We start from the raw sequence: 144,179 nt of genomic DNA on the forward strand, positions 1-144,179 counted from the left end.
GCATGCTTTTTACCTATAGAACAAAGATGTAGTTATTTTACTTAAACAAAAACTCACGTTATTTCCCAAGTTGCCTGTTATTATGTCAATAAGGGGTTTTAGAAGTGTTTCTTATGAAACGAGAAATGGTGCATCAGCTTTTATGAGGAGAAATGGTGCAGGCAGCTTTTGTGGGGAGGGAGGGTGCATTATTATAAACGTAGGGAGCATGTGCTTAAGATGTTTCTCAGTGGGAAGGGAGATTACCATGGCAACCAATCAGGAGGTGCCATTGATAGCTCAGCCCTCCATCATGTTCAGCATGAGAGCTGCCTGCCCGCATGGGTAATTGGAGCAGTATGGGCTGGAGGTGTCTGCAGGGATGGATCCTCTCTGTTTTCGCTCCTATGGATACGGTTTCCCAGGAAATACGGCAAGGCGAGCATGCTCTCCAAATGTCTTCATTACAGTTTACTGAGAACCGAGTCCTCCCCGGGACCCCCAATCCTCATTCGTGATCATTTTTAAAGCAGCAGCGCGTTCTACAAATCAGAACTGTGTGTTTTCTGAAATAAATTGCACGGGAAGATATGCAACCACTTTAGAGATTGGTATGTGTAACCTGCAGGTCACCGGTTCAAAACTCGAGACGGAGGACTCACCCTTTCATAATTCAAAGTTGATGAAAGGAGTAGCACTAATTTAGGATATTAAAACACACTAGCTGCGCAGAGGGTATGGTACGCCGATCATTCGCTGGGGCGTTTGTAGTGTGCGGCAGTTTCTGAAATCCACCAGTTTTCCGCCGGCAGAATAACGGCGATTTAAAGATAGCAGTCCAGCAGTTTTACACCGGATTTCGGCCGCAAATAATCTGGCGGAAAATCCGCCAGTCTCCATGGTGACCAGCAGATTTTCCACCAGCTTTCCGCCGGCGGAAGCCAGGTGTAATGCCGCTGGAGTTCTATCTTTAAATAGCCTTCCTTCCGCCAGCGGAAAGCCGGTGGATTTTAGCCTCTGCCACATTGTAAATGAGCACCTTTGTGTCACTGCCTCGCTCGTTGTGTGCGTGAGACTTGTCAGGTGTGAGCTCTCTGTTCTTCTTGCTGTCAGTGTAACCTGGTACACTCTCACTCTTTATATGAAGCATGATTGTCTCTTTTTTACTGTGCCAATCCGGTCTAGTAATAGGATTCCCTCTCTTTCCTTATATTCCTGGGTTATTGTGTTTTTGCGGGTTCTGTTCTCCCTGTTTCTCTGTGTCTGCCTCTCCAGTTCACTCTCTTTGTCAATCTCTCTCTCTCTCTCTACCCAAGTGCGTGCCTCTCTTTTCCCATCTACTGCTCCCTCTTCTTGTGTGTTTGAGAGTATATTTCTATCTCTCCCTTTGTGTGTGGGCCCCCTCTCTCTCTTCTGCTAGCACACCCTCTGTGGAGCTCATTTTCTAAACACAAACGGATCCTGTGCGGGCTATTTTCTGTGCAGTGCAAATGAGAAGTGCAAAGAGACAGCGGAAGCCTCTGAACACCTCGCCTTTGCACTTCACAGTGCAAACAGTGTAAACACTGCCTGCCATGTATATTCACAATCAGTTCCTGTAGAATCTGCCTGCTTTTGGCTGTTGCAGGAATCAGGCGTGTTGCATAGGAAATCATTGGTGTTACACCAGCATGAAAATCTCATGCTGGCGTAAACCCTGCAGATGGTAGTGGAGTGCTTCACTAGTCTATTAGGGCCACTCACTGAGGGTTTTGTGGTTCTGTGCAGAAAAAAGGGGAAACCCAGTATGAGGTGGGGGTTCGATGCTCCATGCACATCTGCTAAACAATCACTCCTGAAGGCTCTAAAGGGAAGAGATTATTCGGACGAGAGCCCACTATCGTTCCGTGTTGGAAAAAAGGAAACTGGAGATTGAAGTGGAAGCGTGGAAGGGCTTCTTAGGACTAACGACTCAAAAGCCTTTTGGAAATTTGTGAAGGTGGGTCCGGAGCCTAATTTACCTGAAAGCCAAAGGGGCACTCATGTGGCAGCGGAAGCCTGGGTGGCACATTTTGCCTCACTCTTTGGAGGAGATGGACCCCCTGAAGTGGTGAGGAATAAGTGCACTTGCTTGCATTTCAACCTAGAGGAGGTCTCCTTGGCCATTAAAGCTTAAGCTCGAAATCAGGCCCCTGACCCGGATGCCATTCCCTCTGACCTGTATTTGTACCTGATTGACCTATGGGCGCCTTTGTTGACCCTGGTGTTTAATACCTGCCTAGCCTCTGGTAATTTCCCACCCTCATGGAAAAATGCAGTTATTTTTCCGATATTTAAAAAGGGAGACCCCATGTGTCCAATGTCCTACTGCCCCATCTCCCTTTTGGAAACCTCCTTTAAAATATTTGGTAGGGTTCTGCTGGGGTATTTGGAGGCCGGGCTCCTGGAGGGGGACGTTCTTTTGGACATCCAGTTTGCCTTCAATTTGGAACAGAGCATCAATTTGTACCTATTAATTGCCAATTCTGTGTTTTGCAGGGGAAGGTGGTTCATCTTGTTTTTATGGACCTTAGCAGAGCCTTTGATGAAGTGGTCAGAGGTAGGTTGTGGGCCGTGCAGTGATGTGTGGGATGCCCACAGAAAGTGTTGGTCGTGTTGCAAGAAATCCATAGGGATAACAGGGTTTACGTCCGTATCGGACCCGGGGGGCAGTGTACCTGCTGTTTTGAAGTTGGGCTCGGGGAACAGCAGGGCTGTGTTCTGGCCCCTATATTGTTTACTCTCTACATGAACAGGCTCTTTAAAACCCTTGTGAATACTGGTGCAGATTACCCACATCTGGGTCGGAGTCCCTTTCTGGTTCTGGCCTACACTGATGACACAGTGCTAATAGCCAGAACACCAAGGGTCTTCTGATAGATGCCTATGCGGTGTTCATGGATAATTTGGGGTTAAAAATCAATACCTCTGATGAGGCCACTAGGGACGCGCTCATGGTAGCAGCCTGAGCATATTGTTCTCTCTGCCCAGGACCCATAAGCGGCTTGAACCCCTGCTTTTTGCCCCCCCCACATGAAACTCAAAGGGTGTTAAGGGGCAATAGTGAGGCACACCGAGGTGAAACAGCAGAGCAAAATGCCCCCGGAATCGTGGCAAATGCACCAGCAGATTGGGGTGTAAGTGGATTCTGGATTCCCACCACAAGTATTCAGTAAGGCTGTCTGTGGTGGCCGCCTCCCCCACGAGAGAGACCGGAATTAGTGGGGCCAGAGGAGGATCTCAGTGGAGCTTGCCGGGTAGGAGAGTGAGTGCCACATCCCCCCCAATCCTTGTGGGTGAGTGGCCCCGTCTGTGCGGCGGGCCGCTGCCTCCTCAGCCCCCTGGTCAGGCGCTTGGACGTGGTGGCAGTCCACTGGGCAGGGGAGAGGTGTTTTGCAGCGGATGCTGTGGCAAGAATGCCACGAGGCCCCAGATGTGAAGTAGTGGGATTCACACGAGTGGACAGGGAGCCCCCCACCCCATGAGCGTTGATAAACGCGGGCCCGAAGGAGAAGGGCGGGCCCGCAACGAGAAGGGAAAGGACACAGCAAGTAAATCGCCTGATTGATATATTGTTAGAGAGCTGACTCGAGAGGTGCTCTTAATGGACAAGCGATAAAAGAGAATATGCCCCAGCCCGTGCAAATTTGACAATGGCGATGTACGAAGATAAACATATTTACATAGATGAAGCTTACGAAACAAAAGTGGTGCTATGGATGCAGTATATAGATGATATACTGATCATTTGGAAAGGGGAGGAAGGAACACTAGAGGATTTCAGACAGAGAGCAAACCAGAACACAATGGGGATAGAGTTTACAGGAAATACAAGTAAAAAGGAGATTGATTTCTTGGATTTAAAGATCTATGTAGAAGACAATCGTCTCAAAACTAAAACCTTTAGGAAAATCACTGAGGCAAACTCTATGTTATTCTCTACAAGTTGTCATTCCAACTCTGTGATCAAGAATATACCTAAGGGTGAATTCATAAGGGCTCGCAGTAATTGCTCCGAACAGAGAAGCTTTGAAGATGAGTGTAAACTATTGACAGAAAGATTTAAAACAAGAGGATATGGAAACAAAACAATAACACAAGCAAGGGAGAAAGCATCAAAAATGAATAGGGCAAGCACCCTTATGACAACAAAACCCATCACATTGGAAAGAAAAGAAATCAGTTTTATCACCAGCTACTGCGCCAACAATAAAGTTCTAAGGAAGATATTGAGGAACAATTGGCACTTATTACAACTGGACGAAAATGTGAAGAAACATATTGGAGACACGCCAACATTAATCTACAGACGAGCCAAAACCATTAAAAACATTCCGAGCCCTTCTCTCCTTCCGGAAGAGAAAAAAGAAACTCCTACAACATGGCTTCCACCACCACCAACTGGATTTCGGAAATGTGGCACATGTTCTATGTGCAAACATGCATCAAACAACACAGTGATCTTCAAAGATAAATATGGCACAACCCAGAGGATTGTTGATCACATTAACTGCAAGACCAAGTTTGTAGTATATGCAATAATTTGCCACTGTGAAAACATCTATATAGGTAGTACCATAAGGGAACTTAGGATAAGAATAAGGGAACACCTCTCAAACATTGGAAGCCAAGACATCAATTTACCTTTAGCCCAACATTGGCAGAGAAATCATCAACAAATAGACAAGAAATACTTAAAATTCAGTGGCCTGAAAAAAGTGACTGTGGGACCCAGAGGAGGAGACCACGAAATGAAACTAAGGCAAGAAGAAGCAAAATTAATTTGTAAATTCTGCGCCGTGGAAAGGGGCCTGAACTCAGATCATGAGATGGCATCATTTCTTTAATACTTAATGAAAGTACATTTTACTGATAATAACATGCAGCAATATGCTATTAATTACATTTGCACCAATAACATGCTGTAATAAGCTATTACTAATATTTAGACTAACAACATGTAAAAATATGCTATTATTATTATTATTTTTACTTGCACTAATAACATGCAGCAACCTGCTAATATTTACAATTGTATTTTTGTTGGTGGCAAATCGAATACAAAAGTCTGACGTATTATTTATATTGTGTTTATCACAACACCACGAACACTTCTATTTCCAGGGTTCAACTTCTACTTTATATTGACATTCAAGTAACATTAGTATTGAACTTTGGGAAAGCAATGAAATTCCCATACTGAAAACCCTTTGTTTGCCCAAGTCATGGCCGCGATAGTAAAAAGAAAAGAGGGACTAAGAGAGACGTTTCAACATTCACGATCAATTAAACCATAAGTTCTTTAATTTAACCCTTATTCCGAGAATTACTTCATTTACCAGTAATTCATTAATAAAAACATGTCCCTTATAAGTTACTCAGTTTTATTTAAAATAGTCACCTAACACGATCACCAAAGAGAAAAAAGAAGTAGGACTACTAAGATAGCCGACCGAGCACTTAATATTAACAGCAAGATGGCGAAAAGCGTAGTAGGACTTTTTGGTACGGACGACGCTGTTACTAGGTAAGCGTGCCAGAGGGCTCCCGAGGGGGATCTATCAGCATGTGTTGATACACGTGGGTACTCGTGCAGATACGAGACCCTAAGGAATAATGGGCCATGATTAACTGATTAACTTATGAACGAGTGTTAAAACAGTATAAATGAATGTATTTTTGATACGGGACCGCGGCCGGCAAAAACAAAAACTAGGTTTAGCACTTAGTTTGTTTTCATAAAAATTGGTATTTTCACCCGTATGATAGGGATATAAGTCACCTCTTAACGTGCAGAACAAAGGAATGGTCGCACGAACTGTCAAAATAAAATCATTTAATGTTATGCAAGGTTACTAAAGAACCACATGATGTTTCTTTATTTTCAGGGATTTAACCCATGACCTAATTGCAAATGGGGCAGAAGCCCGTGAAGTGTTTTTGAAAAATTTTAAATACTGTGAATACAGAACCAACAACTTTAGGTAAGGAGATAAATGAAAACATTATCCTATTTGTCAGCCCATCAAGGAATACTTGCACATTTACACTATGGAGAGAAAAATATGTATTGCAATCACTAACCATGTGATTTTGTTTTTCTTTTCTTTTCCTTTTGTTTATTTCTGCAATTTCGTTCTATTTATTCAATGTTTTCTTTTTCCAATCATCCCCAAAAACTCCTACCCTATTCCCCTCTGTCAAAATGGCCATCTTTATACTTGGTTCTTTTTTGAATGATTGTGTACTTTTCAATGTAATTCGCACATACCCATTGTGGTTTTTTTAGGTTTTGTTCTAAATGATGTACATGATTAGCCCTGATTTGAGAAAGACGCTGGAATCGTCGAAACATGTCTAATCACATAGGGCACCCAAGGAATACCGAATTCTTGTCCAATTAAAAATCAAATACTTACAAATCACGAGGGAAAAGGGTCATTTGTCTTTTTTTCTCTAAAAAAACAAGGGCGCATGACAATATATTAAGTAACCAAAGTTTTTGTTCAAAGCATTACATCCAAGCTTGTTTGCCTAAGTGGGGTTGCCCTGTCACCAAAGTAAGGCTGCAGTGGAAACAGGGCATCCCTGCAAATATTCAAAGTGCGCTGAATTGCACAGATGACCACCATAGAGACATGACAGATTGTTGTTTTAGGAAAGGGCGGGATAGGAGGAAACCAACAGCCACAGTCCACGGTGTGACCCGGACCACAATGATATCCTGAGGAGTGACCCAGAGGGGACAACGGCATGGGGGTTCCCCCCACAGTGAGCATTGGGGAGAATCGGGGAGGAGGGGTCTCCTAACCTCCGGTGGTCATGGTAGACCCTTGCATACAGGGCAAGGGGGGTGTGGGACCCCAGTCTTGGGGCATGTGCCCACCTCCCTGGTGCAGGCTGGGACCATCAGCTGTTGATATAGGTAGTCTCAGTGAGGATTCCTTGCTGCGCTCTGGGCCCCAGGCTCAGTGTGTAGGTGCAGCAGATAAACAGTGACTGGCAAACCAGATTCCGGGGTGAGTTCGAAACATTAAACTGAAGGTTGGCACGAGGTCCTGCAATCGAGGAGGAGAGGGACACAGGACCACTATGCTGACAAGGGATAGGCCCCAAAGCCAGGATGGGATTCTAAATAAGAGGGCTGAGTCTGCGATCATACGAAACAATACCCCGAGGTCTGCCCATCGAAATCCATTCCCTCTTCCTGAGCTGGCATGTAAGAGTGGAGACTGGAGAAGGGGGTCTCCCAGCTGCATAGGCCCTTAGTGGTGTGGGCCTCCAAACCTGGGGCGTGTGCCTGCCATGGGGGTCACGGAAGGGAAACAACGTCCCAGATTGAGCAGGTGGCTTTGAAGATCAGGATACATAAGAGGCGACAGCAGTCATCCGGAGGGGTGAACGGGAGGAGAGAGGGTCACGCACTGTGAAAGGGGCTGCAGTGTATGGCCCATAGCTGAAGCTTGCTACATACAAAAATACCCCGAACTGTTCCGGGCTGGAAACTTTGGGGCAGCGCGAAATGGCTTCTACATTGGAGGAATCAGCAGCAACCAAGAATGACGTGGTGTTCCTGATTGGGGAAATAGGGAATATGAGGGCAGGCATTGGAAGCAGGGTTGATAAGATTACTCAGAGGATAGATAAGATGGAGGAGTGGTTGGAAGAAGTTGAACACAACCAAACATCCATGGATACCCTCAAACACAAATAGACCTGCGGATGGAACGCTGCGAGGAGGAATTTCAAATGAAAATGGACGATTTGGAAAACCAAGAATGGCAGAACAATCTTAGGCTCTTTGGCATCCCGGATAAAGAGGGGGAGTCTGAGCACGATTTGAAACATACACTTCATGAGGTCAGGAAACTGGTGTTCGGAGATGACACAATTGATGATGCTAAGATCGAGAGGAAACACCGGATGAGCGGTGCTGCTGGGGGTCCCAGATCGGTCCTGGCCCGGTTCAATAAATATGCGGACAAAATGAAAATTCTAGAGAAAGCAAAACAGAGGGGCCTAATCGACTTCGGCACATCCAGAATAACAATATTTCAAGATCTATCCTCATTGAAACTCGCAAGGAGAAGGATGCATGTGCCCTTGACAAAATGGCTTCAGGAGAAGGGTGTGCGATATAGATGGGGGTTCCCGTTCTCCCTCACCTTTGAACTGGATGGACACAAACATAGGGTGAGGACAGGAGATGACATTCTCAGAGACATGAGGGAGTTTATGGGTGGATCAGAGGAAAAGAAGAACCAGGGCGAAAGATTGGCCGAAGATAGACAGTGGCGCATCAAAGGGCAGAGAAGGAGACGCATTCCAGGATCTAGGAATTACAGAAAGTTGAAAGCGTCCCCAGTGGTGAACACTTCAAGCACACCTGGAACACTGAAATGTGATTAACTTTGAAGGAGGTGGTCTTAAATGGGTTCTGGGTGGTGGGGGAGACAGGGTGGTACCCTGGTGGGCTGGAGTTTCTATGACTGGTTAAAGTGGACTTGTGGGGCCCACAGGGGGCACAAGCAGATTTTGAAGAAATGGTTCATATTGATGTGGTGGGGGTAGTAGCTCAATGGTTATGAAGGTGAGTTAGTGCCGGACCAGGAGGGAGCCGGTCCCTGCTAGTGGTCGATCTAAGTCCGGTGATGATAACCAGGAGGTTTCTGGTGCCTTTGAAGGGGGGGATGCGGGAGGTGGGGAATGGGTTAGGAAAAGGGTTTTCTCGAAGTTGAGCTCAATTGTTTACTGATCGGGGGAGTTCTGGATTTGGCCGTCTGGAGAGGGATGTAGAGGTGTGGACGGTGGGATGATACTATGGCAGTAAATTTAGGAACTCAGGGGGCTGGTCATACCTAATGTGGGAACGTTGAATGTCAAGGGTTTGAACTCACCCACGAAAAGGTTATTAGTGGCTAGGGAATTTCAAAGAGCGGGCCTTGATGGGCTGTTTCTGCAGGAGACAAAATATGCCTGGGGGGGCACGTAGGGTCCCGGGCGGTGGATTGGGACAGGTATACTGAGGCTCCGGGCCCTTGAGAAAAGTGGGGGTTGGAATCCTCATTGGGAAGGGGCTTAAAATGAAAGTGACCAAGGTTGGGAGGATGAAGAGGGCAGGTCTCTCTTAATTGTTGGTACCGTACAGAAAGTGTGTTTTATTCTCGCTACTCTTTACTGCCCGAACCAGGGTCAGGTGCGGTTCCTGTTGAAAATTCTCCTGAAGTTGATGTTGGAGGCTTGCGGCCATATAATATTGGGTGGAGACTTTAACATGTGGGTGGATGTTAAACCACTGGGACACAGGATCCACCCGGCAGGGGGTGCAGGGTGATCTAGGAAATGATGGAGGTCTTTAATCTCCAGGATGAATGGCGGCATCGTCACCCAAACGAAAAGGGGTATACCTTCTACTAGGCCCCACACAGTACCTTCACTAGGATAGATTATGTGTATATTTCAAGGGTGCTGTGGGAGGAGACGCTGGATGTGGAGATCTCCCAGATTGCATGGTCGGACCACGACATGGCAACGGTGGAGCTGAACAGGCTTGGCCTGGCAAAAAAGGGGTATAAGTGGAGATGCAATGAGTCACTGTGGAAGGACCCGGTGCTCCGTGTGGAACTGGCCACTGAAATTGGGGAATATTTTAAAATAAACAACATGGGAGAGGTCTCCAGGTCGACGGTGTGGGAGGCTGGGAAGGTGACATGGAGGTGGATACTGATTAGGGAAGGGGCGAGGAAAAAAGGGAGCAGGGGTTGATTGAAAATAGGAGGGATGAGATCATTCATCTTGATATGAGGGCGAGGGATGCTACTGAAGAAAGGGAAAACAGAGTGTTGGACGCGAGGAGGAAAAGGGAAGAGCTTATGCTCCTTGTCGAAGGTCAGACAGTCAGGAAATTACAATTCCTGAAACAGAGGTTCTACGAAAAGGGAGATAAGGCGGATGCTTTATTGGCTGCCAGATTGAGGGCGCAGCGGTCTGAGAGAAGGGTGGTAGTCTTGGAAGGCGTTGGGGGGCACAGGACCTGAGGACGGAAGGGATTCACAAAGCATTTGCTGTGTTTTATGAAAACGTATACAGATTGGAGGCCATTCCGGGACAAGGAGACATTAAGACCTATTTGTCCGGGACACAGATGCCGAAGCTTTCCCGGGAGGAGGCAGAGGCAATGGAAGCCCCAATTACGGCAAATGAAATTAAGAGGACAGTGATGCGACTACTGATGGGTAAGGCCCCGGGAAGATGGGTTCTCAGCAGATTTTTATAAGTCATTTATCTCCCCCCTCCTTCCCTACATGGTGGAGCTTTTTAACGATATTCTGGCGACAGAGTTCTTCTCCCGCCGATTAATAACTGTGATCCATGAGGAGGACCCCAGAAACTGTGATTCATACCACCCCATCTCTCTCCTGAACATTGATGCTAAGATTAACACAAGGGTACTGGCTGCAAGATTGGAAGCATATATGCCGCACCTTATACACTCTGATCAGGTGGGATTTATAATGGACTGACAGGGGGCGCACACGATGAGGAAAACTTTACACCTGATTCATGAGATGCAGGCGATGGGGGGACCCCACCCTTCTCTCGGTGGACACCGAGAATGCGTTTGATAGGGTATAGTGGGGCTTTCGCAAAGAGGTTCTGGGAAAGGTGGGCTTGGGTGCCAGGTTTAGAAGGGGAGTAATGGAGGAGTACACGTCCCCAATGGCATTCATGGTGGTTAATGGTGGGTACTCCCACTGGTTTGCCCTATGTAGAGGCACGAGAACGGGCTGTCCACTCTCTCCAATATTATTTGCACTTTGCCTTGAGCCTCTAGCTCAAAGAATCAGAGGGAATCCCATAGTTGAGAGGCTTGCGGTGGGTGTATTGGATTATAAAGTGACCTTATATGCGGACGATATGCTCTTGCATATAAGGAACCCCCCCCAACCTCGATACCAGGGATAATCCATCTGATTGAACAATTCGGAGAACTATCTGGCTTCAAGATTAATAGGGCCAAGTCAGTCCTATTTCCTTTGCAGGGGGACGGGGTAAAAGACAGGGGTATATTCGCCCCAGTGGGATTAATGGTAAAATGGGACACATTGAGGCACCTGGGGATTAAATTTACGAGGGAGGTGGGAGCTTTATTCAAAGCTAATTTCCCTTACCTCATTTCGGGATTTTGAGCTGACCTTGAAAAACTGACCATATCATGGCTTGCCCGCCTCAAAGCCCTGAAGATGGTTTGCCTACTGATGTCCTTATACGCATTTCAGATGCTTCCAATCCGGGTCCCTGTGTCCTTTTTCCAGGGGGAGATGCTTAAGTTTCTGTGGCAAGGGAAGAAGGGAAGAATTGGGTATGAGGTCCTCACCTTGCCCAAGGAAAGGGGGTGGGACTCCTGAATTTAAAGCTGTATTATAAAGCGGCACAGCTAACGGTCCTCATACCCCACCTAACGATGCAGAAGGAATTTCAGTGGGTCGAGTTGGACTATCGTATTTTAGCTCCTGCCACAGTGGCAGAGTGGCTATGGGACCCAAGAGGTAGACTCCCACGTAGAATCAGGGATTATCCGATATTGGGAACCATTTGGGAAATTTAGCAGGAGAAGGCGGATATGCAGAGATTGATGACATGGCCATCTCCCCTTAGCCATATTTGGGCACCCGGTGTCTGGGATGCGATCCCAAACCCTGAGAGATTCCAAGCATGGTTCGAAGCGGGCCTTGAGAGGGTGGGCCAGCTTTGTAAAACGGGCTCCTTCATAACAATTACGGACCTGGAAAAGGAATTGGGTATAGGTGCTCTCTCGGTTTTCTCCTTTCTTCCGTTAAAGGGAGTGCTCACGAGTGAAAAATGGAAAGAAGTAATACAGAGAGACCTCACTCCCTTTGAGAGTCTCTTAGATAAAAGAAGTGGAACAAAAGGCCTGATCTCTGCTATGTAAAGTGCACTGCTGACTGCAGGGAAGGGGTGTTAGGCGGAAACCTGTGCAGTTCCCTCTGGGACCACTGCAAAAGATTTAGGACTACAGGCATTGGCGGTGAACCTACTTGGTAGCAGTCTGCACCACACAGATTCACGTGGTAGCTGTGGCTGAGCAGTCAGACTTCTCTCAAGAAAAGTTGAGCAGTATGTGGAGTATACAAAATAGGGCAATTCTTCACAGCAAGATAAGCAAACACGCAACGAGGCTTAGTGTAAAGATATTAAGGTATTTATTTATAACAAAACGTCTATGAAAAACACTAAGGCAAATCACGGCAAACAAATCAAACACAATTACTCTACGAAGTAGACGATCAATCCCCCTAGCAATATCGACAACTCTAGGTTCTACCGGTACCACTTATTTTCAGACAGAGGTGTATACCTCAACCCAGATGACACTCGAATATTAGTTAGGACGGGAGAGAAAAAGATAGGCAGGTTATGAAATCAACACAGTTCGATCCTAGCGGAAAACAATGCAAGGCAGGAAGGCAAGAATCACAATAGATCGTAAAGTTCAGAGGCCAGGCCTACTCGGAGAGAGGCAAGGCGCGATGTCCCAAAAAGTCTCTAGTGGAGATGCATTCAAGTCTGTATCGCAAATTGTTATCGGTAGGTTGAACCAGTTCAGAACAAAGAATGAGAAAAGCTTGGAGGCGACCCACCGGAACGGAGAGGATTAAGACACCTCACTCGAACCGATCGAAAGGGAAGCCAGGCGGACACGGTACCTTGTTGTGGAGGGCAGCTCCAGCGGGGGCAGTTGTTCCTGGTGGTGGATGCACGTCGGGTCTTTGCCAAGAGTAGAGATGATCTCGTCGTCGAAGAAAATGAAGTCCGGTGCACCACCAGGGAAGAGACCAGCCGCGGAGTGCTCCGTCACAAGGCACCACCTTTTGGTCGCGGTTCAGTGGTAGTGGCTATCCGGTTGCCGAGGTGCTCTGCATGGGCAATTCGACCACTGCGTCCTGAGGCGAATAAAAAGCAAAGGGGACTGGTTGTTCCCACCAGTCAGGGGAAGAGACTCTCCGGCAGGGAGATCTCCTCTGTCGTCGGGAAGTGGTGAGTCGGTTCCGCAGGGCTCCACCGGAGGTGTCGTCGTGCAGGTCGGCTCAGCGTTACCCTCGTCGGATTCTTAGGTCCGTGGTGACTTCTGAAGATCCAGTCCCAAAAGCCCTGCTTTTATGCAGAAAACCCCCATTCATTCAGCCTAGCTGTCAATCAACACATGCTAAGTGGTGAGCGGGAAGGCTCACCACCTGGGCCAATCACTCCAGAGTGTGACCGGAGTTGGCAAGGCAACTCGGTCCAGGGTGCCTAATCCCCCTCCCACACCCCTGTGGTAACCCAGACAGAATGACACCACTTTGGAGGGTCTCTGTACAGAGCCAGCCAAAAGTGGAACAAAGGGCTCGACCTTTGGTTTAGGACAGACGCCATTTTACAAACCGAGTTCTGGCAGAAAATACCACCCGATAAACCTATTTAAGATAAGTAGATCGGTGGTACGTTAGAGATTAATGAGAAAAAGTATCAATCCCCAAAAATGGGACGAATCCTATAGGGTTATGTTCGGGGACGAACATAACAAGTAGTTTCCACTGCCACCAGCCAAAACTCAACGAGGGGGGACGGGACAGTGCCCCCTCGAGTAACAGATCCAGGAGTAATCGAATTACCCCTACTAGTACGTCCACAATAAGATGGTTTGTACTAGTTCTGTTAGTAAATTTAGGTCTAGTAAAGCCAATGGTGACTTTACATGCCCGGGGAGACAGTAGTCAGTCCCCGGGTATGGAGTCTATGGTGGGGGATCCGCTAGGACGCCCCCGTGTTACGGCACGTAGGGTGCGGTGTACCACACATAGAAATACATATGAGACCCTATGGAGTAAAAGACCCCATAGCCCATCGAACACATTGACATTTCAAAGGAATTACACACATACATGTCCAAGAGTGGGAGAAAAGAGTCTCACTCTTGGCAGGATGGAAAAAAACAAAATCCAGAAATCCAGCAAAGCTGCTGGGGGATTCACTAGGTTAGGAAATTCAGCCTAAACAGAGAATTCTCCCTAACAAGGGGTCCACAGAGAAGCTGAGACAGAGATGGGAAAGAGATATGGAGAGAGTAATAGACCCGGGGCTATGGGGGAGACTGTGTGAAGGGTCCCCGAGGACCTGATCTCTATTCAGTACAAAGTACACACCATAAAGCTTCTCCATAGATGGCAATATGACCCGGTCCGGCTCTCGAAGATGGTTCAGTCAGTGAGCCCCATGTGTTGGCAATTGTGTGGGGAAAGGGCCGACTACTAGCATATGTGGTGTGGATGCCCGCATATAGAGGTGTTCTGGGACAAAGTGCTGGGGTGGGTTAAAACTGTATCTAAACACCGTTCCTGATATTATTTGGAATGGAAGAAGTGAAGGGGGAGCTGAGGAGGTTGACCAGTGTGCCAGCGCCCCTGCTGCTCGCAGCACGGGCCTGCCTAGTTATGAAATTGAAAGGTGTTACGACTCCTGGCAAGAAAGAATGGATCAATATTGCTATGAATATATGCGTAATAGAAAAAATAACTGCAGCGCTCTGCAGCACTTCATGGAAAGACAGTGCCTCATGAGAGGACATGGGGTGAATGTATGGAAAGATACCTGAAGTGCTAGGGAATAAGAGGTGGTATTTAATAAGAGGTTATGGAATGGTGATATTGAATGGCTCATATAGAAAGTGATGAATTCCACCCCCTGAAGGGATTACTTCAACCAGATGAGATCCCTAGAGCGAGAACGCCTCCCAAGAGGCGGCCAAAGATATTATTCATAAGCAAGTGGTAAGATTCTCTACCAGGTCACAACTGATAGTTTACAGGTTGGTTAATCTTATGTTGCACAAGACAAAGTTTAAGGGAGGGAGGAGGGTGGTAACGAGGGATGGGTGAAAAGTATTAAGACATCAAAGGAGTGATTTTTGGGGTAGTGGATGAAAAGGGAGTTGATTATTACTGTCTCAAGGGATTTTCCTGTTTTTGATGTACACATTTAAAAAGAAAATCAATACCTCCAAGTCCGCGCTAATGGGGTGTGTAGGGAAAAAGAGGTCTGCAAAGATGCGCCCCATGATGTGCAATGGGAATCCATTCCTAGAGTGAAGGAATGTGATTATCTGGGCGTCAGTGCCCACGTAAACAAACAATCCTTGTATATGACCCAGCATTTGGGTGGTATTTCCCGCTTCTTGTCACGCTTCCAAGGCCAACCTTTGGACTTGGTATTAAAGGTTTATGCGACCCAGACTAAGGCAGACACTTTGTATGGAGCACCACTATGGGGATACACGAACGCAGTGGAGTTTCAGGTGAAGGAAAACCCGTTTTTTGACAGCTATTGGGACTCCTGTGCTTCTCCCCCTGTGTCTCAGTCCATAGGGAACTGGGGATGGAGTTTTGGGAAGACCAATGAGCCCTAGCCCCAAGTACTTATTGGCTCCGTCTGTGGGCAAACCAGTGAGCTATATTGTGCCATTTTGTTATTAGGAGCCTTATGGGGAAGAACAAGTGGTGCAAAATCCCTTGGCTAGCCCTTGTTACAGAGTCTCTGTCTAACAGTAACATCCCTACCCTCCCCCGATCGACAAACTGCTGTCCAACAGTCAGGTGAAAGATTTTAAGCAGCTTTTGTATCGGACGATGAAGGAAAAAAGGGAGAGCACAGAATTTGTACCTAACTCAGATAGAAATCATGCAGTGATAAGCAGGATGAACGAGATTCAGCCTTACCTTCTTATGAATATGAAAAAGCGAGAAAGGTAGTGGATTACGAGGGCTAGGTTTGACTGCTTGCAACTAAGAGGAAACATTGCAAAGATGTCTGGCCTTCCCAATAACTCCAGCTGCCCGGCAAGTGAGGCAGCAATTGAAGACCTGAAGCACTTTGTGCTGTTTTGTCTGGCATATAAGGAAGTGAGAAGGTCCACAATCTTGCCGATTGTTAAGCATTTTGACATTCGCCTATACAGGCCGGCTCTACTCTTACTTCTGACTGCCGACACAGCACTAATAGCTTGGGCCCTCCTGTGCTATCTGAAAAGGGCATGCAACTGAGAAAGGGCTTTTTAGGCAAACATTGAAGTTTTAACCATGTTATGGTAAATCTTTTTATTTCTGTGCTGTACTGATTTTATTGTGAATACTGGGCATTCTCAAGATAGATTTTTAAATATGTGTTGTAATTTCTAAAACGAATATTTATTTTAATTGTATATGCTTGTGAGTTTAATGGATCTAGCTATGCGAATAAACTTATTTGATTGATTGAATAAAATCAAAATGTTTTTGAAGGCGGGTGGTAAACTCCTGTTGCGCCCCCCGCTGTCCGCATTCAAAAACAATGGAAATCCCCTGGAGCGTGAATGGAGATGTTAAGACAGGCGTAACAACATTATGTCCGTCTGTAGCACCACCAAATACTCTCCGGGGGACTCCAAAATGGGTCCCTTTGTGTGTCTCAAACATTTCCTTGGTGCTCACAGAAGAAAAATATTGTTTTTAATCTGAGTGTTGCTGAGCCCAGAAAGACGAACAAAATGATTTCTATTCACAACAAAATTGAGCTATTAAAAAAAAGGACATTTAATTGTGCTAACTTTGTTATATGGCTCTTTAAAATGTTTTCACAAACCATCAATCTTTTAACAAATATGAAGAGATTGTAGGCTCAATTTTAGCACAAATAGTTCATCAATTTATTATATTTTCTGATAAAACAGACCATTTGGTCATATTTACACAACTCATTACACATAAAAAAACACAAATAAAAGAGACTTGTGTTGTGTTCACAAAATACTTGGAAATCAACAGTAGTGGTGTTAGTAACACAATGGGTGACTTCAAAATAGCCTGATCTTGTTTTGCTAAAAAACGTCCCCACTATCTTTGTGTCGACGTGCACAATACGTTTCCAGCCTTAGTATTTTTTGATCCCACACCGACTTCTCCTTATTTTTTGTATTGGTTAGTCGTGTATGTAAGGCTTTCTTCAGGACACAATATTCACAAGTACAGGATGTTACACAATCAAATGTGCAATGTCTCGAAATATCGAAAAAACACTGAACAACATACATTACTTCAAAGAAATCTAAAATAGCAAAAAAGAGCCAAATTATTATTTTTGTACATGCATACATGGCAGAGAACCTATGTTTTACCTCTCTATCTCTTTTGGTGGGTGTGATTACATCAGGGGCACACAAAAAGAGCCATGTATTAACATTAGCTGCTTGGCGCCACACAATCTCATTATTTAGCTTGTCGTATCACAAAAAACTAATTTCATTTCTTCGAGCTCATATTACTAAGTGTATCATTTATTAAATATAAGGGAGAGCGAAAAACATACCTATTTTTACTCGCTTGTTTGTAACTTCAAACACGACTTTACTGGGCTATTCACACAGCTGTTTTTCAAACGTTTGACTAAAGACAAAAAAAAAGGGAAAAACCCGGGGCGGTCTTACTGCAACACGTAATGATCTTTACAACAAATAAGTATGAGATACCAGAAGGACAAGTTCCAATTTAAGCAAAACATACCAGCACTGCTTCAAAATGCCGGTCTTTGCGTAGTCACAGCCATAGTAACTCATACGGACAATTGTGTCAGTTGCCACTTCAAAACACGGCTTCCAAAATGCAGTCAAAACTTTTGTCCTTTGAAAATAGAACCAGAATGAAACTGTGATTTACCAAAGGAAAAGCTCAGAGAAATCTGAGCCCATACATATTTATACACAGACTATCAGGTAACTACACATCATATTGGGTCATCTAGCACTACAGTGAAAAATACGAGTGATCGCACATACCAGTAGTGTTTCAAAATGCCGGGCTCTGCGTTGCCGCAGTCTCGTTTCTCCCACACAAATACAGGATGCAGATATTTGTTGCCGCCCGACCCTAATGTTCAGAGAAATGGAGAAAAACGTGCGCGGACCCCATTACTCATCGGTATCTAATCTGACCTCAGATCTTAACTATCTGCTTTTATGTGATAGCGAGTTACGTTATGAATGCAAGTTGTATCTCGTTTCACTTCCACATCATTTTCCTTACGCCTCAATGGTTTCCACCGGCATCAGAAAAAAGCGTATTGTTACACTTTGTCGTCATTACGTGTTATTTGGCGAGTCACGTGACAATAATGGAACTGGAGGCTGAAACAGTCTGCTTTCATTTCGGACATGTTTGAAAGGGGCAATATAGACCAGGTTATGCTATAATATAATAAGTGGCAGATTTATTTTGCCAAGAACGTACACAGCTGTATTTCCTCACTATAATTATTACAACAAACGATGGTTACAACAAACAATGGCCCTATTTTTTAAGCATATCACTATGTGTCCACCCACACATTATGTGTGTTATTTTTGCAGAAAGAGACCCCATTCAATATATAAATTTAGACCGTGTTTGACCAAGTCCAAATTATATATCCATTTCTGTTCCAAGTTACGCAGTTTCATGTCATGATCCCCCCCACGTGGTGATAGTCCATTTTTTGCAATACACACCAAAAGATGTCATTGTGTGTGTGTTTCATTTTTTTATAATGTTCTACCAATGGCTTATCCACCGTGTTGTTTTTAATGCAACCCCGGTGTTCTCCAATTCTTGTACGCACCGGACGTTTTGTTTTACCGATGTATATGAGTCCGCATGGGCATGTAATACAATATATAACCCATTTGGTGGCACAATTACTAAAGGAATCTAGTTTCCAACTTATGCTTTTCAAATCGATGGTTTTGATGTTCTTTGTGAATTGGCACATATTACACTTCCCACACTTAAAATGTCCTATTACCGGAGGTAATTGCCACAGTGTAGATTGTGCATTTGGGCTAGATTTGGACACTGGGTAGGTGTGGACCAGTTTATCTCTGATGTTGGTGAGCCGTTTGAATGCAAAACAAGGAGGAGGAATACTAAAATCCTCTGTGTTGATCATTTTCCAATTAGCTAGAATGGTTTTCCTTAGATCGTTGCTAATCGGTGTAAAAGAGGACACACAGGTGATTTTGTCAAGAGTAGTCGTAGTTTGTTTTGATAGACAATCTGACCTTGATATATTCGCAGCCTTTTTATAGGCCCTTCTAATGATGTGAGAAGGGTATCCTCTCTCTTTTAGGTTCTTTTTCAAAACCTGACTATGGTTTATGAAATCAACCTTATCAGAGCAATTCCGCCTGATACGGAGGAACTGGCCAAACGGTAATTTTTCCCTTAGTGATTCTGGATGGTAACTGTTAAATTCTAGTAGGGTGTTCTTTTGAGTAGGTTTCTTATACAAACTCGGTCCCACCTTATTATCAGCCATTCGCCGAATGGACAGATCTAGAAAAGGAATTTCGTCTTCATTTGAATCACATGTGAATTGTATAGATGCTTCTCTTGTGTTCAACAATATGGTGAACACCGCCAGTTCATCCTTAGTGCCTCGCCAAATCATAAAAATGTCGTCTATGTAATGATGCCAAGCCTTTATTTTCTCATAATATGGATTCTCCGTCACATAAATGTGTGTGATTTCAAAATTGTTCATGTACAAATTGGCCAAGTCAGGGGCGAAAGTCGCCCCCATACTTGTGCCGTGCAGTTGTTGCTAGAAAACTCCCTTACATATGAAAAAATTCCTAGTCAGTGCAAGATGAATGCACTCAGCAAGGAAAGCTGACGGAGGACATTTGTCGTCACGTGTTTCCAACAAGTTATTCATCACCTCTACGCATTTAATCTGGGGTATGTTGGTATATAGGGACGTCACATCTAGTGTGACCAATAAATCTTGTGTTTCCATTTTTAACTCATCTCGAATTTTTACAATCATCGTGGAGTCCTGAACAAATGATTTCATTTTGTTCACAAAAGGCCTGAGGAAAACGTCAGCATAGACCGACAAGGGTTCTAATAATGAACCAATAGCCGAGACTATTGGGCGACCAGGAGGAGAAATTAAACTTTTATGGACTTTGGGTAGGCAGTAGAATGCTGGAATAACTGATTGTTTGTTAATGAGGAACATCTTTTCGTCATCATTGATCCACCCTTGTAGTTGGGCATGTGTCATCAGGCTTATTATTTCCTCCAGAATCACAGGAGTTGGGTCACATGGTATCTTTTTATAAAGTGATGTATCACCGAGTTGTTTTTCCACTTCTGAATTATATAGGTTACTGTCCCACAGGACAATACCCCCCCCCCTTTGTCGGCAGGTTTTATGACAAATACAGGGTTATTTTCAAGACTTTTGAGAGCAGTCCGTCTGGTTTTGATAAATTGTCTTTATACCGATTCTTTTGTTCACAAAGGAGTTTTGTTTCTCGGAGAATTTTATTTTCGATGCAGATGTAAGAATATGTGTGCTCAAGTTGAAGATGGGATTTACCAAGTTGGAGGCGGCACCCACTGTCGGGTTCGCATTGGATGGTGGTTCCATGGTCTGTTTCTTCCACGGTTCCCCCGTTGTTGAAAAATTGGTTCTGTGGACCCCTATGTGGTGTGGGTGCCCCACTTGTATTTTGGCCACTCTGAGTCGAATCAGAGTCACTGCTGTTGGACGAATTGGAAAAAGTAACTAACTTTTTATTACGTTGGAATCTATTTTGGCCTTTTCGATTGTTTTGACTATTATTGTATTGTTGAAAAAATCCCGAGACCAAATACGGATATGTGATTTCTTCTCTATAGTTTGCGATGTCTTTCTTTAGTTTAGTTTCCACACTTTTTTGTCCAACGTTAGAGTTTTAAATTTTGCCATTTCGTCATTAATTTTTTCCAAACTAGATTTGATATCAGGAATGACTGATTCTTCTTTTTATTTCGCTTCAAGGGAATCTAGTTCTTCTTTCTGTTTCTTCCCTTCTTCTTCTGCTGTCTCGATTATTAGGATCACCCAATCGCGGGAACATTTATTTCCAACACCACTAAATCCTTTAATGAATTTCGGATTCTCTAGAAACACTCTATGTATGTTTTTTACTTGAAGGCCTTCAGGGATCACTCCTGCTTTCAAGTATTCAATCATAAGTTGGCCATGCGATTGAGTTCGAATCAGTTTCTTAGTTTTTTGTGTCAACAAATCAATATCACTAGGGATCACAGGTTGTGGAGGAGTGGGGCCCGCGACTGGGGTCACCAAAATCGACGGCAGATCCAAACATTTTTTATGTATATCATCAGTAAACGATAATATGTGCACATTTTCCATAATAATTTAGGAGAGTGCTCAACCAACCAAAGGGTTGTCCAAAAAGATTTATACAAAAACACTGAGCACACTTTTACAGCATGAGTCCTCTTTTTTTAGGGGCTTGTTGGAAAAGGACTAAATACAGAGAAGAACAAGAGAGGTTACCAACAAACTACCTTTTCATCCTCACCGGAGGTTACACACCTGGGGCTCACACCAAAAACATGTATTCACAAACCATCAATCTTTTAACAAATATAAAGAGATGTGTTGTTGCAAAAGGAGAACTGTTTATTGAAGTGGAAACGTTTGCTCTTTCTGTCGTTTCCTTTCCGGCATTGCGAGCTGACAAGGGGCTCTTGCCGTGGATAGCTCGCTTCCTGGAGGAGGCGGAGCTTGCCCTAAGCACGTGACAAGCCACGTGAGCCATCTCACCACCAAAAAGCAGGCCCATTCACCCTCGCGGCGTTAAGCCCGACAGGAGTCAAGTCCATCGGCTGTTGTGCGGCTGTTGGGCGCACTGGGGTGCACCAGTAAGATTGGCTCCTGCCCAACGGATGGTTGTTCATGCACGGTTAACAGCAAAAACTGTGCACATTCTCGAAGGGCGGCGAAGTGCAGTCTCTGGCAGTTTGCAGCAGGAAGGCACGAAGGCAGGAAGGTAACATTGTGAATTATACTCACTGGTTTTTCCCTGCTTGTTTCTACTGGTACGGGAGTGTACTACAAGGGTTCACCGCACTACTGACTAAAAGACTTGTGTTACACGGTACTGGAAGTTGCCCTGAAATCCCAGCCAGTCCGCTCGGGTTCAACCGTTTATCTGCGGACAATGGTCGGCTCCCCGGCCCCCAAACTTCCTCCACTCAGGACAATGGGGGACCTCTACCCCGAAGTAGCCATTACAAGCACCACAGTTTCACACGAAAACATTTTGCAACTAAACACGGGAGAGGGGGAGTGGAAGGGATCGAGTGTAGGGGAAAGAGAAGTTGCTCACTCACATCTTCAACATCTCTTACAAACTCCACAAATTCTACAAACTCCGGGCCCACCAAAAGAAAATGGAACTTTTTCAACCCCAAATAGAGCGGTGGTCACGGAAGAAACGGGACTGAGTAAGGATCCATTGTTAGGTCCGTCCCCCAATGAAACTCTGCGGGAGGCCTCTCTCAAACTGACCCCCCCAAATTTCACCCCTCCTGCATTAAAGGACTTGGGTCCGGCCCCCGGTGATGCAATGGGTTCTCCAAGGTTAACACCCCCTCTAGACGCGAACCCCTTTGTCTTTGGTACTCTCAATGGGTCCAAGGGAGGTCAGCTCTATGCACAAGGACCGGACAAAGGTTGGAAACCCTTTGGGATCTCCCTGGCGAATACTGTAATCTGCCCGGACCTTTCTAGTGTGGACCAGCAAAACAAGGCGACTCCCCAAGGCCGCTTCCAGGACTACTCTACGTCACGGCTTAGTCACCATCAAACGGACATTTGGGGGTCATACACCACAGCCCCCGAGCGCAAGGGCGCACTTTTAAATAAAAGAGGGGGGCAATTTGCCACAGCAAATAAAATCGTATCTGGGGGTCCCCCTCAAAGATTCCACAAAGGAGTCTTTCCCCAGCAAGCTCCATTTCCGAGCAAACGGCAAAGAAGACAACCATCACCTACAGATGAGGACCTTCTGTCTGTCCTGGTATCTATCCAAGTAGATGACTCTTCTAAAAAGGACCCGCAAATCGACCCCGGAATGGTTACAGCTTTTTCCCTTGTAATGGCCCCCTTTATGAAACTCATAGAGACGCAAAATGATCAGCTTCGGGACCACTCGACAACAATTGCTATGCTGTACTCCAAAATGATCTTCATTGAAGGCTTTGTTACAGCAATCCAGTCGAAACTGGAAAAAAATGATGAACATACAACTGAAATCTTGAAAAGCATCATTGAGCCGATTATAAAGGAAAAAGAAACAAGGAGATCGGAAAGGCTAAGTCTTCTGCATGGGGGAGTGGGGGGCCACGTGATGGATCTTGATATCCCGGCCCAAACTACAAAACCTCAGGTGGTACCGTCCCCTAAGAGTTCTCCTGTAGATACCCCTCTATTAAAATTCATGGATGCCTCTACTAACACGGACAATACCGTGTGGCCGATTGTCCCCGCAACGAAGGAAAGTGGTCCTGCCCCTAAAGAAGGTCGTCCAGTGACCTCCACTGCAACAAACACCCTGCCGCAGGTGATAGTGGATCCACCCAAGGCTTCAGAATCAACTAATACTATTAAAGTGTTCGATCTTTTTAGGAGACCTAAAACAGGCCTTTCCCCTGCAGAGACAGGTCAACTCAAAGTAAACAAGAAAGGAGAAAGAAATCACGGGAAGACCCCTATGCTGCCGGAAAAACCTACAGGACAGGGGCCTTTGAATACAAGGAAACCTTCAGCGAGATCTAAAATCGTTAGTGGCCTAACTCTCCCCAGGAATCTGACCCTCCCCCCCAAAGCATTGATTCACGACAGACCATCAAAGAAAATCGGTGATTCCCCCGCCCTCCCACAAAATGTGAGCCCAGATGAGCTTTGTCGCCCGCTGGTCAGCGAGAGGGAGAACGAAAACATTGATATTTCCCTTATGGACTTATCTGTTTACTCGGACATGAACACCTCATGGGAGGAGAAGTTGGGAACAAATACATCCAACACAGAAAGTGGAACTGAGGATGACGACTCTGAAGTACAAAATAAAAGCAGAGGTGTTGAGTACAAAGGGGTGACGGAGGGTCTGTTGTTTAAAGATCGGGCGGAGCGACAATTAATCTTTAAAAAGCACTCATTACCAACGTTGTCGGTGCCGAAAGCGGACTTAGTCAAAAAGTTCAAGTGGGAATCTAGAGTGCACACTGGGAGAGAAGACAAGGCCTGCTCCTTGGAAAAAGGAAGTATGGCTCTGCAGACACTTAGCCCCCTGGACTTTGTAACATTGGAAGACAGGAGGAACTTCCTGGTCCGGAAACTTTCGGAAGTCAATAATCATAAAGGAGATCGTACGGATACGATAAAGGGGATTAGAAGAACAGTATCATGGGCGGAAAATATAGAGAACAAGCTAGTATCAGGACTCTCTAACCAGACTGTTCACAAAGGGTCTGAGATACACAACGCCCCAGCACACTACAGAGTGCTACTGGAAAGAACCCTGGGTTACGAAGACAATCTGATTATGAATCGGGCAAATGTTATGAGACTCCTGCATTCCCTGGACTACCCTGACCACCTAAAATCTAGGGACATAGACTGGATTGAATTTCACAACGAACAGCGTCATGATAGTGTGATTCTTCACACAGGTGATCGAAACATCAAAACCTCACTTTTGGAGCTGGGTCCTAAACTCAATCTATGTGGGTTCATGCTAAAGGAGTTGGAGGAGGGGACCAGTCTAGAACGTGTAAGTCCTAAAGACCCGAAACACACATTAAGCAACTCCTTAAATTCTTCCACCGAACTCAAAAAGGAACAGCAGGCGAAAATTGGTAAGAGCGATAGGGGCATACGAGAGGTGGACAACAGAAAAGACCATGTGCGCACTCAACCAGACAAAGCCTGATTGACCCTGGAGAACAGCTCAGAGGACTGGAGTTGGTTAGCAGGGGCCCTATCCGCCAAATCATAACGCCATCAGTGCCCCAGGAGCGCCCAACTCAATCCCGTGTCAAAAGGGCTAAAAATCATGAGTTGGAACACAAGGGGATACTCGCACCTCCTCGGAAATTCATTAGTACATTTGACAATTTACGATGTCTTTTGCCTGCAGGAAACCTGGCTGTGTGATCTTCCCCTCTTGGATAGGTTCGAGCTATTCCTAAATCCCGCAATAAAGGGCTTGAAAGGGAGACCGAGTGCAGGCCTCCTGGTAGGGGTAAAGCGCACCAGTGGCTTAAAAGTGCTTTCATCAGTAAACAGGAATCCTTGGATCCAACTCATGAGGATTTCATCTATGACAAAATCTTCACTACGAACCCAAGACTGGCAGCTCCTAATATGTAATGTATATTGGGGTCCAAAAGCACGAGAAGAAGAAAAATTTATGGAAGTCCTCATGAAAGCTATAGACGATGCTAGGACTGAGTGCCCGAAACTCGAAATCCTTCTATGTGGCGATTTCAATATGGAATGCTACGATAAGAATCAGAAGAAGATTGAGTTTGTGCCTTTGACCGCCTCTAAAAACATAATAAGAGGAATAAACATGGAGAAGGAACTCTCAGCTAGGAACATCCATATGGTCAATGGGAACCTGTCGGGCGACCAATCGGCCGCTCCAACCTGGAAACGGGCCAATCAAACGAGCACGCTGGATTACATTTTTGTATCAGAAACTCTCTTTGGAAATCTAACATCGTTGAAAGTGGTCCCCACGATCCAGAGTGACCACAACATTCTGGAACTTGTAATTGAGGCTTGGGACAAGTCCCTCCTTATACCAGCCAAACACTTACCAAATCAGCCCCTTGAGATAACTCCGGGGGGAAACAGACTACGTATGGGAAGAAAAGAGACGAGCCTGGTGTTGGATTCTTTAATTAAAGACAAAGGTTCGAAACTGATCGAATATGCTGAAGTACTGAAGATCTTTCGAACAAAGGCGGCTGCCAGGGGTAGTCACCAATGTACTCGGCACACTTATGATCACCAAGTAGTGACAAAAAAAAAGGCTGTAAGAAAAGCCAGGAGGCGATTTCTTAAAACCAGTGCACCAGTTGATTTATTCCTGTATAAAAAATCCAGAAACAACTATAGGAATTGGATCACGCAACATAAACATCAACTGGTGTAACAAGACAGTGAGACAATGCTAGAACTGTTGTCTACTAAAAACATCACTGGTATTTGGAAATTGATCAACGAAATAAATACCCCTCCGGACTCCAAGATGGTGAATCCCATAGCAGCAACAGTATGGGAAACCCACTTTCGTAATCTTTATTCCAAGGGGACAAAAAGTGGTCCCCAAATACCGTTATCAGCCGACGAATCCTGGGCCATTGAATTTGGAAAACAAGACATCCTAGACCTAATTAAAAAATCAAACTCCTCAAGAGCTGCAGGTCCGGACGGCCTTACTAATGAGATCCTTAAAAAGGACCCGGAAAAATGAGCCTCATTTATGCAGCTATTGTTCAACGATATAATGAGACTAAAAAAGTTACCCAAATCGTGGACGACGTCCATAATCGTGCCGATTTTCAAAAAGGGAGATAGGTCTGTGCCCACGAACTACAGACCAATTGCCCTCTTGGACGTCGTGGCAAAATTTTTGCAGCATTAATCCTGAAACATCTAAACGATTGGAGTTGGTCGACAAATCACTTGGACCCTTGGCAATCAGGTTTTCGTAAGGGCATAGGGACATCCCTAAATGTTCTTATCATAAATATATTAAAATGCCTGGTCAAGGAGAAAAGCTACAAAAACATCTAAATTGCGTCCATAGATTTGGAACAGGCGTTCGACTCCGTCGACCGTTGTATTCTATGGCAAAAATTGAGGAAATGGGGTTGTCCGAACAACCTAAGAGAACCCTTGGAAGCACTGCACACTGGGACAACCCTTAAAGTAAGGCTGGACAGACAGGGCAACCTTTCAAACAGTGTGGAGGCCACGAATGGGCTGAAACAGGGCTGTCGGTTGGCTCCAGCGGTATTTTGTCTCTTCATATCCGACATGCAGGAAGCCTTTGAAGCAGTGAGATGTTTCCCCCCTAAGATCGCGGGGACTCCTGTGGGAAGGTTGTTGTTTGCGGACGACCTCCTGCTATTAGACCAGACCGCGGTTGGATTACAGCGCCAACTAAAGGCACTTGAGTTGTATATACAAGGTAATGGCCTCCGAATAAATCCGAAGAAGTCACAGATCCTGAGGCTAGGTCCCATCATGGGCGTTAAAAACCTAAGGTGGTTCTTGTCGGGGGAAGTGGTACCAGTGGTCTCAACCATGGTATACCTTGGAGTAACTTTAAACAACAGTATCCAAGATGGTCCGGGTATCGAAAGACTTAGAAGTAAAGTCACGAACTTAGCTTCTCAAGCTCTGTTAATTAAACGACGATACTGCTCCTTCTCCCTTAGACCACTGATTGTCTTCTATAAACTGAAAGTCTCGCCCATTTTGACCTATGCGGCGGAGGCAAACTTTTTCCTCACTCCAGAGGTTTGGAGACTGTTGGAAGGCCTGTTTTGGAAAAGAGCATTGGGTCTACCGCCATCGATCCCAATTGAAAGTGTCCGTAAAGAACTGGGCTTATCTTCACTTTACGTATCCATGGCTTGGAAATCATTGACACTCCTTGGTAAATGTCTGCACCCACAGGAAAGAAGTGGTTTCTTGGCCATTAATGAAGCCATGACAAGAAAACTGATCCCGGCTCTAACCAAGTGGCAGTCAATCTGCACAGAAATTTTGAAACTTATAGCCCTGGAACCTAAAAACCTTGTGCTAAATCCGCACACGGTAAAGAGGAAACTCCTGGACTGGGATTGGACAGCCACCTTGGACAGACTTAGTGCCTTTTCATCAATAACCCGGGGCATGGACGAGCATTATCACAGAGGCACCGTGCACCCGTATCTCGATAAATTTCCCTCAAGCATGGAAAGGGACCGATTTTTAAAATTCCGATTAAATCTCCTCCACACTAGAGAAGTTCTAGGGAGAAGAAATAAAAAGGAGGTGCAACCTAGTTTGTTGTGTCGTTGCTGTGGGCTGGAGACTGAAACCTTACAGCACTTGGTGATGAACTGTGTTACCTTATCTAGGCCCAGAGAAAAATGGCTAGGGTCGCACTTCCAAAAACTAACTACTCTATCCTTGCAAGAGAGGTAGACAATCTTAAGAAGGGGAGGAAAAGTATCCAGGACCTTGGCACTGTTGAACTTTATGAGAGAAATTTTCACAAAACTGGATACTTAGCTACACTTTTTTATCTTTATTACTTTTCCTCCCTATATATAATTGATGTAATTTCACGTTTTTGTAAGAAAATCTTGGTTTCAGTATGCATTTAAAGTTTTCTTGGAAACTAATTGATGCATAAAAAAAAAAGAGATGGTAGGCTCAATTTTAGCACAAATAGTTCATCAATTTATTATATTTTCTGATAAAACAGACCATTTGGTCATATTTACAAAACGCATTATACATAAAAAAAACACAAATAAAAGAGACTTGTGTTGTGTTCACAAAATACTTGAAAATCAACAGTAGTGGTGTTAGTGACACAATGGGTGACTTCAAAATAGCCTGATCTAGTTTTGCTAAAAAACGTCCCCACTATCTTTGTGTCGACGTGCACAATACGTTTCCAGCCTTAGTATTTTTTGATCCCACACCGACTTCTCCTTATTTTTTGTATTGGTTAGTCGTATATGTAAGGCTTTCTTCAGGACACAATATTAAATATTAAATATATTCATATATTTGGTGTGAGCCCCAGGTGTGTAACCTCCGGTGAGGATATGAAAAGGTAGTTTGTTGGTAACCTCTCTTGTTCTTCTCTGTATTTAGTCCTTTTCCAACAAGCCCCTAAAAAAAGAGGACTCATGCTGTAAAAGCATGCTCAGTGTTTTTGTATAAATCTTTAAAATGTTTTGCAATGATCACTACTAGTGTAAAGAAATGGTCATAATAAGAATGCAACACTTGGGTTACTCAGCAAAGCACATGATTAAAACCTAGAAAAACAATATACGTTATTTTTTGTTAGACTATATAGAAATAACACTATGAGGGAAGGGGACATAAATAACAAATGAGAGTCCTGGCTGGTTTGCATGAAACCATAGAGTATTTTGGGAACATGAGAATGACAGCCAGCTCTTTATATTTGACAACCATGTCTATGATAAAAGAGCTGCATGTTTGAATCAGTAAGTACATACTGAACAATAGATTTGGTGTTCATGTTTTGTTTTACAACACACACCCTAACATTAAAGCATTTGTAACCTTGAACAATGTATACATTCATTCAGACAGCCTCTTGTGTTGTATGTGATGATTAACTCTCTGTGACACACTTCAAAGAAATCCAAACGATTTCCTCCGTCTTACCCTATAACGAATTTTGGAAGAGTTTGGCTTGAGAGGGGAGGCCGGGTATCAGTATGTGGATGTCTACACGTATGGGCTTTGTGCATGGATAGTTCCCAACACACAGACCTCTTTAAAGAATGATATATATAGGATGCTATGTGATTCCATATCTCATTTGCTGCCTAAACGATACTGTACAGCACAGAAAAGGTGAGAATAAGGGAGCAGAGGACATGCGAGCGAAGCAGGGAACATAGAAAGAGTCAGTAAATATCACGTGCCAAGTTGCGTGTGATTGGTTATTTATAATGCGCGTAAAACCCAGAGGTTTCTAAGCGCGGACCGAACCTGTGTTGCTCCACGTCGTCTTGCTTCCAAGACGAGCGCGTTGCCCCTGAGCTATTCTGCCGAAACTATATTGCACCTTTGCTGTCCTAGTACTGCTTCGAACCCCTGAGAAGGAGCAGCAGAGTGGGAGAGAAGGCATGAGCCAGCAGGAAAGAGAGAATATGAGAGGGGAAAGACGGTATAGGGAGTGAGAAAATTAAGTGCTCGTCCAAATCTAATACATTTACAAATGTGGTAGTTGCCTATCCTATCTTTCAACCCAATTAGCTGTGCTTCTCTCTCCCCCACTGCTCAATCCACTGACGTCTGCAGACAGCTCACCTTCTTTTTTACTGCCACTCAAACTATCTTCTCTGTCTTTATGTATATTTCTTGCGCTCTCTCTCTACTTTCTTTCTCTGCAACACATACATTTATGCAGTCTACACAGCAAGAATCGGGGAACGATAGGTCAGGGGCTACCGGAGAACTCACCGAATTTGACTAATAGCTAGTTGTTCTGGGAGGTATATGTGTTTTTCATTAAGTTAGGTCTCATTGCATAGGGAAACACAGGCCTGAGCTCCTTCATTTTATGGAAGGGAGAGTGTGACAAAATGACTAATGTTGTGCAGGAGGACATGGATGAGTAGTGACTAAAGTGATAATTCAGCCCCCACTACTAAAGCAATAGAACCCGAGGAGGGGGGCATTACCGATCGGATAATGCCCCCAGGGCGATAGTTACAAGCCTGAGCAAAGCGAGTAACCCAGTGCATGCAGTAACAGGCCAAAACTGAACACACCTCCTTCCACAAATATTGTGAAGATGTCAGAGATTATCATGTGAACAAGGTGGGAACTGTATTTATAGGAGTTGTGCTGGAGCCAAAACCTCACCCATAAACAGCTATTTGAACTGCAAAGGGGTAGGACGGGGGAAGAGGCTACCTCTCTGCCGTAAAGTGAGTTGACACTTATCAGGTGTTATTCCTCCTTAGAATAGCTAAAAGCGTTTATGCTGCACCAAATCACAACTGTAGTGCTTTTACAGCACCGACTCTTGTCTGGAAGTTAATGTCTTTTGCCTCTGCTGAGGGAAACTAGATGGCCTGCGTTGGAAAATGAATTGGGGAAGTTAGGAAGATGAGGAAAGAGGGTGCAAGTGCCACACACGTATGAAAGGGAGGATGCAGATGGGAGAGGTATGTTTAGTGATACCTTGGGTGAATGTAGGTCCAGTTAAAGTGGGCCATAACTCAGGGTCGCAAAAATGAGGGCACATTCTCACATGTTTGGAATCAAGTGGACTGCCTACCAGACAGGTTTTAAAGATCAATAGGTCATTCGCACTATTAGGGCATTAGAACAATCAGCATTTAGCTGGAATGGGCTCAAGACGCGTTTATGCTGCCTATTAAATGTGGTGGCTTTTGTCCCTAGATTGACTTTACTTTTTTAACCAAGGGTCTAACACCGGCAAAATAATATTGAATCTGCAAGGCCTATAGGCCAGGTGGGGCCCAGCCAAGAATAAACTGTGTGAAAGGTGAATGTAGGTGAAGAACAAAAAGGTGTGACTAACACATTCCAGCATTTGTTGAAATCCTGCCTCCCTTAAATGTGAGACGGTCTCTTGATAAGAATGCGCCTGAGTTCCTGCCCTGAGAGCTCAGCTCATTGAACTGCAACACACATAATTATCAGACCCAAATGACATGTTAAAAAGTCCCCCCCAATGTGTTCTGTAAGGTGACGATATTGCCAGTAAGAGCCCAGGTGCATGGCCTCAGGTGTTGCGATGCATTGTGATACATCTCATTAGTAGACGTATCTTTCTATGCATCAAAAACAGCACAGCCAAGGATGCAATCATCACTTCAGTGACAGCAGTGCAACATTGCAAGACAAGGGGCCTTGTATGATAGATGTTTCCCACATGTTTGGACTTACCAATGGCAATAATTTATGGTATGTTATGTAACTGGAATGTATAATGCACTTATATACCATCTGCATGGTTTATAGGCACTTTGCTGAAAGAGAGAGGATGGTTTGAGGTAGTGGAGGGGAGAGAAAATGCAAGATTTTATATATGTATATATATATATATATATATATATATATATATATATATATGTATATATATATAAACGAAGGGCTTTCATAATTATAATGACCACTAGGTAGGGTGCAAAGATCAGGTGGGCTCTTATACTAGATATGGACTTCTCAGCCAAGTAGCTAATTATGACCATTCAGATATCAGGCGGTTATCCAATAGCAGGTGGAACATCATATTGAGACGATCACAAGGGACCCCCAGCAGAACCTGGTGATGGGTGACTCTGGGTTGGTTTTATACTTCAAAAGGAGGTTAGGGAGTTGGTAGTAAAACCTGCAAGGTGTGGGAGAGAAGTCTGAAGTCTTGTGCAGACAACAGGATAATTTGGTCTACATAGGTGATGTCCAAGGATACTCCAGTGGTGTCGATTACATTGTAAGTAGAGTGTGTTTCTATTGTACAGCAGGTAGCCCTCAACCCTCAATCCGCACCTCTTTGGTCTTATGCTGTGTCCCAATCTTAATGAAATATTCTACATTAAGGCCCTTCCTGACATGACAAGCTGGCAGGAACCCTGGGTACTGGTTGGCTTTTGTATGTTTGGAAAACTATCACCAGTCTGAGCATTATAAAGTAGTGGGGTGCCCAGACTCCAGCACGATAGGGATGCGAAGATAGTGCTGGACACATTTCAATATACATGGGAGATCTGCATCTTGGCACATGTCACCCAAAGTAGCATGCACATGGAAGCTACATTGAGTTGTGTACACTGTTATGACCTTATTTATATATATTTTGATTCCATATACCCCTCCCACACTCACCCCATGCCACCTCAACACACACTCTTGCTAATTGCATACTATGTGCTGATTTTGCCAACTGCACTGTTGAGTTTGCAAAGGTCTTAGAATGGGATAGCTCAGGAACACAATGTGTGGCCTCTGAATACAAACAGGACTTCACGTGTCTGTTGTTTCTTGCTACGATTGTCTAAGACAGGGGGCCTCATTACGAGTATTGAGGAAGCCATGCCGCTTTTAGCAGCATGGCTACCCCCATGCCGGGTACCAAGTCCGGGTTCCAGAAATAGGGAATTACCGGGCCATTCCAACCTTGGAGGGCCCGGTAATTCCCTTTCCTGGAACTCGAACCAGGTACATCCCCATTCCCATTTGAGCCCCCATAGGGCTCAATGGGAATGGGGAGGATGTTAACAACGGGCCCGTTAATGACGGGCCCGTTGTTAGAATCCTGGTCTATTAGTGGGTCCCACTAAAGACGCCTGTTTTTACCAGACGTCTTTTGTGGGCCCTGCGAGCAGACCTCGTAATGAGGCGGTAAAGGGATAACTGGCCCGGCAGCCCTACTGGCGCCATTATCCCTCTACCACCTTCCTCGTAATGAGGCCCAGGGAGTTTTGAAACATTTGTTGGTTGAAATTTGGGGTAGAATTATTTGGAAAGTGGGGGCACATCTGGTCAGACATGATCAGACATTGCTGCCAGTGATGTACACTCAGTTGTACATTTTTAGTTTTGGCTTATAGATGTCAAAGCATGGCACTTAGTGGGGCAAAACAGGTTATGTTATGTAACTAGTATACATAGCCTGTAGGTGGTATTTGAAATACAGCAACCATGTTACAATGTGGACTTTCACATCCTAAAAAATGGGGGATTCTTTATCCTGAAACATCTAACATAAAATGCTAAGATATTTATGCGAACACAAAGTGTGTTTGCAGAATCCAGACACAAGCGTGCATGGAGGCACAGACACACACACACGCACACACACACTGTCTCTTGTGCTCAATAGTTAACACACAAGCACACAGAGACTGTCCCCAACACTGCACACGTACACTCACATCATCTGAGCATTGCATACACACCACACCAAGCACTGCATATATACTACCTACACCACTGCACATTCACACGCCATCCCTCGCACTATGCACACTGCGCATAGCACTGCACCTGTTGTCTCCAGCAATGCATAGATTTATAAATAGGGCTCCTGGCGAGGAAGATATTCTGCCCAGGAGGGCTACGTAGGGATAAAGATACAAATGAATAGGTCTAAGGGATGGGGCGGGGGGGGGGGATGAAATCACCTTTGCACTCTCCTATGAATCCTGAGTTCAAGGAACAAATCGATACAGAACAGCCAGTTTTTCGTGCCTTGTCTTGGAATCTTTATATTAGGTACAAAGGCATACATGAATTGGATTCTTTACCCAATTTTACTTACAAAAACCAAAAAACATACAGAGCGTAATAGTACAAGCAAATTCAGTATTGAGATCAAAAGCTAGTGCATCGAATAAAAGGATAGATCTCTTGTTGCCATTGTCTAGTGAACAGCATTCTGGTAAAAAGTGACCGAACATATTAAAAACAGTATACAAAACAAAACCAACAAAATTCTATTTCCAAAACAGTGATGTTGCACTGTGAGTTAACAAGGTGCATCTACACCGGGGTGTTTCTGCCGTCTTGGTGCGCTAGATGAGCCTCGTGTCTATCACGGCATTCATCAGGACGAGGTCTGTATGTTAGGGAATCATGGAGTGCTGTGAAACAGGGAGAGGAGAACTGTTTAGGAGAGGGCTAAAGTGAGAGTGATATAAAAGCCAACTCAATTGTATGGCTGTATCATGTATCAAATATCATGGAGGGAAAACAGCTTACCTGTGTGGAGGAAGTTCCACCAGGCACTTGGGTAGATGATCGTCTCAGGAAAAAATCCCGACAACGTTCCTAAAGTGAAATAGGATGTGACAAACTTAATAAAGTCTCCTCTGGGTCTAAAAATAGACAGTGAGCACCAACGGGAATGAATAAACATATATTGTGCTTTTAAAGATCGTGAAGAGCTTACCTCTCAATGGAGGCATGGAACTGCATTGGATGTGCAGAGTTCACAGTCCTACAAAAAGGACAATGTGTAAGTAATCTGATATAGTAACAAAGAAGCTCGTAAAGTCCGCGGGCGCGGCTATCACTGCATACCTTGTGGTTGCAGAAATCTGCGACGCGAGCGAGCCGTGTCTTGTGCAGGCAGGGTACTGCAGCGGTCTGCGAGGAGTGCTGAGTCACTCCGTGGCCGGAGAAGAATGAAAGCTATGCGTAGCTAGACGCCGTTGCTAAGAGATGTATCTTTAAGTATCGGCGGCCATATTGGAGTAGCACATTTCGCCATGTGTGCGATGCCGATGGTCTAAAGTTCGTAGAGTTTGCAAGGGTGTAAATAAGACCATTTCAAAGGATGTAGTGGATCTATGGATCAAGTAGATCTAATTTAGTAACATGCTGGTGAAGGTTGCCATGGTAACCAAACATGGACCCTCCACTCGTGTAGTCGTGTGTGTGTATACATGAACGTGTCTGAATGTGAATGAGTCCCTGCAGATGTTACTGGGATCAACATTGAAAACACAACAATAGAAAAAACAGACATAGGTTCCATAGCGGATTACACGCTTCTGGAGCCTCTAAACATCAGGAGGCTCACATTGAATTAGTTTGATTATAAAAATGAATATACATAAAGAATATCCACAATTTTCATGCCCAGATGAAAGCAACATGCATTTCAACGTTACATACTTAGTGCACTTAGTCTGTCATAATGAGGTGTTTAGAGATGGAGAGTTTCCGTATCTATCGCCTATCCCAATGTAATAACATAATAGCACCCTCGACCCAAAACATGGGTGACAGGGTAGCAAAAAACACATAGGTCTTATGTCACATAATGCATCAAATTAGCATACTCCCCCTACAGCATAGGAGGGTTCAGGTGAATGTAATCCTTTGAATGGCATGCACAGAAAGTGGTGCCTAGAATGTGAGTGAAGGGAAAAACATAGTTCATTGACTTAGCCTTTTTCCACAGGCACATTGTGCGATTATCAGTGTGGGGAGGCTTAAGGGAATGGATTACATGAATACCTTCGATTCCACGGAAATGTTGAGTCCAGTACGCACAGTGTCTAACTTGTGCACCCAGCGTTGTTCAAGTTGGGTCCGGATTCTATTTAGGTCACCTCCCCGGGGTCACTTTTTGTAAGATGAACCATCTGAGATCAGTGTCTTTATGATGTTCTTTCTTGAAGTGCTCCACCAGGGGCTTTTCAGCTACCATGTTTCTTATGCACGATCGATGTTCGTAAATGCGCATCTTGATAGGGTGAATCGTCTTACCTACATATATGAGTTCGCAAGGGCACTGTATTATGTAGATCACGCCCTTAGAGTTACAGTTTGTGTGTTCACTCATGGTCCATTTAATCTTCTTGTATTCAAAGGATTTCTTCTGCAGTGTGAGGGGGCATGCAACACAGTTGCCACATTTGAAATGTCCAAGAATGGGTGGCAGATCCCACAGTGTATTCTCTGTTCTCCTAGATGGTTCAATGTACGTATGGACCAAAGAGTCCCTTAAATTTTGATTTTTCTTGAAGGCAAAGCACGGTTTGTTGTTCAGAGTACCTGGTTGTTTTACTAAATGCCAGTTTTTCTTTGTGGTCTTCTGTATCAATAGGCTCAACGATCTGAATGTGGAAACACACACAAGCCGCCCTAGTTCCTTTTTGGGCTTTTTTTCGAGGCACATTTCCCTGGGAGTGTGTCTTGCTCTCTTTTTGGCTTATTTTATGGATTTGATGGGATAACCTCACTCGGTTAGCCGGGCTTGTAGATCTTCTGCGTGTTTTTTGTACCTTTCCATCTCTGTACAGTTCCTACGGATATGTAAGAACTGTCCATATGGCAAATTGTATTTTAATCCCGTGGGGTGGTAACTCTCAAAATGTTACGGTCAGTCAGTTTCCCAAATAATTCAATTTTTAATCTGTTTCCTGTCTTATATATATGAAGGTCCAGAAAATCAATTTGGTGAATTCAGCCACAGATGGAAAGCCTGTAGTTCAGGGGGGGAGCCATTCCAAATGATGATGACATCATCTATATTGCATTTCCAGAGGACAATGTTGACCTGGAAAAGGTTTTCTTCAGTGAACACATTCTTCTTCTCGTACTCCTATATATAGAGGTTAGCAATATCGGGGACGAAGGTTGCCCCCATGCTAACCCCCTTGGTGTGTTTGTATATTTGATCTTGGAATAGGAAGAAATTCTCTGACATTGCAAGTCTGGTGCATTCCAGGATGAACACTGTTGGAGTCGAGTTGGTATTGTCTCTGGTGTCCAGAATGTCACGGATCGCCTGTAACCCTTCCATTTGTGGAATGGACGTGTATAATGCTTCTACATCCATTGTAGCAAGGAGGCTGTTGTCAGTGAGATTAATGTCTTCTAATAAGTTTATGGTGTAGGCGGTATCCTTGAGGTATGAAGGCATCTTTGCAACAAAAGGTTTGAGGAAAAAGTCAGTGTAGAGGGATAAGGGTTCCAGTAGTGATTAGCATGCAGAGACTATTGGTCTTCCCGGTGGTTTTTCAACATTTTTTTGCACTTTAGGCAAGATGTAAAAAGCTGGGATCCGGGGATTGGCTTGATTCAGAAAGATTTTTTCATCGTCGCAGATCCACCCTTGGTCTGCGGCATGCTGGGTCAGGCCTTTGTGGGGTCGTAATTGAGTTGTCTGTATGCTGTTTCATCACTCAATAGGCACAGGCATTCAATGTTATAGTTATATAGAATCTTGCTACGATTGGGTGTAGGTTCATGGGTATGTAGTCTGTAAGGTTTTTTGTGATTTGTACCCCTAGATATCTGAATTGTTCCATTACAATATGGTAGGGGCAGTTTGTTGGTATTGTGGCACTTACTCCTCCTATGGGAAACAGTGTGGATGTGGACCAGTTGACGCATAATCCACTGAAGGCCCCGTATCTCTCTAGCATGTGCGTGACCCTGTGCCAGGAGTTAATCAGATCTGTTAAATAGATTATCAAATCGTCTGCATAGAGTGAGACTTTTTCCTCCCATGTGTCTGACCATCGGAACATTTCCTAGAGTGTGGTGTCTCTCAGGAGTATGCCAAGGGGTTCTATGGCGATTGTAAAGATCATGGCTGACGGGGGCAGCCCTGTCTCGTGCCCCTACCCAAGACAAAAGGGTCAGACTGCCAACCATTAACTTTGGTTCTGGCACTTGGGCAACTATAAAGGAGTTTCACCCAGCTTATAAAATACCGGCCAAAACTCATGCAGCACATTATTTCCCAGACGGCCTCCCAACGCACCTAGTCAAAGGCTTTTTCGAAGTCGATTGCGAGTAGTGCTAATGGACTCTGAAGACTGTCTGCCCTTTCCAAGGCTGAGTGTAGCCTAAAAAGATTCATGTGGGTTGTTCTCTGGGGCATGACACTGCATTAGTCTGGGTGGATCAATGATAAAATGACTTGCTGCAATCAGTCCGCTAGTACCTTAGCTAGTATTTTTGTTTCACTATTTATAAGTGAGATAGGTCTGTTTAAGCTACAGAGTTCAGGGGGTTTATCCGCCTTAGGTAGTACTATTATTGTGGCTTCCCTTAGGTCCGGGGATAGGGAGCCCTGGTCCTGTGCGTTCTGGTACATGCGTAATAGGTGTGGGGTGAGTTCACTCACTCCTGCTTTCTGCCATAACTCCACAGGGAAGCTGTTCGGGCCCGGAGACTTTCCGGATTGGAGTCCAGCCATGGCAGTCAACACCTCCTCCTCTGTAATTTCCTTCTCTAGTAGGTCCAGCTGCACCGTGCTAAGAGTGGGGAGGGTGATTTCTGCCATAATCGAGACATCTATTGGGGTGGTGGGTGTCTTATACAGGTCAGCATAGTAAGCGGCAAATCCCTCTGCTATGTCTCGGTCTGTCACTAGTGGGTTTGGATCTCCTGTACTTAGCCATCGGACTTGACTGTGTCCCTGCTCTCTGCGTTCTAACCACACCAACATCTTGCTGGCTTTAGCCCCTGTTTCATATACCCTAGCTCGCATCGCGCTGTGTGCTTGCCTCGCATTATCTAGGGCCACGTTCTGAAGGCGTTTCTGTGCCAGTAGTAGTGCCTGGTTTGTGCCATTCGTGTCTTGGGCTAGTGTAGGGGAGGAGTGGTCCAAAATACCCCCCTCGCCCACATCTCCACCCCAGATGAGGGCCATGGCTCATCGGGCGTCCCCTCCTTACCACCAGGGCCCAGGTGGTGGATGGCTCACCTGCTGAAGACATTGCCCGCATGTATTGAATTTAGCTAGGCCTCAGAAACCATTTTGTCCACTAAAGATGGTGTGAGCTCAGCGCACTGTAGCACGGCCCCCACCCTCGGAGGGTTCCAGTTATCCCTGTCGCCACAGCACCCTGGCAGATCCGCTGCGAGCCCGTTCCCACAAACAAGACGGACATGAGCTAGCATACTACATTAACATTGTAACATTTCACCTTCCGCAGTGTATCCTCGCTCCCAGCATGACCCGGCCAGCGGGCCTGGGCGATGAAGAGAACGGTAAAATGGTCATCAGATGGCAGACATATTTATGCCAAGACCACTTGCAAAGTATGCCTTTCTCCACAAAATCTCTTATATTACAAGAACCTGTAAAATGTATAAACATAGAAAGCATGCTTCCATGATATAAGCAACGGCGAGCCCACACCACTGCAGTTGGGTACTAATAATGAAGGAGCTTTCCAGGGATCTATTTGTTACGTGTATCACTGGGAAACTTACACTCCATGGTTTTGCGCTATAACTGAACTAATGCTGCTAGGGTACACGAGAAGACGAATGCAACCACATAGAGGGCTCATGTGAAAGATGCGCGAGAATGCACGTGTCATGTGTGTATGTCTAAGCCCCTTATGTGCCACCACCGTCACGTACAGTGGTGGGTCATTTTCTACGTACTCCACCAACCTTACTCTACTACCTCACTTACTGCAAATGTATATGCATATAACCAAATACTGTAGTTGTTAAAGCGTAGTGTACGAATAAGGTGCTCAGACTGGGTATAATCGAGACACATCCAGCAAAGTTGAAATGCATGTTTTAAAGTGATTTGAATAAGTATTATAGAGTGTTCAAATGTGTGTGATGTTTTTACCTAAAGTCGGCAACACACGAGGGAGATACCTCTGTGAATACGTGCAAGGCCATTCCCCCTCCCACCCTGCGAAGGCTGCCAAAACATGAGAGCAGAGGCCCGCGCCGCGCTGCTCCACCTCCCCCAACCAGACTGGAGCCGCTTCAAAGATTTGGAGCCCCCTCTGCAGCACCCAAGGCCGCGGCCCGCCACCTGCATTATTTACAGCACAGCAGTAAACCTCTGCCTGAACACACACTTCCAACGGCGCCCCCTCGTAAACCCCCTAACCCACCGGATCATCTTAAACTTATGGCCCTGTGCAATCAGGACACCCAACACTTTGACAACACACAGCGGCACAGCCATAACAACTTCTAACAAGAAAGAAAGGCCTGTACCACCCGTCCCAGGCCCTGAAGCTTAGCACCTCGACCTATGGCCCCGGTCAACAGGACACTGGTAACCATGTCCTGACGTATTACCTTCAGACCCCTCACAAGGTGCATTCCTCCTGTGTTGCATTAACCTGTAGAATAACCTATTGGAAGATTTACTAAAGAAGATAATATTGCAATGACTGAATGACTGCGGTGTGCATGGCCTAGGGGAAATAAGTCAGGAGAAGACATTCATCTCTGACACTGGCCGCGATGGCACAACAACACCGCCCGGATTAACTCAGCCAACCTACCAGGCCCAGCCCAACCCACGAGGCTGACCAGTGACATTCTCCAGCCAAGATCAACCGCATCGCAGCAGCACCTATAGTTAGTCATCGCCACCCAATCCCATCAAACTTGTGCCCCCTACAGTATGTAGGTTCTTATGACGTTTTTTGTAAATATATACGCCTGTCTTTGCTATTGTCAGACAGAGCGCTCTCGGAGTTTGCAGAGTTCTTTGCATGCCCTATTCTGATTGATAAACTCCCATTTAAGCTCACCCGCACTCTGTCTTGGCTTTATTCCCGATTTGGGAGAGTTCTTTATTGTCTCTCATTGCGGGGAGGATCGTGCTGGTGGGGACGCTTGCCTTCAGTGGTGACCCTGAAAGCGTGATTATTATTATTCTTTCCCGACCTAACATTACCGTCCCCTTTTGGCACGAGAATCTCCGGTCGAAAAGGGATACGCACGGTGAGCCGGCTCCGGGAGGCTGCCCGCCAACGGCGACCGGTACCCTAAGAAGTGCGCACTCAATAGAGAGAGGGTACGGGATCCCGATTGAAAAATCCCCTTTGAGTACCGCTCGCCGGAGCCGGGGCTGACTGTTGAGCTGACGGCAACACTGCCTGGACGGACCCAGTTTCGGAGACTATCGGTTCAAGACGGGCACGTGAGTATTGAGTGCGAGCGATTGTAAAGGGAGTGGGGAAAGAAGTGTAGGACAGGGAAGAAGGGGGGGTACGCAGATCTACTAAGGATCATTCTAACATTTCCTTGCTTTTTCTTTGCATATGGCCATTAGGATTAAGAGGTGAATAAGAGATAAAAGTGACGGGAACCTAGCTCCGAAAGGGGGTGGAAGGCGGCGCTGCATAGTGCTATCTTGACTAGTACTGGGAATATATGAAGAAGTGGAATATAAGATAAAAGTGTTCAGCAAAAGGGGGCACTGAGAATATATTAGTGACAGCTATTACTTCTTTCTTTTCTTTTCTTTAGGGTTAGGGGGAAAATAAAAAGTGAGATCAGCACAAACTTAGGGAGAAAGTAAGAGAGAAAGAGTCCTACTAGAAGAGGGAAGAGCAGACTAATATATATATATATGCGCATCCATATATCCAAGTAAGACGGACAGGGACAGCCGGCTAGGGAGGAAAGGGAGGGCAGCGTGAATTGTGAATAGAGTGTTACCAGGAGGTGTGTGCATCTTGTATGTGTCAGACGACGCACTGATGTTGGGAATGTGTAAAAAGGCTATAAATGTATAGTAGTTGAATGGTCATGGTAAGTGTGGCCGGATAAAGCTTTTGACGACAAAAAATGACAAGGTGAAGTGAGTGTGTACCTTTTTTGATTTCCGGGTTGATATTGTCAAAAGAAATGATGGTTTGCTCTTGTATGTGCCCCCCCCCTAAATAGAATAGAATAGAAACTGTGTACAGCCAGTTTTGTATTGTGCAGGCAGGGGGAAGAATACAAAGGAGTCCATTATTGAATGTGAAGTAGAAAACGAAAACTAATATTGGTAATACATCTACATTATAGTAGCGGACACACAGAGACACACGAGTACTAGGAGGACACAAAGATGGGGGCCGAGACACCCTTGACACATATTTGTAAGAACCTACCAGGGTACGCGGAGCGGATTAAGAAATATCACGACCAATGGATAACAGAGCTGAAGGGAGAGGGGTTACCCCAGATATGGCCCGAGGGAGGGTCCTTTGATAAAAGCATTCTGGATATGGTGGCCACATGCATTTGTTTGAAATATAAGGGGAAGCACTTAAATAATAGGAGGGAAATATTGGATCTCTGGAGGTTATTTGAAGAGGTACCACCACCTAGAGCGCCAGCAGTAAACCCTGACCTACCATCCACCACAGACAACCCACTGATGATACAGAAAGATGCTACAGAATTGTCAAAAGTAGAGCCACCAATAGAGGTAATAAGTTTGTACCCGATGTTGAATAAACCTGTGCCCGCAGAGGGGTACAGTGACCCCACTTATGTGCCTCCCCCGACAAATACTACACCCCACCGACCAACGGCACCCCCACCATATGAAAGCACAAGGGAGCGAGCCCAGACAAGTACACAAAGGGTGGACATAGAAAAGCTAACAGATGATTTACAATCAAGGCTCTCAATAGCGAAAGATGAGCTCTCAAGGATAAAAGACATATGTGAACAAACAGCACTTAATGCTGCAAGATCAGGGCGCACGTCTAGAGCGCCGAGCGAGAATAGAACACTTGAAGATGGGTGGAAAAAAGGTGAGATACTGTTCAGAATTGAGGAAGAACCAACACGAATAATTGAAGTAGGGGCACGAGAGGGAGGTATCGATAATGAAGAAAGGCCTATAGGGGACCGAGAGGAACTACTATGCGATATAAGGGACGATGTAGAAGAAAGCGACAGGTTGAGCATGGCGATGGGAGGGGGAAGTGAAGGGGTGGATGGTACATGCTCACTGAGAACACTGGATGATGAGTGGACGGGGCGGTTGAGGAACAGGGTGGGGAAAATGGCATCACTGGGAACATCAGCAGCCAAAACAGGTGCAGATGCAACGACAAAAGGAAGGCTACAGCTCCCATTGATACATCGGGGAGGAGGGAGGCCGAATTATATCCCATGGGCTCAAATGGATAAAGCCAATTTATTAAAGCTATTGCCCCCGTTATCGGGAGGGGCAAGTAAGTGGATATACGCCTTCGAGAAACACACTGCCGGGGTACCCCTAGCAATAGGAGATGTGAAGAGCTTGCTCGTATCAGCAGTGGGGGATCAGGCTGAGAGAGTATGGGTTAAGGCCGGTTTCCCGGGAGTAACATTAGACTGTGACCGCCATGACGGAGCCTCATTTAACACAGTGCGTGCCAGGGTGTGGGATGCCTTGCGGGAAACATTCCCAGATACGCCAGACTTACAGTCAGTAATGTAGTGTACAATGAATGACGGGGAGGAGGCTATGGATTACATTTTTCGGGTCCAAGAGATGTGGAGAGCAGAAACGGGCACGCCCTGGTATCAATCAACATCTTTATTTTACTTCATTATAAAAAGAGGGCTCCCAAAGGAAGTGCAAAAGGCGCTCGACAAGATAGCAGGTATTGAAGCAAAGGGATGGCCTGAGATTCAGAGCATAATAGTACACCATTGTAAGCGAATAAAAGAAAGGGAGAAGGAGGTGGCACAGAAAAGATTGGCAGACGAAGCGAAATTAGTACAGACAAAGTTGGTGAAGGTTGCAGCAGCAGTAGCCGCGCTCCCACACAGCCGGGAGGGAGATGATGAGGAGAAGGGGCTGATAGCAATACAAGGAAGGATGGCAACTAATTGGGCGGGAACAGGACAGCGGCACTGGAACGAGCAGGAGCAAGGTGGAGGTCCGCAGTGGCAAGAGTGGACCCCTCGAGGGGGACGAGGTGGGTACAGGGGCCGAAGAGGAGGTGGACCAGGGTACGGGGGAGTGGGAGGAAACGGATGGCAAGGTCCCAGAGGTGCACAAGGAAGTTGCTGGAGCTGCGGGAGATGGGGGCATTACTCTAGGGAGTGCAGAAGCAGACCCAACAACGGGTTCCAAGAGGTAGAACATTATGGCCACCCCCACCCGGGGAGCCCATATGGTCTTCCCATGGGACAACAGCAACCGATAACCCCAGGCCAAGGAAATAATGAGCAACAACAGAGACACCAGTATAGAACACAAGGCCACCTACAACACAATGACAATATGCAGTATACTCCAGGCAACCCTTTTGTGACAGCAGCAAACGGGGCGCCCGCGCCCGCACCTTATAGCGGCGTATCAGTGATTTCAGGGAGTGTCTTTAATGAAGGGGGGCGACGAGACACCCCGCATAGGACAGCCCACAGAGAACACTTGCGTGTCCAGTTCTATCTACCACCTACAATGCAGCAGAGGAACCATTGGTAGGGGCGCAGATAGGAGACAAGCAGTTCATATTCATGGTTGATTCGGGAGCGGAGAAATCATGCATTAGAGAGGGCCGGTTCCCATTATCTAACCGGAAGTTAGAGACGCAGGGGTTCTCTGGGGCTGTAATTGAAGTTCCTTAAACAGAAGCATTGGATTTAACAGTGGGGGGTAAGACTGTGAAGACACCTTTACTGTATTATGAACACTCGCCAATAAATTTATTAGGGAGGGATCTCCTGAGTAAACTCAATATGACCATATCCTTTACTGAGAGGGGTATAGTGTGGTCAACGCCCGGAATATGCCCATTGCGTGCAATGTTGTTAGTACAAGCTTACACAACCACACAAGAAGTACGGGGGTTGCCGGAAAACGAGGAAATGTTTATCGCAGGGCTAAAGACATTGGCCCTCATAATTCCAGAGTTGAGAAAAATGGACTGGAGGATCCCAGCAGAGTTCCTCTTCCGCCCCATAGGGTGCCCTGATACAGCCCCAGGGTCAGTGGTATCATTAGACCTGCACGCTGTACAGGTATCAGCGAAAAGGATTGTTGTGATTGGATTAGATACGGAAGGATGTGAGTGGCGTACAGTACTGTGCACGGATGCCAATATCGCCCTAAGAGACCTAACAGACGAGGATCTCTTTTCAGATACAGAGGGGGATGGTGAAATTGTAATGGAAATAGCAATGCCCTGTGACATCTTGATTCAAGCTAGGGAAGTCCCCGCTCAACTGATGGCAGTGGTGGGAGCACCGCCGTCATTTTTTGATGACGACATGAGGCTCGTACCAAATAATTTGTGGACAACAGGCCCCCATGATGTAGGGCTGTTGCACGGAGTACAGCCTGTGGTAATAAAACTAAAGCAAGGAGCGATTTTACCCCGAGTGAAACAGTATCCATTGTCCCGTGAAGCTGAAGAAGGGATAAAAGAGACAATAAATGCACTACTGCCACAAGGGATAATAGTGCCTTCAAACTCCCCATGTAACACATGTATTTATCCAATCAAAAAGGCAAAAGGAGGGTCCTGGAGGATGATACAGGATTTGCGCCCTCTAAATGATGTAATTAAGAAGGAGTTCCCTCTGGTCCCGAACCCTGCATCAATACTATGCAGCATCCCGAAAGTGGCATCACATTTCACAGTAGTAGACTTGAAAAACGCATTTTTCTCAATACCCCTGGCTGAAGAGAGCAGATACCTTACAGCATTTACACTGGGGGGTAAAAGATATGAACACTGCAGACTACCACAGGGATACTGTGAGAGCCCGAGCATATTCAACCGCATATTGCATGAAGACTTGGGAAACCTATCGGTTGAGAGTACGATTATTCAGTATGTAGACGATTTATTAGTGTGTGCACAAGATGAAGTAACATGTAGAAAGGATTCAACAACCCTCCTCACTCTACTAGCTGACAAGGGGTACAAGGTAGACAAGGAGAAGCTACAGTACTGCCTGACAGAGGTCTTATACTTGGGACAGCTGATATCAAAAGATGGAAAAAGAATAATTCCCGACAGGGTAGAAGCAATAAGATCAGTAGGAGAACCCACAACAGTGAAAGACATGCAGAAATTCTTGGGGATGTGCAACTATTGCCGAGCATGGATATTAGGCTATGCAGCATACACGAGGCCCCTCCTACAAGCACTCAAGGAGGCACAACAGGAGAACAAAAAAATAGAATGGTCAGAAGAAATGAGCACATCATTCCAATCATTAAAAGAGCTAATTTCAAGCGCTCCAGTGCTTGCAAACCCTGATTATGGACGCGATTTTTTCCTATTTTCACACTGCAAGGGAACACTCATGACAGCTGTACTGACACAAAAGACGTCCCTGGGACACAAGCCTTTGGCTTACTATAGTGGTACTTTAGATGCCGTGATGCAAGGCCATTTCGCGTGCGAGCAATCGCTCGCTGCAGCCGCGTTCATGATTGAAAAAAGCGCCACAATAGTAATGGGCTGCCCTGTGACGTTGTTTGTGGAACATTCATTATTTGCAATACTTGAGAGGTCAAAAAGCACACTGACAACACAGCGGGCAACAGCCTATGAGATCATATTGTCTAGCGCCAATATCCATGTGGTGAGATGCAAGACAGTAAACCCCGCAACATTCATTACTGAAGCATGCACACTAGAGGACATGCAGGAACACAATTGTGCTACTTACACAGGAGAGAGAGGGGAGGACACAGTGGTGTGTGAGAACGCTCTGAGCGAGGGGGAAGTGTACTTCGTGGATGGGTCTGCATCAATTGACGTGGACACAGGAGAAAAACATGTCGGTATGGCAGTAGTGAGGTTAGAGGACGGTGAGTATGAAACACTAGTACAATACCGCCTCCCATCACATTACTCCGCACAAGCAGCAGAACTGATTGCGCTCATTGAAGCACTACATGCTGCAAAAGGTTGCGCAGTGACAATATACACAGACTCAGCTTACATGACAACGACAGTACATGGAGGTCTAGCGAGATGGGGACGGAGGGGATTTCGACGGGCAGACGGAACACCAGTGCAACATGCAGAATTGTTGAAAGAGTTGATTGAGGCCCTACAAAACCCTACTGCAGTAGCAATAGTGAAGTGCCAAGCACATACATCGAACACGGACGTTGTGTCTTTGGGAAACGCGGCAGCGGACGCTGCCGCCAAGGAAGCTTCCTATTTTCAGAAATATGAAGCAGGTGAGTACCTGTTGCAGCAAAAGACAAACGACGAGCTCCCAGAAGGCTACAGCATGATGCCTATATCACAAATATTAGAATTACAGGAAGGAGCTAGTGCAGACAAAAAATTGATGTGGACAAAAAGAGGGTGCAGCAAGTCGGCAACAGACTTACTGTGGAGACAAAACAACTCCGGGAAAGTGGTAATGCCAATCAAGTTATTAGAAATTGCGTTTCAACAACTACACTTCCCTGCACATAATACTAAACAGCACATCGCAGCAGAAATACAGGAAGAATGGTTCGTGCCCTGTCTCCAGGAGCACGTATCTCGATTAGCAATGGAATGCACAACATGTCAGATCTACAATTCAGGAATGACATTACGCACACTCCGGGGAACAATTCCTAAACCCATTGGCCCATTCAGAGAACTGCATATTGATTACGCAGACATGGGGGAAAGGTGTAACGGCGCACGGTACATGATCGTGGTTGTGTGCCCATTCTCAAGGTGGGTGGAAGCTGGACCATGTGCACGACCTGATGCCAAAAGCGCTGCCAAGTTCCTAGTGAGGGAGGTGTTCCCGTGCTGGGGAATTTGTGACGTGATTCGCTCAGATAATGGCACTCATTTTGTAAATGAACTTTTCAAGGAAGTCACTACGTTATTGGGAATAAAACACAAGTTGTGTTCGATTTATCATCCTCGAAGTAATGGCGTAGTGGAAAAGATGAACGGACTGTTAAAAGGCAGGTTATCAAAACTATGCTTTGCACTTAAAAAGAATTGGATTTACTGTCTGCCCCTTGCGCTATTCGAGCTGAGAAATCAGCCGAGCAAAGACCACCATTTGTCCCCGCACGAGATCGTGACTGGGAGACGAATGTGCACAGCACACTCTCCACTGCGCGAACACTCAGATGCACACAGAAGCGCTGCGATATTGGGGGATGAATTTACAGACTATCTAAAGAAATTGACAAGGGCAGCACGCGCGATATCAAAGCAACTCTCTCCACCCTTCACTAGAGAGGAGGGAAACATAGCAGGGTCTGTTACAGAACCTGAACAACAGCTACAGCTGATGCCGGGTGACTCAATTTATGTCAGAAGTTTTGTGCGTCGATGGAATGCACCACGGTTCCATGGCCCTTACGAGGTAGTGTTTTGCACACCCACAGCAGTGAAAGTAAAGGGTTTGAGGTACTGGGTTCACTTGACAGATGTACGAAAAGCATATAATAGCGTGCAGGAGGAGGCAGATGAGGAGACACAGACAACAGCAAACGATGCAACTGAACAGAGTGTCTAAAAACGGACTTGTGTATGTGTGTTAGTGCTGGGCCTGAATGGGAAAATGACTGATGGGTATACTTGCATTGCCTTTTAGATGTTACTTAAAAAAAAATAATAAATAAACAAGTTTTTTTCCTTTTTCTTATCGTGAAGACTTATATCAAATAAATGAAGTGATCAAATTATGACATGTTTACACCCTTATCTGTGAATACCCTTTCCCCGCAACCCTACCCACTTCCATTCCCCGTCAATATATATAATGGCACTGATGGTGCCAACAAAATGTTTACATGCAAGCACTTAATGCACTTTTATATCTCAAACAGGAGCTACCATGGCATCTAACGGGCAGCCTGCAACGGATAGAATGAGTAGAATAAGAGAATTAGTACATGAGAGATGCAGATATTCGTATGAGTGTGGACTATCTGTGTGCATTACGTTGTTTTTTATACTAATGTTTGGCCTGGTTACATATTGGTTTGTAGCGTTCATCTCTATCGAGATGTACGAGGGGGGAGGGATTAACATTACTAGGATTAACAGCACTACTGGGACCAATACAACTGCAAGTGTCAATACTAGGGAAGGTGATTTTTTGGTATGGGACGGGACTAAACTTGTATGGGGCTATCATACCACACCATCCAATGCTGTCATCTTACAAAAGAAAGTGCCACAAGGTGGAATGCAAAACAACACAGTGCCTCCACCAGGGATACCTAATTACAATGCCCACAGTTTAAATGACCGAAACCCGTCTGCCATATCATGGTTGTATAACACCCCCACCAGCCAGCCTGCCCCCATACTAAAAAACAACCTGCAAGATAACGTCAGGGACGAACAGAAAAAGCTGCTAGAAACACACGAAATATTATATGATGCATGGGCCGAGGGGGGCGGGCATGAGAAAGGGGGGTCTATTTTATCTCTCGCCCAGGAAGTTGGGAAGTACATGAGGAATAAGAACAACAGACGGAAGAGGGAAGCAGGGAGAAGAAAGTATGATGAGTACTATGGGTTAGGTCTAGATAAGATGGAAGACCCACGACACCCCCACCAAACAAATAAATGGTATGCAGATATGAGTGCCACAGCTAAACAAACAACAAATGAGAGCTGTTATGTCTGCTCCCTCATCCCTCACGCTTCAGGTACACCCAAAGTATTGCTACCCAAAGAGTTGCCAATTATAGATGCCCAATGTCTCCTTCATCTCACGTTATGCAGGATTAAGAACACCTTCCAGGCACACGAAGTTACTTTTCGAATGCTGCAGAACGAGAAAACGTGCTATCCAAAGACGGTAGGGGTGGTATGTTTGAAAGAACCGTTTTTTGCAATACAAGGGACACTTTTTTCTGATAACAAATGGAAGGATGAAGAAGTAATGTGCAAAGCTGAAGCACTGAGAGGTGTGGCACCAGAGAAATTGCAGTGGATAGAAGAAACATGCACACCAGTATGGAAAGAACACATTTCAAAACTAACTTGGGTAACCGCCATTGAAAAACCTTTCAAACTACAGAACGAAATAGACTATGAACTATGCTTTAAAGGAGAGGGGAAGACCTCTATGGGAACAAACAAGAACTGTAACAAGACCCTCACCATCCCAGATCTGAGAAAAGGAACAGCGGCCCTCATGGACACGTACTGGGTATGCGGCAACCAGGCATACCTACACCTCCCCCCGTCATGGAGTGGCAGCTGCTCAATGGCCACTCTGCACTCAGCCCTAATGGTAATACCAGAAAGCCACATCGACGGGAGTAAAAAGGCACAGAAACAAATACAACAGAGTGCAGCCCAGCCGATTGCGGAGTCACAAATGTATGTCCTGTCTTCCGGAAGCAAGGGAGAGGTGCTGACCCGTAACAGAAGAGCATCAAACTACATATCAAAGGAATCATCAGAACTATTGGCTCAGATCCCAGATAAATATCGATTATTCAGCTCAGCAGAAACATTCTTTGCCTCACTCGTCTCAAGTATCCAAGCAAGAGCAAACGCAAAATGGCTCCAGATAACACGCTGGGAATTGATTCAGCTGGCGAACGACACTGAAGAAGGGTTCAACGGAATAAAAGTGGAACTAAGGGCTTTACGGCTGATGACCATGCAAAACAGGTATGTCCTGGACCTGTTGACGGCGATGGATGGAGGTGTTTGCCGAAAAATAGGAAGTGCCTGCTGCACTTTCGTACCTTCTGAAGACGCAGAAAATGGCTCCCTGTCCCATGTGATTGAAGCAGTCCACAAACTAGGAGAAAAAATGAAAATGGAAGGTGGAGCAGAAGACAGTACGTGGTTCGATAACATCTTCTCCTGGGTCCCCTCATGGCTTGGAACAACTGTGAAATTTTTGATGCCAGCTGTGGTGTTCCTCCTTTTAATTTTTTGCCTGTGCCAGGTGGGTCTTCGAGTTTGTGCTAACGCAGTACCAAATGGTGCAATGATGATGGTGACAATGGGCAACACCCGTGGGACAATACAAAACATGCAGGAAGTGCAGGTACAAACAGGAACAGATGACACACCAAGATATCAGCTAGTGCCTATCTATCATGACAAAGATATCATAGATAAAGCATGGCACACCACCATTAGAGAGCCCCGTGTACTAGAGTGGTACCAGGAGGTGTGGGTAGATTTGGCGGGAGATGGTGGATGTATATACCTGACTTGTACTCCGGATGAATATGCCAGAAGAGGGGAAAGCTTACGGGGGGTGTGCAGAGCATGGATGCCCATAAAAGGCACACCTGCATGGGACGAGGCAGTGATGGACGAAGCAGAATGTAGAAGGCTGGAGGACTTAAAGTATTCGTTACTTAAGTAACGAAAGGGGGGAAATGTAGGGGAGGAGTGGTCCAAAAGACCCCCCTCGCCCACATCTCCACCCCAGGTGAGGGCCATGGCTCATCGGGCGTCCCCTCCTTACCACCAGGGCCCAGGTGGTGGATGGCTCACCTGCTGAAGACATTGCCCGCATGTATTGAATTTAGCTACACCTCAGAAGCAATTTTGTCCACTAAAGATGGTGTGAGCTCAGCGCACTGTAGCACGGCCCCCACCCTCGGAGGGTTCCAGTTATCCCTGTCGCCGCAGCACCCTGGCAGATCCGCTGCGAGCCCGTTCCCACGAACAAGACGGACATGAGCTAGCATACTACATTAACATTGTAACATTTCACCTTCCGCAGTGTATCCTCGCTCCCAGCATGACCCGGCCAGCGGGCCTGGGCGATGAAGAGAACGGTAAAATGGTCATCAGATGGCAGACATATTTATGCCAAGACCACTTGCAAAGTATGCCTTTCTCCACAAAATCTCTTATATTACAAGAACCTGTAAAATGTATAAACATAGAAAGCATGCTTCCATGATATAAGCAACGGCGAGCCCACACCACTGCAGTTGGGTACTAATAATGAAGGAGCGTTCCAGGGATCTATTTGTTACGTGTATCACTGGGAAACTTACACTCCATGGTTATGCGCTATAACTGAACTAATGCTGCTAGGGTACACGAGAAGACGAATGCAACCACATAGAGGGCTCATGTGAAAGATGCGCGAGAATGCACGTGTCATGTGTGTATGTCTAAGCCCCTTATGTGCCACCACCGTCACGTACAGTGGTGGGTCATTTTCTACGCACTCCACCAACCTTACTCTACTACCTCACTTACTGCAAATGTATATGCATATAACCAAATACTGTAGTTGTTAAAGCGTAGTGTACGAATAAGGTGCTCAGACTGGGTATAATCGAGACACATCCAGCAAAGTTGAAATGCATGTTTTAAAGTGATTTGAATAAGTATTATAGAGTGTTCAAATGTGTGTGATGTTTTTACCTAAAGTCGGCAACACACGAGGGAGATACCTCTGTGAATACGTGCAAGGCCATTCCCCCTCCCACCCTGCGAAGGCTGCCAAAACATGAGAGCAGAGGCCCGCGCCGCGCTGCTCCACCTCCCCCAACCAGACTGGAGCCGCTTCAAAGATTTGGAGCCCCCTCTGCAGCACCCAAGGCCGCGGCCCGCCACCTGCATTATTTACAGCACAGTAGTAAACCTCTGCCTGAACACACACTTCCAACGGCGCCCCCTCGTAAACCCCCTAACCCACCGGATCATCTTAAACTTATGGCCCTGTGCAATCAGGACACCCAACACTTTGACAACACACAGCGGCACATCCATAACAACTTCTAACAAGAAAGAAAGGCCTGTACCGCCCGTCCCAGGCCCTGAAGCTTAGCACCTCGACCTATGGCCCCAGTCAACAGGACACTGGTAACCATGTCCTGACGTATTACCTTCAGACCCCTCACAAGGTGCATTCCTCCTGTGTTGCATTAACCTGTAGAATAACCTATTGGAAGATTTACTAAAGAAGATAATATTGCAATGACTGAATGACTGCGGTGTACATGTCCTAGGGCAAATAAGTCAGGAGAAGACATTCATCTCTGACACTGGCCGCGATGGCACAACAACACCGCCCGGATGAACTCAGCCAACCTACCAGGCCCAGCCCAACCCACGAGGCTGACCAGTGACGTTCTCCAGCCAAGACCAACCGCATCGCAGCAGCACCTATAGTTAGTCATCGCCACCCAATCCCATCGAACTTGTGCCCCCTACAGTATGTAGGTTCTTATGACGTTTTTTGTAAATATATACGCCTGTCTTTGGTATTGTCAGACAGAGCGCTCTCGGAGTTTGCAGAGTTCTTTGTATGCCCTATTCTGATTGATAAACTCCCATTTAAGCTCACCCGCACTCTGTCTTGGCTTTATTCCCGATTTGGGAGAGTTCTTTATTGTCTCTCATTGCGGGGAGGATCATGCTGGTGGGGACGCTTGCCTTCACTAGCTGTGTCTCTTCTGCGTGTTTTACCTGCTGTTCTGCATTGTGTATCTTGTGAAGGTGTTTCTTTTTGTGTGCAGTAGTCCAAGAGATGATGTCGCCTCTCAGCACTGCTTTATAAGCCTCCCATAGCACCCCGGGATCAGTTGCTGTCTCTGTATTTAGTTCGAAGTATGATTTGGTAATTTCTTGGATATTATCTTCTTGGTCTTGAAAACCCAAGTAGTAGTTATTCAGGTGCCACCTGGGTTGGAGAGTGGTTTGGTCAGGAGGTGTTGAGTTCTAGTACTAGGGGGGGAGTGATCAGAGATTCCTCTGGGGAGTAGATGTGCCTTGTGAGCCTTGTGTATGTCAGTTGACGGGAGAAAAACGTAATCTAGTCTAGAGAGTGAGGCATGTGCCCCAGAGTGGTAGGTGTATTCCCTACTGTTAGGGTGGAGATCTCTCCATGCATCCCGCATGCCCAGGGCATTTTGCAAATGTGGCGAGTGTGGTCTGTACGCTGGGGTTTCTGCTGCATAGATGTGAAAGGTCTAGTCCACCATCCATGACTTTGTTGAAGTCGGCACCCATGATCATGATATCAGACGTGTCTTCTGTGATCAAGAGGGAGATGTTGGTGAGTAGTGAGGTTAGTAGCGTAGGTGGCGCACAGACCTCTATCATTGCAATAGATTGTTCCCAGAGCATCCCTGTTATATATATATATTTACTGTCTGTGTCCTGGGTGACGGTATTCAAATGAAAGGGGAGCCTCTTATGTATTAGTATGATTACGCCACAGGAGCCCATGGTAAAGCCAGCATCTATCACAAGTCTATAGTTTGTGCGTTTGAATAGGGTGCAGTTTATGCCTGCCAGGTGTGTTTCGGACAGGAATACTATGTCTGGGATGTGTCTATTTAGGAATTGTACAACTAGTCATAGTTTGACCCCATTACCTAGGCCGTTGATGTTCCAAGTCATGAACCGGAGGGTCCTGTGAGTGCTGGGAGTGTTGCTACGTGTTGCCATGACCACTGGTGATAGGAGTAATGTGTGCTGTGGTATGTGGCAGGAGGAGCCTATCTGAGCTGTGCTTGTGTGTTGTTGTCATTTTATCTGACTTTGGTACGTGTTGTGCTTGATGGGTCCATTTCGTAACTGAACTAAACAAACCCCTAACTCCCCACCCATACTCCTCCCAACCGGAAGCATCAGTCGCCCGAACATTAGAATACTTGGTTGTCAACCGGACAACTTACATGCAGTGAACTATAACGTGAACAATCACCCCCTGGGGTAAACAGTTAGGGAGCGTTGCCTCTCTCCTGTGGAGAGGGGGGAGTGGAGCGAGAGGGAGGAGGTCACTCCCCCATTGCCGCATTGTGAAAATATGTAACGCCCTGAGTGGGACGTCGGACCGTTAGGTGGATCTTTAGGCTTCACAGGTTTTCTACTCACTGCTGTGCGTGGGGGTCCTGCAGGGGTCCGAGGTGGTGCTCATCCCCCGATGTCTTTCGGCAGGTCCCGTCATGGCACCTGTGGTGGTACTGGTCATTGGTAAGTGGGCACTCTGGGGTTTCTGCCCCTATTACTGCGAGGTATCGACCAGTCTCCATCTATGTGCTGCTCAGCCCAGCACCATGCCTCCTTGGGGTCATTGAAGTGGACTGTGGTTCCTTTGTGGTAGATTTTGAGCTGGGCGGGGAAGAGCAACCCGTATTTGGCATCCAGTGTGTGTAATTCCTTGTTGAGTTGGTCGAACGATTGCCTCGCTTTCAGTACTTCCCTCGTGTAGTCGGGAAAGAAGGCAATCCTGGAGCTTTTGAAGGTGATCGTGCCCTTGGCGCGTGCCCATTGCAGCAGCGCATCACGGTCTCTATAGTTTAAAAAAAATCACTATTGCGGTGCGCTGTGGGGCGCCAGGCACTGGTCTTCCCATTGGCATGTGATGTGCACTTTCAATGGAAAAAAACTTGGAAAAGGAATCTGGTTCAAACAGGTCTATGAGCCATTGTTCAAGAAAGAATTCCATGCTGGGACCCTCTGTTTTTTCGGGTATACCAAGTATTCGTACATTGTTGCGTCTAGATCACCCTTCTCCTTCCTCGATCCTGTCTTCGAGTTTTTTAAGCCTGGTTGAGACACCATTCAGTTGCTGTTGCATGTTGTGTAGCCCGTCCTCGGCATTGGAGATGCGTTGTTCTGCCTCTCCAGTGCACGCGATTAATTTCTGTAGGTCGTGTCTGAGGAGGGAGACGTCCATGCTTATCCCGTCCATCTTTTGCCCCATTGATGCATGGGAATCCGCTATGACAGCCATGACGTCTTTTAGCGATAGCGTGTGCTCTGGCTCTGTTTCCAGGGAGGGCAGGGTTTGGGGATCATGGGCTTGCGTTGGGGGCATTGTGTACTGGTCTATTCTGTTTTGTATGGATTGCTTCTTCGGTTTGTCTTTTCCCATGCTCGCTGCTGGATCTTTGCAAATGGACAGGCATAGTTCTTCTATATTGTTTTGTGTCCTTAGTGGCCGGGGAGCGGTGTGTTTTGTCCCAGTTCTCGTGGGGTTTGACGCTGTCTGCCTTGTAGCCTTTTAGCCTTTAAAACCATGGGAGGTGTTCCAGTTATGTTGTGCGGCGAGGCTCCGTTTTGTTGTGTATGCGGGAGTAGTCAGCTCAGTATTAGTCTGTGCGCCACTGATTTCAGGATTAATACTGCACAGTTGCTCCTGGTATATTGTGCTCTTGGTGACTATTGAGGCTATTGTGGTGCCTTGGCAGGTTTGGGCTGTGGTTAAGTATTTTGCGCTGTATATCGGGCCTTTTTCGGTGGCTAATGTGGTGCTAGTGAGCAGTATCCAATAGTTGGGCACGTGCAGCCACCCCCAGCTCTGTAGTCTATGTTGTTAATGTGTGTCCACAAGTCTAAGCTCGTTTGACAGGCTCTCCTGGATTGTCGTGTACACGTTTCCCTGGCTGACTTGAGGAGATTCTATGTCACTGGGGGTCAAAGGCACTGACACTGCAGTACCTTGCGGGCCCCCTGGCTTGTTGCCCAGGGTGATATTCGTGCCGCCGTTACCGGGCGGTTCTGTGGCCTTGATGCACCCCCAGGGTGGGTCGGCTTATGATCAGGGGTTCTCTGTAACCCGTGGTATGCAGGCTGGGGAATGTGGGAAGGCACTCACCGGTACGGCCGCCTGGGCTGCTGTGTATTGACCTCTCTGCTCCGCACTCTTACTAGGTGCTCGCCTTTGGGAGAGTCGTGGTTAGGTGGGGGCGAGGTGGAGCATCGCAGGACAGGATTCCGGTCCGCTCACCAGGCTTCCGTGGGCTATTCTGCAACCCTGCCCCAACTCTGCATGATTTCTGGGGGCGCTCCCTTCAGGCTGCGTTTGCCTAGCCCCTCAGGCAGGGGCTCCGCCGGGCTTGTATAAGGTGTGGCCCTGCTTCGCTGTTGTTGCTGTTGTCCTGCTGGGGCCTCGGTCGTGGGGGCTGGGGTCCACCCAACTGGCACTCAGGGCAGCGATCCCCCCCTCGCCCTGGGTGATGACAGGCCCTGTCAAGGTCCTCCCGCAGTGCGCCACCGGACTCCGCTCACAAAGTGTATACTGCTCCCAGTCAGGCAGGACTCGCGGCCATCTTGAGTGTGCGTATGTCAGTTTTCTCGCCGGCTTTCGCTCGATTCCAGCTCCTCTTTGCGGCTGCGATTCTCTCCACCTCACAGTGAGTTTGTTCCCCAGTATGTTTGTTTTTCGGCAGGAATGTTCAAAACCACCGCAGGATTAGGAAAACAGGCATTAAAATCAGGATATTAGATGCAGCCACTGGAGTAGAGGAATCTCACGTCGGTCTCATCGCGCTGTTAGCCACTGCTTCCCTCATTCTTGGTCCCACACCTAGAAATATATATCTGCTCATGCTCCCGTGTGTTTGTGCTCAGTGTTATCTGTGCCAACTGTTCCAACTGTGATTTTGCTCCTAGGTATCCAATCATAATACTGCCCTACTGTGATTTTTCTCCTAGGTATCTCATCCTAATACTGCCCTACTGTAATGTTGCTCCTAGGTATCTCATCATAATACTGCCCTACAGTGATTCTGCTCCCAGTTGTTCCTCTGCAATATTGTCCAGCTGTTATTTTGCTAAGATACCCCATTGTAATGTTGACCCACTGTGTGTTTGTTCCTATGTGCCCAACTTTCATGTTGCCTATGATGCTGGAAATGCATTGGAGGGACAGGGCCTCCATGTCCTTGTCCTGTAGTCCTTTTCCATGTGTGTTCTGTATTGCTTTCTGCCTAGGAGTCCATGTGGGACTCCTGGCAGTGCAGCTCTTCCTGTTTTTGGTTTGGTGTACAGACCCATGGGATACCCTTATGGCACCCGTGGGTGGGGGCACAACCCTGTGCCCCTAGTGTATGTTTTCGGGCACCTGTGGGTGGCCCGCAGAGCAGGGTATGGGCTGGTCGCAGCTCCATGCTGAATTGACAGGTGCTCAGTGTATCCTCCATTTTGGGATATCCAGGCCCTGCCATTGGAATCAGTTGATTCCTGATAGAAAACAAGATGGCCCCTGTGGCCTCTTGCTTTCTATTGCCTGTAACCTTGTTTTCCCAAAGTCCTGGGAAGCCCTGACTCTGTCCGTTCCCCCTGACTGGCTGTTGGGTGGAAGTTCCATATATGGTGTTGCTGTGAAGTCTAGTCCAGACTGGCTAGGGTCTTCCTAGTGACTGCATGTTGTGGGTACACCCTGTGGGTGGGACCTGGGTGAATGGAGTGTGTGACCAATATGCACTTCTTGTTGTGGTTGTCTGGTTTCTGGTATGAGAGACAAAGACTGAGACAGCCCTGCCCGAACCTGGCCTGAATGCAGTGTGTAGTGTTGAACAGCGGATACTTGTCCCAATCCACATTCCTTGTTGTGAGTGTCTGAGAGGGGGGAGGATGGCCTGAATGCACTGTGTGCCTGATTGGCTGACTGACTGCATGAATGCCCTTCTGTATGATTGGCTGCTGAGTGTGACCCAGCAGAGTGGATGAGAGACAGGATAGTATATCTGGGGACCTCTCACCACTGGAAATTGTTCAGAAGCTGTGTCTACACTTGAAGAGTAACTGGAACTGCTAATCTTCGACGCCCAGCTGGAAGAAGAAGACTTGATGTTGCATTTGCTTTGACCTGATCTGAAAGCTGCCGAATTCGTTGAAGACTGATCCGAGAGAGGACCTGGTAAGGCGCTCTCTTCCCGTGCTCTGCGGGACCATCGAGCACCGCTACCCTTCGCCGAAGCTCCCTGGAAGTCAGACCCTCGAAAGGCTGCTGACCCGAGACGGGACCGCTGAGGAGAACGAAGTGAAGCACCAGGACTTCGCCGCTGTCGAAGTCCACTGCCGTCGACCAGGGTTCGCAGGTTTGTGTAACCGCTGGAGGCCCGTCGAAGTTGTGTTGCCCCAGAAGAGGGGACTGCTTGCTAAGAACATTTGAATCGAAGGACTCCCTTGTCCGCACCGACGACCGCTTTATCCTGCCGGAGAGAGTCAAGGCCGCGGACGCGCTGAGGAGAATCCGCTGGTGGGTTTCCTACCACCTGAAGGCCACAAAGACTTTGACGACTCGACCCCCTTGCTGGGTCACAGTTCTTCTGAATCTCTTTGCGGTCCAGATCTATCAAACGCTGAGGTGCCCCGCAACCCTCATCCTCGCAGGACGTCGCCGATGAGCACTGCCTGGATCGACGCCGTGGTCTCGGCACCCTCGAACTTCTCATCAACGCCATCAATGCCAACTTCACTTTCTTCACCGCCTCTCGACGATCCGTGACTCCTGCTTGAAAGGGAGTCACTCAAGAAGGATCCGTCGATGCTTCTTCGAAGAACTCTACTCCACCCGGTACATTGGGGGGGTAAATACATTATAGGAGAGAACAAGACTATTGAGCAACATATGGACTGGGCTTGTGCTATATATCTTTATTTTACAGGTTGGCCAGGTGGGGGGATCACCACACAGGACTGTGCTTAACGGTAGAGGCCAGTATTCTGCCTCTTGTTTTAACCATCTTGCTTTCCCTCCTATCTCTATTGCTGGTTTCCTTGTTATTGATCTGTGTGACATTCTAACAGTATAGTTGATGCACTTTAATGAGATCTAATAATATTGGTGGTACCACTCTAGAATTGTATATATTTACCATTGTTGATTTCTGAGTACAAAGTGCGTTATTGTGACAGTGTACATACCTTTGAATATTAATTATATAAAGACTGTGTTTTCAGTAATACAGTGTGTGGACATTCCTTTGTGAGGCCTTGGGGACTACACTGTACTTAAGAACCAGCCTGCATCACCTCCCGAGAAGCTAGGCCTTGATTGCTTGTCCATTGCTACCCTATAGAGAATCCTGGCTGGGGTCCTCTGTGCCTCTCCTCTACCATATAGAGAGCAGAAGTACAGACACCCCCCCTCCAGTCTTTACGCTGGTGGCAGCAGTGGGATGCTTATGATTTTAAGAATCAGTGTATAAACGTGCCACTTACAAAATATCCGCACTTTATTAAATTAAGGTTTGGTTGTGTACAAAATAACTGCATTACAAACAATGGAGTCTATTGCAAATGGAAAATTGACTAGGATGAGCTTAGAGGCTCTCCAGAGTGCTGGTGAAGCCAGGGAGTTAGACTTTGTGGATAAGCCTAGGGCTGAGCTGATAGCTGCCCTGGTGGACTACCAGACTGATGGTGAAACTCTTGATGAGGGGGGAATGCAACCAATGAGGACTCTGCCCCTGGGGCATCTGCTGAATCTGTTTCTGGGAATGCCACCATTCCTGCTGCCTCTGTTCCGACCCCCAGCAATTCCATAGAACTTGAGTTATTAAGGATGAAATTGGCCTTTGAATACCGCAAGTTGGAGATAGAAGTTGAACTTTAGAAAGAGGAGCTGGCACAGCAAGTGGAACTGAAGAATCGGGATCTTTAACTCAAAGACAAGGACACTGAATGTCATAGAATCCAGCTAGAGAAAGCTAGAGTGGAGACTTCAGCTAAACCAGTTGAGAGTGGCAGGGCCCCAGCCACCAAGCTTATGAAAGTTTTCGTTGGTGCGTTTGTGAAGGGTTTTGATATCCTCCAATGGATTGAAGCATTTGAAATGGCTTGTGCAATTCATGATGTTGACAAAAGAGATTGGGCTAAGTGTTTGTTAAGCAGAGTGCTTTAGACTGGGTATGACTGCATTCTGAAGCTGAGTGTGGAAGACAGGGGTCAGTATGAGTGTATGAAATCTGCTTTGATTGCCATGTTTGGCAATACACCTACCCAATACCTTAAAAGGTTCAGGGAATTTAAGAAAATAGAGAATGTGTCTTGGGTTGACCCCATGAACATGATGGGGTGGATTGATGGTTACAAGGTGAAAACTTTTGTTGAATTGTCCCACCTGCTGTTTTTTGAGCATTTTTCTGAAGCCTGTTCACCAGAGCTGCGTCAGTATGTTGCTGACCAGAACATGTTGGATCCCTTTAAACTGGCTAGGTTGGCTGACAAGTGTGTCTCCCACCGGGTGCCCCCTAAGGACTCCAGTGGGAAGGACAAGGACAAAGAAAAGGGGACCTCTCAGAAAGCTGAGGAGGCCCAAAGGCAGTCACAGTCGGGTAAACCTAAACCCTCCTCTCCTAAGACCCAAATATCTAGTGGGGATAAGTCATCTGTGGGTGGGAATAAGAGTAGTGGTCCACCTGCTGCTAAGCAGGCTCCCAGTGGTTCCAGTACAGTATCCCGCACTCCTGGCACTTGTTCGGATTGTGGGGCTCTGGATCAAAAGAGGGGTGACTCCAAGTGTAAAGGTAAGGCACTTGGAATACAGGCTGCCAGCCTAACCTACCGTTACCCCATGTCTGAGGTGGAGGCCACTGTCCTCCCCTCCTCTACAGGGATCACATTTGGTGCTCCTGTAGAGATTTCCTTAGTGTCCCTTGGGGCCTGGGACCAGTACGCAGAAGTACTGGTGACTATCCCTCAGAAAACCAGTAGGTTTTTGAGAAGTGTCCTCCTGAACGGCCAGTCTTCTACTGGCTTGAGAGACACTGGGGCAAGCATGACAGTGGTGGACAGGACCCTGCTCAAGCCAGAGGACTATGTAGGTGCTCCTCTGAGAACCACCAGGTTAGCTGGTGCACCTCCCAAATTATCACCTGTAGCCTTAGTTACACTCGTAATTGGAGCCAAGACAGCAAAGCTTCCTGTCCTGGTTCAGGACAATGTCCCTGCTAACATTCTGTTAGGTAATGATCTAGTAGAGTTGGGGTTGATCTTGGATGGTCTTCCCATGAATGCTGCTGCAGTCACTAGGTCACAGGTGACACAGGGTCTGGCTGTGAGTCAGGTACCCTAGCCAAAGGCGCGGCCTAAGGCAAGACGAAGGAAGAACAAGAAGGGCACCTCTGTGCAGGGGACTCCTTCTCTTCCTGCTGTTCCTACAGCACCCATTGGGATCCATGCTCCGGACGGGCTGGGTCCAGTGGTAAACCCCGTCTCAGCTCCTGTGGGAGAAGAGCCAGAAGACTCTCCTGTGGGAGAGGTGCTCAACACGGAGGATCATCCCAATCTTCAATGCTTGTTAGCTGAAGGGGGACCCTCCCGGGCAGACTTCTGTAAGGGACAGAGAGAGTGCCAATCTCTCGAGGGTCTGAGGAAACAGGCCCTGTCCCAGGCACAAGGAGAAGTGCCTAGGACCTTCTGTATATATTGGGAGGGTGAGCTCCTTGTTAGTGAGCCCACTAAGCCTGAACCTGGTACCCTCAAGAGGTTGGTGGTACCCCAGGTTTACAGGCCCTTCCTACTGCAGTTGGCGCATGAGGTGCCCTTAGCTGGTCATCTTGGTACCAAGAAGACTAAGCAGAGGCTCTCGGCCTATTTCTACTGGCCTCGGATGGGAGTAGAAGTGGAGTCCCACTGCAGGACCTGCCCAACTTGTCAGTTGTCTGGCAAGACTGGAGGCAGTCTCATTGCCCCACTGCAGCCATTGCCAGTGGTTGGCACACCATTTGAGAGGGTGGGCATCGACATTGTTGGTCCCCTGGACCCTCCCACTTCAGGTGGACATCGGTTCATCCTTGTCTTGGTAGATCATGCCACCAGGTACCCTGAGGCTATACCCCTTTGGACTGTAACGGCGGCCAAGGTGGTTGCCAGGGCTCTCCTGGGCATTTTCACCCGTGTTGGATTCCCTAAGGAGGTTGTCTCGGACAGAGGATCCAACTTCATGTCTAGTTACATGAAGACCATGTGGAGAGAGTGCGGAGTAACCTACAAGTTCTCCACCTCTTACCATCCCCATACCAAGGGTCTGGTTGAGAGATTTAATAAAACTCTCAAGGGCATAATAGGTGCTTTGGAAGAGCCCCTAAGGAGTAAATGGGATCTCCTCCTGCCAATGCCGCTGTTTGCTTACAGAGAGGTACCTCAAGAGGGTGTTGGTTTCAGCCCCTTTGAGTTGCTATTTGGACATCCCGTGAGGGGGCCCCTCGCCTTGATCAGAGAAGGCTTTGAAGCCACCCCTCCAGGTCCCGCCAAGCAAGTGGAGGACTATGTGTTTGGCCTCAGACGGAGGATGACACAGATGATGGGTCAGGCAGCAGCTAATCTCAAGGCCAGCCAGGAATTGAACAAGTACTGGCATGACCTTAAAGCATCGCAAGTGGATTGGACTCCGGGACAGGAGGTCCTCGTGATGGAGCCCACCAAGCCTCGGGCGTTGGCAGATAAATGGACTGGACCCTTCAGGATAATCTCCAAGATGGGCAAGGTCAATTATCTGGTTGACATGGGAGCCTCTGGGGTAGCACCTCAGGTATTCCATGTTAACAGGCTCAAGCCTTTCCACCGGCGAGCAGAAGTCTCATGTCTCTTGCTAGCTTCAGAGCAAGAAGAGGATGGAAGTGAGCCCCTTCCTGATTTGCTGCATAGCAACCCTCAGGATGGCTCAGTGGAGGGAGTGCATCTCTCTCCAGATTTGACAACAGAGCAGCAGAGGGCCTGCAGGACTTTGCTCCAGCAGTATGCCTCTCTGTTTTCACTGACGCCAGGCCTTACACCGTGGTGTAAGCACGAGATTGATACTGGTGACAGTGTGCCTGTCAAAAGCAGGAGCTACCGTATGTCAGATACTGTTAAGAACCACATCCAGGCTGAGGTCGCCAAGATGTTGGATCTGGGTGTTATTGAACCCTCAACCAGTCCCTGGTCCAGTCCCGTGGTCCTTGTCCCCAAGGCAGGTTCCCAGGCAGGTACTAAGGATTGGAGGTTCTGTGTGGACTACAGAGGAGTCAATGCCGTCACCAAAACGGACGCGCCCCCATTGCCCAGGGCTGATGAGCTCGTGGACACCATAGGTGCTGCCAAATTTGTAAGCACCTTTGACCTTACCTCAGGCTATTGGCAAATAGCTCTGACGGACCATGCCAAGGAAAAGACAGCATTCTCAACGTCTGAGGGACTCTACCAGTTTAGGGTCATGCCTTTTGGGTTGAAGAATGCCCCTACCACCTTCCTGAAATTGGTCAACCATGCGCTCAGTGGGCTGGAAGCCTTTTGTGTGGCTTACTTAGATGACATTGCCGTCTACAGTTCCACCTGGGAAGAGCATTTGACACATCTGGATAAGGTGTTGCAGGCCTTGAAAAGGGCTAACCTCACTATCAAGGCCACCAAGTGCCAGATAGCTCAGGGGAAAGTCACATATCTTGGTCATGAGGTAGGAGGGGGTCAAAGCCAACCTCTCCCCAGTAAGGTACAGGATGTACAGGACTGGGAGACTCCCACTACTCAAACCCAGGTGAGAGCCTTTTTGGGCCTCACTGGGTATTATCGCAATTTCATGGCAGACTATGGAACCATAGCTGCACCCCTGAATGCTCTGACTTCACCCAAACAACCTAGGAAGGTTAATTGGACTGAAGACTGTCAGAGGGCCTTTGATGGCTTGAAAGAAAGTCTGTGTAGGGCACCTGTGTTGTGTGCCCCTGACTACTGCCGACCTTTTATCGTCCAGGCGGATGCCTACGACACTGGAATTGGAGCTGTCTTGTCCCAGTTAGATGACAAAGGGAGGGAACATCCTATCATCTTCATCAGTAGACAACTCAAGGGTATAGAACTTAGGTGGGCTACTGTTGAGAAGGAATGTTTCAGTATAGTTTGGAACCTTAAGCGTTTTAGGCCCTACCTTACGGGGTCTACCTTCAAGGTCCAAACAGATCATAAGCCCCTGAAGTGGCTTATGCAGATGAAGGGTAAAAACCCGAAACTGATCAGGTGGTCCATTACCCTGCAAGGGCTAGACTTCACCATAGAGCACAGACCAGGGAAGAGTCACGATAATGCAGATGGCCTTTTTCCAGAAGGTATGTTGACCGTCTGGATGAGGGTGTCTATCTCGTGGGAGATTAGGCACCCTAACCTCAGTCTGGGGGGGGGGTGACTGTGATGCTGGAAATGCATTGAAGGGACAGGGCCTCCCTATCCTTGTCCTGTAGTCCTTTTTCATTTGTGTTCTGTATTGTTTTCTGCCCAGGAGTCCATGTGGGACTCCTGGCAGTGCAGCTCTTCCTGTTTTTGGTTTGGTGTACAGACCCATGGGATACCCTTATGGCACCCATGTGTGGGGGCACAACCCTGTGGCCCTAGTGTATGTTTTTGGGCACCTGTGGGTGGCCCGCAGAGCAGGGTATGGGCTGGTGGCAGCTCCATGCTGAATTGACAGGTGCTCTGTGTATCCTACATTTTGGGATACCCAGGCCTTGACATTGGAATCAGTTGATTCCTGATAGGAAACAAGATGGCCCCTGTGGACTCTTGCTTTCTATTGACTGTTACCTTGTTTTCCAAAAGTCCTGGGAAGCCCTGACTCTGTCCCTTCCCCCTGACTTGCTGTTGGGTGGAAGTTCCATATATGGTGTTGCTGTGAAGTCCAGTCCAGACTGGCTGGAGCCTTCCCAGTGACTGTATGTTGTGGGTACAACCTGTGGGTGGGACCTGGGTGAATGGAGTGTGTGAGCAATATGCACTACTTGTTGTGGCTGTGTGGTTTCTGGTATGAGAGACAAAGACTGAGACAGCCCTGCCCAAAACTGGCCTGAATGCAGTGTGTAGTGTTGAATGGCTGGGTACTTGTCCCAATCCACATTCCTTGTTGTGAGTGTCTGAGAGGGAGGAGGATGGCCTGAATGCACTGTGTGCCTGATTGGCTGACTGACTGCATGAATGCCCTTTTGTATGATTGGCTGCTGAGTGTGACCCAGCAGTGTGGATGAGAGACAGGATAGTATATCTGGGGACCTCTCACCACTGGAAATTGTTCAGAAGCTGTGTCTACACTTGAAGAGTAACTGGAACTGCTGATCCTTGACGCCCAGCTGGAAGAAGAAGACTTGCTGTTGCATTTGCTTCGATCTGATCTGAAAGCCGCCGAATTCTTCGAAGACTGATCCGAGGGAGGACCTGGTAAGGCACTCTCTTCCCGTGCTCCGAGGGACCATCGAGCACTGCTTACCTTCGCCAAAGCTCCCTGGATGTCAGACCCTCGAAAGGCTGCCGACCTGAGACAGGACCGCTGAGAAGAATGAAGTGAAGCACCAGGACTTTGCCGCTGTCAAAGTCCATTACCGTCGACCAGGGTTCGCAGGTTTGTGTAACCGCTGGAGGCCCGTCGAAGTTGTGTTGCCCCAGAAGAGGGGACCGCTTGACGCCGTGCCGCCGACGACCGGGGCCGCCCGTTCCTTTGCCTAAGAATATTTGAATCAAATGACTCCCTTGTCCGCACCGACAACCGTTTTATCCTGCCGGAGAGAGTCAAGGCCGCCGACGCGCCGAGGAGAATCCACCAGTGGGTTTCCCACCATCTGAAGGCCACAAAGACTTCGACAACTCGACGTCCTTGCTGGGCCACAGTTCTGAAACTCTTTGCGGTCCAGAACTATCAAATGCTGAGGTGCCCCGCACACCTCATCCTCGCAGGATGTCGCCGACGAGCACCGCCTGGATCGACGCCGTGGTCTCGGCACCCTCGAACTTCTCATCGACGCCGTCAACGCCAAGTTCACTTTCTTCGAAGCCTCTCGACGATCCGTGACTTCTGCTTGAAAGGGGGTCACTCAAGAAGGATCCGTCGACGCTTCTTCAAAGAACTCTACTCCACCAGGTACATTGGGGGGGTAAAAACATTATAGGAGAGAACAAGACTATTGAGCAATATATGGACTGGGCTTGTGCTATATACCTTTATTTTACAGGTTGCCCGGGTGGGGGGATCTCCACACAGGACTGTGCTTAATGGTAGAAGCCAGTATTCTGCCTATTGTTTCAACCATCTTGCTTTCCCTCTTTTCTCTATTGCTGGTTTCCTTGTTATTGATCTGTGTGACATTCTAACAGTATAGTTGATGCACTTTAATGAGATCTGGTAATATTGGTGGTACCACTTTAGAATTGTATATATTTACCATTGTTGATTTCTGAGTACAAAGTGCGTTATTGTGACAGTGTACATACCTTTGAATATTAATTATATAAAGACTGTGTTTTCAGTAATACAGTGTGTGGACATTCCTTTGTGGGGGCTTGGGGACTACACTGTACTTAAGAACCAGCCTGCATCACCTCCCGAGAAGCTAGGCCTTGATTGCTCGTCTATTGCTACCCTATAGAGAATCTTGGCTGGGGTCCTCTGTGCCTCTCCTCTACCATAAAGAGAGCAGAATTACAGACACCCCCCTCCAGTCTTTACATTGCCCCACTGTGATGTTGCTCCTATTAGTTCCTACTGTGATTTTACTGCTCGGTATCCCATCATAGTACTGTCCTACAGTGGTTTTGCTCCAAATTGTTCCTCTGTAATATTGCCCAGCTGTGATTTTGCTAGGATACCCCATTGTAATTTTGACCCACTGTGCTTTTGCTCCTATGCGTCCCACTTTCATTTTGCCCCACTGTGATGTTGCTCCTATGAGTCCCTACTGTGATTTGGCTTCTAGATGTCCCACTGAAATGTTGCCCTATTGAGTTCTTGCACCTTTGTTCCCACTGAAATGTTCCATAATGTAATTTTGCTAATAGATGTCCCACTGTAATTATGCCATGATAGCATTGATATGTGATGTCCCTGTAATGATATGCTCCCTCCACTCTGACTCTGTCCTGGGGGCATCCACTGTTATATTGCGCAACTGTCATTGTTACTCTGCTGATTGCTCTGTTGTACTACCTGCTGCTGACTCACTCATATTAGTCTTGATACCTACCAGCTGTCGTCTGTCATGGTTGTCATCCCCTGCTTGTTCCACCATAATACCTACATAGTGGTCCCCATAGCTGGTAATTCTTTAATGGCTGCTGCCATCGTCTCGCTCCAATGTGATTTTTCCCACTCCTGGCTCCCCCAACGAAATGACTCCACTGGTACCTGGTACCCATATCTTTCTGCTCCTGGTTACGACCCTTATCTTTCTCTTCTGTGATATAGGGACAATCTCTGCATGCTATATGCAAACAAAGCTATAAGCCCACTATGGGTATGTCAGGACTTTGTCTAACACCTACCCTATCTGAGGTGCACCCCGACATGAAGGCTGGCAAGGTCACACCAGATAGGTGCTCCAAAGGCCAATCGGGGTCTCCACAACTGGTCCCCCCACTAACACGCTCACGTTCTACTTTCCAACATATGATACAGATACAAACTAAACTACCAACACACACCATTGGGCAACCACTCCCAACAGACATAAAACATCAGAACGCTACACCTCTCCAACCAATGTATGTATCACAGTTCTGACACTGTATCCTCTCAATTGCGTTCATAAACCTTAATTCGGTAACATGGATCAGGAAAGAAATTTCTCAAAAATTTCATGTGACAACTCTTGCTCAATATTATACGAGCAAAAAAATCCTAAAAGGCCTACACGTATATCTCCGCCCTACACTGTGCAAAGATAATCAATCATTTGTGAAACGTTGGGAACAAATATTGAATAAGTGTTCCCTTGACCTGATCCTGTTAACGATCGAAGAACTGGCCAAATCTTTATCATCGATTAACCAAGAAATAGATGACATAACACATTAACACAACAACTCTCCAAACTCAAATCAGATGATGATCTAAAAAGCATTCTTGAGGACACTAATAGGAAATTGGATATATATAAAAAGGATATCGAACAGCGTAAAATCAGGAAATTTCAGCGAGACACTTTGGATTATGTACGCGACATAGTGTACACTTGGCAAGACTTTTACAATAACTCAAGGCCAGGACCAATAAGACCACCTAAACCATCAGGTCCTACCAATAATAGCGATACTAGTGGCGTCACCAGTGGTGAGAATGAAATTCCTAGTCAGATACCAACAACAACACAGACCCCATGGAAGATGCAACAACACCAGCCCATATAAGCATAACACCAAGAACCGGGACGAAACTTCCTTTTTTAGGAGGAGGAAGACCCGAAGAGGGAAAAATAAAGCAACGTCAAAAAAACAAATAACGGATTCTATCATTGTTAACATCTCATCTAAACAACTCACAAAAACCCAAATGGACACCCATAATGTCGGTTTATCATTTATTCCGACTAACAACACCACACATTTTGAGGAGGAAGTAAATCTATTTAAATTGATACGAAAAAATGGAGCTCAAAGTATTTTTTGACTCACTTCTGGAGTCGACAGAACAACGTAAAAATATAAATACTTAGAATTGAGAAACAAAAGCTAATTTCATCCACAGATTAACCACCCTGTCATCAATTTATTCAACCTCAAAACAGCCAAGGACCTGAGATGTCTCAAGTATACTGCGTCAGATAAAAGTCAATGTCAGAAAACAACAACTCAAGCTTATCAAGGAGTTGGCAGAAGACCCCTCAATCACCCTTAAACCAGCCGATAAGGGGGGAGCAGTGGTCCTCATGGACAGCAACTTTTACAATAAAGGCTGTCTCCACTTGCTAAATGATCAAGGTAGTTATCTTGTTTTGGATTCGGACCCAATCTCTTCAATACAGAAAACCATTAAGGAAGTGGTTGACAAGGCAGAAAACATGAAATGGATCACAGAACAAACAAGTGAATTTCTGGTCAAAAAATTTCCGGTAACCCCTGTTTTTTATTCTCTTCCTAAAATAAACAAGAACAGCACCAATCCACCATTCAGACCAATTGTCACGGGAAATGAATGTGTATTCCAGCCATTTATCTAGACCGAGCGCTACAACCTTTGGTACAACTAACATCTACCTACTTAAAGGATATGTCACATTTTCTTAGACTGCTCAAAGAGATATGTATTGAAAATCCTTCAGTGATTCTATTTACACTTAATGTAAATATTTTATACACATCCATACCTCATAGTCATGGTATAGAAGCACTTGAATGGTTCTTGTTGAAACATAGAGAAACTCTGATTCAAAAAACATTTGCTATTGAATTGATCAATCTAATTCTTTACAATAACTACTTCCGAATCAAGGGAAAGTATTACCTACAGATTGCAGGAACATCAATGGGCTCAGCAGTAGCACCATCATATGCTAACATATTTATCTTCCATTTCGAGCAGACCTACATACTCAACAAAGACCCTTAGAGAAGTAAGATTGTTTTTTGGAAATGATTTATCGACAACAACTTTGGAATTTGGCAAGGCACTTCTGAAGAACTTCAACAATTCTTTCAATATCTTAATGGTTGCCATGAGAGAATTACCTTTACTTTAGAAACAGGCCAACCTAGCATCCACTTTTTGGATGTGAACATTGAGAAATCAGGGATGGACCTTATTACCACCATTTACAGAAGGCCCACGTACACCAACAGCACATTGCACTTTGGGAGCTTTCACCTGGCACATCTTAAGGACAATTTACCTTTCAGCCAAATGCTGCGTCTTAAAACAATCACTTCTGACACTAGACGTCTACAAGACAAAAATGAAAATATGAAACAGAGATTTAAGAAGAGAGGTTTTCCTGAGGAAATTTTGGATAAAGCCATCAAAAGTACAGAACCCCTGTCATGGACCAATCTTTTGGAAGATCAACCTAAGAAGGAGCCGGCAAGACTGATTCATACCCTTAAATATTCAAGTCAAAGTTATCAAATAAAAAGAATGATCAACAGAAATTGGGATCTCATAAGATCAGACCCCAACCTGCATAGGTTGTTCCCACAGCCCCCGATGCTAGCATATAAAAGAGGAAAAAACTTCAGGGACAGCCTCATCAGAGCAGAAAAACCAAGAAAGTCTAACCAAACTACCTTGAGAAAACAAAAGAAGGGCACATATCTATGCCTTAATTGTCACCATTGCACTCATATCATCAAAGGCAACCACATCAGACACCCTAACAGTGGTAAAAAGGTGTTCCTGAATGATTTTTCTACCTGCAACAGCAAGAATGTGGTATATGCATTGCAATGCCCATGTGGCAAATATTATGTTGGAAAGACTATCCGAAAAGCCAAAGAGCATTGGATGGAACATAAGTCCAACATTAGAACATGCAAAAACAAATCCCCAGTGTTTAGACAATTCAAGAAAAATGGACACAGCATCTGTCAACTCAGATGGGTAATTTTAGAAGTAATCCATCCGCTACCAAGAGGAGGTAACTTGGCCAAAATATTGGCACAGAGAGAACTCTTTTGGATTCATAAACTTGATGCAGTAACACCACACGGGCTTAATGAAGATTATTACTTAGGCCCATTCCTCTAATCAATTGAAAAACTCCAAAATACCCATTGTATAATTTTCAAGTATTTACTGGATCGAGGGCTTCTCTTGACAACATTTAAACAACCTTCCTGTTAAACCTCACATTTAGAACTGTGCTCTAATAACAACCATTACTATTCACACTTTTACCACCAGACATTAAGGGCCTCATTACACGGTAGGCGGTGAGCCATGGCGCTATTAGCGCCATGGCTCATGCCGGTATAATACCGGCACCGCCTTGGCGGAAAGGGGATTTACCGCCCCATCCCAAGGTTGGAGGGGCGGTAAATCCCCCTTCCGCCATTGCCCTTCCCCATTCCCATTTCTGCCCCATAGGGCTCTATGGGAATGGGGAAGGCGCTAATTACGGCACCGCAATTTTGCGGTGCCGTAATTAGCTCCGAGGTCCCTTAGCGGGTTGGTATTTAACGCCTGCAAAAAGCAGGCGTTAAAACTCCAACCCGCTAAGGGACCTCATAGTAAGGCGGCAGGTATTTACCGGTACCGGTATTTTACCGGTGCCGGTAAATCCCTACCGCCTACCGTGTAATGAGGCCCTAAATGTCTATTATTTTGCCATAAGTACATTGTCCTTTAACTTTCATCTAGGGCATCTTTTTGTCACTTATTGACAACTTATTAACATGAACTTGATGTCTTTGAGATTGTTAACTTATTATTTGAGTCAGACCTTATTATTGATACTTTCCCTGTGTTAGAGGTCAAGCAGCATATTGAACCAACTGTGAACTGAAAGTGTTGCTCTAAATATATCTGTTTCTGAGACGTAGTCTAATTAAATGGAGATCCACACACTAATAACAGATAACCTCAAGAAATGATACCGACTTTAATCACACGTCAAATTGCTGTCTTGTATACAAAAATCATGACTATAATGAACAGATTCTGCACTCCCTTTAGGAGACAGTATATATTCATGCTAGCAACATATTGGATGTTATACATTGTAAAGATGTACAGATTGTGCACTCCTTACATAAGACAGGATAGATACATTTGACATGTTGCCTTAGTTACTTAAAAATTTTTTTGTCAGATATCGAACATCCTTCCATAATCTGTGGATGAATCTGATATTTAGTGTCTCGCCATGATACAGCACATAAGCTATAGGACATTTAAATTCATTAGAGGTCATTGCTTTATGGTTTACATAGCCCCTATACTGAATAACAACCTTCCTCAAAATGAGGCTCGTAGACACACCCCATGATACATTAGTCTTTCTTAAAAGTGGACGCTATAGTGGTACCTCTACTCACTGCTACAGTCACAACTTTTTACTTAACTAAGCGCATCAATAGATGGGGCATATATAGTCTGGTGTGCAGACTGTGCTGATTAATTATCATCTGTATGAGGACATTTTATGGCTAATGTCAGGCTCTCCAAATCCCTCCCGATATTCCTCCCCACCTGTGTCTTCCACCAAGCCGTCGAGGACTATGGAATCCTTCTTCTTTCGGGGTCTTCGAGGTTCCTTCACCTTCTTCTCCTTCTTTTGATGCAAATACGGGTGAGCTCCATCGGAATCCACCTTGGCAGGATAGACCACCAAGCCCCGGATTGTACCTTAAATTCATAGACAATAGTCCAATAGAAGTGGTAAGTCTTTTCCGGTAAGTAATTCTGAATACTTGAAAAAAATCTCAGCTCCAGGATAGCATAGAATCCTTAGATGAACCGTGGAGTTCCAATAGCAACAAAGGTGGAATGTGAAGTAAAAGTACCAAAGCGGCAAAGAAACCAGGTAGTAAGAATGAAGACTACACAGATAGCGATGCTCTAAGAATAAGGAGAGCCGGTAAATAACCAAGTGTATTAGGAAACAGAAAACATAACTGAACAGCGAGGCACAGAAGACGGAAAGCAACAGGGAAGTGAAAGAATTGTAACAGAGTATACAGAACAGAACCGCCAGGCGCGGGAGATGTAAGCAGCAGGTAAGTGAAAGAAGCGTTTACAGAGTAAACAGAACAGGACCGCGAGGCGCGGGAGACGGATAGCAGTAGGTAAGTGAAAGAACTGTTCAGAGTAAACAGAACAGAACCGCGAGATGCGGAAGATGGAAAACCATATGTAAAGACCAAAGCATCGCCTAGGGAGGGCGACGCTAGAAGGATAAGAAAGCCGATACCAGGTTCCGCTCTAAATGATAACTCACTGAAAAGAAATACAGCAGAGTTGGATAATCAGGGAAAAGTACAGGAATGGCAGACTATTCCTTCCAAAACTTGACCCCGTCGTGAAGAAGAATTCTTCCTACTAATGTAACCTTCTGAATGAAAAAACAAACATGCAGAAGGATCAATTAATTGAAAGACTGGATACCCCGAGACACTGTGGCTGCAAAGGAAACACGTAATGTTAATGTGAACAATATCAATACGTATTTCAGAGTTAACAAAAAACAATATACCCACTAACCTGTACTAATTTATGCAGGACTTCAATTGGGGTCTACATTTCAACACTAGCACAGCAATGGTTAGCTGGGTCTGAAATTAAACGTACAATAGTTCAGTAAGAAATATGGTAAGAAAAGAGGCAGGAGGAAACAGAGGATTATATCTTACCACCAGAATTCTTTGAGTCTTAATGATCCAAAAGGTGAGACAAAGTTCGTAGAACAAAGTTCCAAATAATGCAAGCTATTCCCGTAGGAACGTGGACGCCTAATAAGTCCCAAAACCTGTCCCGGCGGAACGAGTATGCCTAAGCACACACCATAGGAAGTCTCTAGTCCAAGTGTGTGACAGCAGTAATAATTGCAGGAAGTAGCCGGAGGTGAAGACACTAGGTGAAGCAATCTCAAGAAAACAGTTCCGCATTCAATGCCGAAATTTCAGGAGCAAGACAGAAGCAAGGTCGTGGGAGTAATCTGAGTCGAAAACTTGACGGGCAGCATACAAAACCAGGGGGTAGACGAGAGCGGTCCAGGAAAGCAATCCGAGTCTTGGTAACCGATGAGTCCATAAAATTCAAGGAGGAGGCAGAGGCAAAGTTGTTAGAGCAATCCGGGTCAAAGAGGGTAAGTACAAGACAAGAAAAGCACTCGAAAATACCAAAAGAACAAGACGAGAAAGCAAGGTACACGTAACTTCAGGCATGAGAAAATATCAGCGTATTCAGAAGCAACAAAGCTCAGAAGGGGCGAAACTAAAAAGGAGTAATCACGTCAGCCTAACGTCGACGTCCAGGACGCTGGCTTCTACTTCCTAGCAGCTGAGATCCAAGTTTCCAAGGCAACCTCCACTTGCTAGGAAAACAGAACTGCCGAACTTTCTTAATCGGCTGGCCCCATTTGAAGGCAGGCAGCACATACTTGGAACATCGTTTAGTACATGGGTGTAGAAGCAGTTTATTAAGGGCAGGGACAGGTTCACGTGTACAGGCAGCACGTATAATATTCTTAACCATGACAAGGAATGATATAGCAAGAATGGCAGTAAGTATCAACAGAGAACTGAAGACAAGAATAACGGGGAAAGAATGTTAACACTCGCACAGCAGACACAGGAGAACCAGCTGAAAGAAAACAGATACGACGCACTCCATTCTAGGCTTCGCCCACCCTTATAGAGGCAGCAGCCATTTTCAGTGAAGTCTAGACCGGTAACCTAGATTCATGACTTGTATTTCCAATGATACCATAGCTTCCAAGGCCGCCACATGACAGCTAATCCCTAACAGACCGCTCCTTCTGTAATGCAAAAGCCTAATAGGTATCTCTATTCATTGCTAGTGTTGGTATTTATTTACACCACACTTAAACGTAGTAGCAAGAACCAGATGTAACATTAGGTTTCTTGAATATATTTTCATTTACACTCTAGTACCCCATTTGCATTTGGACCCAGTACCCCATTAGTAGAAGTTGCTTTAACAACTCTTTTAAAAAGGGGACTGTATACTTCTTTACTTATTTGACACAATATCCCCATGATTAGTATCAACATTGGTTTAAATATATTTGTTTGACCCCACATAGAACCAATGAACAATTTATTACGATTTCAGCAATCTCAAATGTTCTTGGGCGACATAACAATGACCCGACGTTTGTTTACAACAATGAGGTCATACACTTCACGAACGTCATTTACATCATGAACGTGATGACATCATATTAAATCGCCATATACAAATACGGCAATTTTTTTGTTTAGGAACATCATCATAGCGTTACTGGTGATGCCTCCACATCTCCTCAGGACCCAGAAGTTACTGATATGTTCCTACATATTCCTAGATCTCTACTTCATCTAGCCTACAATGACCCTCCTCCTTACTTATAGGTGACCAGAAATACCGCATAATACCAGCCCACCTGGATTCTTCGGGCCTTTTTTGCTCGTGAACAGACTTATCTAAGCTTCCTGTCCACAGAAAAGAAGCGTCTCTTACCTTGGCTAGCCAATCCTTCAATTATCCCCAAGTAAGTACCCAGGAATGCCTTAAGATTATTCTTTTTTTTGTAGCTAAAAAAGACATTAGCATACACAATGTCAAAATGTCTTCCCTCTCTTTAGAGAAGGTATGGATGAGCGTGTCCCTTACCATTTCCTACTCTGATGGATCAGATGAACTATTACGTGACAGCATGACATTAGAGGTAACCCAATTAATTTCTTATGACCCATTTATTCATTGCACTCACCCTTTCTTCAATATCCTCAGCAGTTTTTCTTGAAACACTCTGCCAATGTCTGTTAATATTCTTTAGATATGAGCACCAGTTCAATAATACCAACTAATGACACTTTTTCTAAAACTAGTATACTTAAAAGGGTTTAGAGGCACTAAGTCATGGATGTTAAAAGCCTAGAGACAGACTGTCCACTAGTCTCCATTATAGAAATCGGGATGATGAATTCAACGGCCTTAGCAGTCAATTGCTTGACATACATATATAGTGATAAGCCATCAGCTTAGTGGTTACAACCAGATTATGTATCCCTTCTCTTACTATTTTGAATTGACAACCTACAAAATAAGATCAAATCTTGTTTGTGAGCATTTTTTGAATTGTCTTTTGAATTTTTTTTGTTCTCAATAATTTCATATGACTGTATTTTCAATACACAGATTACTCAATAAGTACATAATTTAATTGACATTTTTGCTTGATTCTTTTTTAAATAGATTTAAAGTCTGAATAGATTTGATCAGCCCCTGAAGAGGAGAACTCATCTCGAAATGCGTTGGGCAACCCCCCTTTTTTGGATCAATAAAAACTTTGTGGAAAAACCTAACAAAAAATGTTTGCTAGCTTAATTACTGATGGATACGTTATTTACCTCTCCTCAGGTATAAGAATAATGTTGATTTACGTATTGCACTAAGAAATTCTGAAATGTGTAAACATTGATTGTAAAACGTTTTAGCTTATTTAGCCTCAGACAGTGTGCAGGGGACAGGAGTTTGCTAATTGGGAACTTATCTGTTTTGCATTAGAAAGCAGAAACAACACATAAAATGCAATTAGAAAAGAATAACAATCACAAACAAAGATAAAATGTATCACCATAAGCATGGAAAAGCAACACACAGGCACAATATTGGCAGCACGCAACCACAAAGAGAAATAACACTCAATGGCAGAAAAAACACTAGTGTATGAATTCAAATCGAAGGGTAACAAACATCCTGATCCTTAGAGATGTGTCAACGTATTGATGCAAAGCCATCAAAGCGACCATTCCCAGAACTAACAATACAGTACATATTTCAGGTCTAAGTGGACCAAAACATCCCTGTCACAATATTGGCAAAAGAGACTTTTTTAATAACCTTTCTCTCACTAGAGGCACCTATATCTCCCCTGTGGATGCAGATACCTCACTATACACACGTCAACTAGACACAGACCTACACACACATTACCCTGGTATTTCCGAATGGCACAGAACAAAAACAGCAAAGCTAGATTGCTTGTTTCCTCTATCTCCACTTACCAAACCCAGTTCCCCTATTATTCAGGGCCCATAGTTCCAACAGGGCATCCAAACAGAATCACAATGTGGTATAAAATGCATTACTACCCAGCGAGGGACAATCAGTTCGTAACAATCAATCTGATTGACCCTCACTGGGTTGTTACCTGGTCGACAAAGACACACCTCATGTGAGTCCGAGCTCCGCGTACCGCTGAGTTCCTTTCCTTTCTTCGGCAGGCCGCCATGGAAAGGGAGAAGGAACTACGTGCAGTCCCTTCTCCCCGATAACATATAACATATAGATGTTGGCGTTGACTCTGTGGAGGGTGGACCCTTTCTGCTCGCCACATGTCATTGAGCATTGTTGTGATCCTCAGGTACCCATCTGGATGAGGTAGTGTATGTTGGTGATGCTGGACTCAAACCATCGAAGCACAGCACCACTGATTCCAATCCATGTGAACACGGTGGTGAGCAGTGCTTTGTGAATTAACATATTGAATGCGCCATTGAGATCAAGCAGAACCAGAAGGCAACTGTCCCCTTTGTCCATGATGAGGAGTGTGCCCTCCATGAACTGGACCGTGGCAGTCTCGATGCTGTAATTCGGCTAGAATACAGGCTTGCGATTTTGAAGTTCATTGTGTTGGAAAATCTTTTTGTGTAAATTAATGGTGCTAGTCTTATGAGTGATGTTTCCAAAGAAGGGTACATCAGTGATGGAGCTGTAGTTAGCTCATCAGGTCAAGTATTGACTTCCTTGGCAGATGAAGTATCTGGCTGATTTTTGAGGCTTTGTGAAAAACGTCTTGAATGGCTTATGCATTGATCATCCATTGATCATGCACAGAATTCAGTATTTGTCCTGTGCCATTGATTGAGATGGGATGATGTTGTCCTGGCAGGAGGTGGTCTTAAGAGTGGTGAAGATCCAGTGCCATGGCCTTAAATTCTGACAACCTTGGCAGTTGGCAGTGATGTTTCTTGTCGGTTGGCTGTTGGTAATGTCGATGTGAATTTTGTTGACTGTGTTCAACTCCATTTTTCTCTGGATTTGGTTAAAATGGGAACTGGTAAGGGACAGATGCAGAGGCATGATGCCCCTGAAGATGACTGTGATGTTGTTGAAGCCTTCTGCTGTGGTGGGTGGGTATTTACATGTTTTGATACTGGTGTTGAGGCACATTTGCTCTCTGCAACCTGCTGTGTGTACCAACATGCAGATGGCTGTTTTGTTGCTCTACCACCAACTCTCGGTGTGTTAAGTGGGGCTGAGGACCACGCTACCTACAACTTGCTCTTACTAAATACTCTCCCTTCAGATCTTTACGCTCCTCCGGAACCAACTCTCTGTGTGTCAAGCACTTCTCTAAAAAGCAAGCTGGTGGCCGATCTCTTTCCTCAGCAGGCTCCCTCCTATGGAACAGCCTCCCTCTTCTGCTTCATCTTGAGCCGGATATCCTCAAATTCTGGAAGCTCCTCAAGACTCTCCTTCCCTTCCTCCCTCCCTTGATAATCCCACAGGTGCTGAGATTGGTAACCAAGGCCTTTATGTGTCCTCCCTGGTCCTGGGCTCCCACACCTAATCGCCTACAGCCTCCACCCCTCCCAACACTTTGTCTTGGCACCCATTGGCATATGTCTTCACATGCCTGCACTTACTTATTTATTGGCGGCTGACCACTCCACCTTTGCACTTACAGGTACTCACACTCTAGCACTTCCCTCTAGAAACACCTAGCACTTACGCCACCCCCCACCCCTTTGGCCCTCTCTCTCTCTGCACTTGCACGTTCAGAATGCTCACAAGGCCTAGTAGGTCCAGCTCTATCTTCCATTGTCATATTTGCTTTCTTTCTCATGTTCCCTCCCTGCTACCCTGTGGGTACTTTGAAACACAATTTACTTGATGTATAGCGCCTTACAAATGCACAATAAATAAATAAATAAAATTGCAGCTTCACTAGTGCATGGGTGTTGACAGGGTCTGCCAGCACACCACTGAGTTGGTAAATTAGGGTGTTGATGTTGGGTGATAGACTGAAATAGACTGTCAAAGGGAAGAGGTCTTCTTCCAGAGATCCACAGAGACATCATGAAGAAGTAGCAAGATGTCTTGACTGACTTCTGTTGGTCACAGTGGGTTGGTGGACTGGGTCTGAAAAGGTATGGTTACATGGTTAGATCAGCGCCATTGAAGAGGTGATAGGCCATTGATGTAAGGCGATGTAATGAATAACAATATTGTAGTCTCTGTTGACCTGCAATGAGATGTGTCATGTTAAGGCTGCTGAGTCCAAATTAGTATTCTTGATTGCTGGGGTTCCTTGCAATTTGAGGTCTCCGAGAAAAATATTGATGAGCAATTGACAAATATGTGAATATATTTTGCGATTTCAATTTTTTTATTGTGCCATTTTGGTTACTATAAACCTAATACACATTTATGAAATAAATAACATATCTAAAATGACTAAAGTGCATACACTGATAGATAAAAAACAATACCTAGGTAAAGTACATGATTAAATTAGTTGTTACAAGGGACTACAATCAATCATGTTAAAACACAAACTTGTTCAAAACGCAGATTTGTTAAATGTTAAAGGTATTTGTACCGCGCACCGTCACCAATGGAGTTGGTCCCCAGGTGATCTGGCGGATCTGCAAACGAGAAGGTGGGGTGGGTTAGTAGGTGAAGCGAGAGTAGGATAGTGAGAGGAGTGGTGTTCTATTGGCAGCTTCAACTCGGTATACACCGGGTGCTGAGCTTTGGTGCAAGTATCGGATCGATGTCAGGCCTCGTGTGCTGTTGGTACGGTTTATGTGTTGTTGTGGTGTTGTGAAGTGCGTGTGGGTTGTTGTGCAAGAGATGGTTGTGTGAGATTTTTGAGTGAGATAAGTCTGCAGAAACGCTGAGTTTTTTGTTAGTGGGTTATATGAAGTTTAAAAGCTAACATTCAGAACTCTGTCCGAGTGTGGCGCTCGTCAATCCTCCCAATCACATCAGGATGGGCGAAGGGGTTACGCCTGGCAGGGTTTTAGGTTTGTGTGAGGCGCTCCCTGTGCTGTTCTAATCCACTCAGTAAGTGTTCTAATTGCTTCTCGTTGTTCTATTATAGCGAGCTCTGTAGGAGTTCTAATGCTGATGGATTGATTAATGTGGGTTGGGTGTCTATTCTCCTCCTTGGGTGCTGGAGCTGGTGTTGTCGTCTCCTCTCAAAAACGTTCTATTTAAATGTGTCTGCTGGGGTTTTTGTTTATGGTACGGCTGGGAGGCAGTGGATGAGTCGTTTAAGGGCTTTCGTCTCGGTCTGAGTATGTGATCAGTCTATGGTGACCTCCTTTTGTGGCTATTTCCCATAATATCTTATGGTCTGTCGTGGGGTCCATTCTTTGGGTTCTGTGTATGTCCATTTTGGGGGTGACCGAGGTTGGTGTGATTTCCATCGCTGTTTAACGGGGTAGGCATTCTGGTGCGTCGCTGTTGTAGTTACGCTGTGAAGAGCCATGATTTGACGAGTTTCAAACAGTTTTGTTAAATCTCGATCACCAGAGAGCTCAATCTTGTTATTGGGATTTCTAATAGAATTTATTTTGCATCTGGGTGGACTGTAAATCAGGCAAAGGGTGGCTGTTTGGGCATGGTAGAATGGGAAATGGCATGTCAGGAGTACCTTGGATTTGACTGGTGAGGGGTCCTGGAGGATGCACATCCATAGGTTCATGTGGATGACAGCAATGCCAGTTCCAGTCTTCTGTGTGCACTTGAAGTGCTGGAGGCCGTACATATTTAAGATGAAGACATCAACGAGGATGGGGAATGTTGTGGTGTGTCATGTTCCTGTTATGAAGAGTGCCTCAAGATTACACATGGTGATAATAGATCTGAAATTTCACTAGGATTAAGAACACTGTGATCTGATGCATAAATCCCCCATAAAAGCCATTGTCCGGTAGAGCCTCATATCGACCAACACATTTCAGCAACACAACCTAGCACCTAACTGTTAATGACCCTTTGCCCTGTCCTGTTTTAATTTTTTCGTATTGCTTCTCTTTCCTCAATTATATTGTTGTCATTATTATTATTACTGTTATTATTATTCTTATTATTGTATTTATTGAGCGCAGACCTAGTGTCGGGAAGTAACAGGGCACTTCGCAATCCTAGGGGCACAGTGATGGAAGCAGAGAAAAAGGGAGCGCGCAGCTAACAGGGGAGGGCTGCCGATTGGCAGCAAGGGATCTTCAAGCATCCAGGGGAAGAAACAGTGAGGAGCAAATCGCAGAGTCTCAGTAGGGTGTGGAGTGCACAGTGTGTGGACCTAGGTGTCAGGGAGGATCCATTCCTTGAAACAGAAGGTCATGAGCTCCTTTCTGAACTGTTTCAGCAATGGGGTGACTCTGATGTTGACAGAAAGGTGGTTGCAGGAGGGAAGGATGCCCATCATTGAGGATTTTAAGGGCATCGTCGATCACCTTGATGGTAGTTGTTTCTTTGCTGCGATCTGTGTCTGAAGGAGATTGGTAGGACTGAAGGAGGTTTTTCAAAGTGTTGACGGAGTTGTGTGGCCACTGCTTTCTCAAGGATCTTACCTAGGAAGGAAAGATGGGCGACCGGGGAGTAGTTGATGATTTTGTCAAAGTCCAGTGTTGGTTTCTTGAGAGGTTTTAAGGATTTGTCCAGTGTTGAGGGTCGAGGGAAAAATGCCTTGAGTTAGGGAGCTGGTGATGATTGTCAGGTAAGGGAATAGTACTTTAGTCACAAGGGTCTTGAGTACGTAGGCAGGGAGGACGTTGCCAGCATAAGATCTGGCATGCAACGCAAGGGTGGCAGTCAGATATTCTGTAGTTAGTGTCTTGAACGTTGTCCAGGTAGTCGTGGTTTTGCGAGATCCAATTTGTATTGTGTTGTGCAGGGGTATTGCTAGGTCTGGAAAAGACCTGGCGCTATGCTAATGTTGGAACTGTTGGACTGGGGTCTAGCTAGCTTTTTGGTTATAGCTCCTGAGATTCTATCCTGGGCTAAAACCAAAGACCAGGGACTATGGCCCCTTTAATCTCCCCCTAGCAATGCCTCTGGTGTTGTGGCATTGGTTTCTATGTTTTGGCGGATCATGCTGATCTTGTTGAAGAAAGAGTTGATGACAGTGGACTTTTCGCTGGAATGCCTTACGGGTGGGTCGGGGAGAGTGTTGACACAGTGCTTGATGGCTTTCAAGAGGGCTTGGCTTTCATTATTGGTGCTGGCTATGGTGTTTTGTTAGTAGGTGGCCTTAGCAGTGGTGATCAGTTGACTGCGTGAATCACGCGGTTCCTTGAGCAGGGCACGGTTTGATGCGCTGCAGGATTCTCCATGGTGCTCCTTCGTGAAATGTAATGTTTGCAACACAGATAAACAATTGGTAATTTTCCTGCTTTGTCAGCCCATACATTCGATTCAAACTCCAGGTGCAGTAGTTGCATAGTCTCAGTTTAACTGCCAGATCATACCTCTCCTCCCCACCCCCATATAGTCGACAGCTAATTTGGAAAGTTTGAACACCCAACCCTCAATAAAGATTCTCCTTTGACCTACGAAAACCAGACACTACTTGGGGTGTGGTATTACAAAAAATATACACACGGTGCAGTGGAATGAACACTAAGACAAAAATTGCCCTTGTTAAAACAAGTATTCTTTCAATGCGTTTTTGCACCAGTGCAATGTATCCCACAGTCATTGTCCTTTGCCAAAGCTTTGCAAGAACACGTTTTGTTTTCCCCCACTGGAGCAGTTTCCGCCCATTGCAAAGTTTCTGTTTAATGTGGCCGGTTCCTTTTCTCTTGCACAAGCTCTGGGGAGCATCTGTTGGAAAAACCTGGGGCCCGCGATTCCAAGAAAGCCTTCGTAGAGGAAAGATTGATAGGGCACTGGCAGGAAGGAGAACACAATTAACCCAACTTCCTTTCCTGCTAAGAAAAAAGACCTGGAATTAAATGTCATACATCACTGCAAAAAAGGAGTCTCTTTCATAAATCACTGCATTTTTACCGGCCAATCGGCGAGGAGCTTTCAGCAGCCCTCTGTGTCAGCTAAGAGGGGATCACAGGCAGGCTTTAAGCGTTGAAAAATAAGCAAGGGAAACAAGCTTACATTATCAAAACTTGCTCCATTATAAGGGGATAAAAGCAAGAAGGCGGATTGATGTGTATATAACAGAGGCACCTGGGTCGCCCACATGCCTTCAGAAATCCATAAACTCTAGTTCCATAGCTGCCTAGTGGCCTCTGGCACATCGGACACCTTTGGCGTTCCTGAAATTTGTTTCAGCCGCATTTCAGATGTTGGGTTTCAAGTCTGATAAGGATAATGGGGGAAAAAAGAAACCACAAATCCCACAATGCAAAGTGTTATATTTGAAAAGTAGGAGCTGGGCAAAGTGTGACATGATTTAGGGCGTTTTGGCAACTACAGGCCAAGTTGACTACAAGGCTCCACTTCCACCAGACATATTTTTCACAGTTTGTATAACTCCATTTACAGCTAATGTGTGCTGGTACTTGTAGTCCTATTAGATACATTGTCGTTAATGGTTTCTATTTAATACGATATTGCAATGAATGCCCTATTGATATGCATCATTGCTATTGCAAATGGTGCATATTTATTAATTATGGAGTATCTTCTCAACAGACATGCCAAAATGCCCTATTCCATTCGGCAGATGCTTCCCCAGCCTCTTCTTTTCATTGCATTCTGGGACTTTTAGTCCTAGAGTACCATTAGAAATGCAGGAATACACGTTCCAAAATGCCAAAACAACCAAAAGGCCCGGGGCTCCACCAGCCCACATCAGCGACGCCCCCCTCAGCGATGCTGCTGCGTGCAGGGATCTGGTACAACTCATTGGTGGGCGACTGATTGCACTCTTTTTTCCGCATTTGTGGTGGTATTTTTTTGGAAGGGCAAGCACCCCATAAGCCCCTTCTACGCCACCCTACCCTTTCCCCAACCCCAAAATTAAAAATAGACCCTATCCCCACATCCCACCTAAAAATGCAGCGAGTTGGGCAGGTACCCCCTTAGGGTGGTACTAGGTGCTCCCCAGAAACTTGGGGCTGGCGCTGGGCTGCATTGCTTTTCATGCTGTCTTTTTTTTAAAGCAATAATTTCTAATAGCAGCGCTTTCCATCTGACCCAGGCTCGGTCCACCCAGTCCTATTTTTATTGTATGCATTCAGGTACATGAAGTTGTGACGTCACCATTATAAATTCAGGACTGCAAGGCCAAGAACGCAAAGAAACATCAGGACAGTGTGGATTGCACCAGCCTGACATGGACTTGAGTGTAGTCCAGAAATATCCTAATAGGCAGTTATTTTTTTAGCAGCAGGCAACTAAAAGAGCGTAGGAGTGGCCCTTTTTCTTCTGAAAATTCTCAGCACCTGTTAAGTGTTAATGTTTGGTTCATTAGCAGTCGGATTGGCCATCTGATTTTCAAAGCTTCAAGTTGGCTTTTGGGGCGCGATTCTGAAGTGCATGCAAACATAGAAAAGTGTTGCTCTGTGCAGAAGAGTACTTTTCTTAAAAGCATTACATTCTGTCAAAGTGAGAACGTGGCTGTGGCGCTGCCCGATGACGGGCGTGCACGCGGCGGCGTGACATTGCACGCCGTCGCGTGCAGTTTAAATAAACGGGGCATTTCCCGGCCGCGGGAGAGCGACCGGGAAGCCCGAACCAAGACAGACGTGTCAGTCCATGTTCTTGGGGCCGGGGCTTGCGGCGAAGTGCGCGGGGGCGCCAGTCACCCTCAACAGTGGCGACGAGTGGGGGTAACGATGCCCGGGCCCGGCGGTGATATTGTGTAAAATTTTCTCACCGGAACGAGGTCGAAGGACAGACTTCGTTTCATGCCGCGGGTAGTGCGTTTGCCCACGCGGCTGGCGGCCATTTTGTGTAACGGCTGTTGGACTTCAAGGAGCTCCGGTTTGGGCCCTGAAACGACCCCAGGCCTAATTTTTGGACGCTTTATTAGCTAACAGCTACATCTACACGGAGGTGTGCATGTTTGGTGCATTAACTTAATTTTGGGTTTACTACGTCGAGTGGAAGCTAGGAGAAGGCCTATCTTGACTGGGCCTGCTGCATCCAGTCACTATCCTGCTACTAATTTTTGGAAAACCGAAAGGCATCCTGCTTTTTCGTCCCCTTCATCATCATCCTGGTGAACCCATCTGTCTTTATCCTCTTCATCATCGCAGAGGTGGCAGGACTCACTGCATCCTGGGGTGCTCCATGCTGAGAGTCACGGTGGGCTGAAGACTTGAGTTGCGGCCCCGATCAGCCTCATGGGGGTGCCTGTGCGCTCAAGCTCATGAGTGACACCGAAGACCAGGACAGAGCACACGGTGTGGCAGCGCAGTTTCATCCTCGTGCACCAGTGGCCCCACAGGGTCTTCTACCCCCGATGCAGCAACCAGTAGCTCCAGGAGACGGTCAGGCGGCGGTTCCCGCCCTTCAGCCCCCAGTTCAACCTGCGGTTGCTCCGGGTGCTCAGCTGGCAGCGCCTGCCATGGCGCAGGTGCGTGCACATGCTGCCCTGCAGCCCATCCCCGAATTTGATGTGTCGGGCCCACCATCCAGCCTGGGGCCCCGATGGAGAAGGTGGGTGGACCACCTGGACATGTATTTCAGGGCTGCGCAAGTAGTGGATGATGACACCAAGCTGGCCACGATGTTGTACTCGGCAGGGCCCTCTGTCCAGGAGATTTTCGAATCATTGCCACAAGCGAATGGAACCTATGATCATGCAAAGGCCGTCCTCCAGGCATACTTTTTACCCCTGGCCAACGCGGACTATGAGCGATTCGTGATGCTCTCTGCCAAGCAAAAGGATGACGAGACTCTAGACACGTTCTACGGGCGCCTGAGGCGTCTGTCACCCACCTGCGCCTGGGGCGATGCGGAGGACATGATCAGGACCATGCTCATCCAGGTGTGCTCATCAGGCAAGCTCAGGCGCCAAGTGCTGAGGGAGCCGGGAATAACGCTCCAGCGCATCCTTGAGCTGGGAAGGAGCCACGAGGTGTCAGAGGCGAGAGCGGCAAGAATGGAGGCCGGGTCACGCCCCATAAAGACTGAAGAGATCTGCGTGATGTGGCGAGGGGGAAGAGGTGCTAGGAGGTATGGCGGTGGCACACGAGACAGAGCTGGGAGGGCAGGAGAGATTTGCCAAAAATGCGGATACGACCTGCCTCACCCAGCGGAGTGCCCTGCAGCTGGAAAGACATGTGGACGATGCGGCCTGCCAGACCACTTCTCAAGGGTGTGTAGGGCGGCTTTGCCAGTGCTGGTGCGAAGGGGTCAGGGCCGAGCAATCGCCACTCACCAGGGTCGGCCATCCAATGTTGCCCAGGTAGACCAGGGCGAGGAAGAAGCTCAGGCGGAAGAAGCAGAGGAGGAAGATGAAGAGAACATTTTCTTCGTATCAAGTGTGGACCTCCTAAGAGGCAGACATCGACGACAACCCAGATGCGTGGTCGAGGTGAATCAGTCTCCGGTCCCTGTACTCGTGGACACAGGGGCATCGGTGAACGTCATGTCCCGAGAACATTACAACGCCTCGGATCGGCCGCCCAGGCTGGTCACGCCAAAGGCCCGCATCTTTGCGTTTGGTGGCGTGGAGCCCATCCCTCTGGACGGGGCCTTTGTGGCAAAAGTGGAACATGATGGCTCCCACATCACAGCCCGCTTCTACGTGACGCCAGTGAGTAAGAACACCTTGCTAAGTTGTGCAGCGGCGGAGGCTCTCGGCATCGTAAGCTTCGCGTACTCCGTCTACCTGGAGGATATTAATGACTTGCTAGAGAAGCATCAGGCCCTATTCAAGGGGATTGGACAGATGGCAGGAGAGCCGGTACGGCTGCACATAGACGAATCGGTACAGCCGGTGGCCCTCAAACATCGGAGAGTACCTTTCCACCTCCGTGAGCAGGTAGACAAAGAACTGGACAGCCTCGTCGATCTAGATATCATCGAGAAGGTGGAGGGACCGACTCCCTGGGTGTCCCCCATAGTGGTGGCAAGGAAACTCAAACAACCGGGCGCAGTCAGAATCTGCGTAGACATGAGAATCCCCAACAGGGCCATCAGGAGAGAGAGGCACCTCACACCGACACTGGATGACATCATTGCGGAGGTGCAGGGTGCTAGATTCTTCTCGAAGCTAGACCTCAGGGCCGGATATCATCAGGTTGTCCTCCACCCCGACTCCAGGTACATTACCACCTTCACCACGCACCGGGGACTGTATCGCTACAAGAGATTGAGTTTTGGGGTGTCCTCGGCCGCGGAAGTATTCCAGAATATCATTCGGGGTGCCCTGGCCGACCTGGAGGGCGTCCTAAACATAAGCGACGACATTCTGGTCTTCGCGAGGACCGAGGTGGCCCACCTGAGGAGTCTGGCGAAAACCTTCGAGAGGCTGCAGTCGCTGGGACTCACACTACATAAGGAGAAGTGCGAATTTCTGCGCCCCTCCCTGGAGTTCTTCGGGTTTGTGTTCAAGGAAGGGGGGGTGTCGCCTGACCCCAGGAAGGTACTGGACATACAGAAGGCCCAACCACCGGAATCTGTGTCGGAGGTGAGAAGCTTTTTGGGCACGGTCACTTACTGTGGCCGGTTCATCAAGAACCTGGCATCCAGATCTGAGCCCCTCCGAGCCCTGACAAGGAAGGACACTGTCTGGAATTGGTGTCCGCTGGAACAGGCGGCCTTCGATGACATTAAGGGCGCCCTCACGGCAGAGGACACAATGTCATTCTTCGATCCTGCCCTACCATCGGAAATCATCATCGATGCTAGCCCATTCGGCCTGGGGGCAGTGCTGACTCAGATTGACCGTGATGGTGGCGTCCGGCCAGTCGCATATGCCAGCAAGGCGCTGTCAGACACCGAACAACGCTACTCGCAGATCGAGCGCGAGGCTCTGGCTGTGCTATGGGGATGCCGCCATTTCCAGCTCTATGTACTTGGACGCCCGGTGACGGTGGTCACCGGCCACAAACCGCTGCTGCCGATCCTAGCGGGGTCGTCATCCAAACCGCCGGCACGCATTGAGAGGTGGATGCTGGCTCTTCTAGAATATGGGGTGACCCTGGTCTACCGGCCAGGGGTAAACAACGTGGCTGACTATCTGTCCAGACACCCCGGGCCGCCTGGAGAAGGAGTTTGTGACGTCTGTGAGCAGGAAGCGGAGGAGCATGTTCAGGTCGTGGTGGAAGCTGCCACGCCGAATGCCATGCCTCTCCAGGAGCTGGAGGCTGCGGCGGCACAGGATGAGTGCTTCAGAGTATTGAGGCAGTCCATGCAGCAGGGCTCCTGGAAGTCTGCGCTTGAGGCCCTGGCGGGACGCACTCAGGAGGCCCGGTCGGCTCTTGAACAACTGTGGAAGGTGCGTGAGGAACTGTCCTTCTCGACGTCGGGCCTGCTGCTTCGGGGCGACCGGATTGTAGTTCCCCAATCCAAGGTGGGTGAGGTGATCGCGCTGACACACCGGGGCCACCAAGGGGCTGCCAAGACTAAGGCCCGCCTCCGGATGAAGGTGTGGTTCCCCGAGCTGGAACGCAAGGTGGACGAGTTCATGGCGGCCTGTGTCTGGTGTCAAGCAGCGTCGCCCCTACAGCGGGAACCGGTCATCGAGGCAATGCCGAGAGGGACCCATCCGTGGGAGGTGGTTCATGCCGATTTTGGGTCCACCACCATGGGCACCCACTTCCTGGTCCTGGTGGACGAGTACTCCCGCTACCCCGAGGTGGAGTTCGTCGAGTCCGTGGCGTTTGAACACGTGGTGGTGGCGGTGGAGAAAGTGTTTGCAGCTCACGGATTCCCGCACACGTTGTGTTCGGACAATGGGGCGCCTTTTCAGGGTGAACGATTTGCTGAGCTGATGGTGAGCTGCGGGGTGGTGCACCGGAAGATCATGCCCCTGTGGCCTCGAGCCAATGGGGAGGCAGAACGCCTGATGAGAACCCTCAATAAGACGTTTAGAATTGGCCAAGGCCAGGGGCAGTCCCTACACAGGGCCCTGTACCAGTTCTTGAGAGTGTACCGCACCACGCCACATGCGTCCACGGGAGTGGCCCCGGCAGAAGCAATGTTCAGGAGATGCCCGCGAGGGCTATTGCCGGAGGTCGGAGAACGGGAACCGGCGGTCATTGATGATCAACGGGTCGAGATGGACCGGCAAGCAAGGACGGACCAGGAAAACGTGCGGAGGGGGCTTCGCCCCCAACAGCTGGAGCCGGGCGATGAGGTACTCATTCGCAATCGACACCTGCATGGGAAGCTCTCCTTGCCATATGAGCCTGAGCCGCTGGATGTCGTGGCCGTCCGGGGCTCCATGGTGACGGCGTCGGATGGACGATCGGAAGTGACGAGGAACGTGAGTTTCTTTAAAAAGATCGGAGACCCCAGGACTGACCCACCTCCTGATCCGGACCTGGAAGGAGCCCTGGAGCCCGAGGGAGATCCACCCTGCATGCCGGAGTCTCCGACGCGAAGTCCGCAGGCGGACCGATCACCCGTGCCGGAGGCGAGCAGGGGGTACCCCCAGAGGGCTGGGCGAGGGAAACCGGCTCGCCTCACCGACTATGTGCTGGGACAATTGGCTGAGGATCCAGAGGGTGAGAAAGCCTAGTTAAGGGGACCCGGGTGGATGCTAATAAAGGGGTGCTCCGGGGACAGAGTTCGTGTGAGTTGTTTGTGTTGTCCCGTTATTATCATGACTTGTTTCCGTTTGCAATGTTTTACAGTGTGCAGTGAAGAGTTAATGAGGATTGTTGGTTCTCCCGGAAAAAGGAGGAGTGTGGCGCTGCCCGATGACGGGCGCGCACGCGGCGGCGTGACGTTGCACGCAGTCGCGTGCAGTTTAAATAAACGGGGCGTTTCCCGGCCGCGGGAGAGCGACCGGGAAGCCCGAACCAAGACAGACGTGTCGGTCCATGTTCTTGGGGCCGGGGCTTGCGGCGAAGCGCGCGGGGTTGCCAGTCACCCTCAACAGTGGTGGCCGGCCATCAAAGCCTCAACGTCTGCATGTGCCTGATGCACGCCCTAGTGAGCGTCTGGAATGCAGGCCAGGCACCGTGAGGGGGTTCTCGTTGCACATCTCTGGTTTTGCAAGTAAAAAAAAAAGGGAGTTAAAATGTCCTTAACTTCCGCTTCACACGTCCCGTAGTGACACTGGTGCACACGCCGGCCCACAACAAGAGATTTTAGCAGCTTTTGCTGCTGGGAATCACATCTCCCCTCCAACCGCCCACCCACCTCAGAACGATGGTGCTGGAAACTGGAAGGGAGAATGTCTGCTTTCCACAGTACTTTCTCCCGAGTTCAGAAAGGGCCCCCAGTCTGTGTCTCTGCCAAATGATTCACAAAATAAACATCTTTGTGATCTAAAAAGCAGACTGGTCTGTGATAGCTGCTAAGGAACTGCCTTCCATCAGATTAGGTTACAGGTTTCTTTGACCACTTATTCTGAGCAAGATTCTCATAGAAACAAGACATTGGGCCAGATTCAGAGGTCCAGGTAAAGTTAGAAATGTGTTGTTGCATGTTTACGGCCTGACAGCAGCAAAGGCAGTAATGCAGAGCGGGAATGCAAAGGGAGACGCCCTTAGAGAGCCCTTCTTTTGCATTAACTCTAAAATATGGCACCTTTGAGGTGATAATCAGGGAAGGCGATTACGCAGTTTGCTCTGGGCCCGGACACACCCGGGAAATGCTATTTTCATGAAAGTCCCAATTCTTAGAATGCCATGTTTTTTTATCCCCTCTGGTACCTCACCCCGCCACATGTCCCCTCCCTGTTGTGTGTTGGTCTAGTGGTTTTCTTTGCATGAGCATCATGACTGTGTCATGACGCTCCTTTAATAAAAGGGGCTCTGCTGGCACGCAGATGGCAGTGCAGCAGAGCCCCAGGAGGCGGCAACTCGTGTCTGTGTGCATTCTTTGGTGACTGGGATATGCCATGTGATCATGGCCTACTCATGGTGGCCTGGCCTGGGTGTTCCCAAGGCCGAGCCCCCTCCAGTGCTGGGTGCCCCCAGCAGAGGTCAACAGGCCGGTGATCCGGGCTGTGTGGGGTGATCGCGGCCCTGCTACAGCTGCGTGCCCGCAGCCTCAAGACCTGTGTCGGGTGGTCCCGACATCTCGTGTGTCCCGTCCTGGTGACCGGAGGCAGGCCACCACATTGGCGATGAGGAAGTCTTGCCCCCCCTCATATGCCTGCGTGGGGGGGCGCCCGAGTGGTCGGTGTTTTTGTTTTTCTCATTGCCTGACACTCGGAGAAAGGGGGCAGAGCCACGAATCCGCGTGTGCAGTTGCAGCCGTGACCGTGCCAGCGCCAAAAGCGGGGTGGAGGCATTGCATCTGGCAGTGGCACCGGATGTCTTTGGTGCCCGTGCGAGTCACCGCCACCCGTGGAAGGGGGTGTCACCGGTCACGGCAGCAGCCGCAAAACAAAGGAACCACCGGTAGGAACGCGTAACAAGGCCTGGCCAGTGAACAAAGGAGTAGGTGGGACCCGGGCCGCCCGCTGAAAATTGAGTAATCTAAACTTCATATTTTGTCCTGACCCATGGTGCGGCCTGGAAAAGGGGGTGTGGCCTCCTGGGTGTCGAGGCCTCGTAGCTGCCCCGTCCACAAGACACAAAGAAAAGGGGGGTGTCTCCAGCGGGCCCAGCAGCGGGCCAAGAAAGAAAAGAGGTGTGGCCTGCCAAACTGGGCCACGGCGAATAATAGAGGAACATCACTCTGCTGGCCCGCAACAGGGCCCAAGGAAGAGCCCCAGAACAACTGGCTAGCTGAAAAGAGGAGAACAGTGGTTTCATCATCCCGCCTACAAGGGGGAGGTAATACAACGCTGAAGGTCATTTTCTGAAAAAAGGGCCGCAATCTACCAATCCTGTTTTTGGCATGTGCCTCACACCCAAGGGGTAGCGGCTCCACCCGGAGTGCTCGTGCGCCCGCGGGGAGTTGTACGCTGGGTGGCACGTGCTGAGACCCATCACCAGTGAGTTTCAGGAGTGGGGCTCACAGTGGCAAGAACTTGTGAGCCCAGCCCAGTCAGCACCGAAAGGTAGCGGCTCCCACAAGGAGTGCTCGAGCGCCTCTGGAGGACATCCCCGGAGTCAAATTCATCCAAGGCCCGTGGTTTGTGAACACACCCTAGGAGTTTCTAGCAGTGGTCACGCCCTGTACACCACCCAGTGGCCATCATGGTGGACGACGACAATGAAGGGCTGTGTCGAGGACAGCTCGCCCCACTACATCATTTCGATGTGATGGGCTCGTCTGCCAGCCTGGGGCCCCGGTGGACAGCCTGGGTGGAGAACCTGGAGCAGTACTTTGAGCCGGTGGAGATCAACGATGCAGCAAAACGCCCAACACTCTTGTACTCCGCCAGACTGGCTGTTCAGAAACTGTTCAAGAGACTAAGGCCAGCAAATCAGTCATATGCTGCAGCCATCGCAGCCCTGAAGGAGTACTTCCGACCCATGGTCAACAGGGACTATGAACAGTTCAGGATGAGGCAGGAGAAAGGAGAGAGACTTGATGCGTTCCATGGGAAGCTGCGCGGCATTGCAATGTTCTGCGACCTGGGAAACTTCGAGGGGGACAAGATCAAACCGCAGCCCTTCTACGGCTGCAGCTCCTCGAAGGTACACAAACAAGTCCTGAGGGACCCGATGCTTACCCTCGATCAAATACTAGACCTCGGCCGGGCCCAGGAACTGGTGGAGGTGCGGGCCTCAGTCATGGACTCGTCTAAACACCACCTCAAGTTGGAGGCCCCAATTCAGCTGATCAAGCTCGAGGAGGTGGCCGCTGTCGGCAAGTGGTAAGGAGGAAAGCCGATGAGGAGGGGAGACTGGCCGAGGAGCGACTCCAGTGCCACAATATGCCAGCAGTGCAGGTGGGATCTTCCACACCCGCAGGATTGCCCTGCCAAAGGACACATCTGTGGGAGGTGCGGAAGGTGGATCACTTTGCACGGGTGTGCCTTGCCCTGACACCAGCCAGCATGGCGGGTACATCGTAGGGGGGTGATTTGAGGGGGAGAAGGATCCCCAGAGTGGCTGCGGTCCAAGCGGCTGAAGACCAAAGGGGAGTGCAGTTTGATGCGGGAGAGGAGGCAGATGAAGAAAATATATTCTTTCTGTCCTGTAGTAGCACCAGTGGCCAATTTGATCGTGGAATCTTTTGAACTCCAACCGCCCCGGCTGGGCCCATGGTATGCGGACTGGACCACACCTGTTTGTTTTGTAGTGCCAATAGTTGACATTTATGAGTAGCTATTAAGTGGTGCGCGAAATGGAATGCACCCAATGTTTGCAGCGATGACGCAGGAGCACAATGGGTGCGCGGACTAGAATGCACCAAGTTAGACCTGCCGAGAGTCGCTGTTTGTTTGCAGTGGGTGGTGGTTTTTTCTTTGGTATAATAAGGGAGGGATGTTGCGTGTTGGTCTGGTGGTTTTCTTTGTGACTCATGGTGGCCCGGCCTGGGTGTTCCCAAGGCCGAGCCCCCTCCAGTGCTGGGTGCCCCCAGCAGAGGTCAACGGTCCGGTGATCCGGGCCGTGTGGGGAGATCCCGGCCCTGCTACAGCTGCGTGCCCGCAGCCCCAAGACCTGTGTCGGGTGGTCCCGACATCTCGTGTGGTCCGCCCTGGTGACCGGAGACGCGCCACCACACTCCCCACCCCCGCCAAGCCACCAGAAAACCAAAAGTCAGGGCCCCTGGTGTCAATAGCTATTACACACGTTTTTCATGCTATACAGCATGCAAGCCATGCATTTCCTGGATGGCAGCACCACTATTCTGATTTACTTTGGGCGCAATTAAACATTTGTAAATCTGAAAAGTGGCAGACTTTTCGGGTATGGTGCAATGATACTGGTGCCCACACTTTTCAGAACGTTAGATTTTAGCAACATCTGCAGGAAAGCCCAACAGCTCCCATTCATTCCTTCCAACCACCTCAGAATGGTTTATAGTGATAGCATCGAATGCAAAATCATCGAAAAAATGCATTGAAAAAATTATTTTTTTTCATTTCTTTTTTTAATGGGAGGATGCCCCCAACGCCTGTTTTTTTAACCCTTAAATCCCATTTTTATAAAAATAAAACCTTTACCTTTAAAAAATGCATTTTTCGATGCTTTTACATTCAATGCTTTGTATTCGATGGAATCACTGGATACCCCTCAAAAATGGCGGTGCTGGAAACTGGATTTCTACAAAATGTTTCTCCCGACTTCAGAATCAGGCCCACGTCATAGTTTCCTTCTGCTAATGCTATGCTGGATTCTCCACTACTGCAGACTCTAAGGGTCTGATTCTACACTCCATGTAAAATAAGAAAAGTGTCCTTCACTGGTGGAAGGAACAACATTTTTCTTTGTTGTTCCACTGCAGAATTACACTTTTCTTATTTCACTTGGAGCTCAGAATCAGGACCAAATGAGGAGGACCTTGCAAGCCTGCCAGAGACGTCCCTAAGACTCTGTTTGGGTTTCTCTAGCCGGACTCTCCTAACAACCTCACAATATATTCGTAGCTGATGTGTATTTCTTTCGTTTCTTTGCACAAATGATGACATAATCTGCTGCTATGACAAAATGTGCCCACTGATTCTGGACGCTGCAGAGAGTTCCTATGAAACACTGGTTTTCATAGCAGTCTGCATTGGGCATATTGATCTGCTGGAAAACCTGCAAATAGTCATTACCCATAGAGAAATTACTCCTTGGGCATTCAGACTATAAGACGAGGCACACCCTTATTGAAAATGAACTGACGTGGCAAGATTATACCTTCAGTTTGCCCTGAAGTTCTTCTCTGCCAAGTGGTAAACACCTGGCCAGAGAGAAATATTTTGTATCCCACTATCATTTTTGCAGCATACTTTCTTGTGATCTCAAATTAATCTGCCTCGCTTTGTTATTATGATAACAGGCTGTATATGGGATACACTGTCCCCCATTATATGTTGAAGGGATTTTGCACATCACCAAGGAATTCTGTGACCATATAGAAGCACAAGGCTGCGGGTGGAGTGACATTGCAAGTCACTTTGGCATTTCTGTGATAAATGATCACGGAAATGCCAAAGTGACTTGCAATGTCTTATCAACGAGTTACTAAACATTTCAGAGAAGCTTTGTTCAAAATAAATACATCTGAAAAGTAGGGAGAAGCAGAAGTCCATATCAAAGGTGTATCCAGATTTTCACTTCAACGTGAGCCAGCACCGCAGGCACATGGGCAGAGGGCAGGGATCCCCTTTAACTAAGGGAGATATTTTCAGTTTATCAGCGTGTATTCTTTTTGCATACTCTCGCGGACCCATCCGAAGTTTATAGACTATCTACATTGCATTGCAAATTCAAAATGTTACTACTAACCAAAGAATCTAACTGAAAGAAATGGGTTGCATTCCTGAACATACTCTGATAAGACTTAACGTGAATTCTCATGATACATTTTGTTCAGATCATAGTTAAACAAATTATTAGTTGGATTTAAGATCTTATAGCATATATTCAAGGTATTTCTAATTATTAAAGAAATCCATGAATGGAGCCCAAGTTCATAGCGAATCAATGCTTGAGAATTTGAATTGGGTAGCCCTAAATTCTTTCCAAAATACTCCTTCCAAAGGATCAAGTAGCATAAGTGCAGGTTGCGGGGATAATTCAACCCTCTTTTTACCACATGTGATGGCCCCCTGTATTTTATGTTGGCTTTTCTGAGTTTGTGACTTGTTCTTCTCCCAGCCAGGCTCACTTAGCCAAAATAAATGCAACCCAAGGCTATTATCCTAAAGCAAACTGATGCCAAAAACTGTAAACTGGGCTGCTCCCTAAAGCATAAGTCAGATGGCAAAAGTGTAGGGAGAATAAAAGACCAATGGATTATGTTTCAAGTTAAAGTGAGAGAGGCACTAACAAGTGCATCATTTGAGCTATGATTTCTGCCTCTTACTTGCCACCACAAGAAGGGTGCACCTATGGGATGTGGTAAGTCGCCTGAGACATGAGAGATAACACTCAAAACATTGGGCCTCTGACTACATTGCACCCAAAAAATAAGTTTGAACAACAGTAAGTGTAATCTGTATTCATGGAGAACTGTGTCTGCCGAAATGGAACTGCATATCCACAAATACCAAGGATTAACTGTGCATTTGTATTGGCAAGAAATTAAACCTAACCTGCACTGTGGCAATATGTACATCAAACAATGCAACAGCTAATGTCTTCACATGTGATTTTGTAAACTTGTTGCATTGCTTTCAAATGGAGCCCAATTTATTGATAAGTGGGTTTAATCCTGAAATCACACTGATCATGAATTGACATTTGTGGAATTGTAGGTTGTAAAATTGTGGATTGTGAAGTGAAATTCAGGTAGATCGTTTATTTGGTTACAGGGTTTTGATCAGATATACAATCTGGCCCTGACATCACAGGACATCAGGGCAGATTTGGACGTAGCTCTTGAACATGCATTAACTAGAAAGCTCTTGCATGGCCAATGGTTGATGCAAGACATTGAGATATGGAGAAAAAAATGAAAGATATGTTTGATAATGTTGGAACAGGTATTTGAGCTCCATAAGGCATGCTAGATTAAGTCATACACAACCTTAATTTACCTCCATAGATAAGGAGAAAAAGCAGATGATTGTGAATCTTTCTGCCCATTTCTTCTTCCACCTTACATTTGTAGAGGGCAGATTTGCTGAAAATGTACATAATTTGCACCATTTTACAGAAAATGCTCCAAAACCTTCAGCAGAATTGATATTCGTTCAACAAAATAATGATCAGTGTGAATAAGAGATCACACATTTGAATGAGTGTCTGTGTGGCAAGCAATTGTCACTACAGAAACAACCCAATGTAATATAGGCAATACAAAATGAACTGAAATATGCCAGGAGAGGGTAGCCATTATGGGAGACACAGACTGTGCCACAGTAGCCTAACCACATATAGCACTGTCTTGAGTTGTGTTCCAGAGTCTCCCGTCCTCTAGCAAGGAGTGTGCTAGCGAGCACACAAGAAGAAAGCACTGAATCCTTGATATGGATCAGTTACAGTTTCAGGTTTATTCAGGTTACCTCAGGGTTACAGGTGCTCACAGTTTATAAAGAGGAGATTTCAGGGTGACTGGACTCTCAGGGTATATCAGGTCCCAGAACGGACAGGGTGTCTGGGTGTGTGAGGATTCAGGGTGTACGTAGTTTCAGGGTGTGCTGGCTTACTCCGGGACACTGGGTTCCACAGGGGCCGCTGGGTTCCCATGGTGTGCCCGGTCTGAGAGTTCACTTAAGGTCTTAGGCTAGTTCGGGAGATTGGGTTCTCAGGGTAGGGTACTGGGTCTCAGGGTGCCAGTGGAGTGGTGAGGCTGAGGTGTTTGCTTGGAAAATAGAGGGGTCAAAGAGAGAGATAGAATGAGGGAAAGAGAGAGAGAGAGAGGGAGAGCGAGAGGGAAGTCTCTCCCTGACCACGGGCTGAGGGCCACTATTTATCCCTCTTTCCACCCTGCACCCACTGCTGGCAGTATGTTTCCAGATGGGGTTTTGCCTTGGGAGTGATTCTCATCACTACAGTCAAATCACCTCTTGGTTAATTATATAACCATTATGAAGGGTGCCAGAGCCACAGGATGAAAGACCAGGGCGCTCAGGAATCTCGGCTGGGGCATGTGCAGCTGTTTGGGTTGGAAGTAGGTGAGGTGGACATTCCAAACCCACCGGTTCTCAGGGAGGGGGATCTAGGATCCCTACTGAATGTGAGAACGAGGACACACATGCCTGCAGCATGACACAATGGCTGCACAGAGGCTTGGGCTTAACTGAGGAGGGGTGGGAGGCAGGTCAAGGGCACAGGGGCCAACCACAGACAACCAGGGACCGACACCAGACTGGAAGATGGGGCCAAAGTGACCTGAGTACGCCAGACTGTACATGGATCATAACGTGATACAGATAATCATAGCAATATGCACAATCCATAACAATGACAAATCAATACATTGAGTGCAGACTTGGATATACCATACTACCAGGCCTAAATATTATACATACAAAGAGATGGTCAAATTCATGTTTAGACACAGAGTGTCAGCCATTGGTCAGTTAGACAGGCATTTCCAGAATCCCAACTCTGGTCCTAAGGGGGACCATAGTACAGCTCGATCTTGTTCAGACTCTTAAGTTCATATTCAAAGTTCAGTCTGGCTGTGGAAGAGGTGCAGCTCTTGGCTGTTAGGAGGACGCCGGTCATGATCAGCGATTTATTCTTAGTCCAGCACAATCTAATACTAATACACATCACAATTCTGAAAGCTACCAAAACCGCAACCAAAATGAACACACCACACAGTATTTGTGATACTATTTTCCATCCCACAGATCCTAGGGAGTCTCTGATATTCTTGATCCCGGACATGGAATTGTCTGGAGGGACAGAATTTAAGGAGGCAATAAAGGAGGCATGATTGAACATGGAATCATAAAATTCTGGTGCAAATGTGCAGCATTTGGTTCCTATCAGGGCACACACACCTCTGTATGAGATGAGCAACATGTCCAATGCGAGGCAGTTCTGTAGAGCCAACTTTCTTAGCTTGTGTTGACAATTGGCCAGAGAATGTGACGGCAGTCTCATTAGCCAATTGATGTATGAGGCTTTGCAGTCTGTAGATTACCCAGCCTACTCAGGCAAATCCCACCTGGGGGAAAACAACAACATTACAGTATAGCTCACCATTGATCAAGGGCAGGTAAGTGTTCATAATGTCCATGGATGGGCACAGGTCTCCGGTGTTCCTGATGCAGCAAAGCAGTATCCCCTTTGTCACTCTGATGGCCTGGATGACACGACTCTGAACACAGACTCCAATCCAGATTGTGGGTAATTGCTTGTTGCCACATACCTAGTGGAGACCTTCTTGGGCTAGCCAAGTACCGATTGGCTGACATCCAAGCACAGGTAGTCCCCAGATGCTCTAGTACATTGTCAGTAGCAGGAGGTCCAAAGGCTTAGTGCTGTTGGCGGTTGCTAATGGAGAGTAGACAAACAAGGGTATGCTGGTGCTGGTGACAGTTAGGGTGTCATCGGGAGTCTCTTTCTCTGACAGTCCAACCTGGGACCGCCATTCTCGGCAATCCTTCTTCCTTGTAGTCACCCTGTGGATCCTGGGGAGGTCCTGGGACCAGTGCATAGTGCAGTTTCACTACCTGGTGCTGTCAATGTTCTCAGCACCTTCTTCTCCTCGCTCGGAGAAACCTACTGGGAATGCCTCACTTTCATGACAATAGTGTCTTGGCGGGCAGGCAGAGGTTCACTGGAAGCTTGATTGAGTAGTGACACCTTGGTGGGCACTGCTTTTGGACTGCAATTCTCTGTGGTGGATCGGCATAGATCTGGGATCCTTACTGAAGGTGGTAACGAGGTCAAACATGCCTGCAGCATGACACGATGGCTGCATAGAGGCTTGGGCTTAACTGAGGAGGGGTGGGAGGTCGGTCAAGGGCACAGGGGCCAACCACAGACAACCAGGGACCGACACCAGACTGGAAGATGGGGCCTCTCTCTCTCTCTCTCTCTCTCTCTCTCTCTCTCTCTCTATCTCTCTCTCTATCTCTCTCTCTCTCTCTCTCTCTCGCTCTCTCTCTCTCTCTCTCGCTCTTTGGGCAAGAGCCTCCTTGTCAGGTGTGCTTTTTCTTTCCTCTCTCTGTCGGTGAAGTCTTATATACTTTCAGTGTCTCTCTCTGCTGGTGCAAACTGTTGCTCTCCCTTTCTCATTGTCAATGGGGCTGCCACTCTCACTGACTCTGGTACACACTCTCTGTCAGTATGGCATGTTTACTCTCTCACTTCCCCCTCCATCTCTCACAATCTCGCTCTCTGACTATATATCTCTGCCTCTCTACCTCTCTCTTTTTCCCTCTGTCCCTCCCTCTTAGTCCCCCTCACAATCTCAATATCTCTTCTATTGTGCTACCTCCCCACTCTCCCTCTGGCTCTCTCACTCCTTCTCTGTGTCTCTCTGTAATTCTCCCACTTTATGTCCCCCTCCTTTTGTCCCTCCCTGCCGCAATCTCACCCTGTGTGTGTGTCTCAATGAAACATTGCTTGGGTGCTCACAGACGAAACAGAGCATTGGTTTTAATCTGACCTTGAACATTTCCAAGATGGAAGGACCTTTTTAGAGACAACATGTTGTGTATTCACTGAAAAAGAAGCTATTAAAAAAGAAAATTATTAAATGGCACTATTTTTGTAATTTCTTATTCTATTAAGATTTATATACCACTTTTTACAAAGCGCTGCCCAAATGTACATATATAATGAACAATGGGAATAAGAAAAAAATCATTAGGCAGGATGGACACGAAAAAAAGATGTGAGTCAAGGAAAGAGATGCATGAGTGTCAAGAAGGAGAGATTTCCGGTGTGTAGGAGCTAAGAGTCAAAATGAACAAAAAAGAAATTGGGCAAAGAGAAGTTTAAAGACAATGGAAAGAAATTGAGCTTGACATCGAACAGGATGGGTAGATAAATAGAAGGAAACTAAGGATCAGTGGTAGTGTGATGCAAGTCCATAAGTACATTTGTAGATGACGCAGAGGAAGTAAAAAGAAGACAAGAGTCGATAGAAAGAGGAATGCAGTAAAGATGCGTGTGCAGAGAAAACTAAAAGAGAAGCCATGTGGCCAAAGTGTAATAGAGCAAAGTGGAAGGGGAGAGGTCATCGGCAGGGAGTTCAGTTATGAGGGCAGAACAGTCATGAAGTCATGAGAAAATGAAGGAAGGGAGGAGAAGCTAAGTTTCATGAAAAAAGAGGGAGGGACAGGATTTGTGACTATTGTAGCGATTGTCAGTATTGAAAATATGAGAAGAAAGCAAAAGAGTGTAATCAAACAGGACACCAAGAATTTGAGAAGAGGTGATACAGGATGTGAGAGGGAAGAACGTAGGGGGTAGAATAGAATTAGGAAGTGAAGCTGGAAAATAGAGAACATTCATTTTAGTAAGATTCAAGTGAAGGAAATGAAAATTCTTCCAGACCCGGATGCACAGGAAGGCAGCTCTGGGTAATTAACATAGAAGTGCCAAAAGAGATTAAAAGAGGATCTGAGAGAGGAATTGGGGGATAGTGCAGAGGAGGACAGACAAGGATCAACCTTGAGGAACACCGAATTGCACTGAAAACATAGGGGAGTACTTCCCAATCCAGGAGACAGAGTAGCTCCAGTCATTTGAGTGCAACTAGAAGCACTGGAGAACAGGGCCAGTAAGCTCAAGAGAAGAAAGAGAAGCTAAAGAGTAGGGCAATCCACAAACTATAAAGCAGCAGAAAAACCCAAGAGGAATAGAGGAAAGGTTCTCATGATGAATAGAAAGGAGGTAGCACCATAAAGTAAAGCAGTTGCAGTAGAGAGTAGAGTTTGCAGAACCAATTGCTGAAGGGGGGGTTGCAAACTGCCTCTTTTTAAAATTGGACCATGTTCATTTCTAATGATCACTACATATTGGAGTCATAATAAGAATGTTACACTTGCCTTAGTGAACAAAGGACATTATCAAAACATAGAATAATCAGATACATTATTCTGGGATCGGTTAGTATTCCAATATGGACAGTCTGCTACACACCTATTGCACTCTTTTCTAATATCCTCTTGACTATGGGGGTGGGGCGGAGACAAATAGCACTAGTTAGGGGTCGTAGCTGCTTTGCATAAAATCAAAGAGCATTTTGGAAACAGGAGAATATCCACAGAACTTTATATTGGACTACCATGTCTTCAATAAAAGGGCTGCATGCTTCAGTTGCTAAGTACACAAAGCACACTAGGCTTGGTGCCCATTTCATATTCTTTCAGTGCTCACACTTGCATTAATGCCTGACATCATTTCTAAACTCAGTCCTTCCCTTATAATGGGTCAAACAGTGTTTTGATAACTGAAACTAGGTGCATGCTCAATAAATACATTGATGATAATAATAATAATAATAATAATAATAATAATAATATTAATAATAATAACGTTATATAATCATTCAGGCAAATTTCGATGTAAGAATAAAATTCCCCAATGCACAGGCATACTTAGAGACTTGTATTTACAGGATGTTTACACATTTGCATTTCATTTACTTAGTTAAACAAAATTCTAAAGATGTATAGAAAATACATTATCATATGTTTTGTTATGTTATGTTGTGTTGATTTGTACCATGCACCGCTATCACCCAGGGACAGTCTCCAGGCGCTCACGTGGCCCTGCAAGAGAAGGCAATAGGGGGTTAGTGGGGAGAAGGGTGCGAGGATAGATTCAGAACCAGGATAAACTGGTGTCTGTGAGAGTTGTTTTGCATGTGGCAATTAGTGAGAGGCCTCATGCATCTTAACCATATGGGTAGGATTATGTGCCTCACGTGTGTGGTAGTGTTTTGTGTTGCTGATGTGTGTTATGATGGGTTGGTTGTATGCACTGGATTGGACAGTGTCCATAAGGGATCCAGAGTCACAGGTGATTGTATATGTAAGGTAACACGGCATATTTGTGTCTAGTTGCATTGTTAAGGGTTTGGGCTATGCAGGTGTTGCACTCTACGTGTGGGTTTAGTAATGGTTCTATGTATGTTTTAAGTGTAGTGTGGCTAATCCAGTATCTGATGTAGAGGCTTCAGTTATTTAGGAGGAGCAGGAAGGGAAATGTTAGTAAGGTTGGCCAGCTTGTTGTGGCCTCTATCTGGGCAGCCCGTTGGGTGCCACTTGATGGTATCTAGCCAGGTTCTTATTTATGGTTGCATGGCCTATCTCGTCTCCTTTCTAGTTGTTTGTTTGTAGTGTTGTTGTTGCTGGTGTCCATTCTAGGTTGTCATTTTCTGCTGAATAGCCAGGTTTCTAGCAGTTTCCTGAAGGTGATGTGGTCTTCTGTGATTCTAATTACTTTGGGCATGTTTTTCCAGCTGTTATCTATTAGACTTGAGAATACTGTTCTGCCGAATCTCCTTTTTGTGTATTGTCTCGTCTTAATTTTAGGTCGTTGCTGGATCTTAGCTTCCTTCCTCAGCAATACCGGCCAATCTTGTCTTAGAGTAATTCCGCTCCTTGTCTGTGCAATGCTTTGTGTGCGATGCAGAGTGCCTTGAATTTGATGTGCTTTTTTACTGGTAACCAGTGTAGGCATTTCAATGCTGGAGTGATGTGGTTGCTTCTGTTTAATCTTAATAGGATCATAGCTGCTGTATGTTGCACCCTTTGGAGTTTTTTTTTTAGTCTTTCTGGCATTCCTAAGTAGAGGCTGTTTGTTTAGTCAGTTCTTATGAGTATCAAGGATATGATTGTGAGGGTTCTCTGGGGTAAGGAGAGGTAGCTGAGTTATCCGCTGAGTAGCCCTAGGAGGAAGATTTATTATTTTGCGATTGCATTGACTTGCGGTTCCAACGATTGTCTGTTGTCCATGAGTATTCCTAAGTTGTTTACTGCATTAGTAGTTTCTGGTTGCATTGCCATGCCAATCGGCCAGTCCAGTTGTGGGTTCCCTCATCGAAAGCAGCAGGTGAGAGCATTATTTCCTTTCTTGCCAGTTTCAGTTTGAGGTTGTTTATTGTCATCCAGTTGTAGAAGTCTGTGAGACAGTTGTTGAGGTTGTTATTTTGTTCCTGTGTTCTGTTTGTTTTCACAATCAGTTGTGTATCATCTGCGTAGTTCTAGGCGATAAGTCAGTGGGATCATATGATCTTCATCAGTGTGCACATGTAGATATTGAAGAGTAGAGGGGAGAGGCTGGAACCCTTGCAGACTCTGCAAGATATATTTTTGGTGTTTGAGGTGAATGGTGCTGGGTAGGATCTTTCGGTTTGGTTTGTTAGGAATTAGATAGGCCAGGATTCCTGTATGCCATATTCCGTCAAAATTTTTACTAGTGTTGCGTGGCTGATTGCGTCAAAAGCCATTGATATGTCTAGTAGAATGAGGGCTGATTGGGTATCGTCATCTGTGTTTATTTTCAGGTCGTCCCATATTGATAAGAGTGCTGATTTTGTTCCTCTCATTGGTCCTCTTGTGATTGGTTGAGTATTCCATTTTTTTTTTTACATGTTTGAGAAGGATTTTGTACACGTTGTTCTCCAGGATCTTCACTGGGTAGGGTAGGTTGGATATCGGTCTGTAGTTACTTGGGTCCTCTGTGCTTTATGATTTCTTTTTTATCAGCGGTTTGATGTATGCTGATTTGAAGGAGGAAGGTACTATCCCTCTTTTCATTGATAGATTCATTAGGTTCCAGAAGTGTGTCGCTTGGGTTCTATGATTGAGGATTCCTTTCAAGACGTCCGGGGGTCAGGGGTCCCTTGGAGATCCTGCAAGATTGGTGCCCTTGAATAGTGTGGCAAAGGTTTCCTCTGTGATTGGTTCTAGGCAGATGAGTTTTGCTGTAGTTTGTGTATCGTCTGGTGTCTGTGGTCCGGCAGCCGTGGTTGTATTTGCTCAGGCTATCTTGATGGACTCTTGGATTGTGTACATTTTCTTTTTATTTGCTGTACACCACCTAATGGTTTTTATATACTGTTTTACTTAAATTAAAACCCCAATGACTTCCCCATCTTTCCCAAACAGGAAGCAAAGTACCTGTCAGTAACTGACCTGCCAGCACATTGAACTAAGAAAATGGCTAGTACAAATATAATGGTTTCCAGTTCCAGCAGCTCAAGTCAATATGTCATCTGCCTCTTCACCCTGCCATTGAATCACGTCAGAGAAGCTTCATTTTCGCCTCCCTCCGCCTACCCTTTTGTGCTTTATGTGTAGTAAACTGTGCACCCACAAACAAAACATACAATGCAAAGAAAAGATACATTTACTCGCTTCCAACCACGTAGCTATGTCTCTTTACTTACGACAGTGACGGGGTCACCGTGACCCTTACTCTTGCAGCTTCGTAGGTAAAGCATCTTCAGTCCCATGTTGTCGCCACTTCGCCTGTGACTCTGCTGAAAATTGTCAAGCATTGTTTTTTTACTCATTTTCAGCTACCCTCGGCCTCCTCCTTTCCTTCCCTCATCTCTTATTGTCTGTCTGCCATCCAGGAATGGTGTGCCGCCAATGACCTCTGCCTTAATGCTAGTAAGACTGAGATTCTACTCATCGGCACACCCACTCCCTCCTTCCCTGTAGCTCTCTGGCCATCCTCGCTTGGCCCTCCTCCTGCTCCTACCTGCAAGGCAAAAAACCTCGGGGTCATCTCCGACTCCACACTCTCCTTCTCTCCTCATATATCTGACGTCTCTAAGAAGTCACACTACCAGCTGCACCTCCTCAGAGGTATTCTTCCCTTCTTCTCCTTCCCCCAGAAGCTCACTGTCTCCCGAGCCCTGGTTCTCTCGAAGCTGGACTACTGTAACAGCCTCTATCTTAATCTGCCTGCCTCCACTCTCCGCCCCCTGCAACTCATCCAGAACAGAACTGCGAGACTTGTCCTTGGCCTCAAGCCCAGGGACCGTATCTCTCCAGGACTGAAATCTCTACACTGGCTCCCAGTGGCTGCGAGGATTAAGTTCAAAACCCTCTGCATTATCCACAAGGCCTTCTGGGGCCTGGGTCCTAAATACCTTCAACTCGCTCTTCCTAAATATCTTCCTTCCCGAGCCCTTCTCTCATCCATCTCCAACTCCCTCAGGGTCAGCCGCTTCTCGAAGCAACGAGTCGGGGGTCGATCTCTCGCCGTGGCAGGGGCCTCCCTCTGGAACAGCCTTCCTGCCTCCCTGAAACTTGAGGAGAACCATCTCCGGTTCCGGAAGCACCTCAAAACCTTCCTCTTTGTTTCTGCTTTCTCTCTCCCTCTCCCCTGCTAAAGTCTCGACTGAATCTGCACCGAATCTGCAACTGGGCCACTCTCACCGACCTCGGTCCTGGTCCCAGCCACTCTCCTCTTGCACTGCCTCCCTGGCAACCTCTGCACTGAGGGACTGTCTCTGTATCCCTACAGCCCCCCCTTTCCCAGCACTTGTCTGCACTTACCTTGCACTTGCCACCAGCTGGCCCTATTTATTTACTTATTCTACTTACTTGTACTGCACTTCCCCCCTCCCCTTTCCCTTGCACTTGTCCCTTCCCCCTACCCCTGCACTTGCACGGTCTGAATGACACCTGGCCTAGTAGGATCGTTGTCTGTCTTCCCCTTGTTCCCCCCTCCCTGCCTCGTCGCGCCTTGAAACACTTGTGTATAGGCGCGTTACAAATGTCATATCATATCATATCATATCACTTGCTGTTCCACACATTCATTTCCAGTGTACTTTGAGCGAATGAGATGCACATTTTAAGACCCCTTGAGCCCCCTACATCAGCTGAGCCCATGTTTATCCTGGTGATATTTCAACCTGTCACTAGCTAAGGTCCACATTTTCATTTCAGTGTATTTCTGAATTGAAATACTGCATGCAGTAAGTACAGTTACCACATGTGTCATTTCAGAGTTTTTTCTGTCAATTTCCACATTACATTCATTTTCAGGATAAAATTGGACTGTGTGCTGATGTACACATGTTCTTAATGCACAAAAGGGTACAAGTTTATCATTTCGGCAATACTTTATAAATGTGGTGGGTGGTGGACACCAGTGAATCTGACTTTCTTGACTCCTTTTGTTTTCCCCGAAGCAAAACGTGTGTCGCTACATTGAAGAGAAGTGCTAGTGCTTCATTTCAGTATGGGAAAGACACTTTGAACTCACCAGTGGAGTTTTTGCATTTTTTAGGTTCACCTCCTGACTGAGGCAAAACTTAAGTTGAGGTTCCACATGCACTTGTGGAATGTAGCAAGCACACAGTAATATTGCAAGGCCCATAATCACGCAGGAGGTAAAAACAGGTCAGTAAGTTGTCAAAATACAGTGCCACGTTCAAGCCCTTCTGTTAATTGCCTTCTGTCCTGCCATAGCTTCAGGTTCCGGGAGACTTGCTGGCATCTTTATTTCTCGTTGAATGATGCACACGAAGCCCCTGGTCAACCACCCGCTGACCCATTACTCCCTGGAGTCTGTGGTCTTCTGTCGTCTGATCCCGATGTCTCCCTCTTGGTAAAATAGTGAAGGGTATCACAGGTCGAAGATAATCATCCCAGAAGTGTGGATCTGAATCAGCTTGAAAGGATAGGGAGCCATCTTGAATTACTAGTGCACACAAGGGAGGTGGCCTAAAAAATAAGTCAATTGTTTATCAAACTGGAGCGAGTTGTCTGCTATTCTCCCAGCTGCACAGATCTTTGGGCCTCAAATCAGAGACAAGTCTATTCCAGTAAGAAAAATATGGTTGGCATAACCTATATCAATTGCAAAGGCGGCATGAGATGATGAGCCCTAGTAGAGGTGGCACCAGTCAGTGTACAAACAATCTTCAATCAGTGATGTCTTCCTGAATCCTGAAGGTAGACAATATAGAAGCAGATCAACTCACCAGCATTTTTTTTATCATTAGTGGATCTCTCCATGGTCTAGGGTCAGTGAGCATGGACACATTTGAACCTCAGTAGGAACCCCTTCAGCAGATGTGCTACTTCACACAGAGATCATCTGGCTTGGGGAATGGACCCCCTATCATTCAGGTGTCTGGGATGGCTGCTATTTACAGTCAGACTCCTTATGCTGATGCCCAGGGTAATGATGAAGATCTTGAGGGAGGGGCATTAGTGATCTGGGTGGTCCTAGTATAGCAGTGGAAGCTTTACCTCACCCTGATTCTGCAGTTGGAGATTGCCCCATGGTGGTCTCTTCCAGTGTCTCTCTGACCAGTTTGATGGCCTTGCATTTCAATGGAGCCTCTTCTTTGACTTGACTTTAGCACATGAAGGATAGAGAGGTACTGTTATAGGGGACGTCTGATCAGGTGGTTCTCTCTCTCCAACAATCTAGGATGAAGACCATTGCAAAGGCCTATGCTAGGAATTGGGGTACCTCTACATCATGGTACAAAAATTATGTGCTGACTCCACTTGCGCGTGAACTCCTTAAAATTCTAGAGTTTCGTCGGGAGGCATTTGCCTTGGGTTAAACAATTTCCTGTCTACATACCCAACTTCTGGCCAAAAGGGTATTAAGTGAACCCTGAGAGTTCATATTCCCTATCAAAAATATGCTTCATGCCTACTAAGATGCTTTGACCTCTCCAGACCCAAAGTAAGATCTATCTTTAAATGCTGGGGTTTTGCACTGGTGGTGAAAGTACTTAAATCTGATCCCTTTAAGTCCATCTCTATTTGCAGTTATTGCCTGCAAAGGTTATTTTGTTGTTGCCCATTTCTTCATCTAGTGGGATGGGGGATTTAGGGCTTTGCTGTACCAGAAACTATTTAGCTGTTTCTCACCTGACTGTCCAGTAGTATGTCACTTTTCTCCCTTTGTTGTAAGTGTAATTTTAATTGTTTATTTATAACGTGCTTAATACCCAGAGGTTTCTAAGCATGAACACAGGGAATCGAACCTGTGTTGCTTTGCCTCGTCTTGCTTCCAAGGTATGCGCGTGATATCGGATTTTCATCTTAATCGTGATCTTGTACTACCCAACCTTTATCAATGAGATCATCTTGGAGTTGAGGCAGTGGTTGTAGAAAGGGCTGTGAACATATATCTGAAAAGATCAGCTCCTTTAGGAAGAGTGATTCCTAAATTGTTGACTTAGGACTCTGTCGCAAGGAGCAAATGTTCAACTCTAACATTGAATAAGTAGATACAATTGGCATGTCCATGTTTTAGGAACACTGTGGTATTTCCCAGTTTCGTTCAGTTCAAGGACATTGCATGAGGGCCATAACTTATGGCAGCATCATGGATTGAGTTGAGGAGGGTCTCTTGAACAGAGATGTGTGCGTCAGCCACTTGGAGTAATCCAAATACTACTTTGGCTCACTACAAGATTTTGGTGGATCAAGGGGCCACTGCTTTTGGCACTACTGTGTTTGTGGCTGCTCCCTTGTAGTTTTCGCCCAATGAAGTGGCTTTCTGCATGGAAATCAATTCATGTGGATTTTCAGTATGTTTCACTTTGTGTATTATATAACAAACATGATATGCTTCACTGCTTGCTATATTCTGGGATAATAATGACTGTGACGAGGGAAAGCTCAACATCCTTCCTCCCTGTCCCATAATGGACGGACGTGGTCACATCTGCACGGCTGCAGCATTGGACAGATGATGAATGATTGAGGGTGACTGGACTCAGACATTTCCCTTGGGGAAGGAGTTAACATGTGGAAAGGAATCGTGCACACTAAACGTCTCGGTAGATCATGTATGCGGCACGTTCAATCTTTCCAGGATAGATTCCTTGAAAGCAGCTGTTTGAAAAGTTGAAGAACATAATGGCTGGGCAAGTGGCTACAAGAATGGCGGCATTGAAATGTCACGGAAATCATTTTGAATTTGTATTGTGGAGATAATAATTCTATATGTATTCGCCTTTAAGGTTTGTATAATGGGTTTTAGGCAGTGATCGAAGTGTACGAAAAGAAGTAGTGGAACTACGTTCCCTACTGCTCTGCACTGCTCCCCACAAGCCCCATCGCCATGCCCCCTCCCATGCACAATACAACCCCAAAACGCATGTAGCTGCTATGTAGGGGATCGTCCAGTGTAGTGCACTGAAAGTGCAAGTTTCAACTTCTTCCGAAACTTTTATTTTAGAGCACGCTCCCGACCGCTCCCGCCCACTTCGACCACTGGTTGTAGGTAGTTATGAAGTTAGGTAGTTCAATGCAGAAGTTAGTAGGTTCGCGTGTATGGGTGTTGACAGGGGATCCTTTAATAAAATTAAATAAAAACCAATGTAAGTGGCAACGAAGTGGCTGTGTCCAATGCGTGATCCATCGCACCCAGTAAGGACTGTAAGGAAGCGTGTGACTCAGTGTCAGGAATAACGTCGGTAATTAGGCAGCATGTCCTAGGGGAATCCTAAAAGCTGTAGCACCCCTTTCAGGAATATTCTTAGAGCACTTACACGTAAGCATTCATTTCCATGGGAGTGGCCTTTTTTCCTTTTCTTCTTCTGCCTGTCTACCTACATTCTCCCTTCTATGCAAACTAATAACATATGACAGGCATGAAATTAAATCCTGCTCCCTTACAGTAATGCTCACACCGTTTGCATTCCTAATTATTCACTATGCAATTAGTCCAGCTTGTGGATCAACAGGCATTCAAAGCTCCACAAACAATGTTCCCTAAACCCTGCTTAAAATGTTACAAAACACTCTCTCCATCTAACCCTAAACTCACTTTAACCCTTCCCAGCCTGTGTTTCCCTTTTACTTTCTCGCCGCAGACTCCGGCCTGGTCCCCCCGGGCGGGAGCACAATATGCCACCTCTTAGACACGCATTGGTGCTGTAAAACCACTATGTTGGTGATTTCCTTCCGTGCAAAACAAAGAGGTGAGGGCTCGAAGGTTTAGAATGAACCTGTGGCATTGCTCTGGGCAACCCTCCAGACCATCTCTCTTCACCTGCCAAGCCATTACAGAAAGGGGTACAAAAGATCCATAACATATCATAACTGGTTATTGCTTGCTCAGCAACCTAGTAGAGTTGTATACAGCGCTGGTTATAAGCCCGGATTTTCCTGGATCCTGGGTCTGACAAAACATTTCTCCCTGGATCTCTGCTCCAAGAAATCCATTTCAATTCTTCAAGCTTTTATTGTCTTCACTCTTGCTGTATTGTGTTCTTGTTGCCAAAGGCAGGATTCAAACCCACTCTCATCAGGACCAAGGTAAAGAGACTTACCCATAAGACCGCTTGAACATCCGGTCAGGATACCTGTGAATAGGCTTGTTCGGATTTTACTCGGCAGGAAATATTTAAGTACAGCTTTGTAGGTTTAAAATGTGTTGCCCTTTTATGCTTTGCTTTCAGGTGTTAATAATTAATCTCCAGGAATGGAAATGTTGTTTTATGGGGAAGCTGAGAAAAATCTCCTTGGTTTCTCCCCCAAAAGGACACCCCCCCCCCTAACCTTGCCCCCTATTCTCACATCCCGCAATTGCTGGCAGGATGCCAAAGTTAATAGCATCCATTTCAAGCACTGGTTGCATGCATGTAAGTACAAGCATGTATGACAATAGCATTAACCACCGAGGTATGGGGGATTCGTGGTGGTAACGGTTAGACAGCCTAAGCCTTTGTAGGCTCGAGGAAAGCACAGGCCGTGATGCAAGCTTGTGAGCTGTTTCCACTGGGGCTCACCACAGACCAGTGCTTTAAATGAGCCGGTCCTACACGGCCCTCAGTACCTGCACATCTTATTTCTGAGCATTTGAGTACCTGCACTTCTGAACGCCTCAAAGAGAGTATCAGTACTTAACTATGTTGTGAGGTGAAAATAAAAGCTTTTCATTTCAGTTTATCACAACTTAAAGGACAACCATTTGCTGGGGGAAGCAGCACCCTTTCCCTCCTCTCTCCACTACCCACAGTGCCCATAATGTCTCCTTCAGGGCCCACTCTGCAGCTACTGCTGTCACTAGAGGCTGTTTCCCTAAGCGGGCTTCACCTGTCACCATTGGTGTCCTTTGAAGGAGCAGAGATTGATTTGGAAAGCCTGGGAGATTACTTTTTAAAGATGTTTCTTTATTATTAGCAGTGCCTATTCTAATATGTAAATGTTTATGTAATTGGAGATATGATGGAACGTTTTTTCGACTGAAAACGCACACAAAGCTCCAGTTACCTACCGAATTTCTTATTAGGCAATGAAAGCGAGCAATAATAAACCTTCTCTTCTAAAGCTTATTTTGCAGCTATGATATCTGCTAGTTTGATATGCAAAAAAGAGTGTCTCATTTCTTAACACAATGCATAACAAAAGACTGGACACGTGTGTGAAAGGTTCTCAGATACACTGCATTACAAAAGTGTGTGCTCCTTGGCAAATAATGTAATCTCACTGGGCATTGCCTGCAAATGACAGGGTGCTTCTAGAAGAGACAAGTGCACGAGGTGCCATGCCGAAACGTCCGGCACCGAAAGCACTGCACTGGAATGTCCATCTTCGTAACTTGGTCTGTACCTGCAGTTCTTTTTTCCATTTAAAGCACTGCCCCAGACTGAGGCGATCAAGTTTATTAGCACCCCAGCAGACGTCTGAGGGGTTTATAGTCAGGCTGTTAATGTTTTTGTGAGAAACTGGATTAGCGCGTATTGCACATGTCATTTTCCCATAAAAAACTATGAGCGTAGACGTCCACCGAAGAAACATACAAAAGACATTGGGCCTCATTACAACCCTGGAGGTAACCATGCTGCTTTTTGCGGCATGGCTACCCCCATACTGGGTACCGGACGCCTGGTTTTACCAGGCGTCCTTAGCGTGTCCCATGACCAGACCTCGTAATGAGGCGGTAGGGGGTTAGGGGGTTAACGGGGCAGGCAGCTCTACCGGCCCCATTAACCTCCTACCACCAAGGTCGTAATGAGGCCCATTGAGCCTTATTACGAGAAACCCGGTCAGAAAAAAATGTCTGAAAAAATGCCAGTAATTCAAGTTCCAGCAATTTTTCCAGACCGGGTCATGCTCAGTCTGCCGGTAGGGGCAGTGAACAACCGGCAGGCCAGACCTGCCGGTTGTACAGGCCCCTAACGCCAGAAAAATCACTGTTGCTAACGGTGCCGGTACTTCAGTGTTCCCATCCCCATGGAGACCTACGGGACTCCATGGTAATGGGAATTTACTGTTCTGCCACTGCCTGTAATATCCTGGTATTACCGGGATATCGGGCGGCGGAAATGGTAGGGGGATATTGCCGGTAGGCCGCCAGTAGCACCAGCGGCCTATGAGCAATCTTGTAATGAGGCCCAATATTGTCAATTTTGTTGTCCATGGCGTCCATTGAGTGTATGGAACGAGGCACTGGAGCGGGAGACAGCGACAGCAGATGTGGAGTGGAAATGAGTGGTGGTGGAGAGATGCAGGGAGAATTATGGGGGTGGAGTGGTGGGATTGGGGAGAGGTGAGCTGTGGGGGACTGGCAATACAAACTGGAACACATGCTTACACCAAGCTAGCGTTCCTAGCATCCTGCTTGGATGGTGCCACTCCCCTGGGTGCTAATATTCAATGTTCATGGTGTAACGTAATTTGAGAAATGTTTGTCTGTCCTATTATTCACATGCATAAGTAATGTGTTCCTGCTTTGCCTTCACTGTCAATGAAAACTGTTAGACAAAAGAAATTATTGTAAACTTGGTGGAAAGTAAAAAATGAAACAACAGGTAAAACAAAAACACATTAACATTATAGACTGTGTTGTGATGCCATTCACCTGCCCCGCCCCCCCAGGTTTACTTGAGTATGTTGAGAAAAATTTCACTTTGACTCTCGAACTATTTAGTATAAGTATTTAGTATATTTAGTAACTATAATAACTAATTCTAGAAGACTTTAAATGTGACTGATTCTCTGGTCGAGGTAACGCAAATATTTTATTCATTTCATATTTTATTCATTTTAAAAGCACGTGGTGTCACTTAATTGACATGTTGCCTTTCCCATTTCAAGGACCACTGATTGTAATTTTTTTCACCACAAAGCTTCAACATACTTGACAAATGGTTCTCCCCATAATATAAATGGGGTGGATTTATATTCAACTTATAAGCAGTACGCAAGTTATGGTCATGCAAGGGAATGTGTGCCCCTTTATTTACAAAGGTTCCCCTGTGACAGGGCCAGATCTACATACATGCGCTTTAGGCTCAATCAGATACCAACCTTAGAAAGGACACGGTATTGGTTGTACAATGGTGAAGTACCTACACTGGATCAAATGGATTTTGTGGAGAAACCAGATTGCAAGAAACACTTAAGCACCTTGTACTATCTTGTAAATATTTTGAGCCTAAACGTGCGTTCATTTGAAGGACAGATTTAATAAGGATCTGGAAATGGCTAAGCATCTGTTGTGGAGCCGCTGTATGTGGGGTGAAAACATTTCCTTAATTTTGCTTTGAATTTATTACTCCAGGATATTACGGTAGAACTGGAAAAGATGAATTCACTACGCAATGATTTTAAATAAGAATTGTAGGGCTGTGATGGATTTTAATCTAAGATGAATTGACATTGGGGAGCTATGGATTTATTCTTATTTATATGTAGACTGTTGAATTTGTTGTATTTGTATAATGTAGTGTGTTGAATGGACTGTATATTTTTAGAATAGGTATTGGGCCTCATTACACGGAAGGCGGTAATGGTTAACGGCCACCGTTAATGGTAACGGCGACCGTTAACCATTACCGCCTTACTACGAGGTCCCTTAGCGGGTTGGTGCTTTAACGCCTGCTTTTTGCAGGCGTTAAAAACCAACCCGCTAAGGGACCTCGGAGCTAATTACGGCACCGCAAAATTGCGGTGCCGTAATTAGCGCCTTCCCCATTCCCATAGAGCCCTATGGGGCAGAAATGGGAATGGGGAAGGGCAATGGCGGAAGGGGGATTTACCGCCCCACCAACCTTGGAATGGGGCGGTAAATCCCCTTTCCGCCAAGGCGGTGCCGGTAATTTACCGGCATGGTCCAGGGTGCTAATAGCACCCTGGATCACCGCCTTCCGTGTAATGAGGTCATTGTGTTGTATAACGTTTCTTGTAAACTATTAATGCAACAATAAAAAATAAAAAAAAATAAAAATGGTTCTCCCCATGATATTGTGCGACCATCACCGGCATCCCTGTTTTACAACCTTGCCCCATTTTAGAAAAATAGGCAAAGATGCAGACATGCCACATAGATTTGGCTGCAAAAGCAAAACGTGTTGAAACCAAAGAAAGATATAATCAGAAAAACACGGCTGCTGTTGCCTTGTCATACCTATGAGGAGCGTATGAAGCTGTCAGTGCGCATTTCAGGAGTTTTGAAAAGGTATTTCCCCCAGGCACATTTCCAGGAGCCCTGTCTGGTTTAATTCTCACCTTGTCAGTCAAAAAAGTCGGTGCTGCGGCCTGGAAAAGAAATGGAGGAAATGATATTCCACTAATGCGTAGATCAATTTAAAATGCTTGGTCCAATTATAACAAGCCCTGACAATGCCAACAGGCTGGACTTTTAGCGCAGGCACAGGAAAGGCACTTGCCACGCACTGCTGTACTGGTATCAACTGGCCATTGAAGGTAGCAGGTGCAAAGATGGCCTGAGTACCTGGGAATCTAATAGCAGTGCCCGGCTTAATGCTTATACACAAGTCAAAACTGTTGTCTTTGCCGATGCTTGTTTTTAACAGGACTACAAGGAAATCGAGTGGCTAAATTCAGAAATTGGTAATGCATTTTTGTTACACCAGTGAAGGCTTTATGGCTCAAATGAAGTCATTGAGCCTCATTATAACTATTGCGGAATGGGTTAACGGGCACCGCTAATGGTGGCAGCGCCGTTAAACCCATTCCGCAATATAATGAGTCCCCCTCGCGGGACCCAATCTGGACGTCTGGTGTCACCAGACGTCCATAGCGGGTCCCGCAAGGGGATCAGGGAGCTAACAACGGGCCGGTCGTAATCGTACCGTTGTTAGCTCCCGCACCCATTCCCATTGAGCCTTATGGGGCCTCAATGGGAATGGGGAAGGTCCGGGCCCGGGTTCCCTGTAGGAGGAATTACCGGGCCCTCCGTACTCGGAATGAGCCGGTAATTCCCCATTTAGGGAACCCAGACCCGATTTTGGAGGCAGCCATGGCGCCAATGGCTCCATGGCTACCTCCAAAGTCGTAATGAGGCCCATTAACTCTTAGGAGACTGCTTTCAAAAAATATTGGCAGGCACTTCCAGTGTAAAATGTGATGGTAAGGCTTGTTTAAAGCGAGCTCAAAGAGTTCCCATGAGGAGGTGTTTTGGGCCAGAGAATGCAGACAAACTATAAGGCATCAAGAGAGCAAAGGATAAGTGACATCTTGGGTTCAAGGTGAAGAAGCTTATGCCACAGACATGATGAAGATATTTAGTTAGTTTAAACGTGTACCGATGCAACCGAAAAGCAAGCAGCAAAACAATCATACAGCTAGCCATATGCAAGTAATAGATAGATTGCGGCAAGCGTCAACATATATACATAGATACATATGGACAAGTAAAGGATGGATGTCTCCACTATGCATTATAAAGCAGTACTGAACAAAAGCAAGAAGACCTCATTTTAGTGTGTCGCAGTTAAAAAAGCTATTGAATTAACCAAATGAATCTCAGCTAAAGGAGTTGACTGAGCCAAGAAAGCCAAGGTCTTAGCAAACCGGAATTGGCTGACATTGGATACAAATCGTGTGAAGGAACAGAGACTCCTGTTCAGAAAGGTCGAGCAAAACAAAAGACCTCAGAGGACTATTATAAAATAAAATCAAATACACTAAAAGCTCAATTTCATGGTGTCCAGTCACATGAAAGAAGGAAGTTGGATGATCGAGGTGGTCACACCTATGGACGAGGTCAGGCTGTGCCCACATTAGTTAAAATTCTCAGAGCACGGTACAAACTCAAGGCCAATCTTCAAAGCAATAATTGATACTGGACCATTGAAGTGATGATGGATGGATATATTTAATTGGTGGGAAGCTAGTGTTAAGACAGGCTCATCCGCACCTGGACGTTCAGTCTGCATGCTGCTAGACACAGGTGGAAAAATACTGACAGGGGTTAGAAGTCAACCAATTGTTTAGGACCGCGTAATCAAGAGTCTTATAGTTTATGTAGCCAATGGGACGTCGAATATTTAGTGACCTTCACAGTGACCATTTTAAGTGGGGGGCTTAGTTGCCCCACCTGGTGTTAAGTATTCTATCACCTTCCTCCACTGTTCTAAACTGATATGGAACTTATACTTAGATATGCACTTAGAGCCAATCCCTCCCTCTGTTAGGTTTTTGTAGTTTGCCACGTAGGATGACGTTGGTAAAAGTGTCATTGATGTTAATGTTAATGTTAAAGGACATTTGTACCGTGCACTATCACCACCGGAGTGGTCCCCAGGCGCTCTGGAGGCCCTGAAAGAGGAAGGGAGGGTGAGTTAGTGAGGGGAAGCTGGAAAAGTGCAAGAAAACAGTGATGTGCTGTTGGTGGCCTCATCCCGGTGGTTCCGTTGGCTGAGCCTGGGTGTTTGCGGCCGGTAGTCGTTGTGTACTGTTGTGTGAGTCTATGTGTGTTTTTTGTTTTGTTATTGCAATGTAGTGAAGTTTGTGCGGTTTGTTGTGCTGTAGGTTTGTGGTTGTGTTTGGTTTGGAGTTTGAGAAGTGTATGCAGAGGGGGAAATTGTTAGTGGAATTGATTAGTTGGCATTTCTCTCTTGAATTGAGGCACTGGGTTTGTGTAATCTCCCCAGATGGGGTGTGGGAGCATTTCTGCACCTCTGTCCTGATATGGGCTTGTCTGGTATTCATGGTCCTTTTCACATCAGGCCTCCACGTCCATCAACTTCCTTCATAACCTTACCTGTCTTCCTTTCCCACTCATATAGCCAGTGTACCTGCTAATGTCCACAACTCAGTGTGGTGATGGCTAATATTTTGACAATTCTATAACATTGTGGTACCTGGCAGCAGCTAGTGGGCGAGTGAGGAAGTTGGGCGGGATTGGCCAAGGTTGTTGATGTGGTCTTTATGGGTGTCGCTTGTGTTCTATTTTAGTTGGCGTCACCTGTCTAAGTGTTGTGCATGTTTCTTAATCAGTTTTGGGAGTTGTCAGTGTTCTCTTAATTTTACTCATCCTTTTTCCTTTCTGTTGTTACGGTTTTCAGTTTGAGTCTGTGGTGTTGAAGAGCCAGGTTTTTAGTAATTTCCTGAATTTTAGGTGATCTTTAGTGTTTCTTATTTCTTTTGGGATGTAGTTCCAGGTTTTTGCAGCTAAGTGGTAGAAGGAGGTGCCTCCAAGTTTTTTCTTAAGGTATGGTTTAAGTTCCAGGCAGATTGTGTTGCTTGACTTGAGGAGATGACCAATTCTGGGTATAAGAGCCCAGTTTTTTATAAAGTAATTTGAGTGAGAGGATCGAGCGATTGCTGATGTTCGTTGTACTCCCTGTTTTAGAAACTTGTTAATAAAACAGACTCACTATGCTAAACTATTGAGTCGTCTTGATTATTGATGTATGAATAAACTCTGCATCTTCATCCATCTCCAAGGTATTGCTACTCATCCTAAAGGGCTGTCTGAGAATACACCCAGCTCACAACTTAATGTTGGATGTGTTGTATTTAGTATTCAAACAGAGGAAGATACTAGGGAAATTATAGAAAGGTCACCCCTAGCACAATAACCATATAACAATTACAGACCTTTTCATGCTGCACTGTAGGAGTGGTTATAAAACACTACACTCTATATTTAAAAAAATACAAAATCCTCATCATATCACAAATATCTTGAACATCTTAAAAAGTGATCATCACCCAAAGTCACCATATTTAACATCATAATCACCAAAAAAGGCATCTCATGTATTATACTCAATTCACTCTAATGCCTAAATTTACTCAGTTACCCAGTCTGAGTCGAATTGGCAATTAACAACAAATGAGTAACTCATAACATATTTGGCCACATCTGCCCAACATGTTTCGCTCTATGTATATAATCACATATTGATAGAGGAACTTCTTCAGGGGAACGGCGGAATACAAGGGAGTTTAAACCAGCAGTCTCGTTTGGTAGTGTAGACCATGATAAAAATCTTTCATTTGAAAAAAAAAAACAACTACCTACAGGGGAAATCATAGATTCACATTTTCAGGTAATCAAATGACATCATTTACGGTAGAATGTTCAAATATCAACATCTTGCAGAGGTTTTATTTTTACTGAAACTCAATCTAGACACTTTAAAGACATGTACTTGTGTTTTGTGTGGGTGTATAACTACCAAGCAGTATGAGCACTCATTTATTATTACCATACAAAATCTATCTACTAATTATGCAGTGATGTCAATGTATTGCTTCACCATCATTTCTGGAAGTTAGAAAATACCTTTTTATGTCAGGGGTATCTCTATTCAATCGATCTGCCACTTATTCCACATTGAAATGGTTGTGCATGCAGTCCCAGTTTTCAAAGCTCCCTAATAAAAACCAGAGCGTTATATTGAACAATCTACCTGCCGCAAGAGTCACATTTCTATTTCACAATTTGCATCATGTCTGTTAATTGACTTACTTCGTTTTGTCTTGTTCAGTAACACTGCCTATTGCTCTTATTCAACGAGTGAAAGGGAACTTCACAACACCTCTCCACTCATCAGTCAGAAACGAAACTGAGTCCCATTGTACATGTAACGTCTGTACCGTGTCACATATCTTGACCTTAAAAAGTAAATATAGAGTAACAGCAGTCAGAGGCCGTATCATACATAGTACTTTAGGGGTTGTCGCACTACAAGTTCCTCGCCTCTAGATGATCTCATCAACGTGAGCAAACCCTTGTGTTGCTAGACGAGTCCGACTTCATACAAACAGCAGTTTCGGAGAACTGTGTTTAAAACGCTTTTGTAACAAATGGACATGATTTGTATCACGTGGCGCAGCGTCAAGAGACGTGGTTCGTTTTGCATGAAAGGGGAAACATGTTCTCATAGTAGTATAATAACCATTGTAAAGGTTGCATGTGGCCATTTTAGCATGGTGTACTTCAATGGTTAAACACGATTAGTTCCTGTATTGCGCATCCTATATAAGTAATGACTACAAATCTTGTAGCCATCTACAAACAATATGCACAAGAAATGTGCAAGAAATTATTGGACATGATCAAATGATGTGAAATGCATATCACCATGTCTGTAACAATATGATTCAGAACAACAAACAGATAGTAAGGCATATTTAAAGCTAACACCATTCAACTGGGTCGTTCAAACCCACTACATGACTCGTTGTTCTGCCTCAATTCATTTTATTTAATCATGTTCTTTTTCATTGGTCAATCTTATGTTTCGCAGTACAGTCCACGAAAGCGCGTCACATTTATGACGAGTTGTAATAAAATGTGACACTAAAGGTGCACTAGAATTTTATTTATTTTCCGATACATCTTTTGTGTTCACATATCTTGGTCTTGATCTTCCTTTCAATTTTTCTGATTATAGTTTGCCATAAGGGCTCCATGTGCCATGAACAACCATGGACGAGTTGCAATTGCTAAATATATTGCGGTTCCAAGGTTTTTGGAGACCAATGTTCAACTGCATGCTCCTTTTTGTTTGGGAGCAACAGCTACAATGACCACAGGTTGCATGTCCTATTGGACTGTCCATTCCCCATGATTCGTTAATTGTCTGCTGTTTATGAGGGGTTAACGAGATATCGATTTTTTTTAAAAAAGACCGTAAGTTTCCTACCTCTCTAAGATACAAAACATGGTATTTTTAGAGGTACTTTACCTCCTTCTAAAACTCTCCAGTTCTTTCCGATGATTTTATTTACTTGGTTTGATAGGTTAGTGAACGTACTTACAAACACAATATCATCACTTCAAGGTTGTTTTTCATTATATTCTAGAACGGCATCTGTGTTAGTATTTTTCACCCTTTTGAAAGCTCTGTGTATCAATCTCTTTGACAAGGCTCTCTGTAAACGTTTCTTACTCAAAATATCAGCTTCTCTTAGGAAGTAATCTTTAGTCGAGCTGTTCCTTTTAAACGTAAGTACTGGCCCACTGGGAAGTTTTCTTTAAGATGTTTGGCTTGACAGCTAGAAAACAAGAGGAGAGAGTTCCTATCTGTAGTCTTGTGGTATGGTTTTACTTTGAGGCAATGGTTGCACTTGTCAGCCCAGATTGTTAGATCCAGAAAATAGATGTTATCGTTACTGAAACTCATATTGAATTTCAATAAGGGATTTTAGTTGTTAAGCCACACAACTAATTCATTAAACTCATCTTTGTTCCTAGCCAAATCATAAAGACATCGGGCCTCATTACACGGAAGGCGGTAATGGTTAACGGCCACCGTTAATGGTAACGGTGACCGTTAACCATTACCGCCTTACTACGAGGTCCCTTAGCGGGTTGGTGCTTTAACGCCTGCTTTTTGCAGGCGTTAAAAACCAACCCGCTAAGGGACCTCGGAGCTAATTACGGCACCGCAAAATTGCGGTGCCGTAATTAGCGCCTTCCCCATTCCCATAGTGCCCTATGGGGCAGAAATGGGAATGGGGAAGGGCAATGGCGGAAGGGGGATTTACCGCCCCACCAACCTTGGAATGGGGCGGTAAATCCCCTTTCCGCCAAGGCGGTGCCGGTAATTTACCGGCATGGTCCAGGGTGCTAATAGCACCCTTGATCACCGCCTTCCGTGTAATGAGGCCCATCGTCTTTAAAACGATGCCATGTTATTATTCTCCTTTAAAAGCGATTGCTACTGTTGTCTATTATTCCCACTTTCATACTTTCAACATATAAATTGGTCACTGTTGGGCCAACTGCTGAGTTCATTGCTGTTACATGAATTTGATGATATCATTTTTTTGTTGAATTATACATAATGTTCACTAAGTGCACTTTCAGTACACCACAGTATAAACGAGTTAGGAGTCATACCCTGTTGTCGTTTTGAATACAGGAATTCCTCTACCATATACAAAGTCACTTCTTGGGGAATTTTGCTCTATAAGGAAATAATATCCAGTCCTACAAGATGATATCTGTTTTCATCAATAGGGTGATTCTCAACTAAATTAATCACAGAGGTTATATCTTGCAAATAGGATGCCAAATCTACAAACTTCACTAATGGCTGTAAAATGTAACCGATACCCGACACAATCAGTCAGCAGGAAGATTCTCTAGGGTCTTATGTATTTTGGGAAGGATGTCAAATTTACGAACCAAGTGTTTGTCAACAACTAAAAATTGAGCTTCCTCCTTAGAAATCCAACACCTCCAAGTGAGTTTTCAACTTTTATAGTCATTAATTGATTTAGTTTGTCTTTTGGTCAGTTTCGGAAAGTTTGTAATGTGAAGTGTCATTCAGTTGTTTAGAACACTCTTCTACATAATCTTGTCTATTCAAAATTACCAATGCGTCCACTTGGTCTGTTTTTCTGATAATAATGGGGGTCATTCTGAGTTGGACGGTAAGGGTTACCGGGCACCGGTAAGGAGACTGGTGCCAGTAAACACTTACCACCCAATTCCGCAGTCCCTTAGCAGGAACCGCAAAGAACGTGTGGTCGGACCTCACATCCTTTACGGGTCCCGCTAAGGGACCAGGTTGCTAATTACGGGCCTGCTATTTGCGGGCCCGTAATTAGAACCTTCCCCATTCCCATTGAGCCCTATAGGGGCTCAATGGGAATGGGGAATGGTTGGTTAAATGGGGATTTACCGGGTCTGCACGGGTCGGAATGTCCCGGTAAGTCCCCATTCAACCAGACCAGTGCCGGACCCGGTTTTGGAGGTAGCCATGGCGCAAATAGCACCATTGCTACCTCCAAACTCGGAATGAGGACCAATGTCTTTATTTGGTGTCAACTTCGTTATTGCTTTTAACTCATTCCCTGCAAGATTTTTTCATATTTTATGGGAGCAAGCTTCTAATTTATCTAAAGCTTTCGTCACAGTCTCCTCAAAAACAATCACTTCAGCTGTGTGGCTCCTAGAGGCACAAAAAGTAGATGGACCTCTAAAGCCTGTTTCATTTTCTAAAGGCTTATTAGTAGCAAAACATTGTTTCAGGTGGATTTAGTACACCAGTTGTAAATACCTCTGTGTAAGGATTGACTAGACACCATTCGCCTGCCGTTGTTTCACGTGCTTGGTATACTATATATTTGTTATATTTGTTATCATATTTCAATGACAAAAAACGTTTTTTTTTTCTTCAAATGGGTGCACATGTCACATACTGTTACAGTGCTGGTATACTGTATACGTCTGGTATGGGTGCTCATATAACCTGTGATATTATCATGAGACTAAGGACCTGATTTAGAAAAGCATTTTACAATGGTGCAATCCCATTGGAAAACACTTTCTAAATCAGGCCCTATTGGTATTCACAGATCAAAGCTAAGTTTTGCAATGCCTGTGTGCTCTGAGATCTTCACCTTCTCTTATGTGAGCCAGGCCAAATATCGAAAGACTGCTGTGTTCTTTTCAACCTACCTGCAATCAGGGCACACATTATCATCACAAATATAGTGGTCGAAGTGTTAAAAAAAGTAGTGGAACGATCTTGCCCTGCCCACTTTTTCTGCCTCGTTCCCCCCCACTCTCCCCCAATTCAACCCCATACCTTGATCCTTCCTTACCTCCACTCCAAATAAGTAATTGGGCCTCATTACGAATCCGCCGACCCGGACTTACTGCCACTGCTAAAACCATACCGGCGTTGTTTCCGTGACCGTGCAATCACGACCCACGGACCCGGAAAAACCACCACCACAAACCGCCTCAGCGGAGTTAAGGGATCCGTAGAATGTGACGGCGGCAAAACCACCCAGTTACCGGCAACACGAAACACCATGGGCATCACGAGTACCACGGACATGGAAACACTGCCACAAAAATGGCAGAAAAACCGTGGCCACGGAGGCGGTATCGGCACCACAGCGAACATGACGTTAAACAGTACCAGGTGAGCTGAATCAGGCCACAGGTGCCCCAAATGAGCCCAGCCGGATCCAGCAGGTCACTGGGAGGCTACAAAAGGGCCACACCCACACCCAGGCCAACTCCAAACACAACAATGCAGGCAGCAGCTGCAGCAGCATTGGGACTGGGACTATTGAACCTACAGGCAGCAGTGCACATGGTGGCAGCAATGGTGCAGAGGAGGATGACCCCAGGACAGATCCACACATTATACCGGCTGGACCGTCCAACAATCATGTACATCACCGCCATGATTGAGGATGACATCAACAGCCACATTGCCATCTCGACCGCAACCCCCCCTCCCTCCTGAAGGTGGTGTCAGTACTGCATTTCCTAGGCACCGGAACTTATCAGCACACAGTTGGTGAGCTGCACAGGCTCTCACAACCCTGTTTCTCGAATATATTGGGACAGGTACTGGATGCTCTGCTGCGCCATGTGTCGGAACACATCGCCCTACCCCGTGCACTTGCAGAGGTCTTTGCAACCAAGTTGGCCTTCCATGCCATTGCAGCCATGCCAAATTGCATAGGTGCATTAGACTGCACCCACACGTGCAATGGAGATGTTGTACCGCAATAGGAAACAGTACCACTCACTGAATGTACAGATGGTATGTGATGCCGGACTGGTGATTACACATTCCTGCGCACGTTTTCCAGGGTCAACACATGACTCAATGGTCCTGCGGAATTCCACATTGCCACGCTACATGGAACGCTCCGCCGGACAAAGCACATGGCTATTGGGTGAGTACAACTGCCAATGCATAGGCCCTGTGGAAGTGTGTGTTGAGTGCCCAGGCCAATGACCTGTGTAAGTGGGCTGCTACAACTGCACATGCATCACCCCCTGGCCCATGTAATGGATGGTTAGCATAACCCACACATCACATATCTACACATGACAAGTTGCCACAGTACACACCCTGCCTAAGGAGACATACGACCAATGCTACCAACAGACCATACAAGTTGATCCACTCAATCCAGCCACCCACACTTAGGAACACTTCCCCCCCCCAATGCACATGACCGCTGCACATGAGACATCCTGCAACAGCCAAATCATCACAGGCCATGGATTGACTCCCCTGTGTGTGCCCGTCATTGCACAGTGCCTTACTTACCAACCACTATCGTGTATAAGGTCTACTTCATATGCACAGCAAGTAATAGTGCAATGTCCAAATGCCACCATCTACAACAATTACCCATGGATGGCAATCACCCGCTCTTCCGACCACTGCTGGGCCCATATGGATGAATGAATGATGACACAATATTGCACTGCATCAGATCAAGGGATGAACCATAAACACTGACATGTTCCACACATTTCCATCCCATGTAGTTGATGCTGGATATGCACTCACGCCATGGCTGATGACACCTGTACGGAGGCCAAGGAACAGGCATGAGGAGGCGTACCACAGGGCACACGTCCGCACACGTGGCATGATTGAGAGGACATTTGGCCTACTGAAGGCCAGGTTCCGCTGCTTGAGCAGATCTGGAGGATCACTGCTCTCCAACCCAGAGAAGACGGGTAAAATTGTGCTTGCGTGTGCCATGCTGCACAATCTGTGCTTGCGCAGGAACATTCCGCTGCCCCCAGACTCAGAAGATGAAGATGGGGATGGAGATTGAGATGGGGATGGGGATGGAGATGGGGATGGGGTGGCTCCACAACCTCCAAGGGGTGCGCAAGATGGCCAACAAGCATGGGATACACTCATTCGCATCTACTTTTGAGAGACTGCACATTGACAGCAAAGCATGGATATGACGATGCCGGTGAATAAATGATTTTTGTCTGCTAATGAAATGACAGATGTCCACTCATTATGGTAGTTTTCAAAGGTGTTTTATTATCAATTAACCAGGAAAGAAAGTGCATTTGGTGGGGAAGCTGTACACCCGTGCCCACCCACCACCCAAACCACCCAAACATTCCCACCCCCAACCAGGCCCCTAACAACTAACCCCCTAATGGACCACCCCCACCACCCAAACGTTCCCACCCCCCTACACCCATGGTGTCCCCAAATGTCATGTTGACTGGCATCCCCACATGCCACTATTTGCGGGGGCGCTTATGCGCAGGAGTGTCCTTGCTGGTGGGTCCAGTCAACCGAATTGAACGCCTCCATGGGCTGCCAGTGGCAGAGCTGGATGGGGTGGTGCTGGCTGAGGTGACTGTCGGTGTAACTATGGGCAAGCGTCCTTGAAACGCCTGCTGGGCTACCAACATAAATCATCCAATCGACCTGGTGAGCCGATGCACCGACGTAGCATTGCTCTCCGGTTGCAGCTTGGCCTCTGCCCGCTGATGCATGGCCTCCTCACGCTGCAGCCTGGCCTCCTCCAGCTGTCTTTCCACCGGCTGTGTCAGGGTGGCCTGCTGTTGCTCGATGTGCTGCAATCGTGTACAGAGCTCGGCCATGGATGGAGTTGGGGAGCTCATGGGGCTGTGCAGTTCTTGGGGGCTGAACTGTAGGCAATGGATGGGTAACAGCCCATCCATGTTGTCCCCCTCACCCTGTTGTACTGCTTCGGCCTGCATGGCCAGGGCACTCCCATCACTCGATGCAGCCTCCTCAGCTGTGCAGATGGGCTGCGAATCATCATCCGGGGCCAGGGTGGGTGCCTGCATGGGGATGGTGGCATCTGCTGGTGTGCCTGATGCTGCCGGTGTGCCTGATGCTGCCGGTGTGCCTGCTGCAGCTGGTGTGCCTGCTGCAGCCGATGCCTGTGTGCAGGAGCAGCTCGCATCATCCTCCTGGACAGGAGTGCTGCGTTGTGCGCCTGCAGGTGGCCGCTGCGTTGCCTCTTGTGCGTCGTCGCTGTCACTTCTCACGACTGAGGGGATACAGAGGGCATGCGGTTAGTTGTGTGATGTTAAGAAATGTGTCCATCACATTCATCAAACATCACAATCCATGTCCACTTGCAATTACACACTTTTGACTATTGATGCACACAGGTGTGTGTCTCTGCTTCCAGTCAGGCACGCACTGTGTGAATTTCGAGGGGTCATGCTTTGGGGATGTGGTACTCGTCATCTGGCCAGTCAGTGGGTCCTTTGGGTCACTCCTGCCCTGTTTGGGGAGGGGGAGTTGTGAGTGGGTCCATTGGGTCACTCCTGCCCTGTTTTGGGGGGGGGGGCATTGTGAGTGGGCCCATTGGGTCACTCCCATTCACACTTATGGCTTTGTACTCTGTGCACTTACCAGCATCTGCAGGTGGGCTCACTCCTGCCTCTGCCTCTCCTATGCCGTGGATGTCTTCGAGGTGCATGACACTGCTGCAGCGCTCCTCCCACGATTGCAACTTGAGAGGGGATGCAGGGCTTCCGCCAGTGCTGTGTTGGCAGTGTGCAGTGATGAGGTTGCGCACCCGGAGCCTGAGGTCATCCCACCTCTTGTGGCACTCCTTCACAGAGCGTGTGGTCACACCAACCGCTGTGCACTTGCGTGCTGCCTCCGCCTACACCTCCTTGCGGCGTTGCTGAGTAGCGCACCGCTGATCTGCGCTAAAGAGCATTTCAGCATGCTCAACAATGTGCTCCACCAGTACTGTGAGCTCAGCCTCACTGAAGCGCTGCTTTCTCTGTCTGTGTTCTGGTATCCTGGATGCCATGATGCTGTTAGATGAGTTGTCGGTCTCAGGGAGGTGATCTGACCTGTGGTGTCTGAGGATGCCAGTGGATTGTGCTTTATATAATGGGCGCATCTCTGTTTCCGGTCTTTTTCCCGCGATCATGATATTTCCGCTTCCGGTGTTTCCGTGTTGGTGGGCGCGGACATGGGTCTAGTGCCGTTTCCGCCTCGGTGTGTTGCGCGCGATCCACATGCCGTAATCGGCCCTTCTTTCCGCAACCCTGCGGTCACGGAAGCAGAGTCACCGTCGTCACGGAATCACCGCATTCCAGCACGGCGGACTCGTAATGAGGCCCATTAACGATCAGGAGACTGCTTTAAAAACCAACCCACAAACAACACTGTGTTTTACAACAAAACTGAAGAAAACAGTTAAAGACAATTTAAATGACCCCCATTAGCATGTCATTGTCCCACACAGCATTCAGCTTTATGCAGCCTCCCCTTCCAATCACCCACCATTTGCACCTCTTAAAGGACATGTCCATGACTCTAGCCACACACACACACCCCTCCCAATACCTGCAAACAACGCTGCGTCTTAATATGCAGATGACGAGCTGGGATTTTTTGGCTGCTTGGGAAGAGGTTTCATATCCTAAGCAGCCCAGTAGGAGAGAAGTTTAAAACAAAGCAAAAACAAAAGATGCATCCAGAAACCGGACACATTAAGTAAGGGAACGATGAAGGATGGCCCTGAAAAGTAAGGGAATGTGTTAACCTTTAGTTCCTGCCCACTTTGACCACTGCAAAGATGTCTAAAGGGTCACTGATTCCTCCCGGTCCTTAATTTATGAATAGATCTCTTGATCACGGTCATGTTTCCACTGGCATTCTTTCTGTAGAACATGACTCAGGGGCCGATTCTGAGGGGCTTGCAAATGCAAACGTAGGAAAGTATTCTTCCTTGAAGGATAAAAACTTTCCTTACAAACACCATAGTCTGTTATTGAAAGAATGTGGTGAAGGGACATGAAAGCCTCTGCTTTTGCATATGCCTGATTTATGGCTTGACAACATCCTTAGAAACCACCAGGAACGCACGGCAGCCACATGGAGGGGATTCTCCTGCCAGCAGCACTAGTTTAGCACGTTAAATAAAGGAGGTAAAATACAACACATACTGCACACTTTTCCCTTTTCTGAAAATAGCATTTCTTAGACTGTGCAGCACCACCTTTCTAGTTTAATGAAAGTTTAAGAAAACGTTTTTAAATTAGAAAAGTGGCAGTAGATTAAGAAATGCTCGCAATGGCATTGGAGCACGTTTCTCCGACAACGAGAGATTTGAACATCTTTTGCTGCTGGAAAGCACAACTTCTTCCCTCCATTACTTCCACCCACTTCAGAATGGTGGTGCTGGAAACTGGAGGGGAGAATGTTGTATTTCCACACTCCTTTTATCATGAGCTCAGAATCGACCCTTCAGGTTTCCCCTTTCTAGCACTTCCACCAGCCCTCCTCACCTAGGAATCGGTCAAAAAGACCAAGATTACATGACCGAATGGGAGAGTTGGCCAAATTTTAAAAAATACTGAGCGGCAGAAAAGTTCGACCAAATCCCCCATTCGGTGGCAGGGCTGCGGGGGTGTCCCCCGCACCCTTGCTCACTATTTTGTGAGTGGGGCTTGTAGGGGTGTCCCCTGCAGCCGGTCCCGAAAAATAAAAGGGAACAGGTGTTGCAGGGACACAGCGAGTCAGCAGCAAGGTAAGTAGCGGGGTGGGGGGCGGAGGGCCAAGTCTGAAATGTTCGGGGGAGAAAAGGCTGAAGGTTATTTTGGAAAAATAATCTCCCTCGAACATTTCCATATCGAGCTTTCAACCCGATCCCTCACCTACACCTCCCCAACCACAGCCATCTGCTCCTTGCTGCCCGTTCCCACTTCCTCCTTTTCCATTCCTCCGGACATCGCTGCCCTTTTCTTTTCCGGCTGAACCCATTTTCCTTCTGCACCCAAGTGTTTGGACCATTCAGTGTTTGGTGCAGGGAAGTGTGGCTTCTGTACTCGAGATGCACGCCATTATTTTTTTCCCCACGGGGGCCACCCGGTGTGTCCCGTTTTTTATAGGCGTGTCACTGTGTTTCTGGGGTTTTCATACATCTCTCTTCCCACTAGGTTTCTGCCTGACTCCCATGGACTATTTATGGGAGCTGCGTAAAGACTGCCAGCAACATGAAAGCCGCAAAATGATGACCCTTGCCCCGTTCTTGTTGCACAGGCATGAATCCAAAACACATTCCAAAATTAGCACTTATGAGGATGACCCTGTTAGAGAGACTCACATTGCACCCATCCAGTCTTCAACAAATGTCGGCCTATGTAAACTGCTAGCACTCACAAATACCAGAGACGGTGGTGGTAAACCAAATTGGAATGTGTTTTTGGGTAGGATGGGCAACTGGGTGCCACCACTCAAGTATTACGAGCTTGAGGGACTGGAATTGAACCATGCTCGTTCTTCATGCTAGCCTAGCTGTGGCTCAATAGAGAGTCCTGTCTATTCTTCGTCGACTGGATCAAAACGCATTGTTTGACACTGTTATGAAAATGCTCCACCTGGACTCCCAGCATCAATCACCCTGGGCCCAGATTCATCTTCGGTGTGGCTTTCGTTGTTTGATCATAGCTGAGGAACAGCGGATGAATGAACATGCAGACCTTTTTTTATCATCGTTCACACTAGTTGGGTGTAAATTCCCCATACCTTGCCACTGCCCTATCTGCCTTTTAACATCTACCTAAATCCACTCAATGATCTACTCAGATCTCGTAGCGCTGTATCCATGCTTAGAGAGTTAAAAAGCAGATCTGTATGTGTGTTCGCATTCCCACAGTGAATCGGACGCTGTGCCAAAGGGACTTTACTGAATGCCAGTAAGGAAACACCTCAGTGCTTTAAGAAAGAATGAGCCAGCCACAGATGTCTTGCATTTCGGCACCCACCACACCATCCTGGCAGTATTGTGTGTCCAGATCACTACCTTGGAAAAGAAAGCAAAACATATTGGAATGCATCAGGATGTGGAGACCCACATGGCTCAGTGCTATCATCCTGACTAATCAATAATGCCGCAGTCTCGGATGGTAACAGGCTGCCAGTCTGATCCGACACGCCCAAGTGATTTGAGGTTCTTGAGCAAGAGTAGAGACCAGAGCTCCCGGCATAGTTAACTTTAGTAACCCGCAGGAGCTGGATGTGTGGCAAAGGAAAGGACAGCCCCGAAAGAAAAAATACCATGGAGCAGGCAGCGTAACATGACAGGGAGAGAGGTGCCGTATGATGATGCAGTCCTCTGATGGGAGAGCCCTCAGACTCTCACTCGGGCACTCTCTTCACCTTGGCTGGTCTATCTAAAGCCTAAGGCTGCTGCTTTTAAGCTTTAAGCAAACGGACGGTGAGCACAATTTAATATAATTGACCCCTTTATAGCTTTACTGGTCTTTTCTAATTTATGAGGTAAGACCTACACAGCAAGGCAGGTTTGTCTACTGAAACCTCTAACACTTCTTTGAATTCCTTAATGAACACACGCTCCTCTATTATTGAGAGTGGTCCAGAAAGACAGCAACAACAGCGTTTACAAAACAAGCCTCTCTCCCCCACATAGCTTCACCTATACAAGTGGATCCTCCATGGATTACATCTTTCTTCAAAAATATGGTAGAGGTGAGACACAGAGACCCCTGCCAAGATTCTCTATCATGGTAACGTAGTCGAGCAATCAAGGCCTAGCTTCTCAGGAGGTGATGCGAGCTGGTTCTTAAGTACAGTGTAGTCCCTGAGCACCCACGAAGGAATGTCCACACACTGTATCGGTTAAAACACAGTCTTTATATAATTAATATTCAAAGTCACATACACGATCACGATAACTCACTTTGTGCTCCGAAAATCAACATTGGTAAATATGGACAATTCTAAAGTGGTACCTCTAACGTTACTGGATCTTATAAAGTGCATACGGTCAGAATGACACACAGATCCAAATAAAGAGGAAACCAGCAGTAGAGAGAGGAAGGAAAGCAAGATGGTTGAACAATAGGCAGAATACTGGTAGCTACCGTTAAACACAGCTCTGTGTGGAGATCCTCCCACCTGGGCAACCTGTAAAAGAAAGATACAAGCCAAGTCCATATATTGTTCACCCTTAGACTTCCCAATAGTTCTGCAACCCCAAAGTACCTTGGTGTTGTAGTGTTCTGCGTCGGGGAAATTGACAACCCTTCTTGAGTGTCCTCCCTTTCAGGCAGGAGTCGCGGGTCGTCTAACGTCCGACAGAGAGCAGGTAGAGCTACGACGGTGAAGTGGCCGCGTCGTTCCTAGCGGTGCTAGTTGACGGGGAAGCGTAAAAATCCTGCCAGGAAGAGGCGTGCGGGGCACCTCGGTGTCAATAGTTCTGGACCGCAAAGAGTTGAAAAACTGTGGCCCAGCAAGGGCATCGAATCGTCGGCGTCTCTGTGGTCTTTGGGTGCCAGGAAACCCACCGTCGGATGCTCCTCGGCACGTCGACGGTCAGGCCTTCTCCAGCAGGATACAGCGGCGACGATGCAGACAAGAGCGTCCTTGGATAAATGAAGTTCTTAGGCAACAGAAGCACGGCGGCTCCGGTCGGCAACGGCAGTCGGTGACAGTGGCGGACAAGAGTCCGGGCGCTTCTCCTTGGAGTTCTGCAGCAGTCCCCGTATCGGGTCGGCAGCCTGTCGAAGGTCTGTCCACCAGGGAGCTTAGGCAAAGATCAGCTGTGCAGGATGATCCCTCATGGCTCGGTGAAGAGGGCACCTTACCAGGTCTTCTCTGGGTCAGTTCATGAAACACAGCAGCTTTCAGATTGGAGAAGGAGAGCAACAGCAGTTCTTCTCGTCCAGCAGGGCTCAAGGTTAAGCTTCACTCCAGTTACTCGTCGTAGTGGACTTCAGCTTCTGAACACGGTTCCTAGCAGTGAGAGGTCCCCAGATATACTGTTGATCTCCCATTCATTCCGCTGGGTCGCACTCAAGCATCCAATCACGACTACGGGCATTCATGCAGGCAGGCAGCCAATCAGGCATACGAGGTATTTAGGCCATTCACTTCTCTCCAGACACTCACAACAAGTAATGTGTATTGGGACAAGTACCAAGCCATTCAACACTCCAAGCTGCATTCATACCGGTTTCAGGCAGGGCTGTCTCAACCATTGTGTTAAACACCAGATACTAGACAGTCACAACATAGAATGGATATTCGTCACACACTCTATTCACCCAGGTCCCACCCACAGGCGTACCCACAACATACGGTCGTTGAGATGGCTCCAGCCAGTCTGGTCAGCACTTCCCCACACTACCATATATGGAACTTCCACCCAACAGCCAGTCAGGGGGAAGGGACAGAGGCAGGGCTTCCCGGGACTTCGGGAAGATCAGGGTAACAGGTGATGGAAGGCAAGTGGCCATGGGGGCCATTTTGTCTCCATCAGGAATCTACCGATTCCAATGATAGGGCCTGGGCATCCCAAAATGGAGGATGCTCAGGGCACCAGTCATTTCAGCACAGAGCTGCTACCAGCCCGCACCCTGCTCTGTGGGTCACACACAGGTGCCCAAACACATACACTAGGGGCACAGGGTTGTACCCCTACCCATGGGTGCCATATGGGTATCCCATGGGTCTGTTCACCAAACCAAAAGAGAGAGAGCTGCACCGCCAGGAGTCCCACCAGAACTCAAAAGCAGTAAATGACAAGGATACGGAGGCCCTGTCCCTCTGATGCATTTCCAGCATCACAGTGCCCCCCCCCCAGACTGAGGTGGAGGGTGCCTAATCTCCCACGGGATAGGCACCCTCATCCAGACGGTCAACATACCTTCTGGAAAGGCCATCTGCATTATCGTGACTCTTCCCTGGTCTGTGCTCAATGGTAAAGTCTAGTCCTTGCAGACTAATGGACCACGTGAGCAGTTTCAGGTTTTCACCCTTCATCTGCATGAGCCACTTTATGGGCTTATGATCGGTTTGGACCTTGAAGATACACCTGGTAAAGTCGGGCCTAAAACGTCTAAGGCTCCAAACAATACTAAAACATTCCTTTTCAACAGTATCCCCCTTAAGTTCCCTACCCTTAAATTGTCTATTGATGAATATGATCGGATGTTCTCTTCCTTTGTCATCTAACTGGGACAAGACAGCTCCAATTCCGGTGTCGCAGGCGTCAGTTTGAACGATAAAGGTCTTGCTGTAATCAGGTGCACACAGCATGGGTGCCCGACACAGACTTCCTTTTAAGCCATCAAAGGCCCTCTGACAGTCTTCAGTCCAATTAACCTTCCTAGGTTGCTTGAGCGTAGTCAACGCTGTCAGGGGTGCAGCTATGGTTCCATAGTCTGCCATGAAATTGCGATAATACCCAGTGAAGCCCAGAAAGGCTCTCAGCTGGCTTTGAGTAGTGGGAGTCTCCCAGTCCTGTACATCCTGTACTTTACTGGGGAGAGGTTGGATTGACCCCCTCCTACCTCATGACCAAGATAGGTGACTTTCCCCTGAGCTATCTGGCACTTGGTGGCCTTGATAGTGAGGTTAGCCCTTTTTAACGCCTGCAACACTTTATCCAGATGCGTCAAATGCTCTTCCCAGGTGGAACTGTAGACGGCAATGTCATCTAAGTAAGCCACACAAAAGGCTTCCAGCCCACTGAGTGCATGGTTGACTAATCTCTGGAAAGTGGCAGGGGCGTTCTTCAGCCCGAAAGGCATGACCCTTAACTGGTAGAGTCCCTCTGGTGTTGAGAACGCCGTCTTTTCCTTGACATGGTCCGTCAGAGCTATTTGCCAATAGCCTGAGGTAAGGTCAAAGGTGCTCACAAATTTGGCAGAACCTATGGTGTCCACAAGCTCATCAGCCCGGGGCAAAGGGTGCGCATCAGTTTTGGTGACGGCATGGACTCCTCGGTAGTCCACTCAGAACCTCCAATCCTTGGTACCTGCCTGGGAACTTGCCTTGGGGACAAGGACCACGGGACTGGACCAGGGACTGGTTGAGGGTTCAATAACACCCAGATCCAACATCTTGGCGACCTCAGCCTGGATGTGGTTCTTGACGGTATCTGACATACGGTAGCACCTGCTTTTGACAGGCACACTGTCACCAGTGTCAATTTCGTGCCTACACCACGGTGTAAGGCCTGGTGTCAGTGAAAACAGAGAGGCGTACTGCCGGAGCAAAGCCTGGCAGGCCTTCTGTTGCTCTGTCATCAGATCGGGAGAGAGATGCACTCCCTCCATGGAACCATCCTGAGGGATGCTATGCAGCAAATCAGGAAGGGGCTCACTCTCATCCTCTTCTTGCCCGGAAGCTAGCAAGAGGCATGGGACTTCGGCCCGCCTGTGGAAAGGCTTGAGCCTGTTAACATGGAATATCTGAAGGGCTACCCCAGAGGCTCCCATATCCACCAGATAATTGACCTCGCCCATCTTGGAGATTATCCTGAAGGGTCCAGTCCATTTATCCGCCAAAGCCCGAGGCTTGGTAGGCTCCATCACGAGGACCTCCTGTACCGGAGTCCAATCCACTTGCGATGCTTTAAGGTCATGCCAGTACTTATTCAATTCCTGGCTGGCCTTAAGATTCGTTGTTGCCTGACCCATCATCTGTGTCATCCTCCATCTGAGGCCTAACACATAGTCCCCCACTTGCTTGGCGGGACCTGGAGGGGGGCCTCCCTTCTCGGATCAAGGCGAGGGGCCCCCTCACGGGATGTCCAAAGAGTAACTCAAAGCGGCTGAAACCAACACCCTCTTGAGGTACCTCTCTGTAAGCAAACAGCAGGCATGGCAGGAGAAGATCACACTTCTTCCTGAGGGGCTCTTCCAAAACGCCTAACATGCCCTTGAGAGTTTTGTTAAATCTCTCAACCAAACCGTTGGTCTGGCGGTGGTAAGAGGTGGAGAATTTGTAAGTTACCCCGCATTCTTTCCACATGGTTTTCATGTAACTCGACATGAAGTTGGATCCTTTATCAGAGGCAACCTCCTTACAGAATCCAACACGGGTGAAAATGCCCAGGAGAGCCCTTGCAACCACCTTGGCCGTAACCGTCCGAAGGGGTATAGCCTCAGGGTACCTGGTGGCATGATCTACCAAAACTAGAATGAACCGATGTCCACCCGACGTGGGAGGGTCAAGGGGACCGACGATGTCGATGCCAACCCTCTCAAACGGTGTACCCACCACTGGCAACTGTTGCAGTGGGGCGATGACTCTGCCTCCAGTCTTGCCAGACAACTGACAAGTTGGGCAGGTCCTGCAGTGGGACTCCACTTCTACTCCCATCCGTGGCCAGTAGAAATGGGCAGAGAGCCTCTGCTTAGTCTTCTTGGTACCAAGATGACCAGCCAAGGGCACCTCATGCGCCAACTGCAGCAGGAAGAGCCGGAAAACCTGGGGTACCACCAACCTCTTGAGGGCACCAGGTTCAGGCTTAGTGGGCTCACTAACAAGGAGCTCACCCTCCCAATAAATCCGAAATGTCCTAGGCACTTCTCCCTGTGCCTGGGACAGGGCCTTTGTCCTCAGACCCTCAAGAGAGTGGCACTCTCTCTGTCCCTTACAAAAGTCTGCCCGGGAGGGTCCCCCTTCAGCCAACAAGCATTGATGGTCGGGATGATCCTCCGGGTTAAGAGGCTCTCCCACAGGAAAGTCTTCTGGCTCGTCTCCCACAGGAGTTGAGACGGGTTTTACCACTGGACCCAGCCCGTTCGGAGCATGGATCCCAATGGGTGCTGTCGGAACAGAGGGAGGAGTAGGGGCTCCATCCACAGGGGCGGCCTTCTTACTCCTCCGTTTCTTTCGTGCCTTGGGTTTCCCCATTGGCAAGGATACTGGGCTCACAGCCAGACCCTGTGTGACCTGCGATCGGGTGACTGCCACAGCAGCCATGGGTAGACCAATCCGTGATCATCCCGACCAAATCGTTTCCCAACAAAATGTTCGCAGGCACGTTGTCTTGAACCAGGACCGGAAGCTTTGCTGTCTTGTCTCCAATCGTAATGTTGACTAGGGCTACAGGCGATAATTTGGGAGGCCCACCAGCTAACCTGGTGGTTCTCAGAGGAGCACCTACATAGTCCTCTGGCTTGAGCAGGGTCCTCTCCACCACTGTCATGCTTGCCCCAGTGTCTCTCAAACCAGTAGAAGGCTGGCCATTCAGGGGGACACTTCTCAAAAACCTACAAGTGTTTTGCGGGATAGTCGCCAGTACTTCTGCGTACTGGTCTCAGGCCCCAAGGGACACTAAGGAAATCTCTATGGGAGCACCAAAGGTGATCCCGGTAGAGGAGTGGAGGACGGTGGCCTCCACCTCAGGTACGGAGTAGGGATAGGTCAGGCTGACAGCCTGGACTCCAAGTGCCCTACCCTTACACTTGGGGTCACCCCTTCGGTGATCCAGAGCCCCACAATCCCAGCAGGTTCCGGGCATGAGGGGTACGGTACTGGAACCACTGGGACCCTGCTTTGCAGCAGGCGGACAACTACTCATACTCCCACCCACAAAAGACTTATCCCCACTAGGTTTTTGGGTCTTCGGAGAGGAAGGTTTTGGTTTACCCGACTGTGATTGCTTTTGGGACTCCTCAGCTTTCTGAGAGGCCCCCTTTTCTTTGTCCTTGTCCTTCCCACTGGAGTCCTTAGGGGACACACGGTGGGAGACCCACTTGTCAGCCAACCTAGCCAGCTTAAAGGGGTCCAAATTGTTCTGGTCAGCAACATACTGACGCAGCTCTGGTGAACAGGCTTCCGAAAAATGCTCAAAAAACAAGAGGTGAGACAAGTCAACAAACGTTTTCACTTTGTAACCATCAATCCACCTCATCATGTTCATGTGCACAGCACTCACCCAGTCAACCCAAGACACATGCTCTTGTTTCTTAAAATCCCTGAAGCGTTTAAGATATTGGGTAGGCGTTTTGCCAAACTTGGCGATTAAAGCAGACTTCATGCACTCATACCGACGCCTTTCTTCCACACTCAGCTTCAGAATACAGTCATATCCAGTTTGAGGCACTCTGCTTAACAAACACTTAGCCCAATCTCTCTTATCAACATTGTGAATTGCACAAGCCATTTCAAACGCTTCAATCCATTGGAGGATATCAGAACCCTCCGCATACACACCAACCAAATCTTTCATAAACTTGGTTGCTGGGGACTTGACACTCTCAACTGGTTTCGCTGAAGTCTCCACTCGAGCTTTCTCTGGCTGGATTTGTTGACATTCAGTGTCCCAGTTCTTGAGTTCAAGGTCCTTATGTTTGAGTTCAAGATCCCTATCTTTTAGTTTAAGATCTCGGTTCTTGAGCTCCACTTGCTGTGCCAACTCCTCTGTCTTAAACTCAGCATCGAGTTCCAACTTGCGATATTCAAAGGCTAACTTCATCCTTAATAACTCAAGCTCTAAAGAACTGCTGGGATTCGGAACAGAGGCAGCAGGAATGGTGGCATTCCCAGAATCAGTTTCGGCGACAACGCCCGGGGTACAGCGGTCGGCGACAGTGGCGGACAACAGTCGGGGCGCTTCTCCTTGGAGTTCCGCAGCAGTCCCCGTATCAGGTCGGCAGCCTGTCGAAGGTCTGTCTACCACGGAGCTTAGGCAAAGATCAGCTGTGCACGATGGTCCCTCGTGGCTCGGGAAGAGGGCGCCTTACCAGGTCCTCTCTGGGTCCGTTTTTGAAGCACAGCAGCTTTCAGATTGCGAAGGAGAGCAACAGCAACTCTTCTCGTCCAGCAGGGCTCAAGGTTAAGCTTCACTCAGTTACTTGTAGTAGTGGACTTCAGCTTCTGAACACGATTCCTAGCAGTGAGAGGTCCCCAGATATACTGTTGATCTCCCATTCATTCCGCTGGGTCGCACTCAAGCATCCAATCACGACTACGGGCATTCAAGCAGGCAGGCAGCCAACCAGGCACACGAGGTATTCAGGCCATTCACTTCTCTCCAGACACTCACAACAAGTTATGTGTATTGCGACAAGTACCGTGCCATTCAACACTCCAAGCTGCATTCATACCGGTTTTGGGCAGGGCTGTCTCAACCATTGTTTCAAACACCAGATACTAGACAGTCACAACATAGAATGTATATTCGTCGCACACTCCATTCACCCAGGTCCCACCCACAGGCGTACCCACAACACACGGTCGTTGAGAAATCTCCAGCCAGTCTGGTCGGCACTTCCCCACACTACCATATACTGAACTTCCACCCAACAGCCAGTCAGGGGGAAGGGACAGAGGCAGGGCTTCCCGGGACTTCGGGAATATCAGTGTAACAGGTGATGGAAGGCAAGAGGCCATGGGGGCCATTTTGTCTCCATCAGGAATCTACCAATTCCAATGACAGGGCCTGGGCATCCCAAAATGGAGGATGCTCAGGGCACCAGTCATTTCAGCATGGAGCTGCCACCAGCTCATACCCTGCTCTGTGGGTCACCCACAGGTGCCCAAAAACATACACTAGGGGCACAGGGTTGTACCCCTACCCATGGGTGCCATAAGGGTATCCCATGGGTCTGTTCACCAAACCAAAAGAGAGAGTGCTGCACCTCCAGGAGTCCCACGTGAACTCCTGCGCGGAACACACGACAGTACACACGATAAAAAGCAGTAAAGGGCAAGGATACGGAGGCCCTGTACCTCCGATGCATTTCCAGCATCACACCAAGTAACAGAATTAATATGGAATACAGAAATGTGTCCTAGATTGGATTAAAATATTAATATATACTGGGACCCAGAGAGGATACGAGCAAGAGATTTTTGAGTCAATGAATTGTGTTCTCGCTAAATGTATGTACAACCATAATTTAAATAATGTGTTTCTAGTGGGGGATCTAAATTTTTATGCATCGAACCTCAAGAGGGGGTGTCTCTGGCCTGTGCTGCTTGTAATAGATCTCATTTCAGCAGGGTTGGAATTGGTTGAATTTGATTAATGTGTGGGGTCTCCAAAAACGAAATAGAAATATAAAGGGTCTATTCCTCCCCAAGATACATGGTCTTGAGGTACTACTACCACTATACCTGATTACATATTTGTATCCCTAGATATTGATAATTGTACCCTCTCTGTATATTTGCCAACGCGCAAGAGTTATCATCCAGTTTTATATTGAGAGTGGCAGACAAACAAAAGGGAAACACCTAGAATCAGATGTACTGACTCTCTTAAATTCAATTCTAGAGGGAATCGTTTTAAATGCTACCTTCAGTCAGTACAAATGTTCAACTCTTGTCTAGATAACCCCTTGAATGAGTATTCATATAACAATATTGAGATACTTTTTGCCCCAAACAACTTTGCGGGATTCTTTATAGATTTCTTGAAACAACCATACAATTCCTTGAATTAACCTTCCTCATGGAAACATGTTGTTGATAAAACCATTCAAGAGAAAAAAAATGGAGCTTTGACGTAACTTGAGAAAGATGGGCCCATTGTATCGCAACAGCTTACAAATGCGTGTTCTAGAATGAAATAAAATTATAAAAATTGGCTAAGAAGATACAAGACTCAACTAATTCAGAGAGACACTGAAGCTATCTTACGTACTCTTAGTACAAACGCCTCTGCAAACCTTTGGAGGATCATAAACAAAGATTCCAGTACCCAAGTACGCCGCTTAATTAACCCAGTAGATGAGCCAGCTTGGATTGCCAATTTAAGGGCCTTGTACTCTCCTATATGTGGAGCCTCAACTAGTATGCCTACTGTGAACTACGCAAAGTGGGCTCTAGAAATCAATGAATAAATAAATAAATAGAGATCATATTAGCTCTTGTTCTGTTCAATGTTTTTATTTCTGACACTGAGGATGCTTTCAAGGGGATCAGATCCATTCCGCCTTACTTAGGGAGTAGATCTGTTGCATTGCTGGCCTATGCGGACGAACTGGTATTTATGGATTATTCTCCCATCTGCCTCCATCGCTACCTGATGGCATTTGAAAAATATGTAATTGATAATGATTTGTAAATTAATCCAATAAAAGATTTACTTGAAGCATAAATCAAACTTCCTTAGAAGTCGTAGATTTGCTAATTTATTTAGGACTGACAATAACGAGAAGATATTCCAAAGATCTCCATCTAACACAAATTCGAGCCAAAATTGCAGCCTTGTTAAACCAAGCAAATAAACTAAATAATCGATTTGGCAGATTCTGATTGATACCTGTAATAAACGTTATAAAGCTACAGTAGTAGTACCCATTTTGGCATACTGTTCAGAACTACTCGGTATGCAAACAATTACCTTATGGGTCTTGACAGAAGGCCTCTTTTGGAGAAGCATACTTAATTTACCCAAAGGATCCCAGTTCAAGTGATTCATTACAAACACATATGGAAAGGAGGACCCTTTTGGATTCTTCACCCATGTCTGAGATTGCAACCTCTACAGATCTGGTAATGCCCCCTTCTCAACTCGCAGTGCCTTGCCACCCTCAGTAGCTGCTGATGTGTGAATGCCATATGAGGCAGGCATTGGACATTGCCGTGGAAAACGCAACCGAGGCAGTGCTAGGTCTTCCAATTTCCTGTTGCACACATGGGAGGCAATTAAGGCAGCAGACAAAAAAGAAAAAGAAGACACCAAACAGCACAATTGTTGCAACATTGGTTTATGATATGTGTTGTAATATAAAATGCATGAGGTTACTTAGAAGTGCATGTTGTATGTTCTTCACCACATGGGTCACAGCAATTATTATAAAAGAAATTTCAGGTGTGCAATGCTTTGCTTTGTTTAATTGTGGGGCATGTGAGGACACCCCTCTGTATATGGTTTCCATCTGTCAAGAAACAAAACAAAAGCATCTGTCCAACATCTGTACATTTCACAACCGTACACATAAAAGTTGTGTCTTCCATCCACGCATTTTATGTATAAGCCAAATAACGGTTCCAATGTGCTTATTGCCCAGCGGATGGAGAAAAGAACTTGCCAGTGAACAGTTTCCAATCAAAAAAGTGTTCTACAGATGCCTACGTGCTAAATAACAGAAGACATTATTATCCCAGAGTGGAACTCGATTTATCGAACTCGGAAGGATAAAAGGTTGAGATGCCGCTGGTGGGATTGGGAACCTGCCACAGCAGGCTGCACACAGATATCACACGCTTCCCATCGCGGGACCCAGATCGCACGCCTGGTTTTACCAGGCGTGCGATCTGGGTCCCGCGATGGGAAGCTTGTAATCGGCGCTCCCGTAATGAAGGGGGGCGGTCCTGTACCGGCCCTCTTCATTCCGGGAGCGCAAGCCTTATAATGAGGCCCTGTGTCTCCTGACATCACAGCCCATACCCATGTTGTCTAGGATCCGCACAGCCAGTGCTCCAAGTCAGCCCCAGACAGCTACCTATACGAACCTTGTCAATATGCAATGTGCACTCTTACAACATGATCTATCTACCCACACTCGCCCTCTTATGTTGATTAATGTCCACTCTGCAGTTGCTCATCCCACCGACATCGCTGACCTCATATCCTACAAGAATCTCGATGACCTTTTTATCACAGAAACGTAGTCCACCTCATCTCCTCCCACATCTTCAACCTCCTCCAAACTCATGGTTACTGCTTCCAACTTAATGACTGCAAAAGGAAATCCAGATGTGGGATGGCAGTCATCCCTGAAATCGACTGGCCCTGAACGATAATCCCAAGACCCACAACCAGGTCTCGAGAATCCTTCTTGTGCATAACACACAACAATTCGATCATCTTCTACTTCATCTACAGACCTCCACAGGGAAGTGGTGACATCATCGACGACTTCTCTAACTTCTCAGCTCTATAACGGTTTCTTTCTCTAATATCTTTCCCAGAGACTTTAACGTCCCTGAGTCTCATCCAGAAAAACCCTTCCCTTTGCTTCCTCCCCACTCATTTTGTCCATGGATCCATTCCCTCTTGACTTGACCAAACACACATCCATCTGTCTACTCTTATCACATGCATAATTGCCACATTAAGGCCAGGCTAAATGCCCAGTAATTGAATGCCGCGCATTCAAGAACTTACCACTAGACACCCTAGAGGTAACCTTTGTGAAGTTCCCCAATACAGGGGATCCGGCAGTCCTTCTCGAATCATTCAATCCCTCCAAGAAGGTAGACAATGTCCACACGCCACCATAGCCTAGCTACACAGAAGCCAAAATCATCCGCACTCTGGTACACACGCGAGATTATCTCAAGGAAATGCTACATCATATCCTTGGAAAAGAGGTGGCTCGAAAACCACAGTTTTGAGGACCTCACATCCCTCAGATCTCTCTGCTATTTCACTCCTTCCATGCATGAGCTTCAATGGCTCCTCGTTCCCGCCACGATCCTATTGAAAACTGCTTGCATTATCTACCAACATACATGGCGGCTAAGCTACATACCTCTGGAGGCTCTAACACCTTTGAAAGTTTTGGATCAATGCTAGCCCACAAAGGAAAAACCCACAAACAGTCCTCCTCCTCCTATGCTCCAACCCTCTGGAACTCTGCTACACATTTGCAATGCCCCCAACATCCTTCATGTATACAAAACACTAAAAACAGAGCTCTTCATCAATCAATACCTCGTACACGACTAAATACGAATTTGTCGGCCCTTCCAACAATACTGCACTACTATCCAAAAACACCACTCCCAGTGTTGCCATGCCCAAGATATAACTTGCTCCACTGTTCGGGCTAGTTTCAGGCCACAAATGATAAAAAAATGAAAATCAAGAAAGCCATTGTTTCAGCTTTAGTGCGCTGCAAGGGAAGAGTCGGTGTCACAATGGGCAAATAATGTTGCCAAATGTGTACCTGCAGATTCCTCATGTTTAGCACTAGGTCTTAGACACTAAACACAGTGGGGCTCATGTTGCCAGCGCCTGGATCGTGAGTGAAGGTGCAAAACACAGGCATAATGATGTTTCGCTTGTTTTACCGCCTCCATTCACACTGCAGACAAGTTCATTGCTTTTGAAGGAGGAGATCGGGGGCTGGACTGGCGTTTCCACCTCCCTTTTACTCTTCTGCTTCCAAAAGAAAATGTAGTTTCACACCAGCATGAGATATTATGCAAGCATTAATAAATAACTTCTGTAATCCGCCTGCTTTTGACACCAGCAAAAAGCAGGCAGATTACAAAATAAATCATTGTAAACAAGCCTGCCGTGCATATATGGAAAGCAGCATTGCAAATGATGAAATTGTGCAAATGTAATCGGTCCCCTGCAAGGCACTTTACATCTTTTATTAAAATTTAAAATTACTCCTATATAAATCCAGGTTCATATACTTGGAGCAAGATGTGCCGAGTTTCCCATTATCTAGGGAAAGGAGCAGCCACCCCTGCCACCCCCACAATACCTGCTGCCCGTACATGCATGTCCAATTTATAAATTAGGCGCAAATCGCTGTGGAAATATATGCTGCAATTGCTTCGCAAATCAATTAGTGCTCCTTCATCAATCAGCATCTTAGTGTGTGTTGATGTGTGGCAGTTTTCTGGAGGGGGTTAATCCCTGGGTATAGGAATCTCTACCTTTTTTGTGTTGTTGCTGGCATGGTGCATAGGTTTGTGAGTCTGTGTGAGTGGAAGGATGTTTGTGTTTATGGAGATGCGCACGTGAGTAGATGTGGTGCGGGCAGATTGTTCTGTGTTGACTTGCATGTGTTGTCTACTTTGTAGTCTACAACCACTAGGTGAATCTGTATGTTTGTGAATGTAACAGAGTGTTGGCAGTTCTCAATATATGTGTTCACACAGCTCAGTTTGAGTGTTTGTGTATGTAAGGAGGT

At 46.6% G+C, this 144,179-nt stretch overlaps 1 long non-coding RNA gene across 2 annotated transcripts; it reads left to right on the forward strand.

Annotated features, from left to right (window-relative positions):
- Window positions 1-5,452: 5,452 nt before the first annotated feature.
- On the forward strand, window positions 5,453-76,328 carry LOC138471786 (uncharacterized). 2 transcript variants are annotated; one of them, XR_011268511.1, is made up of 3 exons: window positions 5,453-5,524; window positions 5,886-5,981; window positions 76,216-76,328. It is a non-coding gene; the product is annotated as an uncharacterized lncRNA (long non-coding RNA). The 2 variants fall into 2 exon arrangements; XR_011268510.1 differs by lacking the exon at window positions 76,216-76,328 and adding an exon at window positions 6,287-6,418.
- Window positions 76,329-144,179: the final 67,851 nt, after the last annotated feature.

This window comes from Ambystoma mexicanum, chromosome 8 (genome assembly GCF_040938575.1).
Source record: "Ambystoma mexicanum isolate Mex_15411 chromosome 8, UKY_AmexF1_1, whole genome shotgun sequence".
Lineage (NCBI taxonomy): Eukaryota > Metazoa > Chordata > Amphibia > Caudata > Ambystomatidae > Ambystoma > Ambystoma mexicanum.